Raw genomic sequence first — 117936 nt, 5'->3', positions numbered from 1 at the left:
ATGATTATTTCAATAAGCGATTAATGATGATTAATCAGATTAATTATTTCAGCATTACATGCAATGAACATCAGTAAAGAGGTGTCACAAAATAAAAGTATAATTGTAGTGTAAAATATGTTACTTTTTTTTTTGTTTTGTTTGGTAAAATGATGACATTTATCTGTTGAAGTCAATATTAATATGTAACAATACTTTAATTTTATTACACACTGACTAATTTCTAAGCATGACGCCTTTGGCCATCTGTATGACCTGTGTCTGCCCCTGAAGCCAAGCCCTGATATGTAATATAAACGGACAAGATGCTGAGGCTCAGACAGATAGAGATGGAGAGACATTGAGACAGTGTTTGATTGGAAGGAGTAAAAAGTATGGAAAACCTGCTCTAATTGATATTACCATAGCGGTCATGAACAGTACAGTATTTATTCATGTTCCAGATATCATGAACCATTAAACTTCCAGACAATAACAGGTCATGGTAAAGTAAGTGGTTAGGATTTCTTTCTGTTTGTCTCTGAGGAGCAGATTTTGTTCTGTAGTTGGACTGTGGATTTACATTTGATTTACAATGGTAGTTGGCAGTTAGACTCCATATATATTGGATCACTGCTGCTCAATGCAAACAACATGTTGTTATGAATATCCCTTCTGAATTCCAAACCATTTTGTTTCCATAGCTAACATTTTATGTTGGGTGTATCAGCCAGTTTTCCCTGATGAAAACACAACAGAGGGTAACAAATCAAACCTTTTCACAAGCTTCAGGTAAAACAAAAAAATAACTACAGTCTTTCAAACATATTACCGGGCTCTTGAGGTGACGCCCTCTTTGGTAAGGAGACATTTAGAGCTTTTCTTCCTCCTGTAACATCAAGAAAATTAAGGTGCTTTTCATTTATTCTCATCTGCACCGATTGCAACAGTAGACAAAGGCAAAAACAAACTCAAAACCCATAAACAAAACCCAAAGCCGCCCACCTCTGCGTGCAAATTCCATTTCTAATAAAGAGCTGGCATCTGTTTCCTTTTACGAATTTTTCAACAAACCCTTCATCTCCGCACGACCCTTTACCCTCTTTGCATCCTCCTCCTCTACCTCTGCTCAAAACATGCACCAATGCAGCTAAACTGACAAAGGTTGGTGGTTCAATTCCCCATGAGGAAAGTCATTCCCACCAATCCCTCTCTCTATCTCAGTCCATCTTTGTTTCTGCTGTTTGTTCGCTGAGAAATGAGAACCAGCTGTCAAGCAGGAGTGTTAAATAAACAACAACACCATGCCAACACACACAAACACACACATGCTCAGCCATCCCATTGTGTGTATGCCAGCGGCTAAATCATCTATTTATAAGAATGAGGTTTGGTGGACGAGCAGACCGCTGCCTAACCCAGAAACACATTCACCTGAGTCACACACGGAATACACTTTATACCAAGAAGACGCAGAAGTTGAAGGCATTTTCCTGCTATTAAAAGTCCCACCTCATTGTAATAATATTCACAGTTAGGATTCCTGAGAGCTGGGTTTTATTTCAGAGCTTCACAATTTCAAAACACGCGCTCTCCCTGAGAGAAAGAAATGGACTTGATTGATGAATCGACAATATCAACACACACGTCCTCACCTACCCAGATGTGAGATAATAAGTGAAGCGGGTAGCTGCAGCTTGTTATTCACAAGACAAGCACACCATCGTCAGCAAATAAACTTGTTTATGTGTCGTCTGAACAAAGGCAGGGTTTTTAATCAAGCTGAAAACCTGCACAGGCTCCTTTCAGCGGGTTGACTGCAGCCGCAAGAGGTGATTCTGAGCTGCGATCAGGAGGTAAAATGGAAAAGAGACAAGGGGGGCAATGAGGCTGCTGAAGTCCCAGGGGAGGACAGTAGAGGGGGGTCTTGGACCCAAGGGAGGACAGAAAGCAAGCTGTGAGAGGCGGGTACCTCCAGCATAACGCTCCCCCTTCCCTTCCTTCCCTTCTGGAGGATGGGATCGTGGACAGCCCCCTCACTCACAGCTCCTAAACCCCCCGATGAGAGGAGTACATGCACGCACACATGGAAGAGGGGTCCCCCAGGGGCGGTGCAGAACACCTGGACCTGCCATTACTGACACACTCAGGGATTAGAGGCACAGACGGCAGGAGGCATGGAGTGGGAGAACGCACACTGGGATGCACACAGCATCCAGAAAGTAATCTGCATAAACACTCACAGGCACGAAATAATGACGACTGCGACAAAATAAGGAAGATGAGCAGAGATTCCTCTGGAGAGCATGAACCTGACCACTATATGTGGGTCAGGAACATCTCTTAGATCATGATCCATTTAACAGCTCAACATAGGCAAAAAAAAAATACTTACAGTTTGACATGAGTTTGCCTGAGTAAAAACAATACATGTTCCACAAAAGTTAGCTTTAGCAAAGATAAAGATGAAGCCAAGAATTTTGTTTTAATATCAAACCACAAAATGCTGCAAAAAAATATAAAATCAAATTCAAAATTCCTATAATGCAACTTTTTGTGGTTTTTGTATTGCATTTCTGTTTTGAGAGCTGGTGACCCTGAAAAGTTGAATCAGATACAAATCTCCCGGTCCAATTAGATTCCTGTTTTTGCTTTTATCCTTGATGAAAGCCATAATGTTTGAGGAGTCTGGTGATCATACTAGAAGCAAACAGAAATAAATGTCGTTTTCTGCAGCATAATGTAGCAACAAGACAAAATCAAACAGAGCGGTTGATCAGAAGGAAATGGCTTTTATTCAGCAACATGTTTGCTCTAGTTTTAATAAGGTAAATTTAGATCTCATATCATAACATCATAATGACATGTGGTGCTCATTTGCTTGTGCAAACATCTTTGATTTTTGTCAAACTTTAAAATAGGATTTCCTCCTTTAAAGGTGCTGTAAAATCATACCCTTTTCTGTAAATCAGCTTGTAAGCTTATATTAGAGAAGCGGGCCATGTTTGTGTGTATTTTTGTTTGCAGTGAGATGCTGTGTGTGTGATTATGATGACAACCTTAGCATTGTCCGGTCATCTACACATTGCAGAAGGTGCAGTTTGTTTGAGCTATGAACTAGGTTCTTACATAGAAAAAATTAACTCATGGTGGTGGCAAAAATTTCTTTAGCTGAAGTAAAACAAAAATGAATAAATTGTTTATTTGGTCCAAAGGTAAAACATTTAAAGGTTAGAATACAGCTTCAGTTATTACAGCTAGAAACCACCAATAAGGGTGGAAATTTGAGTGTACTGATGGACTTGCAAAACCTTCAGAGCAACATAAAGACAGTAAAAAGACGTCCCTCTGTCACCTAAAGAACATCTCCAGGATTAAAGGGCTAATGTCTCATCAGGACCTTGAAAAACTAATTAATGTATTCATCTGAACTGATCACTGCAGCTGTCTTCACAAGTCTCCTTAAAAAGTAAATCAGGCAGCTGCAGCTGATCCAAAATGCTTTTTTCAGCCTCCTCACCAAAACTAAGAGAAAAGAGCACTTCACCTCAGTGCAAAAAAAGATCCCACCATGATCTGTTGAACTGTAAAGTGCCTTGAGATGACATGTGTTGTGAATTGGTACTATATAAATAAACTGAATTGAATTAAAATCCTTAAACTGGCTCCTTGTATCTGAGGATGTTGACTTTGAAATACATTTGTTGATCTATAAATCACTGGATGGTTTATCAAGAAAAACAGAGACTTGTTGGCAGCGTATAAACCACCCAGTCCTCTCAAATCCTCTGGATCAGAACTAGTCTGAATCCCCAGAACCAAACATGGAGAAGCAGCATTTAGTTCTTATACTCCTCATATCTGGAAAAACTACCAGAAAACTTTAAAAGTGCTGAAAACCTATGTTGCTTTCAATCAGGATTAAAAACATATTATATTAATATTAATCTTCTTTTTGTAATTATCTTAAAATGTACTTTCTCTTTATGTAGACCTATTACAGTATGCAACCATTTTAATTGCTACCTAAATGTGCCATAAAAACAAACTTACCTATAAATGTGCAAAGAGAGAAACAAGGATGGATTTATTTGGGGGAAAAAAAGCGTACAAGTCTATGATTGTTACAAGAGATAAAATTAAACAGTAAAGGTCGACAGGATGAGAGAATAAGGCCAGAGTGTCCCATAATTACACCCTATATCCACTGAGCTGAGCTCCTGTGTGTGCACAGGTAGTCTGAGCATGTGGTTTGGGAACATGGAAGCTTTTTCAAGGTAAAACGCTACACCAAGACACACACACACACCTAGCATCTTTCTCCAATGCAACTTCTAGATAAGAAAGAAACAAGAAACCAAACCAACCAAACCGCACTTCAACAAGGACAGAAAACTGGACCTAGGAGCACAGAAACAACAAATGTTTGGCAAAACGGGAAGTAATAAAACATTTATTTTTATTAGTAAAGGAGAACTGGAAACACCTGAGAACTTACAGTACATGAAAGGTTAACATTTTTACATAACAAAACTGTTTCTAAATTCAGACATTAGCATCATTGCACCTCAGAGTATTGGTGGTTACTCCACAGATGGGTGGAGAAACTAAACAGAAATGACTCTTTTACCTCTTTTTACTCAGTCAAGACTCAAAGTGCTTTAACGCTAAAGTCACATTTCCGGCAGATATAGTTATAAAGCTTGCAAAGCTCCAAATGACAATGAGCAGGCAAGTTAAAATGCCTTTTCCAGGGGAACATTGAGGTGAGAGGCTGAAACTGAACCCCCAAATTTCCAATTACAGTTACTAGTCTAAGCCACACCCTCCACAACAACGTCCTAAAATATCCCACTTTTTCTTTTTACCAACCAAACCTTGATCTCTGTTGTAACCTATAAATCATTCAGGAACAAAAAGGTTTTTTAGCTCAAGGGATAAAACAGTGCTGTGTCAACAAATGCATCATTTAGCAAAGAACTATATTAGGATGGAACGTTGGGCTGTTTCCAGAGCAGTTTGCTGGAAAACAAATTCTGTTTTGATTCCTTTATTCCAATGGAAATTATGACAAAATCCTAACTATAACACAGTTTCATAAAAAAATTAAGATTTAAGTTCCAACAGTATTATTCCCAAGAAGGTTTTAGCTGAAAGCTTGGCGTACTGGATCGAGATCTACTGAAGAATGACACATCTCTGTTTACAATTAACACATTTAAACCTGATCAATCATTGTCTCAGAATAAGTTTAGGTTAACTTTTGTCAGTATAGCCCATCAAACTTTAGCTTAGCTTTCACAAAATTTAGCAAAGTTTAATATAACTCAGCTGATGTAAGCCTACCTTATATTGAATTTTCTCTTTCTAAGCTTAATTTCATTTAGTTCATCTTTGGTTACATAGTTGTGCTTAAGTTTAACTTAATTTAGCAAATCTGTTTAAAGATAAGTTTGTTTCAGATTGGTTCTAAATGAATCCAGAAACATTGTTATGAGTCCTATTTATAGACTATTTGTTCCATTTTCCACCTGTGCAGTTTTCTAATAAAAACCCCACACAAAAAAAACTTAATTATTGATCATTATCCTTTTACAACATTAAAGCAAATATGTCTTAAAGGACAAAAAAAACTTGTGAAAGTTTTGCAGAACTTTGTATCTACATAAATCTTATGCCGTAATTTGAAATTACCTGACATAATTGATGCATGAAGCATGTAGTTAACATGAAGTACAGTGGCCATGCTTTTAGCTGTGTCTGTTAAAGTGATTGATCTTGTTTTAAAGCTTTTTTAACCACACCACCTGTCTCTGCTGGGCTTCTTTCTTCAATATCATTCATGCACAAACACCTGCGCTGCTGCTCCTACTCCACCTGCAGGAGATTCGTCTCCCTCAGCAAGCTCCGATTCCTCCGTCTCTTCCATCTCTTTACCACTCCCTCTGCCTCCCCCACCTCCCCCCTCTGCGGAGGAACGAGCTAAAAGCACAAGCATGCCCCAAAATTAATTTAAACGGAGGAATTAAATTAAAAGCAAAGCCTCGGGAGTTTTATTATGTACTAATGTTTGAACTGCTAACTTGGATTGTATTACTAAAATATGAATAATTAAGGACTGGTGGGGGCTGATGTTACATCAGGAAAGATGAGGAGAAATGTATCAGGCTGCAGGAATGGATTTAATGGAAAATGGTTTCAGTGTGGTTGCAGAGGACAAGTCTTTGTCATTCAAATTTAACTGCTGATATTCCTGAAAATATTCAGTAAAAAACAACCTACTCGATGTTAAAATGCTAAAAGTTCAAAGGCAAAATTACTACATGAAATGAAACATCTTTTATTGACAGTTTGTAATTCGGTTTAATTTAGAGAAAATAATTAATTGAATAAAGAAATTTCAATTTGTGAAGAATTTATCTAGAAACTGTCATGAGGTGGACAGATCTAATCCCAACAACAAACAAAGTATGTTTAAAAATGCTGTAAGAAATTATATAGGGACGAATAAAGCAAGGAAAATAGCAGTAAGTGCATGTGTGGACTATTTTTCTAGAGGAATTTTTATGAACTGATTATCTGTTTATATCTGAATTGTTCATACAGACATCATGTACATAAAGTCTGTTTTCCTTGGGCTTTGAAAACTATTCACATTTTCTCCAGTTCCAACAAATGTATTATTCTACATATATTTTAAGTACTAATAAACCTAAAATCATTTATGCTAAAAAAATGTCTTTGTTTTTCACAATGTTTCCTTGCTGCTTTGGCTATTCTTCTTTTAAAGATGAAATTGTGGATTCTCACCAAACACATATGTTAGCAGCAGCAACGCATGCATCCTTCTGCACTGCCATATTTATTCCAGTTCTGCTGTGAGCTCCACAGTTCTTAATTTTGCACAACTTTATGAACTGACTGACCTGCCTTGGGTCTGTCTCAAATGTTTTAAGCTGGAACGGTACCAATTTGGTTCCTTTCGTGTTTGTAAATTCCAAAAACACCTTGAGAATTCAGACTGCAGGCAAGGCTACCTGTCAGAGTCCAGATATACATCTAAAAGAATTGCAGAATTGAATAATTACGATAAGATCATGACACATGATCTGAGACCAGACTCTACCTGATCTGGATGTGGAGCTTTGAGATGAATTTAAGTTTGTTGAGTAGTCTCGTAAGTTCATGCCTTAAATGTGCCCCCTCCTACAGTCTGAACCCCCTCTGCAGCGTCTCACAGCCCCGTCTAGTTTTCTTTAAATTCCCTCACTGCTTCGCTTCCCTGAGCTTCACATGTGAGGGCGTACATGTTGCAATGCAGAATTATCAGTCTACTTTTTGTGTCTCTGATGCAGAGCCCCCCCTTATCAGCCGGTGAGCAGTCAGCTTTCCCGGCCTCCCTCTGCAGCTGTCACTGTAACCCCCCCACACCACCACCACCATACAAACTATTCTCTGAGGACGACCTCCCGAACACACACCAAACACCCACACACATTGCAAACACAGGCGCGTTCAAATCTCTGAACACAAGACTGAGAGCTTCTTCACTTCACAAGCACTGTTTTATCTGCTGGTTCGCAGGCCGCACTGCTTGGCAGCCTATGGGGTGAGGGGAGGGGATCCACTAACTCCACCAACGGAGACCCCTCAAAATACCCATACACAACCAGCCCTCGCTATTAAACTGTTCCAGGAAAAGAAGCTGGACACAAACGGAAGTTTCAACAAGGCTTGGAGCCACCTGAGAGGCTCTCATTAACATGAAGAAAATAAAAACAGCATGAGGCAGAAACCAGGAAAGTGACTAAAAAAATCTGACTTTCAAAGATGCATTGATGGAAGGACCCATAAACGCCTCCACCTCTTTCTCCTTTCCTAGTGTTTCCCCTTTTCTTCTGTGGCGTTGTTTGTCTTATGTTGTTTATCCGATGCTCCGTCTTGCTGCGCTCTGAGCAAACTCTGCTCCTGACTTATTCACAAGTATGTTTTCTATCATATCTGGGAAAAAAAAAAATCAGGAGTAGATCGGTTAATATTTTAAGACATCCCACTTGCAGGGGTGAGGCAGAGAGAGAGAGGGAGACAAAGAGAGAGGGGAGAGTTGGTGATGGGAGGGTAGGAAAAGAGGGACCACGGTGGAGGAACTCTCTTGTTCCTTAACCCCAATACTTGGATTCTTGCTGGGAGCAGAAAAATGCACAAACACAAAAACACTCAGCCAGAGAACACAATGAAAAGGAGGCGACTTGGAAAATGTTGGTTTGGAGTTTTGTTAAACATACACACACACGGAAAAAAATAAAAATACAGAATACAAAGGGGACAAAGAGAAAAATCTGACTGGGACAATAAGGACCGACATGAGATATGTTTTTTTTAGCTTTTACTATTTATTGTCATTACACTGTCACATGTAAAGACCAACGAAATTAACTCTCTGCTCCCCAACACCCTTGGGGAGCAGTGGGCTGCCATTGTGCAGCGACTGGTGAGCAGTGTGGGGTTAAGGGTCTTTGCTCAGTGACCCGGAGCGGCAGTCTGTAGGAGTGGGGCTCGAACTCAGAACCTCAGGATTCCCAGCTCAATGCCGTAACCACTAGGCCTCCACTCTCCATACAGACACACAGATCAGTTCATTCTGGTAATTTACTTCAGATGAAACTAAAACTGGAAAAGAGAACCAATCATCCCAAAGTGAGAAAATGTATGCATTGTTCAAGTTAAAAAGAAAGTTGCTAAACTGTTGGAACATCCTTACAGGAGCTAGTTGACTACTTCCAAAGTCCTAGGTGTTGGAGACTAAGCAGTTGCTAAAGACTGGAGCAATCATTCCTACCTGTGGTCATCAATCTCTATAACGCCTCCCTCAAGTGATTCAGATGTTATCCTTATGGACCCCCTGAAGAAGACTGCTGGGAAAAACATCGAGGCTGTCTGGGCTAAGAAGCTAAGACCAAGGTTTGGTTTAGAAATCGCAAACCAAACAACATTACAACGGCGATCATATGTCAGAGGTGGGTAGACAAACAAAGGCACACCCTTGTTGGTATCTTGGAAAGTCATGGGGCAGTGGATTCCAGTCAACAATATTAGATATTGGTCTAAATTCAATATGTTTCAATGGTTTAAAGCACCTCAAGGAGGTAAATCAGCTATTATTTACTGATAACACTCTTCTAAGTGAGAAGCTTTAGTAACATAACGACTGTGTGTCCGTCTCCATGCAGACATCCTCAGGTCTTCAGAGACCTGCTGAGTGTTCCCAGGACCAGAACTAAACAAGTTTAGGCAGCTTTTAGTTTCTTTTCTCTAAGGCTCTGGACTAAACTGCCCAAAAAAACCTGTCTGTTGCTTTTTCTGAATGTAGACGGAGAACATGACAAATTAAAACATTTTAATTTTTTATATATAGTTTTAATATCAGTCTTTGTTGCAGTCAACTTTTTCTTATTTCAGGCTTGCCCATCTTAATCCTTTATGGACCTTTTTCATATAGACATTATAGTTCCTTTTGAAGTTAGTAATATTTGTACATTTGTAAGGCTGTAAATACTGAAGCTAGAAACATCAGAGACATAAAGACGAACGGATTATGGGTGGATGGATCAATGATGTAGAAAGAAGGTCAAGAAATACAACTGAACAGTGTTTACAGAGTTTCTGAATCCAGTATAAATCCTAAGATTCAACAAACACACTTCATCTTCCTCTAAGCAACCTCCTGCATCCATTAGCCACACATGCATCAGAAATGTTGGATGCTCTCATCAGCATGAAAAAAAAGAAGAAATCGCACACATGTGCACACATAATGATGGACACAAAGACCCTCCCTTGTGACTTCATGGAGTGAAGAGAATTCCAATCAGGCAGTAAGCAGGACAGCTATTTCTAGGGACAAAGGACGAGGAGAGACATTTGGAGGAGTGGAAGGAGAGATGGAGGTGAGGGAGCAGGGTGGGGGGGTGGAAACAAAAGCACCCAGGGGAGAAGGCTCGAAGCAGCTGACGTCAGTGTGGGTGTGTGTTGGGGGGGTTGATATTAGTGTGTTTGTGTGTGTGTGTGTGTGTGTGTGTGTGTGTGTGTGTGTGTGAGCCTGGCAGAGTTTGGTCCTCTTGGTTCCCCAGGGAGCTCTTCAGGAGTGGAGAGAACAGAGTGAAGCATTGGCTCACAGCTCCCCCAACATTAACGGGGGCCCAGAGAGAAAAGCTGGTGAAAACAGCCATTCAAAAACTGGACGAAACACTCAGAAAGCAACATGATTCAGATTTCAACCCACAGAGAAGATGTTGCTGTCTTTGATCCAGTGTCTAACCACATTAAAACAACCTGAAATTACCTCTTAGTCACCTGCATTTCAGATCCCGTCAATTTTCCCTGTGTCCTCCCGAGTTTTTTCCCCGGAGTTGTGCTTTTCTCTGACATTTGCCAGACAAAAGCAAGATGCACCTGAGTACTGGGTTAAAACTATTATAGACCCTCTCCCTGCGGTATGCTGGCCTTTGCCACCACTGTCTACGAGTCAAAGTCTGCATGTGAGCGTGTGTGTGCGTGCACCTGGGGGCCCCCTTTGTGTTGGACATAAAGAACGCTGTTTGCTTCCGATGCACAACATCCTGCAGACTGAATCGACTTAACAAACACGGAAGATAAAGTTTGTGAGCAACAAAAACTAAAGCTAAGAATAAATGCAACTTTTTAAATGCACCCCATTTTTAAGACACCCGAACCAAATTGGATGTTCATTACTAAGCCTCTGCTAAGCTAAATGAGGGGATTGAGTTTTTAGATTTAGGTGTGTTAGAAAAGGGATGTGTCTAAAAGTTACAGGATGGTCTGGACTTGAGCACTACTTATGAAGAACTTTAAAGGAGGTTTTTCACCAGCCCAGACTCTCCTGACCTTAGGGGGCACACTGATCAGATTTTTTTTCCAATGAGAAGCAGCAGTTCTACTGAAGCGCTGCCAATCATCTCTAGCCCCATCTTACCATGAGCAACATACTTAAACTTTTTCTGCCTAAAGGGAACTTCTGGTCAGAAAGCTCTTTCTGAGTCTGATGGAGACACTGACCCGAAGATGGGTAAGTTAGGAGTGATGGAGCAGGAGATGGAAAGCTGAACCAGGGCCTCATCTAGGGAGCAAAGGTCAAGGGCAATTTCTCAATTTACTGATATATCCATCTCTCTTCTATGTTCAGTAGATTTATACCATATAAGAAGGAGATCCTGAATGCAAGCAGCAGAAATGACTGTTTTTACTAGAATGACAAACTGATATGGTGAGGAACTCTGCTTGGAAATCAGAAGAAGGTTTTTAAATAGTTTTGAAAAAATGTTTATTTGCAGTCTAGTCTTAAGAGATCTGGCTAAGAAGTCCAATTTACAGGAGACCATGATGTGGGCCCAGAACTGACCGGAACTACTGCATTTCCAAGAAGCAGAAGAGAACAGATGGAAAATAAGAGCCTATCAAACTCTCAGATAAAAGCAATGTACCTAAATACAATAAACTAGTTTTAACAAGAAAAATTGTGCAAGCTAGCTTAAAAAATAGCTTTTATTTATTCTGTTGCCTTACGTCCATGCTCAACAAACCTTGAAAATAGGTTTCATTTTTTTTCTCCCTAGAAGTCCTGAGCACCAAAGGATCTTTGTATTATCAGGATTTGTACAGACCTGAACATTTTTTAAGAATTGAAATAATTTCTTTCGAAACAGCAAAATATCAGGAAACCTTTAAGTCTCTGCACTCAAAGTTTGACGTCTTTGATGTTCTGGACTACAACCGGTGGAAAAATGACTTTAAATCGAAAGTGACTGGGAAGAAGGACCACGTTTGCACAGTAGGTTGCAAAGTCCTAACTTGCAACCTGCAGCTGTAGGTTAACTAAAGATCACATCGTGTTCTTGGCAGTAAAATTCAGCTGCATTAAATTATTTTCCTGAAGGCCAATGTTTATAATATTTAATGCAATTAGTCTTTTATTTAAAGTGAAAGAAGAAAAACATCCTGAATGAAGTGCATATCAAATCAAAAGCATCAAACAGGGTGTGGGAGAGAGAGAGGTGGGGAAAACGGAGAAAGAAATAGGGGAAAACAGAGGGGGGGAGGTAAAGAGGGGCTGGTTTGGGGCCAGCTACCACAGGGTGCATGTGTGTGTGTGCATGTTGTGTGTGTGTGACTTTGGAGGGCACAGTGGGGAGGTTTGAGGGGGCATGGAGGAAGGGATCAGAGCTTTGGGGCCAGCTCCACAGGGAACAGGGATGATGGGGAGAGAATGGAGGGAAGCTGTGGGGGAAGGGTGGAAGAGGGTGAAAGGAAGGGATGTGGTCAGTTTGGAGTTTGAGAACTCAGCAGGGGGGGGAGGGACGGAGGCAGGAAGACACTGTAGGCTCTGAGAACAAGGGGCGAGAGGGGAGGATTGGAGAGGTGTGCAAAAATACAGAAAGGGGGGTAAGGTAGGAGCAAGATGAAGAAGATGGAGAAAGAGAAGAAAAAAATGAGAGACGTCCCAGATGGCAGCAGGAGGGTTGTTGGCAGGGGTGCAGGAATCCAAGGCAATGGCCTGTTCCTCATTATCCAAACACCCCCCACATGTACACACATATGAAGGGGGGGCCCCACATGGCCCCACAACGATTCTATCCTGACCCATCTACACAAAAAAGAATACTTAAAACAAACCGATGAATATATATCTATGAGGACAGAAAAAACATCTTTACGTCCAGAAAGCACTTCCATCGCTGAGAGATGAGCCCCTGCAGGACCACTGCGAGTTAACCATTCAATATGCACTTTTATTCATGTGCTGTGTTCATGGAAGCTGGGATTTTAGAGTCATCAACAAAACATAAAAATAAGAAAGTGTTGTTCTTTTAAATACGAGAACGTGAAACTTCTGTTATGATGCTTCATCATTAGTTCATTTTTTTATTTTCTTTAGTCCAACTGCTTTTAATGTTCTTTCTTGTTTCTGCATTTTTTATTATATATTTTTTTCTTCTACTTGCTCTGATTCTGTTTTACTTTCCTATATTTTAATCTTGCAAAGCACTTTGCATTGTCTTTGTACTGAATTGTGCTATACATATAAATTTGCCTTGCCTTGCCTCAGGGTTCAAGAGCAAAAAAAAAACAACAAAAAAAAAGGCGGATGAGAGATTAGCTTTTTTGAAACATCAGTTAAAGAGGCAAAAAGTTTACTTCAGGGCTGTACTTTTTCTATTTTCCAGTAGGTGGGGATGATGTGCGCTGAAGCCTTTTCATTTTTTATTTCATGGCCCCAAAATAAGAGCCATTTCTCATTAGAAATCTCCTTGAAGTTTCTGCTTGGTCAGCTTTTACAGATACAGAAAACTGTGAATCTCCTCTGAAAGATAAACATTACATGGATTTTCTTTTTCACGTTGATAGATAACATCGTTTATTGTATTAGGATAAGGTTTAATTGGTTTGCTTACAATTAATTTGACTCTGGTTCCACTTTGGTCTTAGTAAAGATATTTAACCATACATGTGTCAACATTTTTTAATAAATATATATACATATATACAGATAATGGTATACGCAAATATATATATATACATCTATATGATGTTCTTTTAAAGACATGGTATTGGTGTGGGGACTCTGAAGCATAAAGACTATTGTCATTATGAGACCACAATAATATTTCCTCTAAATGTTAATCAGAGAGAAAACCTGGGAGGAAGAAATTGTCTCTGTGGCACCTTGCTTTTAGCATTGACCTGAAGGTAAATATCTAAACAGTTTGTGTCCAGGATGTTTGGGGTCTGCAGAGATGCTAGCTGCTCTTTTATCCAACCTAGTTCTCCAACCAGGTCTGCAGGTCTTGTTGTTTCATGTAGATGGACCTAAGAACTGGAAGTGAGGTTACGTGGTAGTGCAGGGAGATGTTCTGCGGAAATCCACCACCATCTCCATGGTCCATAGGTTAAGCTCTAGGTGATCCTGATGTCCAGGATCAGACCAGTGTCGTGCAAACTTCCGGAGTTTAAGAGACGGGATGGATGATGTGCAATCACTTGTGAACAGAGAGAAAGAGTGGAGATAAAACACATCCTATGGGGGCACCATTTTATGTTATTCATGCTCTATTGTATGATTTTTTGTATTTCAAATATGTTTAAAAAAATCAACATTTATTATTATTTCTAACTTTTTTTTTAGGTGTAAGTATATAAAAAAAAGTTTTCTTTATTGGACACATTTGTAGACAGGTCTGTGGATTTATCTGATGTGACTCAGATGTTTTAACAATATGAAATATTTAGGCCTTCATATCTACCTGTTACCCCTAAATTTTTGTTTTTGTTTTTTTTTGTTTTTATATTTCATAGTAAGTAAGTTCTGGTTAGACATCTGATTTACAGAATAAAATAGTAAGTTTCCCTAATTTTCCCCTTTGGAATCCATATTTAAAAGATTTTGTTCCCTGATTTTTGTACACCACCAACATTTTACCAAGTTTATTTCCTTTATCTTAAATGTGCAAAAGTTTAGATCATCTGTTTGCAAAAACCTCAGACTTTCTTTTATACATCTCAAAGTAAACAAAAAACAAATTGCAACTGCATCTACTTTTCGCTTCAAAAGAAGAAACGGACAAATAATGCTTTTCTTTTGGCTTGAAAGGTATCTAAACAAAGCGACCGATCATGATAATAATCCAAATATAAATGAGCGAGTATATGAGCCAGCTGGTTGTTGAATAAAGACAGAAAAAATAATCCAAGATTATTTATTCATTAAAATGTAAATGTAGATTTCTATAACTTGAAATGTAAATATTGGATCAATACAAGTAAACACAGTGAGAAAAAGCCTTCGGCTGATCGAATTCTAATGAAGCAAAAATCAAACACTTTGCACTGGACGATGGAGCTAAACTTCACACACAAATATTTACTCACTGCCAGATCCACTCACAGTCACACAAGGACAGAGAGGATGAAGGAAGTTGCATTTTTAATGGAGTGTTTCTTTTCCTCGGAGCAAAGTAGGGCTGAATACAAGAGGGTTAGCTGGTGCCAACACACTCACATTCACTTCCCGGTGTCCTTTGGCAAATTCTTCTTTTTCACTCTTGCATTAAGTAAGTAGAAAAGGGAAGAGAGTCAAAGTAGGAGGGGAAGGAGGAAGAAGAGGGGGAGGAAGGGAAGAAAAAGAAAAACGTCCCCGCAGAGTCTTTCTGCCTTCCTGGAGTGAGCGCGGGGCCCTGCAGCGCCGCCTGTGTAATTTCCAGTGGCAGTGAATACAGGTATTAATAAAAGCCCCATGGGTAGGAGCACACAATATAACCCTACATTTTCAGGCATTATGAAAGGACGCCCCCAGGGGTCCTTGGTCTCAAATTTCTGAGATGCAGGCATGGTTTAAAAAAAAAAAAAAAAAAAAAAGGCCTCGGCGGAGAACCCGGCAATAGAAATCTGCTGAATTCAAAGCATTTCCAGAGTCCTGGTGGGAGCCATTACTCCCACCGGAGAGGGGGGAAGTTTTTTTTTTTTTTTCTACCTCTTCTTCTTTTTTTTCTTTTTTTTTTTTTTTACCAAACATGTGTTGCTGACATGTTGACAGATTGCTCAGTGAGGTGTTTAGGTGCATGCACAAGGCACGTCTGCTGAGACACCAGCTCCCCTCCCTCCCTCCTTTCGTTTTCTTGCCGGTTCCCAAGTTCCATCCGTCCCTCCCTCCGACTGCAAACCTCTCAGCGCGCCCAAAACTGCTCCCATCCATATTTCATAAAGGAGAAAGTAGGCTGAAAAAGAGAGAGACAGAGAGAGGATGGAAAGAGTTTAGAGGAGAGGTGGGGAAGGGGGGGGAGAAAAGGGAAAAAGGGAAGATAAAGAGAGACAAAGCGGGATCAAGGGAGGGGAACAGGAGGAGGAGAGGACAGATAAAGAGAAATAGAGCGATGTAGAGACTGGGAGAACTCTGCAGTGAAAAATGAACCCTGTGATGAAAAATGACTTCTCTGTGGCACCCCTACACCCACCCACCCCTTCCCCCCCTCCTCCTCCTCTTCTTCTTCTCCTCAGGTGCCGGGCTCCTGCTTTCTCCCTGGAAAACCTGAGCAGCAGCCAGCTGTGTCTGTGTGTGTCTGTGCATACGCTGTGCACTTGTATGTATGCCAGGAGCTCAGCGTTGGAATCTTTGGGCCACCCCCGGGCACAGGGGGGGGGCCCGCACGGCCACGGAAGGGGGGGAGGGTGAACAGCAGGGGGAAAACGAACAACTGAAACAACCGAGCTGGAGAATCCTGGTTAGAGAAGGAGCGCACGAGTCGCTCAGTAATTCTGGTTCAGATTACATCCCTCCATCCTCTCTGCTAGAAAGTGATCTGTGGTTTTAATAAGAGTCTTGGCCTCACAGGACTCAGCTGCTTTCCTGATGACAGACGCAGTGAGGTATGTGTGTGTGTGTGTGTGTGTGTGTGTGTGTGTTTCTGCGGGTTGCAACAGACGGTTAGAGCTCTGCAGAGGGAGGACGTCCCAAAGGAGGAAAAACCAGTCACCCAAAGGCCCCTGTCTCCTCCTTCCGCTCCCTTTACCCATCTTTTACCTTCTCTCTGCTTTTCTTTGTCTCCTTATAAAAAAGTGAGACGGGAAAACTGTGACTGGATACAAGAGGAAGAGCACAAAAAACGGTTAAAGAGGGTGCATGCATGGTATTCCTGCCTTTTCCGGTACATGTGGACCCCTTCCCACCAGCTAGCTGGGTTAATGACAAGCTATTTGTCACTGATATCGACAGTTTCTGCCCATCATCTTGACGGACAGCTCCCTCGTTTACTTGCTTACCCCGTCATCTTTAACAACCTTCTCACACTGCGCTTTAGCACTAAGTGTGTTGAATTTCTACAAGAAAACTGTCAAATGAAGAGCTTTTAAATCAGTTTCAATATCCAAACACTTCACATTGACCCAACCTTGGAAAATTGTAGCAGTTGGGGAAGCGTTTCAGCATTCCCTAATGGGATACGTGTGTGTTTTTATGTGTGCTTGGCCAGAGAATGTTCTCCATTTGATCTGCAGGAGGTTTTTCTCCGCTCCTCCTCTCCTCAGGGAGCCTTTGCTCCACATTCTGACTCCTACTGAGACCCATCAACACTCCCTCGACTCACGCTCTTGGCCTGCCTCTCCTCACATATCCAGGGCTCACACACGATACACACCCTGCCAGGACTAAAAGGGGGCAGACACACAACACAAATTACAGTCTAAGCAGAACCCAGAGTTCAAGTGAGCCAACTTCATGTAAAAACATCGGCAACATTTTCGCTGAAGCAACTGAAAGATGGAGCAGTTTGCTAGAAACACTCATAGCACAGGAACAGTGCGGCTCACCGTCCAGGAGGCCATTTTTTAGGGGGCGGAGTAAGAGAACAAAGGCTATGTCAACAGCAAAACTAATTTAAGGTGGCTTTACGACATAAAAAGTCTTTTGAGCTTTTTGTGTTTTTTTTCTTCATAAATCAATGCTTTCTTTGTTTATCTTCATTCATGTTAATTAGTCTCTCTTTCGCCGTCTACCCATGTTTGTTCTGACCAAGCTGGTTTATAGCATCTTCTGAATTACTCACCTGCTTTCATAATCATTTTCCACTTGCCCCTCAGTAAATACAATTATTGGTCCTTATAAAAGCCACTACTTTGGTTTCTTGACTTGTTCCTATTGTTGTTCTCCATTATTTACTTTTTTAATTCATTAAAGTTTTCCTTTAACTCAGCCACTCTGGACATTGGTCCTTTAAAAGCTTGCAAACATGACAATCATGGTACAGATTCTTGTCAAAAAGCTGCCAATCAAAAAACCGTGAAAGACTCCAGAAATTGAAGAAAACTACTTATTATAATTCTTTAAGGTAGCAGGAAAATCTGGCTGACTTACAGGAAATATACAGAGGAAGCCTCCCTGCATAGAAACACTGAGTCTGTCCTGTTAGTGAGCTGACGCTCAAGGCAAATATTAAAATTAGCTTCTTGCTGACAAAGGTCCAACATGAAGTCAGCTTTTCTACTTTTCTCAAGTTCCGGGGATGAATCTCCACATTAAGAGGACGGAGTTTCCATATCTTAGTGGCGACAGGATGAAGTGGGAGGCTGATGAATAGGCTGGGGCTTCGTCTTCAGTAATGAGGGCAATGCACCAATCTGACATGGTAAGAGGGGCTGAGCCAAAAAGGAAAGCTCTTGATTTATCATCTCCAACCTACACCTGTAGCCAGGAGATATGGGTCATGACTAAAAGAAAAAGATTCTGGGTAAAACCTGCTGACATGAACTTTGTCAGTACGGTGCCTTGCCTCTGCCTGAAAGCTAAACAGAACAGCTCTATCATCCCGGGGAGGCTTTAAGTAAAGCCGCTGCTCCTTTACATTGGAATGATTTGGTTTAGGTGATTCTTCTCCTTGGCATGCCTTCTGAATGTCCACCTTAAATCCAACTAAACTGAGATCTGCTCACACCAAGATCTCATTGGGGAACTCTAAGAAAAAGCAGGACGGAATCACACAATGCTACCTCCATAAACCCATGGAAGATAGGCAGACAAAAATGTAAGGATGGAAGCTTAGGCCTTTAGCGTACATTTTCCGGTTTTATTCCAGTCATAAAGAGTTTTCAATGAACACACAATTATGACCTTTGAGCCCTGCAGTTACACTAATTCATCCAGAGTAACTGTACAGTGAAGATAACCAACATAACAAATTGTTTTATGTCTGATTAAAACAGTACGACAGTTGTTTACGTCTAATTAAAGCCAACAGAATATAATAAATGGCTCACAGGGAGTGAATGCGGGGTCACACATCCTGAATAATTGATCTATAATTCAAACCCAGCCGTCACACGGCGGCTTAAAGCTGGAGCCGTACAGAATAACAACAACGCTGCGGAGACAGAAACATGTAATCCTTATCCCTCGCACACACAGCCGGTGAAGCTATCACACTTGTGCACATTAACGCAGCGCTCCATTAAGCAGACGTGTGGAGTCTGTGGGTATGTGCGTGTTTGAGTGCTCGCACTCATCATTGATCTGCAGCCACTGCTTGTGTGTCTGCGTGTGTTTGTCCAATTTCCACTCAAATTAATGGAGCCTCTTTACAGGCCTTCTGCTGGAGTGGGTTCTGAATTACTTGGTGCTTCATGCTCGCACCTGGGACCCATTCAGTGTTACAGCATGCAGCGGCTAGCTGCTAACCTGGGACCCATTTTTACTACCACAGTGTAGTTAGCGTCACAGATACCAGCTGAACGCTGCGGCTAACGAACAGCGCTCTTCAACCGCCACTTGGGAATGGCATCAGTTCTGTTTTAAAACTGATTTACTGTAAGTCTGAGAACATTTACGCAGAAAGTCAAAACAATAATTACAAAATTCAAACATTTTTTGCCAGTTTTTACACAGAAATTTTGCAAACGTCTCATTTTCCATTCTTACCTTGTGGTTTTGCATTTAGCATATTACATGGCATTGAAAATGAACACCGTATGCATCTTATTAATGTTCCAGATTCCAGATATTTCTAGCAATGTTAAAAATAATTATAAACATGTTTAAAGTTTGTTTCCTGATTCTTTAAATTCACCAATATAACTAAACGTTTGTTGAAAGGTTTAGAGAACGATAAACAGAAAAACAAAAAGCAGGGTTTCTGTTTTTTAAAAGTTGAAAAAACGATTTCTCTGAAAAAAAAGTTCAGTTAATAAATGAATAAAAATTTAATTTAGAAAATGTAATTTAAATAAAATCAAATAAAATGAATATGATTTTATTGAAGTAGGGACTCATGTTTGTTTGTTTTTTTCTTCTATAGAATAAATAAAGCTGCTAAGAACAGGTGGATGATTTCCAATTACCAGTCAGAGTTTAGGAGTAAAGCTATGGGGATAAAGAAAAGCTCTGAATCAAACGGAGATCAGCTCTAGAGATAAAATATCTGCTCGAGGAATAAAGAAAAGAGAAGCCTTCTTCAAAGCTGCTTTTCAAAACAAACCTTTGCACTGAGCTCAAACCCTGCGTGATGCCCAATCATTTTCATAGAATAATCAAAAACTAGTTAGTTATATTTACAGTAATTATCTCCTCTAAAGTCAATTCTTCACCAGTTTCTCTGGTCTGAATCTGACAGTAAAATGAGTTATCTGGGTGGGCTCTAACATCTTACTACAGTGGTAACTGACTGAGGTTGTTTTATAACCAAATCAGCCACAGTATCATGACCACTGAAGGGCAGTGTTGGCTTGGTCAGAGCAAACGCAGCTAAACCAATGTCCTAGGTGCACAGATGCATGTAATGAGTGTGGGTTGGACATATCTAATATTAACCCCTTAGCTGCTGGAGACCTACCATACCAAAGCTGACCTCCACCCAAAGACATCTAGAAGAAGTGGAAACTGTAGAACTGGGCTATAGACGTGAAGAAGAAGGTGGTCTGATCTCATGGATAAATCAGGTGCTCAAAGACTATTTATATTTATTTTTTTCAGCGTTTTTTTGTCATTACATTGTCTCAAGTACAGAGCAATGAAATTAACTCTCTGCATTTAACCCATCCCCTTTGGGAGCAGTGGGCTGCCACTGTGCAGCGCCCAGGGAGCAGTGTTGGGCTTAGGGTCTTTGCTCAGGGAGCCAGAGTGGCAGTCTGTGGGAGTGGGGCTCGAACTTACAACCTCAGGATTCCAAGCTCTATGCCCTAACCAGTAGGCCGCTACTCCCCCGTTTATGGAAGGTCTTCAAGAGCATGAAAAACAGTGTGAGAAACTGGCCTTTGGCTTCCAGGTTCATCAGATCTTAGCTATATCCTGAACATTGTAGAGTACAGTAATAGAGAAAAAGTTGTTTTAAGGACAAACAAACTAAGAGAGCCATTAAGGTCTGTGATGGGGCAATCAGCGCATTCACTGTCCCCAACCTCCATTCAGGATGATCTTCCTGGGGAAAGGATTCAGAGCTGCACAGCAAGAGTTAGTCAGATGAAACTGTTCACCTCCCTGGTTTAGTTTAGGCTTTTCTTCCTTCATCTTATTGAACCACCTGTTTTAGTCAAAAATGTGCATTGCCGTATTCGGGTGATCATTCCTTGTCCTGGAGATGTAAACTAACCACAGATTCTCGACCAGAGGAGATGTTTGTTTAATATTGGCCCATGTGTTTCATAGCTGCTGTTTGGAGTTAGTGTGTAAAAAATAAGAGAGGGTTGTTGGATTTAAAATGCACCAGAATATCGTGCTTACAAATCACCCTTCTTAGTTTCTGGAACACTCTTTTAGTGGACTGATATGAGTAAATTGATCCATTTTTTTTTTCAAACTCTAACTTGCAGCTAACATCATAACATGTTTTTTTTTGTTTTTTTTTTTAACAAGATTGCCCCATCTGCATGTTCTCATCAAGATAGCTGAAGTCTACGCATTTGCTTTCTGTTCAGGGACAAAATTCTAACTAAATCAAAGCACAGAATGCATGAACACATTAACTCTCTCATGCATATCCAGACTGGCGTGTGTTTATCCCCGGAAGGCCGCTGGTTTCTCGTGATTTTCCAAGCGTTTGTGTGCATCTTTGTCCCAATGCTCTGACTTCCAGGATCCTCCAGAGACTTAAAAGAGGATTCTTCATTGTGTCCAATCCCATCTAGCCCTCTCCCCAATAATCACCAGAGCAGTATCATCCCACCACCACAATCCGTTCACATGTTTTAGCATGTGCACAATGACCGAGCGACACAAATATGAAAACAAATACACAAAAAGCTTGCAACGAAGTGTGAGCAGATTCTGCAGAGCTGTGGGATTACGCTTCAATCTAAGTTGCTCTTCCTCGGGGGAAAAACATGGTTTATCATTTCATTTCTCCTGCGCTCCCTCTCAGTCACAGCCCCCTCCCTTGGATTTCTCTCTCAGCAACATGTAGCCCTACATAGACTCCTCTGCTGAAATCACAGGCCACATCCTGTGCTCTGACAGCAGCCCTGTGTGCGGCTCGCTGAGCGGGTGTCTCTGAGTGTGACACGGTGGAGGCAACTGGAGCTGTATTTACTTACAGGCTGGGAGCAAACATGAAAAATAGAAAACGTTAAAAAAAAGCAACAAGACCTTACGAAAAATCTAATCTTGAACCTAGCTAGTGAAAGATTATTGAACTTTGCTTGCATGTGGGTATTGATCAGAATAGGTCGGTACAACTTCTACTTAATCTTTTGAGTTTTAAACTTATCAAGACAGAATCATAAACTTTAAGCTAATCATGAAATCAAGCAGCCTGTGGAAAACCATCTAAAAACAGGCTTACTTATAGTCAGACATTCTATTTTTCAGGTTTGTTTACCTGATCCGGACTTGAATGTCTGGTCCAACCGCCTCCATTTCTGCCATCCTCTAATCTAATATATGGTTAGATGTTTATATTTCATTAATATGTTTGTACTTTTTTGGCACCACATGCTTTAATTTGAAAGTTGGTAGAAAGAAAGAAGGTACCGGTAGATAGAGGAGGACCCGCAGCAAAGGTCTGCAGGCCAGGAAGAGAACCTTGCCAGTCCAACATCCTGTTACATTTTTTTCCCTTTGGTCATATTTGATCAAATGTCTGATAACTGTTTTTAGCTTGTTTTTTTGCATATTTACAGTTTATTGCATATAAATATCTGATGTTTTATTTAGCTGCTTTTTTTTCTCTGCTCAGCTACTCCAGATTGAATTTAGCCTTTTGGTTAAATCTAGAGCACCTACAGTATAGCAATGCTCTTAAACTACACAGCCCTTATGAAACACATTAAATCATTTCTAACAACCTTTTTCTGTTGGAACAGTAAAATGTAAAGTAAGCAAAGTAAGTAAGTTTTTATATCAAAGGCCTGACTTTGCTATTTAAAAAAATGAATATGTCTGCCTTACCCAAGGCCTGAACTGAAAGTCCCAAAACCAACCCCAGCTCAAAGAAGAAAACTTAACCATTTGGGCACCAGGTTTTTGGTCCCCATAAGGATATAGGTCCCCATGACATGACAGTGTAAACAGATTACAGTCCCTATACTGTGCTAAAAACGAGTCCACACACACACACACATCTTGCAGAGGCAGACAGAGTCTGTGTGGGCTTATGACGGTAGCGTTCGGATTAATCTGGAGGAACCAGATGCCCCTGTCGCGTTCCTTTCAGCCGCCCCATTAATTACACCAGTACCAACAGCAGCCTTTGTGTGGGTCCCAGTGGAACGTGTGGATATTACTGATTATAGCTAAAGGTATGCAGAAAGGAAACTTCAGGCTGGTGATTCAATATGAAGCCACCCGAGTGTTTGAAGACCCTGCAGCCTGTTTAATCACAGATCTGCTTCACAGCTTCCATAGTAAGAAAAAATAACTTAAAAAGATGAAACCAAAACCAGGATCGGACCAAACGTCTCACCGGCTGGGCAGTGGTTGGTTCTGTGCTCGGTGAGCTCTGCCAGGCAGTCGAAGTCCTGCTGACAGTTATCGCAGGTGAAGATGGACTCATCATCCAGGTCGTCATCGTCGCGCTCCTCCTGCTCCCCATCCTCACCCCCCTGGCCTTCTTTTAGCTCCAGCTCTCTGTTAGGCGCAGGAACGTCTGAGGATGAACAAAATAACGTTACTTTATTATAACAGACCTTATGGTTTTGCTTCATGTTTACTTTTTCATAAGACCCAGCTGAACAAACTGGATGTTTCAGAGTATTTAACTAAAGATCACCCCCTCACTGCTAAATATTCCCCATCCGGGTCGCCACTTTAGCCTCCAACACTGTGTGTGAATGTGTGTGTTCTGGTAGCAGTCGAGAGTGTGAGAGGACACCAGCGGAGGGCTGCGGCGGCCCAATCCTCACCGCTCCATTGTGTCTCCATTTTCACACCTTATTATCACATTATAAATGCTGGGGATCCAACAGGACTGACACTGAAGACACTGGGCTCAGGAGAGGGGAAGGGCAGGAAGAGAGAGGAAAGGAAAGAGAACCAAGGAAAGGATGTAAGAAACCAAAAAAAGGAAAGTACAGAAGCTTTGAGATGGGGAGAAGGAAAAAGAAGAGGAAAAATGGACTGATGAAAGGTGAAAAATCAGAAGTAAAAAGAAAAAGAAAATACACCAAATGAAATTTTAAAAAGAAAGGAAAAGGCAAGCTTTTTGTTACTTTTCTGCAGAAGCAACAAAAACAAATCAATTATAAGGGAAGGAAACACATCAGCAATATGCAAAGACAAGAAAAGGGAAAAAACAGAATGAAACTATGCAGAAAAAGGGAAAGGAAAAAAGAAACCCTTTGATTGGACTTTAACAGACCAACATATACGATGAGAACTACCACAAGAGCAGTGAAAATGTTGCTTTAAATGACTTAATGTAAAAAAAATATATAGCCAGGACTTGGATATACAGGAGACCTTTAAAGGACATTTTACTTGTCAAGCATTACGAAAGCAAAGATAAAACAAATAGCCTAGGAGATTATTGATTTCCACAGTTTTAATCATTGGTTCTAGCAATGATCCACTTTTTTCATCTCTTCTATAAACCCAGTTTCTATTTGGTTTATCGTTCAGCCATGCTTTCCAAGACAGGGTAAAAGTCTTTTTTACATCATAAAAAAATAATACTTCATTCAATTATTTTTCTATATTTATAACACAGACAGTAAATATAGGAAAAAGCCTAACCTAAGGAGTAAAAGAGACAAAGTGGGACAGAAGAGGGCTTCACCTCTTGATTTATTGTGGGCAGAGGTATGCTGGGACGAAGGGATTGCTGAATGTGGGGAACGAGGGATTGGGGTGATGAGGTGCTAGATGCTGCCGCAGGAGAGGAGGATAGTGATGGAGGGAAAGAAGGAGGGATGAGGAAGAAGAGAAGGAGGGTGTTGGCCATCTGTCCAGTGGTGAGAGTGCCGTCTGGCCAGGGAGACCGAGAAGCCCCTCGTGTTCATACACACTCCTGTATATGAGCGTGCACATACTCACACACAGATATTTTTCAAAAAAACTCAAATGTTATGGAGATTAAATTAAGATTTGAAGCTGAATGATCAGTTTGTCTGTGATTTCTTCATTTAGCCGTCTGTGAGAGCCAAATAAAATGTCTTATAAAAAAAAAGAGGGCTTTTCTCTGTCCAATTTTTATTGGAAATTATTACATGCAAAAATAGATACAAACTGAGTGTGCACACACCACGTGCACGTTCTCCCCAGGGTGTCCTGATGCCAGAGGTGAGGGCAGCGCCAGCTCCAACGCATGCCAACACAACCTGCTGTCATAGCAACAGAGGAAAGAGACAGATGAAACCTCTCCATCTTGCACTCCAGCGTACCAGTCTCTCCTTCTTGCCTCTATACTGCTTTACAAAAAAATACTCATCCCTTTATTTGGACTCCAGCCCCCAGAAACACTGTGCACATGGATAAATCCAGACACTGATGTGAGAACAGAGGGCTCTCTCAGCTGGGAGAGTTTCTATCTGTGCTGCCCACCCACCTCACCCCACACAGAGGCAGGATAATTATGGGTCCTCTTATGGATCTCAGAGGGATGCCGGTTCTGGAAGCAGGACGCTTCAAAGGAATGCTGACCCTCAGAGGCTCCTGGAAGATGCTGTGCCTGTTGTGATCATTGCCACTTCTTAGTCAGCCCTCCTGGTTTGTCAGCAAAGGGAATGGGAGTTTATCACTTTGTGGGGTGCTAATATTGTTTCTATCAACATGAAGGGGTGACACCAAGATGATTCAAATCGTAGGCAGGTCTAAGGCTGGAGACATTTCTCAGTAAAAAAGAAAAAGTGAAAATTTAGCAGGGTCATTCCTAATAGTGCATATCTGGAAGGAAGTGCACCAGTGGTCACCATTAGTGCTGTTTGAATAGTTGAAAGTAATAAAGGAAGTTGGAGGTTCCCCATAGGATAGGGACCTCCTGACATTCCTGTCTGGTGCTTAGATTATCTACAGACTCTGTACATGTACCTCATGAAGTTAAACACAAAGACTTTATTTCTTGAGGTACTCTATGCGGCACATGCTAATCTAGACATCTTCATATGATTTGGGTTTATAATGGGTATCGTCAGCCTTTCACTACATTTGTTTTTAGAAGGTCTTCTCTAAAAGACTGTGATCCCAATTTCAAAAGCATCATCAATCTGCTTTCCCGTCCTTAATGGCACATAGAGGGACATCTGGATTCAGTACAGCAGTTCTCACCCACAACACTTTCCTTACTGTTAAGCCACAGGAAAGGTAGATTCTGAACTATTAGGATGTGGAGTAAGTGGTGCTCCCTCTATAGGACCTTTTAAAAATAGCACCTATCTAAATTCTCAAATATATCACCATCATGTCTTATAGCTTTGAGGAGGCTTGGTGACAAGTCAGTGATTTGGATGTACAGTGGGTATTTAGGAGCAATGACTCTTAAGAGACTCTTGAGTGTTTGAGCCGTCTACCCCTGCTCTAATATAAATAGCTTCTGATGGTCAATGGCTGGAGAAGCTCTTTATGAAGACAGACTATTTACTATTCTATTTAGACGCTCCTAACAACCTGAGACTGAGGCAGACATTCACCCTACAGCCAGACAACAAACCCAACATGGAACCAAAGCTACATTGGAACATTTTATGTATAAAACTTAGTTATATGTTAGAATGTCCTAGTCAAAGTCTGCACCTTAATGTAATTGAGAATATTTAGTAAGACTTGAACAGGAAAATTAATCTTTTGACTCATTGCAGTTACTTTGAAGCAGAATCCTTAAAATCTTGTGTGTTAAAAAAGATGAGGGTTATTTTTATGACATAGTAAACGAGTAAAGGGATAAAATCTACTTTAAACTAAGGATTTTTCTGAAGCAAACTTAAATACTAGGGGGGATCAATGTCGCTTGCAAATCTAACAAATTGTCATTAAGACTGATGTGACCAGATATGACCAGTGCTTTTCTTTAGATAGTTAAATACATAATCAGTTCTTGGCTAAAAAATAACAAATGTGGAGAATTTTGCATCATCACACAAATAAAAACATCTAAATTGCAAAACAGAGACCAACAAAACCTTTTTTTTTTTTTTTTTTTTTTCTAAAGTTTTTATCCTGTAGGGCTGCAACTAATGACTATTTTGCAAAGCATATTAATCTGTCTGTCAATGTTTTTCAATTGATAATCTGATAACCAAAGGTTCTTTGAAGAACTTTTTTTTACTAAATTAAACCAAGTCCAACCAAATCTTTTTCACTTGAGGAATTCTGGATAGAGAGAAGAGGATTAGAGCCACTAAAAAAAAAAAAGAAAAAAGTTAACAGATTTTTTTTTATTTTATTTCAGTTTAATATGGGAAAGAAAAAAAAAAGAGATTTAGAATTCTGACATTTTTCTCAGAATTCTAAGATTAAAGTCATAATTCTGAGAATTAAGTCAGAATTCTGACTTTTTTCCCATATTAAACTGCATAATAAATAGAAAATCACTTACCTTTTTTATTTTTTTTTTTAGTGGCTCTAATCCTTTTCCGTAGATAGAAAATATTGTCAGACAAAAAAATTTTTTTATATGCAAATGCAAAGTTTTTGTACATCATCTTTTTCACAATTTCTGTATAATTACTGCTCTTAATGGGTTCCTCTATCAGCTAAAGGCATATTTTGCAGTCTATATACTCCCGTTGATGATTAATTACTAAATTAGCTGGCAATTATTTAAATAATTAGTTAATCCGATTGTTTCAGCCCTACTTTTAAGTATAGATTATAACACTCTCCATCATCTGTAGGCTCAATGATATTTCTAACATAAATAGCCATAGTTGTGCTGTATATACTTGCATGAACTGATTTGGCCTGAAGGAGGATCCCGTTCTCTATGAAGCATGTTAAATTCTCTCTTTATAACAAGAATAATGAGCAAGAGGTTTAATCTCAACACCATTATTCTACAACAAGTTAAAGAGTAAATGTGCATTATAGTTTATTATCAGCTTATTATTTCTGCATGTTTTAGTTTTTATGATGACTTAATCAGGTTTAAATCTCACATCCAGAAAATGGTGGAAGTCTAGTTTTTAAAGAGCATGCTTAGGGGTTTTGGCGAGACAAACTTTGATCTTTCACTCTTGTTTTTCTCTTGTTTCGAACAAAAGTCAGCACCCCTCCTTCATCTTCAGTGCGATGCTCCATGCCCAACCCATTTCCAGCAGAAAGCAGCAGCAGGCCTTCTTAATGAAGGCAGACATTACTCCCATCGGGGCTGAGGGAGCAGAGCAGAGTCTGCCTGTTTGGGTACTGATTGAATGTTATGGCAGTGGTCCCCAGCAAATATCCCTAGCATTCTTGTTGGTGAGCTATAGCTCTAGTAGCTCACAGACACACTTACCCTCCTGAAAACCATTATCTCAGAGTCACAGACTGTTCCTACAGCAGGAATTACTGCACATGCTCAGTCACGCACAGAAAATGGACTAAACACATGCTTCCAACCTCAAAAACAGACACCCTGTTGGGTTATATTGGGACCCAAAAATTCATCAAAAAAGCTAACTTCCTAAAATATGAGGAAGAGCTCTCAAAACTGCACAGATGCAACTTATTCATTTAGCTTTTTTAAACTAGTCACCGAGTCAGAACCTTGCAGCTTTTCATTCAAGCAAAATAATGAGAGGCTGAATCACACCTGGGATGGATCACGATTGCAATAAACCAAAACTACCTAAAGGGATCAGCTGCCTTCGAGGTCTCACAAAACCTTTGTCTCAAATCTGTTGCTGGATTCTAAGAAAAAAACTGCAAGACTTAGATAAATTTACTGTCATTCGTAATCACATTACAAAAAAATTATTAGACAAGATTTGTGGAATAGAATAGAATAGAATAGAATAGAATAGAATAGAATAGAATAGAATAGAATAGAATAGAATAGAATAGAATAGAATAGGGGTATGAAAAATAAGTTTAACTTTTTCAAACCCCTTTTCAGACATTTTACATGAATCAAATTCATTTCTCTGGCTGTATATACCGACAGGTTGATTTGATGGAGGGTTTTGTTTCTATTTATGTTCAGGTGAATTTGGTGTTTGGTGTGGTTGATGTTAACTGGTCTCTTTTGTGTGTATTGGGTTGATTCATTAATTGTTGTTTGAATAGAATAAACCTTTAATTGTCCCTCAGTGGGTAATCTTGTGTTTTCCAGAAAAAAAGAAAATAGAACCATATACTGATACACATACTGTAGGGTAGAAATACGGTGATAGAGGAGTGCAAACACGACTCAAATACATAAATTAGCAGAAAATATTAGATTTAATACAGACTTAGGCTTCTGAGCACAAAAATAAGACTTGTATAAACACACGTTACGCATGCAAAGTAAAAATGCTGCAAAGGAATAATTCTTGAAGAGAAGCAACACGCAATCATGCTGCAAACACAAAACTCTGCAAACATACAGTTTTGCAGACAGATTCTTTAGTCGGTGGTGAACATTTTGTTTTGGGGCCTGCAAAACAACACTTCTGCATGTGTTGGTGGCCAAAAATAATAATACTATTTCAGAAATCAGAAATCAGATCAGGAATCAGAAATACTTTAATAATCCCAGAGGGAAATTACTTTTGTTACACGCTCCAGTTACAGTTTTATACAATGTGGATAACGTCAATCACCTAACTGCGACCAAAACATTCAAGTAAAGAGTTAGATATTTGGAAGCCATGTCCGTGTTAAGATACTGACAGTCCATAACTACCCCGCTGCATCCCGGTGGAACGACAAATGGCCCCCTTAATAACAGGCCTGACTGTGGAACAGCATAAAGTATGTGGCAGGAGGTCTCTAGAGTAACGGTAATAAGCATTATTCTGCTGTCTCCACCAGTCTTTGGAACCTGAGGACAAGGAATGTTTGTTGAGAGATGAAAAAATAAATATATAACAGGAGTAACGAGGTCATTCTGCAAATCTGCAGAAAAAGATGGATGCAGGTGCTGTTTATGAGTGTGTTTGTGTGTGTGTTAGCATGCAGTGTTACATTTGACTGTGTTCACCCTGGGTAATTAGATAAAGAGGAGTGAATTAGCAGAGTCCACCGTGCAGAAATGATGTTACACAGCCTAACCACGCCTAGCTGAGACCCACTAATCACCGCTCGTTAGGCTCACATGTGGAGACTAGTGTGTTTTCTTAGCATCGCTGTGTTTATTAGATTGCATGAATGTTTTCTCTCATTAAACACATTAAAAATAAGTTCATAGAGGTAATTAGTCATCAAAGTAATAATAAGCCATAACCTTCACAGATCAGAGAGAGATGGAGACTTTGTTCCATGTAAGCCGATATAACCGGGATATAACAGCAAACTGGAGGAGCTGGATTCAAACTTTGTAACACAACTCTGACTTCATCGCTCTGCTGTGAGCAGTTGGCAAGCTAAGCTAGTTAATGCTCAAAGCCAAACAGGAAAAATCGAACGCACACAGTCAGCGACCGCCATACGCGCCTATATATCCTGTGGGAAGAATCCTCGGTAAGTAATGAACTCAGGGAAACGCTCCTGAAGTGCCCCGGGGTGATATGAGTGCAGAGAAGGAAAACGGCAGAGCTGGAGGGGGAGTTAAAGGGGAATAAAACATGCTGTAATCCTGCAAAGGTTGCCGTGTTTGATTTGGCAGACAGGAGCAGGTACTGCGGCCTGTCTGGGACGCACTCTGCAACTCACAGAGATGGAGATCTGCCGGCCAACCATGAATAAAACACACACATCCCAGTCCACACACTAAAGGGGGAATCAAAGCGTGTGAAAATATGTGTGTCGAGCTTCCAGGAGAATGTTTGGATACCCAAACGGTTCAGCACAAGGCTTTCATTCTGCTCAACATCAGAGCTGGTTTTACCAGCAAGTAGACGCCTAACATCACCCTGGCCATCAGCTTCACATCCGATCTAAAAGGCATTATCTATTCACCAGCTTACTGTAATCACAGCATCAGTAATATCACCTTTAATAAAATTTGAGTACCTAACGTCCAAAAGATGATCTAATTAAAAAAAGCTTCAAACACGGCTTCTTGTTCTATGGTTCCGTTTTAAATCCCTCCTTCATTGGATCGACAAATAAAGTAATCCGTTTTAGGCAACGTCATGACCTCATGAGGGATTAAATCAAGATATTTTCATATATGCATGAAGGGAAACCTATCCTTCAGTCAAACAAAATCTTTTCTGTTTTAAGTCGGTTAGAATCAACTATTTTTATTTTTTTTTTCCAAAAATGCCAGAGTAATGAGAGGAAGACGGCAAGATACTTGAACTCTCTATCCTGGGACAAGGCTGAGACCCGATCCTTAAGGACCAGTTCACCTTTTTTAGGGTAGGATTTTTGTCCTCACATTTAGAGGCCTTAAATCCTTATCGGTGAACGGCTCCAGTGGACGATGAAGACGGCAAAACAACCACATCATCTGCAAATATCATCACCTCCAAAACATCTTGAGATCCTGTCCATTAACACGAAAATGACTGAGGAAAGGGGGAAGGCCTGGTGGAGTCCACTTTGTGCCGAGACACAGATGTCCACACTCCTGTACAGCCCCCAATAAAATGAGTTAAGGGACCCTTGGGTAAACCTTCTCCAGATCTACCAGACACACATGGACCAGACAACCTAGTGCTATGGCCCTTTAGGTAGATTAACCTGATTAAGATCGGGTCAATTGTCCCCGACCAGGATGACCAGAAGAAACCTTCCCAGGGTAGCTGATGGTTACGGCAAACGTACCACCATCCCAGCCAGGAAGTGGCGTCGCCGTTCTTCCATGATGTATCTACACACTACTCTCCTTCTACCCACCCAAGAGGTTTTTTTTCCCCCATTACTCTAAACTTCTTCCAGACAAAAAGGTATGCAGCTGAGTTATGAAAAAATTGTGTTTTAAAAGGAAACTTCTTTTATCTCCCATTTAAGTAGAATTACCCATCAGTGCTGCATTGTTGGTTTTGTGTCCATTAACAGAGATATGAGTTACCCTGAGGAATTTTTGTTCATGCTACATAAATAAATAAAGACTGATACAGAATGTAGCTTATAACAAGAAATGGAGCTAAGCACTTCTAAGTCTCAAATTATTTGCAAAGTTGAACATATTTCTGTGTTTCTCTTTTGTTTTTTTCCAGATCATTTTGGATGTTTCGATCAAAATCTGATCTTTTTTTTTTTAATAAGTTCACTCCTCTGTGTTCCCTGAGGTTTTAGTGCAGTTGACTCTTTTTTTCTGTGATAACCCTAATTTTAAATTAATAATTTTTAAAGACGAACAAATACACACACTCACACTCACTTCTAAGGGTGATGTGAAATGTCCAATCGACTTAATAGGCAGGTTTTTGGACTGTGGGAGCAAGTCTGAGAAAATCAGAACCCTTTTGCTATGAGGCAATTGTGCCGTGAGTTAAACTTTTTTATAAAGTTATTTTATAATTATTGAATAACTACCCTAAAGGCTTGAATTTCAAAAAGGCATATTTACAGTTAGATTGTTTTAAAACTTCTTATCTGTAAGGGGAAAAAAACTTGAAAAAATGAAATCACTCTTACAGGTTCATTTTAATATTTTTATATTTATTATTAATATAAAATATTTAAGACACATCTGGTTCAAACAAAAGAAATAAAAAGAAAACTTGAAGATCATCTGAACTCAGTTATTTTAAGTTTCTTTTTAGATTTATATTCAAATTTAGAACCTTTATTGCTATTTTACTAAATTTATATTCATTATTATTCTCTCTCTTCCTGCTGTTGTAATGTAAATTTCAACAATCAGATAAATGAAATGCTGAGAGGGTTAATAAAAAAAGAAATAAAAAAGAAAGGTGAACCCGTTTGGTTCTGGGTTCAGAAATAAATGCGTCAGTGGCTGAACAGGTGCAGCTGGACACAACAACAACAGGCATGCTCTGTGGGTCCCAGGAGAACCTCCCCCACCACTACCACCCCCCCGTGGTACCTTCTGCCTCCTCTGTGTCACTGCTCAAATGTGTGTGCATGTGTTTGCTGGGTGGGTGCAAAGAGGAGCTAATATCTCCTCCGTGGAGGAGTCAGGCTCCTACAGCCTGCATGGGTCTGTTTCCACAATGCAAGGCCTCCCATCCTCAGGAGAAAAAGAGCTGCTGAGATACATGCATGCAGCTAAACACACACACACACTCCTCTGGGACGTGATGTGCTCTGGGAGGTTTAGCACCCAACACCAATGTCTGGAAAAAGGATGATGAAAGAGCCAATAACGTCATGGAAGGAAGTGGATGCGACACACAAACATACGAATTGAACACTATATATAGAAAAGCAGGTTTAAATAAATGCAGATGTAAGGCGAACTCCTAAAGATCAGCAAAAAAAAAAAACCTGAAAAATCTGACAGCTGCCCAACTTTCGTATTTTTGATTGCAATAAACTCCTGAAAATTCAGATGAAGAATGTATTTAAATGGTATAAAGTGGACAAAAAAAAATACACAAAAGCACAGACACCAGCAGACAATAGGAGCTCAGTCACACACACACACACAGAGACACAGGAACTGTTTTCCTGTGGCAGCCTTGGGGAAATTAAAACTACATTATGGAGCTCCAGAGGGGAGCAGTGAGAGAGCGATGGAGGAAGAGGACGATGGGGAGAGGAAGCAGCAGAAGGAAGGAGGGAAAGAGGACAGAGTCCAGTTTTTCTCAGAATCGGCCATCATAGGGACGTCGCAATTAAGCAGAGGCTTGACCTGCAAACCCTGTTTTCTTACTTATAAATCAAATTATCCATCATTTTTCTACACATCTAATCTTATACATGGTCCTAGGTGGGGTATCTCCAGCAGACGGTGGACTAGAAGGTTGATACAAAGGGTAAGGAAGGTTATAAGGTCTTTCAACAGGACAGGACAAAGTTTTAAGTTGTAAATTGTGAATAGTCATTCAGGACAGCTGGCCTCTGTGACAAAGTTTTACCCTACAATTATATAAAGATTGAGCTTTTGGGCCAAAGTGACAGAAGCTTTGCTCATAGGTGCCTAAACATAACAGGTTACAGGCGGTGGCAGTATAATACTGTGGTGACTGTGCGTTGAACAAAGAAGTAGGCCGTAATAAAGGAGCAATACCTCCAAATTCTTTAATTTCACCCTAAATCCACAGGTATAAGGAATCAAAGACTAAGCTTTGGAATTACCTTAGCAAAGATCAAACCACATGTGTTGGAAAAAATGAATCTGACTCAAGGCTTCAACCATTTTGAATCAATGCGACAATTTTTCCAAAGCAGTCGTCAAATATTCTAGAAGGAAGCAAAAAAGCAAAGTTTTTAGATAAATACTTGACAGAGAAAGTAAATTCTTTTTTTGGTTGAGTAGTTTTTGTAACAATAATATGATCAAAAACAAATCCACAGGAAAATCAAAATGGGATTATGCAACCAGTTGCATTTTCGCTACAAATGGTCAATATAAAGAGAAGTTACCAGACTTTCCAACAACAAAAAGAAGCGCTATGATGAAGAAATCCTCACTCAAAAAGAGACAAACATCATCTGTCAGTGTGTTGAAAATAATCAATGGTGTGTTGGATTACTAGACTATTGGATAGCTGCAGCTCTAAAATAGCCAGAGATCTGTCATACGATAGGTGCGGGAGGCTGATTCTCGGTACTCCACTGGAGTGTGTGACACCACACGGCGAATAACAATAATCTGGTTGGTCTCGGCTTCTCGCTTTCAGCCTGGGGACTCGACAAACCTTTTCCACGATGACTCACAGACTGTTTAAGTGTCAGCATGAGCACACAGAACGGGTAAGTGAGTATAGTCTGCAGCAGATGGAGAGAGGCGCTGTTCAAATGAGAGGAGGGATGATGTTGTCTGGTGTGCCTTTCTTCTTCTCTTCTCACTTTTTTTGCTCAGGCAGAAAGATGTGAGATGAGAAGGAAAAACAAGGAAATAAGATGTTTTCTGTACATTTGATGGTCTGACAGGGCAGAGGGAGATAAGGGAGGAGGATGTTACTGTACTTTTAGTTTTAGGGAAGTTATGTGGGACAGAAAGGCCAAGGAAAAAAAGGAGAAGAGAGGAGAATAAGTTGGCTTGTAGCAGTTCCCTCCAGGCTTTCCTCCCACCTCCCCTCGGCATCTCTCCTGTGGGCCTTTCCAAACCCAACACACATTTTCCAGAGAAAGAAAAACGGTAAGGCAGAAAAAAAGTGTAGCAAAAAAGAAAAAGGATGGGTGGAAGTTTCTGAAACTGGTAGTATAATGAGAAGGAGTTTTTGATAGGTTACATCCTCATTCCTGAATCCCTGAGAGCAAAGGAGTCGTCGTTTTGAATCTGGGGAATAAGACGTAATTTGCACTCTTACTATGTGTGCAGAAGTAGGAGTTAACAAGCAAATGAAGGAAAGTAAAAAGTTAGGCCTGCGGAGGAGCGACAGCAGCGAGTATGGAGAAATGTAGAGAGAAGTGGTGAAAATCTGATGCAGAAAGCTGCTGGGATCCAAAACAGGCGGTAAAACTGAAAGTGTGGCTGAGTAAGGGAATATGGGACAGAATGTTTTCACTGGAGGAACACTCAGTTAGGTGTCTGTCTGTTTGTGTGCAAGCGTGTGTGTGTCATGGGACCCCAGCTTCCTGCAGGAACTGACACACACAGCATTTCTACTGAACCACTCAGGACCAAAGTCAGCACCCTGCTGAAAACACACACACTGCAGCAGACTTCAGGCAGCACGGTGGGCCCGGGAGGAGCCTGAGCACAGGTTCAGAGGAGGCTGGGAAAGGGAGGGTTTGGCACGTCATGGACACCCCAGCAGTGATTCCTTTCGTTTCCTTTCAACCCCTGTAGAGCTGAACGAAAGACAGGGCCAGGAGAGACTGAGAGGGAGCTAACTGGATATTTACCACATTCAGCACTATCTCCTCTCCCTGCAGGGATCCAGTCAGAGGAAGTGCTTCGCCGCTCCCTAATAGGTTGAAAACCAGAGCAGGAGAAACTCACTAGAGCAGAAAAAACACCTTACTGTTCTTTTTCTGCCAAGTTTAGGAAAACGTGTGTTGAAACCACTTAAAAAAATAAAATAAAAACGAGCATACATTCACCTAACATTGGGGTGATTGTGCCAACAGCCATTGAGAACACCCTGTTTGTAAGCCGGACATCTAAACTCAGACCTCTGAAAGCCTTCACTGTAGGACTGAGGACAAATAAAACACCTGTAGAAGCTGCTCTGCATTGTTAACAATACAGTTCAAGACAGTTTGAAGTTCCAGGGTGTGTATAGCATCGTCCTCTTCAGTAGGAGTCTATCAGCGTCCTGCATCTGAACTTAGCGACATTTAGTCCCTCTACTTTTTAAAGTTCTCAGATAGTCAGACAGCTCTGCTCCACAAACATCTTCAGAGGAGCCCAGAGATCCTCCATCAGACTCACCTTTAGCTTTCTAACAGAAACCTGAAGGTTTGGGGCCAAAACGAAGAGAGATATATATGAATGTATTTAACCCTTTATTCATTGTGACAGAAAAAAAACACCCATAACATGATTCTGCCACCACTGTGTTTCACTATAGTGATATAATTATTTTACACTAGAAAAAAAACGTAATCTAGATAAGTCCTTTTTTCTTAAAATAAGTGCATTTGTTCTTGGATTCAGGAGGTAAAAGAGACATTTTGCCAATGGAACACTTAAAATAAGGAAACACAATCGCATTGTCTTATTTCAAGTGCATATCATCTAATTATCTTATTTTAAGGATAAAAATACTAATTCCATTGGCAAATTATGTCATTTACCTACTCAAATTAAGGGTAAATACGAATAATTTAAGAAATTTTTACTTATTTCTAAATCATTTTACCAGTGTAGTGTTTAATTTGTTTCTAGTTTGGTTTCATCAGAACAGAACCCTTTCTTTGTCCAGCTTAACGTAGGTTTTAGTCACTCCTGTATAAAAATATTCTTGTCCTTTACTCATTTAAAATGGTGATTAACATAATTATTACCGTACCAACTGAGACTTTACCCGCCAGATAGGAAAATGAAATAAAATAAATCAGTAAAAGCTCCATAACAGGAGTTCCAATTTGCACTTTTTTGATGTAATTGAAGATATTATTTAAGGAAGCAGATGTGTAGAAAATGTCCAAATTTCTTTGCAATTTTAAATTTTAATGCAGGGGAAAACAGGGGGAAAAGATCAGGGACTGAGAGGAAAACAGAAACAAACAAGTAGAAAACAAATCTAAAAAACAGGAAAAGGCAAAGCTCATCCATCTCTCCCTTTTCATCCCAAGATATTCAGACCACAGAGGAGACAGATCCCTCCTTCACCCTCCCTCCATCATCTCCTTCCATTCAGTCCAAATCCAGAAAACATTTTATCTTCATCATCTCTGTTCTTTTCTCCTCTACATCCTTTCCCTTTACCGTAAACTTCAACCAATCCCTTTATCCCTCATGGTTTGTCTACTGAATCTTAGCCAGAAAACCATTATAAATCACAAGGACTGTCGGATCTTCAGCGCTCATCTCCTGGTGTAGATCAGAAATGGTTCTCGGTAAGTTCAGTCAAATGTTTCCATGTGATGAAGGACTAACCTGTCTGGACGGCGGATTCATCCCAAGTCCCTCCTCCCTCTGAGGGTTCTCCTTCTTCCACTGCTAAGAAGAAAACAGAAGGGACACAGAGAAGAAATTAACTTTATGAATTGCATGGATCAAACAGTATCACCATAATTTGTGTTATTAAAAACAACCAGATGAACAAAATGCGCTTTCAACTGCATTTAAAGGATAATTAAAAAACAACAACACAGAAAACCATTTTACTAGATCTGTGCATTTTTGCAAGTTGTAAGTCCGATTTTCTTGATTTTCATATTTTGATTCAAACTTTAAGCAGACTGACTCAGCTATGGTGGCTTTATGCAGTAACCAAAACCCTCATGAACAGCGGTTGGTATTTCTGAAGAACTTTAAGCTGCTTTTATTCCAGTACATATTCATATTCAGCATGTCCGTCAAAACAGGGACCATATAAACAAGTGATGCATTATAGGGCTTTAAATATACTAAAGAAATATTTTCAATTACATCAAGTAAGACCACTAAATCTGAGCGGTTGGCTTCCTGGTTTCACCTTGAGAAAAAGATGGCAGCTTCAACGCTCTCAAAGAAAATGTTAGCAAAGTTTGGAAAAATAGTTATGAGCCAAAATGATTTGGTACATGTGATCTTTAAGTGTTTATTAATGAAATTTGGATAAGTTGCATTTAAAGGTACTGAAATCTGTCCCATTAGTAGTGAGTAAAGAGACCAGCGGGATAACAACAAACTATGTCAGGTTATATCAAACAGACAGACACCTCTGATGACCTGGCATCTCTTCGACACATTCACACGCTGAACCGATCGCAGCAGGAATGTGACACCAACTTCCTGGGTACAGCAGGAAGGAGGAAAGCACAGCTGGCACACAAACAGGAAACGGCCGGAGTCAGCACACAATGGGATTTCCTCCTCTCCCCTTCCCCGGCACGCAACGCTGCACCTCTCCCTTACGCACGGTCGCTCCTGATCCCTGCAAATCCCTTTGCTCTCATCCAACTCCCACCACTGACCTCCACCCTCCATCTCCTCAGCACCTCCCTCCTCACCGCCGCCACCCTCTCGTTAGACTTGAGCCAAGAACTCAGATCAAAACAAGAAGTTATAAATCAGCAGAGTGTTCCTTTGTAAAGATAAACACAAGAGCAGGAGTTACACTCATTTGCTCACCAACTTTATTTATATAAAGTACAGTATATATACTATTAATATATGAATTTATTAAATCAGTACCTGTAGTTTCCTGAATAAATAAATTAACTTCAGGATCTGTTGCAGGTTTTAACAATAGAGCGATTTTTGAATGGTATTCAGGGTAACAATGTCTTACTGGTTGCTGCTGTCAGTACAGATCCACCCTTCAAGCCTTTCATTGTGACTGATGAGGATCGCTGCAGTCTGATATCCATTTCAGTCAATCCTGTCCAATATTTACTCCACATTCAAACAGATGATGGTTTTAATTCAACAGCTTAATGTAACAAACATTAATCAGACTGTTGCTTAGAACAGAAAACAAAGAAAAAAAAAAGAAAACTTTTAACTTCACCTGAGTTCACAAATCTCCATAATGTCCAATTTATTTACAGCCATAATTGTAGGCCTTAATGCATTGTCTTATAAGAAGCTGTTGCTGTGCACTTATCAGTGACCTGATCAAATGTAAACCTGATGAATAATGTATAACAGTGTCTATACTGTTTCTGAGACATTACTGTGATTTTTCTATTTGTGTGCAACTTTTTTTTTTTTTTTGGCAGTAGGCCTAAACCTAACAGTAAAAATCTATTTAAATGCAATTTGGGGTAACATGGCATCATGCTATCTAGATTGGGGGCTTTTTTTTAAATAAAAATAACTTAAATATCAGGCTCATTGCAGAACCTGCACTAGGAGGTCCAACTGCTAATTGCTCTAACATGAGGACTTGTCTTAATCGGTCTGAGCAGGTTGAAGCTTTGCAAAGACCAGAGCAAAAAAAAAAAAAAGCCACAAACCTCTGACATGAGGATTAAAAAGAAACTTAGGAAGGTATAAGAGTAAGTTTAGATCTGATAAAATCCATTTTCCTGATGAGGCTGTAGGGAATACCGTGTGTTTCATTAGCTGAGCACACACACAGCTTTATTTAGACTATCTGCGTCCTCCCTAAAGACTCGCACACGGCGTTACTGTGAACCGTGAGAGTTTATGCAGCACATGTGCAACTATGGGAAGGAGTAAAAATAAGCAGAAATCTGCATTTGATCATTAACATATAAGAGGAAGGATGAGTTTAGGAGGTAAAAAAAAAAGGGGAATCACAGCATCCAATTAATTCCTTTACACTTAGACACAGAAATCCACCTTCCTTTATTAGACTGTTTGGAATTTTTCAAACCGACACAAAACAACAATTAACAGCAAAACAACACCTCAGTAACTCTGAACTGCACCAAAAGTAACACATTAATACTTTTTTTTTCTCTTTTCATTTCCTATTGAACACCTGGAAAAACAGGTCTATTAATGCCTTTCCTGGAAACCTGTCAGTTGAAAGCGGAAGCAGCTACTCAGGAGGAATGTGAAGCAAAATAAAAATTCAGGGAATCTTTGGTGTTTTGGGAAAAGATTTCCAGCAGAAAATATACCATCACTCAATTAAAGAGCTACTCAGGATATTGATTTACACAGAAGGCAGAAAATGGACCTTGTTTCATTAAATCAGTGAAATACGTTGGAAGAGGCTCCCTGCCTGATGTGCATATCATTACATCGTTGTTTAGATGCAACATCGCAGTTAAAGAGCAAATCAGGACCAACAAACAGGTGAGCAGATAGACCTGCTGATGGATCACTGGATGCATAAATCTTCCTGAAGGTTTGCTGCTGCAACTATGCAGTTATTTGAGAAAAATGGCACAATTTCACCTATTAAATAGGCACTTATTTCCCAATTAATATTCATATAAACCATATCTGATCTTATTGTTTATCTCTGGGAAGTGGGGTGCTTTAATTTTACTAAATCAAAAGAAATGGCCCAGTTTCACTCATGAAAAGATTTTAAAAAAAGTTTTTGTAGTCATAATAATACACTATCCACACATCCTAAGTATGCTGTAGGTTAAACATGGCTACTTTCTACTGGAGTAAACCCTAATCAGAAACATGCAACACACAAGCAAGGGAATACGCTCCAGCAGTAACCTCTGCAGTACAGCAGCTGAAATACTAAACAACAGAACACTCCCGTCTTTGTTGTAATGAGATGCTATGATTCATTAAGCACACAATTACACCAGGTTGTCCACAGCGACAAAACCCACATTTACATGCAAATCGAACATGGGATGCAAATGAGAATTTACCAAACCAAGGGTCTGCTGGTCAGAAGCAGACGGGAGTCTCCATTTAAATCCGAGCGGCCTCAGCAAAACTCTGAAGCCAGAGGATTCAAAACCCAACAAAAACACGACTTCCAGCTGTTTTGGTTTTAGATATGACTCAGTCTCTGAATTTCAGGTGACCACAACAGTTCTGAAGCCTCTTGGCCAAAAAAAAACAAAGCAGGTGGGTCTTGTGTGAAACCAACCATCAGGTTCAGATGAGGATCTGGGATGCAAGGCTTCTATTTTAAGGATTACCGTACCAGGACATTTGAATCAAAAAATATGGTGGACCATTGTTTACAATATACAAAACAAACCTTCTTCTATGACCATCTCAGTACTCCTAACTAGATGCTATAGAAAAGCTCTGGAACTGAAGAGAAGAAGGAGTTGGAGAAGGTCTGAGACTCTGGATGACCTAGAGCAGGAGTGTCCAAATCAAGTTCTAGAGAATCATGCAGCTTCTAGACGAGCAGTTTACAGTGCTTTCTTCAGTTGTGAGATAGAAGCGCTTGTAGAATGAACTTGGGTGCTCCTGCTCTAGAGAGGTTGTTCAAGGATCCCCCATCCCTGTATGCTCCATGTGATAGGTTATAAGAGAGCGAATAGTGGGATGTATAAAGGGTCAAAAGCAGGATTTCCGGTAATTTGTGGCACCTTCCTTTTTCACCTCAACCATAAAATGCAGTCAAATACAAGGTTTAATATCTTAAACCTTTTAGTGTGAGAATATGCTGCATTTCAAACATCTGAACCAATAAATGAGGTTAACGTAGCCCATTAAACAGAAACCTGTTTTCACTCATTCAACCTTAGTCCTGAACCAACTTAAGACATTTGAAATATCCAGTCTGCACATTCTGGTCACTCTATTAGGTAAAATTTGCTAGTTCTGGTTTGAATCGTCTTTCTCCCCAATAAGTAAACCAATAAGAACCATGCCTTGTTCAGTCACTTAAATCCTCCTTCTGCCGCTACATTCATCGTATTTCAGCAATATGATTGGATGACTGGCTATTTATGTTAACACCTGAACAGGTGAGCTTAATGGGAATCTAAAATAACAGGGCTTGTTGTTTGCCATAAACTCTGGTTCATGATGGCTGTTTTTTCCTTTCCTCGTTCATCACAGGCGATCTGATGGCAGCGAACCGCTACAGCGTGCCTCTGTATCATCATCACCATGTTCCCATGTACAAATATTTACACAGTTGTTGTCATTAATTATCTGCTCACGCTCCAGCAAAGCAAAGCAGCCCTCTCTCTATTCTCCTTCAGTGTTTTTAACCCATTTTTGCTCTTTACTCTGCCATGCACTTCCCTTTTTTTTTTTGTCTTTCTGCCTCCATCTTTTGACTGCTCCGACTTTTATTCCCCCCTCAGCCTCAGAGATTCAGTGATTATTTCCTACTTTTCTTTTATCTACCATAAAACAGCTTGTACCAATCTTTGTTTCACCTTTAAGAGTCCAGTGAAAGGAAAGCGTGGCTAAAATAAATCCTTTGTCTTTTTTCCGTCTAAACAGCCTCCACGCACAGTATCAGGGCCATATATTCCCAAAGCAACCCAAGGTTCCAGTTATTCCCAGATCTATTTGACGAGCGGGTCACCGTGGCCAATCTTACAACGGCCATGCAGCCCAAAGAGGCGGGATGTGGGTCGGAGTAGCCAATGATAGACGGCTTCTCCTCCCGCAGGGCCGAACTGATTGACAACCCGTGTTGGATGCAAGTCAAGAGGGTAATTGTCATCTGACACACTCTCCCTCTTTATCTGTCCGTCCCCCCCCTTTTCTACGTGCCACCTCCCTCTCTTTTCCCCGTGTCCCCTCTAAAACCCACCTCAGCCCCATCTTCCACTAAAACCAGCATTCCCTCTTGGATCTAGAAGGACTCTCTCATTGGCTGGCCCTCCCATCCCTCAGGACCGACTTTGTGACGCTACTGGCCTGGAGTTGATGCCAATCTCCATCCCCAGCCAGCCCTAAGGGACCATCTCCCCCTCAATCCCAACACCAACATCCTAAACTTCAATGGCCTGTGTCAAACACACACATACACAAACAGATCAAGTCAGGGGATGGGGACAGAAGCTGATTAACCAAATACTTTTATCAGCAGTAAAACTGCTCTCTCTGCCTGCCTGCACTCTTCACAAAACAGCCTTAAAAAACAAAAAAAATCCCCAGTACTGTGTCACGGGCCAGAAACACCAGGCCACTCAGAGGTTTGGGACTCAGTGAGTGTTCGTGCATGTCTGCTTTTGTCTGTGACAGCGTGCATGTGTTGGGGGACAGTGTTAGCAGCGGGCTTGGATGGATGGCAGAGAGGAAGAAAAACAAGCTCACAAAGCCTGGCGGACAAGCTCCGTCGCCCTCGCTATCTTTTCCCTTTCCTCTGCCTCTGTTATCATAAGTCTCTTCCCTTTTCCTCTGATTTGACCCAAAATGATTTTGCTATCTGATTCTGTCTCCAGCTGCTACAGCAAAGTTGATTTAGTTGTCAACTTTACAGTCTGCCAGACCCCCAATCGTAGAGCATACAGTGCTGCGATAATATATCTACCCGTAACACATTTCTTTTGCCTTTGCTTCTGTTTGTCACACTGTAATGCTTCTACCTGTCAATCCCATTTCAATCAGACAAAGACAACCAGAGTACATACAAAATACTGTTCCCTGTTATGAAACAAAGCTATAGAAAACATAGTTGTATGGGTTGTTAAGACGTGAGCTCAACAATAACAAAGACAGGGAAAACTGACTGACATCAAACGGAAAAATTTGTTCAATCCCCCAAATGTTTGGATAAAATATTTTGTAAAAAGATGAAACATGGAAATTGTACCATTCAGGTTTGTATCTTGACAGAAGCATAACACTCTAAAAAATACATTAATAAACAAAATTAGCTCAAAGGATAATGCAATATTTAACAAAAAGGAACAATTAGATAAAAAAGCATAGAGAGAAGATAATTAACTAGTAATAACAAGTATTGATTCCTGTGAAGCACTTTTATTTTTTATAACTTGATAGGTTATTTTTACAAATATATTTACATAGTGCTGTTTGATAGTAAATACAATTTTAGTTTACAAAAAACCCTCAGCAGGATTGCTGTTTTGAAGGTGTTACACAGTGAAAACATTTGAAAAGATTAAAAGCAGTAATATTCAGAAGGAAAAAAATAACATCTTTGCTGAGCTGTCCTTTGCTTAATGGATCACGTGTCTGTTGAACAAAGAATGCTTAACAAAACAAAAAATGAATGCCTGATTCAGTTTTATTAGCTGCTATATTTGATTATAGATATTATTCAATTAATTGTGCTGTAAAATGTAACTAGATGAAAATAGGAAGGTGCAGAATCTGTTTAAAGAGAACTTGGAAGTTCAGTTGATCTAAAAAATTTTCAAACTTAAAACCCCAGTATAACAAGCTTATTTTAATAAAGGCTTGCTTTAGATTACACTGTTATATACTATACCAAAAAATTATAAATAAATAAATAGAGACTGCACCTTTACAAAGCTTCCAAACTGAAGAAGAGCTCCAACACACACCAAATCTATGGAGTACAACAGTCATTTTCTCTCTATCACACACATACAGAAGCACACACGTACACTACAATCAGATGAGCACAGAGTTGATGTTCAGGGCCAAACAACACAGCTTGAGATTAAAGAGCCTCTCTGATCTGACATTTGTTTTTCTGTCTGTCAGAGAGAGAGTATGGTGGGAAGGGAAATCGATAGCAGAAGAGATGTGTTGGAAAGGGGTGGGGGCAATGAGGTAGGAGACTAAAGTTAGAACAAGAAGGTTAAAACTACAAAAGAATGAGGAGAAAATGAAAGTAACAGAAAAGAAATAAAAGTAGGTAAGTATTATTATCAAATAACTAGCATTCTGCAGTCTGTAGCACCTGATTGAGTTGTTAATAAGCTAGGCTATAGTTACACTTTTTTCCAACACAAGCATTCTGTCCATCTCCTCAGACATTACAGTTAATTTTGATTTATTCAGCACACAACTTTTTATATGTCTGGAAAAAAGATTTTTATATCAGTCAGTATCAATAATTATCGTTTAGTTTGTTTATTTGAAATAAGGACCTGGAGAAAAGAGCCTACAAATTAAATTGCAACCGTAACTTTAAATTGCAACTTTTATCCTTTCCCAATAAATGTAGCCTTCCAATAACTCTGCTTAGTTTGGCTGTGAATAGATGTGAGGCTTTATTCTTACCTCTGCCTACATCTATTAGACTTATTTCCTATTGATATTGATCAGATACCTTCACGATACACGCAGTCCTAACCTGAAGCATAACTGATTTAATGTGTTATCCCAAATTTTAACGGTTACCTGTATCTAGATATATTAAGATTTCAAAAGGCTTTTTTTTTTTTTTGTAAAATTCTGAAGTAATTTTATTGAAACGTAAGCTAAAGTGTCACAGTGAATGGAGCTCCTTCTGACTGTTCGATGAGTAACACAACGCAACCCTGCAATGAAAAACCCAGTAAGTTGGCTAAAAGAAGCCCACTGAAATTTTTCATCCCAACAAATTTGCCTGTTTAGGAACAATTCAAGTTGCCTGAAAAACAGATAATCATGATATTGAAACCAGAAGCAGTCCATCCATCACTCTCTTTTAGGTTAACCAGCTTTCAAATCTGAATTAGCAAGCCAAGTGCTGCACCTTTGTTAAAGGTATAGTGGAGGATGTCCTTTTTTTACAGGTGGATCATCAAAATAAGTTGTCCTCCTAATTGTCAATCATTCTGGTAATATGTTTATGTAAGGCCATCCTCCGTGACTCTGACATGGAGGAAAAATTGCAAATCTGTTTTTTGGAGGATGATTAAAATAAAGCGTGCACGAGGAGAAATGGACTCATGCATTTTCTCGCACGCCTTTAATTGCTTTTCTTTTTCGGGAGCGGGTTCAGGGTTGTGTTGAGAGGGCGGGTCTTTTTAGAAAATTTGGGAAGATCCTCCACTATACCTTTAAGTTCCAAGCTCCAGACTAGTTAACAAGCAATCATCAGTTTGCCATATCTGCAAAATTATCTTAAGCAATAAGCACACTTCATCACTTTAACACCACATTTATTCTTTACTTTGACGGATCCATTTGCATCAAAAAAAAATTTATTTACCATGAAATTATTAATTTGTTTTAGTACTTTCAGAGATGCGGAACACTGTTGTTGAGAGTTGCAACATTAATTTCGATTAACGCAAGTGTTCAATGTTTGACCGGTGAAGATAGTAAGAGTCTATCCAACTGACCAACTATACAGCCAGACAAAAAAAAAAGACTGAATGTGTAACAAATGTTGCCCCCTGTCAGTCATTTGCAAATGAAATATTGCATTAGCCAATACAGCAAAGATGATAGCTGCTCAATATAATGCCCACCGACAACTATTAGTTTTGCAGCAGAAGGAATAGTTTAACCTTCTCTGTTTGTATTTTGAATTTCTAATGAAAGTACCTGGAGGAAAGGGGATTAATTTATGATCTACATGAGATGCTAACATGGGCTCATTCTTAGCCATTGATAAACTGAGTGTCCTTAGCTGAATGCCCAACAAGGGAAACCAGAATGAATCCAGACATAGTTAAAGAACTCTATATTCTAAAAACCAAGATTCTATTTGTAATCTTTGCATTTTGCCAATGACAAACAATCAAAGACTCTACCATAAACTCTATGCTTGCCAAACTCAAGTGCTTGGTCAAAATATGCTCAAATACAATTAAATATCTGGGTTGGAACTGAAAATGTTTATTGTTTTTAAAACTGCTTTTATGAGCTACAATGGTGTTTGCTTCAGTATTTCATTTTGAGTTATTCTCTGTTGTTTGTTATTGATCCATCTGTCTGAAATAAATGTGAAGAAGGTGAAGAGGAGCACACATGTGAGACGGGAGGCGAGGTGAAGGAGGGCAAAGATTGAAGAGAGCGAGAGGGCAGCAGCAGCAGGAGGAGGAGGAGGAAGAGGAAAGCGTTCCTCTGGAGCACCTACACTCTTGGGAGGCCTCCAGAAATAACTGAACTAGAAGACACCCCCGCCTCCCAGTAAATACAGCCTGTATTTACCAGTATAAACTGGGCCCAGAGCTTACTATCAGAACACTAAGCTGTTACACAACTGCTGTCCAGAGGAGACGAACTGTATAGTTCAGATGCAGCAGTTCATGCATAACCACGCACCCATATGTGGTAGATGAACAACGAGGGCAGGGAGGGTTGGGAGGGGTACATAATTGCTTTCTCTTGTAGTGCAGGCTCAGGAGTGCTTTTTGAATGAAGACACAAATTTCACGCTAAGGCATTATTTAGCTTGATACAAACTTGATTAGGCTTTAAGGGCGGTGATACAGACAGAGAGAAGGGGACTGTCTGAGAGGAAAAAAGAGAAATAAACAGCTTTGTGTCGCTGGCGGACAGATTAACTTGCTCGTCATGCTCCTTCTGGGAGAAACTGGAAAAACATACATAAAGCACAGGCAGTGAGCGCTCGGAGCGTGCCTCCTTGTTTGCTCTGTTATTCTCCACCAGCGTCGCAATCAAAAATGCTACAGTTCCATTTTGAAAACATACAATAAAACTAGTTGTTTAAGCTGTTTATGTTCTTTTATTAAGAAAAAAGATCCAGACTTATCAGTATTTTGTTATAAAAAGCAGAATAACCTTCCAGATAAAACTTCTCAATCAAAGGCAGGTGGTTGTCCAATGAAAGATAATAACCAAAAAATGTTACGTGTGTTTTAACACCAGCAGAGATGGATAACAAAGTTGTTTTCTAATGTCTCTAATCATCACAGAACAGAGATTTTATATTAATACTGACATCTTTTAAACATCAAAAAAGTTCAAAATGTTTCCTGCAGCAAAATCTGCTGGTGTAGGGAACAGATGATGGGAAAATTAGATAAATATTTACCATAAACTCTTATCAGAAAGTGGAATTTCTTTTTTAAATAAGTAAGCAAAAAATATATAAATAAATCACTACAAATAAAGATTGCATGCAGAGAGAAAGATTGCAGTTCGAACTTCAGTTCCGTTAATCTTAGTCGTTAAACCCTTGGGCAAGATGCTTAACCCACACTGCCTACTGATGGCGGTCAGGCATGATGGCGTCAGTGTACGAAGGCATCGCTTTTGCTGCTTGGTTGTGGCTACAACATAAAGGATGAATGACTGATTGTAGTGTAAAGCACTTTGGGATCCTTGGACTTTATAACGCACTATAAAACTACCAACCAGTTACCACATAATAGAAGATCTGCAATCAATTGCCGTTTTTAAAAAAATATATTTGCACAGTGCTGCAATCAGGGGTCACGTAAGCTTTCTATCTTTAAAGTAAAGAAAATGAATTTTTTTTAGACTTTATTTTTAATTATTTAAAAAGTTTTCTTTTAGAATAAAATATTCAATATATAAGTATTTTTCCACAGTTTTTTGAATTGTCTCCATAATTTTTTCTGCTCTGAATAAAATACTACCAAAACACTTCATACATTGAGACTGAAAGTAATAAAACATTTTTTGTACATCTCTAAGCTGTAAAAAGCTCAATTAGATGCTTGACATCAGGAGAATGAGTTCACTAATTCTTTACCTCTGCGTTTATCTACAGAATGTTGTTTTTTTTACACACAGAAAACACTAAACTTAATTTAAAGACACGGGTCAGGTCTTATTTTTCCCTGAAACAGTTTCTCCAACATCTTTTTCAGCGAGGAGCCTCCGTCTTTCTGTCTCTTGCTGTTTTACTCTTTCTCTTCTCTCCTGCTGCAGCTCGCTCCATTGTAGGGCTCCCAGCAGGGGGCTGTTGCCTTTTGACTGGAAGGTGAATGGAAAGGAGTTAGAAAAACCAACTGAAGACTCCAGCGCTGAAAGGAAACATCGGTGGGTCTATAGTGAGGCGCACTCTACAAAGAGCTGGGAGAGCGCTCGATAAAAAGCAGAAACACAACAGAAGCAGCTTGTTCTCCAGAAGGCTCCCTGCTCCGAGGACAATGAACATTAGTCTGGGTCTCAGGCTGGGTTCTGTGCTTTTTAGGGGGCTGGGTTTATGTTTAAAAATGTAAATGTATGCATTAATTAGAGGATCAGGAGGTTAAACCTCATAAAAATGGGCTGCACATCTAGAAATGTATGGTAAAACTAAAGTAATTCCAGTTTTTGTGAGCCTTCAGGTTGATTTTGTTTCTGGTAAAACAGTTCTGATGATTTTGGAAATTGCTTTATCTTTGTATCACGCAGAAAAACCAAGCGAATGGCAAATTTTCTGTTTTTATGGCCACAATCACTAGCTTTTTAGTTAAAGTTTCATTTCAAAGAGCTTTTACAAGGCTGGCAGGTTATGTGAGGGACAGACCCACAGGATAACAGATACTCTACTGTAGCTAACATGCAGACAGTTCTTTACCATACGTCACATATACTAAAAGTATTGATGATCTGTGCTGATATTGTATCACTTCAATATTTGTAAGAGTAAATACTCAAAGCTGAAAAATTTGTATTATATTGGAGGAAAAAACAGATGTATCAGGAACCCACAAGTTGTAATCAATAATGAATCTATTTCAGGATTTAGTATTCTTCATCAACAGGGGTTACTAATAAATCTGTTTGGGTATGTATATTTAGGAAATATAAAAAAGTGGTTTTCCAAAATAAAGTTTAAATGCACAATGCTTTTTTTTTTTTCCTATCAAGCAATTTGTCCAAAAACATTGCTGAAACAGAGACTTTTGACCTGGACTGAAGCTCAAACTCAAGAGGTTAGATAAGGTCAGAACAGGAGACAAAAAGCTCCATCTTAGACACACACACACACACACACATCTACACACAGATTCCCTTTTCCCAAAAGTCCTCCTTTCATCAACATCAGTGCGTGGCACATAGAGAGGAAGGGGAGCACAGTAAATTCATTATGCATCAGCCAGGTGTGCAAAAGGGAACTGCTAATTGCCCCCTCCACTAATGTTTAATGTACAGAATATGATGGGGCAGGAGAAATGGAAGAGGAGAGGAAGTTAGAAAGATCAGGGTGAATTAAAGAACTAAGAAGTAGATGGGGTCAGAACAAATGATTCACATTCAAACATAGTGACAGATATTAACACACCCTATCAACATCCATCATCTAAGAGTAAAAAGCAAATCTTCATCTTCCAAAGGTGACAAATAGGAAGAAAAGGATCCTTTCAGAATCTCCAACAAGATTCATAATATTCAGCCTCCTATTTTCTAACATCAACTTTCTATCTCTGGTTTATTTTGTGGCGCTAGCCAGGTTTTCACGATGAAGATATATGTATCACCATATATCAATTGACAATTTTAACTTAAAAAGTATATCTGCATCTGCTTATACAACAGAAAAATCGTTTAACTAACAAAACAGAGCAACAATATAACTAACATAAAATAAAAACGACTAAGACTTTATAAAATCATTTCAATTTCTTTCCGCGTTTAGATCATCGATGTAAAAAAGTTACATTTGTGATGGACTCTAATACACATAAATTATTGTGTTCCTAAAGTTCAACCAGAATCATCATACTCTCCATCAGACCACGCTCAGAGAGATGCAGTTTGTGTGTATTTCAGTGCGTTTATCTCAAGGTATGGTGATGATGGTAGTGGTGAGGAGGACAACAGGAGACAGGGATGGTGTTCAGGTCCAGTGAGTTTGCTGCTGACAGGAAAGGCTAGCTAAGCCGCTAGGATGGCATCGCCCCGGTCTGCTTCTCCCACACACATGCACCTGCACAACAACCGGCCGGCTGCTGATAAGGAGATGCGGCTGGCAAATTCACATCACGCTGAGGGAAAAACACTAGAAGCTAAGTAGAAGCTTTGACCACCTTTTCATGCTTTAAACTACATCTAGTTCTGGTTCATCCGAAGGTAAAACCATCAAAGATCCCACCTTCAAATCATTCCAGTTGATAAAAATCAAAAGGGCTTCATATTTACTCTGACTAGTGTCATCTTTATATACCTGAGCCTAATTGCTGTTTAATTATTTGTATCTAGAGCTATCATCTCTTTCTTTTCTCCAGATTCAGCAAAGACTGGGAAAAATGTGTTTAGGAGACTCAAGGTATGTCTTTCAAATGAAAAAAAACCCAAAAACTAAGAAGCATGGCGGTTGCCAGATAATGCTTTGGAGCTGGTTTAGCTGCCAGAGGTAGAGGCGAGTCGTCCAAAAAGAAAAAGGTAATGAGAAAGGAAGATAAGCAATATTCTTCAACTTTAAGCTCCAACTGAGAGCAAATGATTGGAATATGAACACGGTTTGGTGCTTTAACTAAGACTTGGACTTAGGCAAACTTTATTGTGGTTTTGTACACAGAGTGTAAAATTTCCATCAGTGCAGTTCTCAAGACATTTCCATTTCTAAAGTGCAGCAGTGATAAAATGTAAACATGGTGATCAAATGTAAACAATGTAAAAAATGCTTTATGATTTACAGTTTTTCCAACATTCAACTACAGGACAACGATCTAAAACTCACATTATATTGGGTTTGAGAATGGATAAAACAGGCAGCCAAAACGGCCTCCCTAAATTCCACCTTTAAAACAAAAAAACTACTCTTCAACAAACTGCAACAATTCTACCAAGAAAAGTGGACAAACACCTAGTGGCTTGTTGATGACAAAGGGAAATAAGCATAATAATAATAATAATGGGTGTATGTATTTATGAGCCTTTATTTTTACCCCCCAAAAGGAACAATTCAAGTAATTAAGTAAGTAATCAAGAGCTGAAGTCTGATATAAAATCTTACTGGTTAATTTACAAAAAGGTTTTATAAGATTGAAAACTGTTCCTGATGCTGGTAAAGGTCAATGTTAGACTAGACTCTAGAGCTTTGTATTTCTGAATAATATTTAGAATCCATTCGGGATCAGGTACAAAAAGAAAATGAGAGTGATTACTTCCAATATTAGCGCATGCACTTTGTTTTCTTCACAGAGTGACAGAAGGCCTAATCTACTTAGGTATGTGTTACTCTCCAAGCTTTCTATTGTTGAGTAATTTGGTTGTAATTGAGCGCTGATCCACATGAGTCCATTACATTCAATTCATGGTACCGCTGGGCACCGCCAATCACCGATTACATTAGTCTGTTTTGTCCCGTTTATCAAAGAAAAATAGCAAAAACTCAAACCCACCCCCTGCTGAGGAGTCAATGGAAATTCTAACAAAGCTTTCAGAGAGCCATTTAATGGTTGAGCAAGCCTTAATGCAAAGCCACTGCAGGCTTTTCATACAGGAGCGACACAACGTGGCTGCACGTGCACCAATCGCAAACCCAATCTAAAGCTGTGCAAACACTAATGAGATGATTCACAGGACACACAAAGCAGCACACAGCTTTCACAGAGCTGGTAAAATTCAGCCATACCTGAGAAACACTGCAGCCTTCATGTAATCATAGCCACATGTTAGAGGTTAGGGTTTTATAAGAGCAGGTCGTCCTGTGAAAGAGTCTGTGCTCTGCCAAAGGGTGACACTAAAGACCCCGCTAATGGCAAATCCAGATGGAAGGAGAAAGACAAACAGACAGGGGATCTGTCTCCAACGCAATCGTTGGGTGACCTAATGCAAAGGCTTTACAGTAAAACAAGAACCGTGCAACATCTTTCCAAGCAGAACTAAGGCCCCTAGCTGGGTTTGGGTGTATCCAACAAACTTCTTGGTCAGCTGGGGGTCCTGTTTGGAAGAAGCAGCAGCAAAATCAACAATATTTGAAACCTACTCCCGGAGTGGGAACGTCTGAAGCCAACTCCACTAAGAACCCACTTGGAAAGCACTGTCAGTATTACTTGAGCCATGATGCTCCCAGCTTTTAGATGGTCATCCACAATCTTCTTACAACTTTCGCTGCTTTTCTACTCGCTCAGTCAGTCAGTCATTGTCCAAGTTTAGGTTTGTCTTCTTTAGTTTAGTTTTGTCTTCAATTTAATGTTTCGTTTTCAATAACTCAGTGCAAAATATATATATATATATATATATATATATATATATATACTCTTTACCCTGTATATAGCTAGCTCTTAGTTATAGAAAACCTATTTATTGTGTAGGAATAAGATCTTAGCTGTGTTACACTGGCAGCCAAGTAATCAACATTTCGTTGTCAAGATTCACCTTGTGTTTTTTTGTGTAATGACAATAAAGGGAGTCTAAGTCTCTAACTTTGTTCAAGTCCTTTAACTTTGACACACAATTGATTCATGGGTAAAAAAGTAGGATCTTTTTGTGTTTTCATTCTGTTCACTACAGACCAGTCAGATACTGCTTGCATGCGAAAAATAGTTTTTAATTAACAATTTTCTGTTATTGCACAATATGCAGTCAAAAATTTATACTAAATTAGATTTTTTATTTGTTTATACTAAATAAAAAGAACAAGTAAAATCGATAAAAAGAACTAAAAAGTCCAAAGAAGAATTTTGAAAGTCCATAAAATTGTGGATTAAAATCCCTTTGAAAGATAACATGAGTGTCTATCAAGAAATTTAAATTAATAAAGAATACTTTATTGGTTGTACTGTGTCCACTCAGTCCACACTGCAACTAATACTGACATAGACTGATGGGGGATATATTTTTTGAATTTTTTTCAACAAAAATACAATTTTGAGTTTCATCCCTTTCCTAAATCTCAGAGATGGAAGCTGACCTTTCAAGTGGACTAAATACTTTATCGGTATACTATTACAGATAATGTAATAGCTACCTACGAGAATTGATCAGATTAACAACTATAGGTTTGACTGTGAAGAAAAAGCCTTGAAGATCCTGATGCATTCAGGGTGCATTGCCTAAATTGAAAAAGTGACACTCTTGAACCTGTGAAACCTTTTGGTATATTAAGATACACTTAGGATATTTGGTTTATTTTTTGCCCATATACTAATACAAAATCTACTATTTAACTATATATATATATATATATATATTAAGATACACTTAGGATATTTGGTTTATTTTTTGCCCATATACTAATACAAAATCTACTATTTAACTATATATATATATATATATATATATATATATATATATATATATATATATAAACTTATTTTTAACGACCGTTTACTTTTGTTTTGATAGGAATTAATATTCAGTCCAGAAACGTTGATTAGATAATCTATTCTTAATTTAAGTGAACAGTTAATGATTCACAGGTCTGGCAAACAAAGTGAAACTAACTCAGACACTTGATGAAGGCAAAGGATCATGATGATGTAATTCAACTGAGGATTTTATTTGCACTCATCAGTAAAACACTGAACTGTATCCATGTAAGGATGGGACAAAAGAAATATAAAGCAGAAGAATCAGAAAGGAGGAGATAGAGTGGAATGATGTCATCGACCCGGATCCCTAAAGCAGCAAATCCAACCTCCACAGAGCTCATTTGGCTCCGTCGGCTCCAAACAAACAGTGGAAAACAAAGCAAAGAATGCTGAAAAAGTGAGCGCTCCGCTACGCTCTTCCCGCCCTCCTCCATCTCCCTGTCACATGTGCTCAGCTCCCGTTTAATGTCCTGCAAATGAAGCGGATTTATTAATGTGTAATTAAGTAATAATCATCACTACATAATGCATGAGAGACTCCAGGGGCTGAGGGCTGAGAGGGAGAGAGAGATAGCAGACACAGAATGAGATTTCTGCCTTCCTCGCTTCACTAAAGACACACATTAAAAACGGATTAATCCACTGAAATAATATTTTGATAAGAGGGAAGCAGAGCTCGCTTTCGTTTCTTCCTCAGGCTCATGCCTGCTTTTTTTTTTAACCCAGGAGCTCGTTTCATGGCACCATCATCGCACCATTAGTCCATGTTCAATTTACAGACGGCAATTAGTCAGGTCCCGTCCCTGCTAACAGGGTCTAATCGCTGCAGAGGCTCGACCGTTTCACTAAATCCTTCAAAACCAACACGTTTTGAAGGAGGATCTCTGCTCATCAAGGCAGCAATGAGGATGATTTTAAACATAAGGAAAAATATCTTCAAGCAAAAATCTGTTTACTTTGACATAAAAGAGATGTAAAGGCAGAAGAAGTTGTATACTGTTATATAAATATAAAACAATATAAAACACGGAAGTTTGACAATGAAATCAGTAAAAAACACTAATGTTGCTGACTTAGTAAGGACTTAAAATGCACTGCCTCATTATTTCCATTCTGTTAGAAGATCCGTTTACAGCAATTGCTTAAGAAAACGCACATGAACCTCATCTATTTCTGTTAGACCTTTTTAAAACAATAATTATTAATTGTCTGCATTTCTATAGATGCTGTGTGACAGATTTAAAGATCTCCAATAAATTCACCAAGGTCCTAGCCTCTCAGCCTTGCAGGAACAAATGTCATCCGATATATACTGGAAGGCTTTACAAACCTAATCCTGCCATGGATTCCTTTGAGCAGTTGCTTAACACTTAATTTTCAAAATGTGAACATAATAACCAGGATAAGACCGGAAGGAGATATAAAACATTTTTTCTATTTGCGTTATTCTTTTTTTAACATAAATTTCTGCTAAATCAATGCCTGAAAAGACATGAGAGGCAAATATCAGATGAGAGCTATTTGATCACCTGAGAGGTTAAGTTTTAAAAGAGCATTCCTTTGCATTAGGGCTGCAACTAACAATTATTTTGCCAATCAATAAATCTGTTCATTGTTTTTCTCAATTCATCGATTAATAATCAGATAGCCAAAGCTTCCTTATAGAAGATTATTTACTAAATTAAACCAGGTGAAACTAAAACGTTTCCACTTGAGGAGTTCTGGATAGAGCATATGGACAGTTTACGATTTTGATATAATTACAGCATTCAGTGGGTTGCTATGTCAGCTAAAAGCATATTTTACCGTCTCTATACTCCACTTAATCAATTAATTGATTCCTAAATTAGATGACAATTTTTTCCATAATCACGATTAATCCTAAGAATTGTTTCAGCCCTACTTTGCACAATTATAGATATAGATTTAGCCCCCAAATAAGAAAAAAAACTGTGTATACTGACAGGGTGTGAAAAATGATCAATGATTACAAAGAGCAGATATATGTTTAAACTGAAAAATACAAGATTTAATATACATTCATATAGTTCCAGAAAGAAAATTAATAGTTCTGATCATAAACATCCCCTCAGTTTTCCCCTTTTTGATTTGCCATTTCTAACCAACATACAGCAATTTATAACTGGATACAGTTTGGCTTTCTTCCTTAGACACTAAACACAGTGTGACAGTGATCACTGAGTTAGGAACTGATTTTTAGTTGAATTGCCTACATGAATGAACCTGTTAGAGCTGCCCAACATAAAATGCATATCGATATTTCCTCTATCATTAGTCCAAAGGACCATCCCAAAGCTATATTCATTAAATTATCACGTTTTGAGTCTTCTGCACGAGTGCATTAAATCCAACCAGTTAGATGAACATCTCAGCTCTCACTGCCTCTTAAAGAAGTTGTTTGGAGATGCACTAATCAGGCTTAAAGAAGGCCAATACCAGCTTTTAATCTGATTTCTGAACTGCCAATCAGATTTTTATCACGGTTTATGTAACATTAAAGAAGGCAGTGTGCTACAGGTTCCCTTAACAAGGTACTGGGTTTTAATTAATTAAGATAATCAAATGAGATCAAATCTATTCATAAAGAACATTTAAGATGAACACCCACTGGCCAATGTGCTGCACATGAAAACATAAGAAAAATAAAAGATTGCTTTTATTTATTTTTCAAACATCTGCCCCATATAAACACCAGATTTAAGCATTCATGAATTTGACAAGTAGAGAAACCAGTTTCAGTTTTTTTATTGTTTGACCAGTTTGACCCTTCAAAGCCAATCAAGGGACAACTGACCAACTCCAAATTCTTGGTAACTGACTGATGCATTTATAATTAATATAAATCTAAAGCTCTTTACAGTCATGCCCTGCTCGCTAATGGGCTATTCCACCAGCTGGGTGGGCTTTCGCTGACAGCTTTCAAAACTCTGATCAAAGATGCACGGAGCAGCAGTTATGCTTTCCACTGAAGATTAAAATATATGTTAAAGGAGTTTAAAAACATAAAGGAAACAGAGGTGGTTATTTAGGAATCAAACAGTAACATTTCATGTTTTTTTTTACCTATTATATGGATCGACTATCTGTTGTAAAACTTATCAAACTCAGAAAGAAACAAAGCTGATGATTGAGAAGAGAATGCACCCAAAGAGATGGACTTAGTTTTGATGCATTTAAGTTAAGCCATTTCAATGTTTAAGTACTGGATCAACCGATGAAGATTTTTGATCATGCATTTCCAGACTGCAGCATCTTAGCAGAGTTTAGCTAAAAATAATGAATCAACAAAGACTGGAAGGCTCAAGGCGGGTTGTGAATTCAATGTTGGTAAACCAGAAGAAATATCTTCATTTTCATATTTACCCTAATTGCATGTTTTCATATCATTTTACAGGCTTGGATTCACATTTGCAAGCTTTTGATTATTTATAGTTTTCCACTTCATAAGTATTGTGATTGTTATAAAAACGAAAACTATCCTAGAACAAATCACCTCTTATGTGAAAACGCTGGAAAGTAGAAGTTTGTAAGAGATGAATATCATTGCCTGAGCGTCTTAATGCAGACAGCTATTCTATGCAGCTTTAAGGAAGGGCAGTTAAGAGAAAACAATAAATATAAACACCAAAAAAAGACAGAATTTGATAACATCTGAGCTAGAAGCCAGAATGATGTATGATCAAGCCGTTCCGGAGCGGGTCATTGTGATTCGGTCCAGACCTGCAGCAGCAGAGATGGAGGAATTGGGACTCAGCGGCTCTCTGTAGCTGTTTTCCTGCACGCGGCTGGATGGACGCTAAGCCAGGTCAGAGTTCGGTAAGCAGGTGAAAGACAGGAGAACACGAAAACACAGATAATCCCCCGGTGATGCTCACCTCAGCCTGGCCTCTCACCTGCTACACCCCCCATACTGTTTACCCTTCACCCCCTCCCCTAGTTTCCCCCTTCAAGCGCCCCCCTCCCATGCAGGCCGTGCCAAGCTGTCAGAGGAGCAAGGTGTGGATGGGAGATAGGAAACACACACAGGAGTATACATAACACATGGCGCTTAAAGACAAGGCAACAAGGGCTGTATTTGCAGAAAAATCAGAGAGAGAGAGAGAGAAAGAGAGTGGTGGTCGTCTGCATCGGCTTTGCATCGCTTCGCTTCGCTCCGCTGCCTCACTGAAGCTAAGCTCCCGTTATCCAGGCTGCTGAGACCCGCCGGCCTCAAAGACGAGATCCCACTTCCAACAACATGAGCTCAGACAAACACACACAGAACGCAGATGGATCCAACGATCCTGACGGGACGCAACAATAATCTTCGTCCTTTCTTCCACGTTATGGTCAGGGAGCAATGCAGGGGAAAGATCTTATGTTTTCAAGATCTGAGTAGGACTTGTTGGTTGATGCAGTCACCCATTTAGAGCCAAACATGACTTTTTTTTTTTTAAATAAGCTATTTTGGTCTGAAGAAACTTTCAGTATTTCATTTGTGTTACAGAAATCTTCACCCATGTTTAACCTGTTCAGCACAGCTAAATATGGGGTTTGAGCTTCCTGAGTTACAATGTTCACACGCTGATAAAGGATGCAGCTAATATTCTGCATTTTTAGACCAGAACCAGGTCTGTACTGTGGAAATGAGCTTCACTTTTTCACAGCTTTGCTATAGAGATTCCTGAGGCGGCTGTGGGAAGTGAAAACTGTCACTGCCAATCAAATCTTCTTCCCTATGAGAGCTAAAAGAAAAACAATTTTAAACAGTTTGCCTGAACACTCAGCCTGCAGTAGAAAGCCCTAAAAAACCACAAACCAATCCCCAAGGGAGCGCATTGACACATTCTGTCAGAGATTCCTGCACAGCACACACAGCCTCCCTTCTAATGTGGACTAAATTAATGGCGTCTTGCCTCATAGTGGAGGATTAAAACCACCAGACATCACAGTTCTGGTCCAACAGCCATGAGTTACAATTAATGCCAGAAACGATTCAGGCACAGCAAAGGGAAAAAGCGAAGCCTGGATGGTTTAAGGAAATGGGGAAAGAAGGAGGGGGGGTGTTGGTGACCACATGGTTGGACAGTCCCGTCGCCCATCTGGGTCTCATAAAGGAAACAGCCAGGCCAAGGACACCACATGCCCCCCTTCTACCCCGCCCCTGCATGATGTCCACTCACCCATGCACTGCAATGAACTACACTTTATGAAGATGGAGCAAAAAAAAAAATCATGCTTCATTAAGCAACACTAAAAACTTATTTTTGCAACAAAAAACACTAAAATTATTGTTGTTTATTTAATAAATATGAACCCACACCTTGCACTGGTTAAAAATATAAGTAATTGGACTAAAATAAGATGCAAAACCTACAAACTGCAAAACATTTTATATTTTAATCATGAAACATCAGTAAGATTAAAATGGGACTAAATTTACAGTCTAAATTAGACTGCAGAAATCAAACTCATTCATTGAACCACAAGTTTGTGAAAAAAAAAAGAAAAAGCTCACAGCACGCTGACAGAACAATGATCCACCCGTGTTAACAGATTAAAAAAACTATTTTCCACTCAGTCAAGTACACGGAGTAGAAAAAACACAAGTTGTTTTTTTATTTTATTTTCTTGGTGGCTGTAGAGGTTCACATAACCTGCTTACAGCCCGTTGGGGGGATATTAACTTCAATTAAATTAAGAAACAAGGCTAAGGCGGCAGGATTCCCAGTCTGCTACCAAAGCAGGACTTTCTTACCTTTAACTGAACGCGGCTTGGCCTGTTTCCGTCTGGACATCTCCGCTCTGCTCTCTGAAACCTTGCTTTTCTCTAACTGCTCTCGTTCCGCTTCGTGTTTCAGCTTCCCATGCAGGCGGCGGAGCAGCCGGGCTGTCCGCTCCTCTTCTTCACCTCCACCTCCTCTCCGCCTGTTGCAATGCGGCAGCGTCGCTCTCCGGCGTCAGTCCGGCCAGTAGCAGCCCGACGCACCGCGAACGGACGGCAGGCAGATGCTGCTGTTTCCTCCTTCAAAGGAAGGAATTAAATAAAAATAAAAAAGGTTGGCGCAACCTGTAGGATAAGCGGACAAAACTTCCTTATTCGCCGCGACTCAGACAGCCTTTTTGGGTTTGTTTCGGCTGTTTCTCCGCTGTCGCGCGGCACGCGTTCCGCCTTCTCCAATCTCTTCCAGCGCTCGCGGACGGACCTGTGCGCGAGCTGCCACCCACGCGCGCGGCAAATCAAACACCTGGGCAGGACCTCCACGCGCTGTGGTAGAGAGAAGTGACAGCCACAGTCCCCGCAGAGAGTGGGGTTGTTGTTTTGTTCTTTTTTGGGGGGATTTTCTAAAATAATTGGCTATCGAATGACGCGCGCTCCTCTCCTCTTCCTCTGAGCTCCTTTAGTTTACTGTTTCAACCTGCTCTGGTTCTCTTTAACCCCCCTCCAAGAGACGAACCGGACAGCCTCCTGCGTTCCGTCCCTTAATTCTACTCTAGGTGGTGTGGATCTGTGGACAGTGCGCTCCTTCTCCCTGTTTCTCCACCCAGAGGGGAAAGCTGCTTTTACAACCCACGTTTTCTGTTTGTTAATATTTCCTACAGCGGCACTAATAAACAGCAGCCTAACCCTGCGCTAGCCTCTGTCTCCCTGCTTTTTCTTTGTCCTGACTCTGGCTACCAGCCTCCCTCCTCCTCCTCTGCCTGCCTCTGCTGGCGGGGCTGCGGCGCAGACACACATAATAAAGCCAAGGCAGGCAGTGCTTGGCTGGAAATGTAGCCGCGTCCCAGCAGGGGGATGTGAGAGAAGGGTCCCGGCGGGGGAGCGCTCTGATCCCGCAGGGAGCAGCTCGGCACAGCCCGGGTTGGCTGAGGCAGAGAGGCAGGAGAGAGAGTGAGATGGGCAGAGGGAGGGAGAGAGGGGAGGAGAGTTATGCAACAGCGGCGAGCTGTGGCTGAATGGCGCAACTGCAACGGGGAGTGGAACTGAGGGAGAGAGTGGACTCAACTGAGGTCATCGGCAGAAAGGTGACTATCAGTAAAGAACAGTGTGGGCAATTCTCATAGAAATAACAACAAAAAAAAAGAGAAAAACAGATGCTCCATTTCAGACTCTGCTAGTCTCTGTTAATTCAATAAAATTGAAATAGCTTCATACAAAGAGGAATTAAATGTAAGGGACTTCTTCAACAGGTAGAAGCTGTCTTACAGCAAATCTGAAGAAACAGAAAGAGCTCATGTATGTCAATCAGTTTAATAGGATGCTCAGGGTTTTTCCATAATGGTAATTTTGTGAATAATTATTGTTTGTAAAAACCATTTCCAGAGGTTTTAGAGGAATTCCCAGGACAGAGTCAGCCTTCTTGATCAGCTGGTTGAGCTTCTTTAAGTCATTTGCTCTGATGCTGTTTCCCAGCAGGCGATGGCAGAAGAGATCACACTCTCCACAACAGACTTACAGAAGATATGCAGCATCTCGCTGCAAACACCGAAGGATCTAATCTTCCTCGAGAAGTATGTTGTCCCTTCTTGTAAACGGCTCCACACTATAGTCTTCAGTCGAGTTGCTCAGATAAACCCTGAGGTATATACTACTCCACCACCTCCACTTCTCGTCCCTCAATGGTAATTGTGTTCAATAAAGTTGTAGTTTCTTCTGAAATATAATAATCTCCTTTTTTACTCACATTTTGGGTCAGATGATTGTTTCCACACCATGCCACAAAGCAGTCCACCACCTCCCTTTACTCTTCAATTTCTGATGCATCCAACCACTGTAGTTATCTGAGTATTTCTGCAGATGACAGAAATACTTCTTGTACTAGAAGTCAGAGGTCTTGATCAGCTGCAGCAACTCAAGATCATACCACTGCTCCTTCAGGCTTGTAGGCACTTTGCATGATGGATGCATCACTTAAGCCATATCCCGTCTTACCCTGATGCACCCATCACTCTGGAACAGGCTAAATCTGGACCCATCATACTACATGGCCTTCCTCTATTGATCTCAAGTTTAATCTTTATGCTCCCTTAAGCTTTTACCCTGATTAGCCTCACTGATCACTAGTTTTCTTAAAGCTGCACAGTAGTTTAGGCCCAATCACTTGATCTCCCTTCACATTTAGTGTTTTTTTTTATTGAACATAGCAACAGTTTCTGATGTGTTTTAGGATTCCAATGTCTATGAGGGGGAGATTTCCAGTGGACGGCAGGCAAGAGGATGGTTCACCCTCCATACGAGGACAAGACAAAGACACAACGGACAAACGATGATACTGACTTACACCTAAGGATATTGTAGAGGTACCAAGCTAGCAGTAATGTTATTGGACTCCAGGAGAAAGCCAGAGTATCTGAAGTATCCCCTGTGAGTTGTTCCTTCCAATACGCAATCCCACAATTCTCTCTTCTGAAACAGACAAACATGTTTGCCACATCTTCTGACACAAAGCTATGTTTACTTGATTTCTGATGGTTGAATAGTAATTCTCCATGCATTGATTATGCAATAGGAAATACTTCAGTTTGAATATTGAAAACACTTAAAAGAGAGCAAATAGATTTCATCTTTATTGGCCTCTACCTTCCATAAAGTTTCATTATATCTCATGAAGCACCTGAGAAGCATTTGGTACACTAACTCCTGCATTTGTGAAAGTTTGTTTTTATACAGTGCTGATGCTTATTAAACATGTTCTGCTCTTAACATAAGAACCATTAACTTACAATCCAGTGATGAACACAGAAGAGCATAGCCCTTTGTGTAACAGGGATGTAACCTCAGAGGTTTAAAATCTGTTGACATTTTCTTTAAAAAACCCTCTCTGCATCCTCTGCCGGCCTTAGCTCTTCAGCTTTAGGGGTGCTGTGCCCCTTCTGAGAGCTGCTTTCACAGTGAAGCCACAGTGAACAGAAAGCATCTGACTCACTGTATACACATAATTCAATTAGCCACACATGTGTGTGCATTTATGTCGACATGGCTGTGTGTGCCTGCATCTCCTTTGAAGCCTCTTTATTCCCAGTAAGCAAAGAGGGGACACGTCTGTGGACAATATAAAGCAAACAAAGAGGTAGAAATGAAAATCACTGGGTGCTTTGTTCTCATCTCTCTGCTCCAACCGAGCGCTCTCTGACCGCAGCTGAGCTTTTCCATGTTCCCTCACTTTCCCTCTCGCGTCTCTCACTCTGGTTGTCATGGATAGCCGAGCAACGTGGAGCTCCCAGTGCTGACCAGCGGGGCCGCAGATTGAGCCTCCCTGCCCCCCTACCACACCCCGTCCCCCTGTGGAGAGACAGAGAAGCCTTTAAGATCGGCCCCCTGCTGGAGTTCCCGAAGGTGGGAGGAGGGGGTACTTCTTTTCTCTCAACTCTCCATCCCCTCTCTTGTCTCACCCTCAAACCTTCACCCTTCCTTCCAAATGAAATGAGTCCACGCCAGGAGAACCAATGCGTGCATGTGTTTATGTGTGTGTGTGAAGCTCCCCCTGTATGCTGCCACTGACATGGAGGGCCAGAAGCCCTCACTCAGTGGTTGGTCCTCCCTCCACCTCCGGCACCCCTCCTCATTTGTGCCTAGAAATACAAAGAGCAGGGAAAAAAAGCCCACATTACAAGCTCCTTAAGGGTCAAGGACAGGCCCCAGTCTGAATGGCTTCTAAGGGTCTTATTGTTGAATCACATAGCCAGCGATTACACCCTCTGTCATCTCCACCCAGATTTGGCTTTCTAATACACACAACAAGAGAACATCAAGTAGCAGCTTCTGAATAAGTCGGCCAACAGACATGCAGCGGGAATTGATACAGACAGGACATCAATGGAATAAACCAGCAGCAGATGTAGCTTTATGGCTCAAAAATGGGGATTTGGCTCAAAGATTTCATACCTTAACAGGAAAGAGACAGAAAACAAGGAACCAGACGGGATTTCATGAAGATCTTTATGATCCAACACTTTCACCTTAAATCAAAGCTGCTGCTTACTGTAAACTAACTTAATGTTACATTCAATTTCAAACCTACATAAGTTATTTTCAGGCTTTACATAAATACTTTTTATTCAGTTCTATACAGACTCTAGTTTTTCTGCATAGACACAAGATTGACAAACAAAGCCTTGCTCATTGGAACAAACACCGCCTGCTGCATCTTTAAAAACTTTGACTCTTTAGTATATCTTATTATTTAAGAGGTAAAACAGCAAGGCAACATTATCCTTCCTAGCATAGTTTGAGGATTTCAATTGTGACCAATTGTGTAAGATAATAATCTGTAAATCAATTTCATTTTTAAGACTAATTTTAAAAAGCCAGGCTTGAGCAAAAAAGGGAGCGGGGTGGGTAAAACAAATAAACATAGTCTCTTATAGACATTTCTAAAATCTATAATTGATCTCAATTCAGCTGATTTATATAGCTCCAATTCACAACACATGTCATCCTAAAGCACTTTACAATTCAACCAGATCATACAGTCCGAATACAAACAGATTCAAAGTTTTCTATCCAAGGAAAACCAGTTGATTGCATCGACTTATTGACTCTACAGCAATCCCTCACACCAACAATGCTTGTAGTGACAGTGGAGAGGAAAATCTCCCTTTTAACAGAAAGAAACCTTAAGCAGAACCAGGCTCAATGTGAGCGGTCATCTGCTGAGGCCGACTGGGTTTCAAGGAGACAGAAGCAGACATAGAAAAAGAAGCAGATATACAAAAGGCAACTGTCAACCAGCTCCACAGGCGGCCCTGCCCTCCCTTAAGCTACAAACAAGCCACATATTTCTGAGTTATCACTCAATATTAGGACACGGGATCCAGAATTCAGAAGAGTGGTTCAGGAGCTCTGGGTGTTGAGCTCATTAGCCCCTGAAGTAAATTTTACAGTGACCAATAGATCCTACAAACCTGTCTGAAATTACTGGGCTTAATTTCTTCTCTAACCTACATTTGAAAAAAAGTTCAACTTCAAAACATCTTTTCAGAGTGGCCCGACATGCAGACACGACCAGACAGAGGGACAGATGCTCAGTGTGTTAACACAAACCTGAATGCTCCATGGCAGCAAACCACCAAAACTCCTGCTTCTGCAGCGGTTCTTCTTGTCTGATCCGAATCAGACAATCAGGTTCTTTACTTATCAGCACCTGAATGTCGACTTAAAGGTATAGTGGAGGATGTTCTTTTTCCGAGTGGATCATCAAAATAAGTGGTCCTCCTAATTGTCAGTCATTCTGGTGATATGTTTACATAAGTCCGTCCTATGTGCTTGTTCTCGGTTAGCAATCTTTTTCTGCGCATGCACACTTTTATGTGGTGAGCTACAGTTTCAGCCAGTAATTGAAGCTCGGCTTTCTCACGCGGTTCTTTGAAAATGGCTGAGGGTCGTAAGAGAAAAAGTGTCTATTAAATGTATGTGTTGGGATCTGGAGGTCTGTCCACTTTCTCCACCAGAGGGCGTACGAGATCTCCTGGAGCCGGAGCTGATTGCAACCACCTGTCACTCATCTGCTCATCAGGAGATCTGTATTTAAGGAGGCAGAGGACTTCTCTCCAGTGCCAGAGTGTTTGCCAGTAACGGTTAGCAAGCCTGAGCCAACCAGCCTGTCTGAACCTCTGACTCCCTGAAAACCTGAACTTGAACCTGATCTGTTTTCTCCTCTCTGCTTCCTAGATTGAATCTGCCAGAAACCTGAAACCCTGAAGAGTTTCTCTGCCGGTGATCTGCCTGTTCGTTCTCAGAAGAACTCTGGAGAACAATTCCTGTCTAAGACCTGCCTGCCCACTCTCAGAAGATACTGGAAGGAAACTCAAATCTGTTATCTGCCTGCACTCAAATTAAGCTCTGCCTCCGCCTAGCCCTCAGCCTGCCGACAGCCTCTGGACCCTCAAGGTTCCCCCCCCCCCCCCCTGCTGTTCAGTTCAACTACAGAACAGGTACAGCCCTGCACACTCGATTCCTGCTAAATACCTGGACCTTCACTAACTCCTCTGTCCCCCTCTGCAGTGATCCTACTCGTGACCAGTCCTGGATCTGATTAATCTGTGAGCTTTTCAGAACCCACTCGTGACCAGACGAGTTCCCCTCTGGATCAGTCCTTTATTGTGTACAAATCTTCTTAATAACCCTTTGAACTTTTCTCCTGCCTCTGAGTGTTCTGCATGTGGGTTAGACACGTTAAACCAAACATGACAGTATGAGAAGAAGAGAAAGGCCTCAGAAGAGACAAACAAGACCAGAGTGTTTTTAAGAGATACTTTCATTCGATGGCATACACTGAAAGCACCGGTCGGGCTTCCCACTGATGCCAGCAAGTTTCTACTTAACAGATAAAGTTTTTCATGCTATTTGGAGTAATCCATTTCACACTACTGCTGGTAAAAGTTATCTACCTCTATATTGTAACTTTCCATGGAAGATAAGTTTATTGATTGTGTAATTTGCATCATTAGTAGTTATACTGTGGCCACAAATCCTTATTTACCCTGCAAACATGTCCAAATTTCCACTGCAGCACACACACACATACAAGCAAGTCAGCATTTTTTTATGTCTTATTTGCATGGAAACTTTTTATATATAAACATGGGTAAGATGAGATCCATCCCGGCGACCGTCTTATCAACTCCTTGAGGAGAAATGACCTTGTGCATGCTTACACGTGTTTAACAGGTGTTCCCTCTCGGTAGAGGGTAAAAGGTTGTGCATGGGCATATTTCAAAATTGGAGAGGGCAGGTCTTTTTTAAAAAATACTCCACCATACCTTTAAGAATCAGCAGGATGCACTTAGTGTCTCCTCAATAGTTTTACTTTTTTGTTGTTTTTATTTTTTTTTATCTTAAAACAAGATTCTCAAAATTTTAGATTCTGAAGAACAAATCCTTGCTCCCATGTTCTTAGCTGTAAAAGCCTTTATAGGAAAGTATATCTTCTGTTTGCCAGGACTGCAAAGGTAACGCATTACAAATGAAATCTAGTTAATTGCTGAATACATAGGAAATCTATGAAAAGTAATTATATTTTTTAACATCTACATAAACTGGATAAATAAATCTGTAAATAATTTAGCAATTTTAACAACAAGTCATTAGAAATAAGCGCTATGTAAATAAATATTTGTATCATTAATCTGAGAAAAAAAAAAGGACCAGCATAAAATTGCAACTATTTGTATTAATTGATGAAGAATGTAAAGACAATGATTTGAAATGGGATGGAGGTTAAATTTTTTATCACAGGAATTAGGGCTGCTATAGTCATTTTATAAAATCTCATCCCTCCCTCCATGCACCATTCCATACAAAAAGTCCAAACACCCTGGATTATCACAGCTCACACCGACGTAAAAACGACAACACAATACAAGGTGTGAGCATCTGCAACCAAAATAAGATGGAGAGGCTGTTTGCAGAGTCAGGGTCAGAGACCGCTGCGAGCTGGTACCACAGGAGTCCGCTCTCTGTCTCCCAGCTATCAAAGCCTGGTATTCCTGAGGTGAAGAGTCAGTGAAAGTCTATTCTCCACAACTGAACAAAGTAGTCATGAACATGGTTCCTCTACATTGTGCTCCTTCCCCACCTGCCACCTGCGAACACAGTTCATGTTATATTTATATAGCCTGAAGCACACTCCCTCCCTGCCTACCTTAATCCCTCTACTGCCTCAAGTCTCTCTCTACCTGTCCTCTGCTCTGCTTATATCTCTGTTTTTAACACTTTATATTGTCCTTTTTTATTTGAAACAAGCAGAAGAGGGGCTGATTGTAATGCAAACACAGAACTGCAGCCTTTATCTGGAGTTAATGTGACCTGGAGCAGCAGTCCAACAGAGAAAAGCTTGTTGTTCTGCAGATTCCCATTCAGCAGCTGAAGTGCAGTCTTCTGCATTATTCTAAACTACTTTGAATTTCAATAGAATGCATGCGCTGATGTACATGGTACATGCATGAATACAAAAATGTATCTGAGTGTGTGTGCTTACTGCTGCTTGTTTGTTTGTCTCAGTATAAGCTACCTTCATCATTTGATCCAAAGGTGAAAACAGAGAGTCTAGAGTTTCGCCTGCAGCCACCTCGCAATAATCATTCAGCATCATCATTTCAATGTTTGTTTTCAAGCTTTTTTTTTTTTTGCAGCCTGGCTCACCTGCCAAGGTTTTTGTGATGGAAATAATCAATGTGAGTCATGTGCAGACAGGGAGGATCACAAAGACTCTCGCAGCTGAGTTTGGAGTTCATTTTATTTTAACCAAAAATATAAGCATTTATGCATCTTAAAGTCTGTTTGACAAGATCTCAAACCAAGCTTTTAGATCTCCTTTTTTCATGTGGTCTCTCGTTTTTGAACGGACCGTATCCCAGACCAGGGGTCTGTGAACTGTGGCTCCAGGGCCAGAGGTGTTTCTTTAGACCTGCATAATTCCTTTTAATAATTTTGGCTAAAAATTATTAAGAATTGCCCAAAGCTTTTGAATATCATTATAAAAACAAAAACAGGTTTTAGCAGTTTTGATTTTTAATAGAATATTACAATGAATTTACACAACAGAATGACAAAAGAATTACCAATGATTTGTGTTTCGATCTATTTCTCATGTAATTTTTTTTTAGAAGATGTTTTGCTATTTCTTTTTAGTATTTTTTTATATGAGCATCCAATAGAAGAAAATGTATCTCTCCTCTTTTGACATAAATGGCACTTTGGATTATAAAGGTTGAAAACCCTTGCTATAGAGTAATGAGCCCCTGGTTTTGAGATACAATGATCCAAATCTTAAACCAAGAACATTTGGAGGAAAAAAAGGGAAAAATGTATGTTTGATGGAGTCTTAGAATGAAGTACCAGCTCTCAAGCATGGTTGTGGTACTGTCATGCTGTGGGGCTGTTTCAATACCTCTGGCCAAGTACCACATGGAATAATAAATGAAAGGATAATTTTTACGATTTGTGAATTATTAGGGGGCATGTGTTGGTAGAAAAGGGGTTGATGTTGGGACTTAGATGAAGTGCACAAGGAACCAAAACCAGTAATGATACCTAAAAATGAATGCCCTGAAGACTGCAATCTAAATCTTTACCGTCGTTCTTTCCCATGATGTGCGTAAGATATGTTTACTCCTTTAGAGAGCAACAATTTAATGTTTTCTTCGTTGAAAAAAGAACAAGAAAGTGAATATGGAGACTCAAGTTTGAGACTCCAAGTTGATCTTTGCAAAAACAAAAGGCTTGAGATTGACAAAGACCGTCTTCACAGCTGCATATGGTGGTTTGCCTTGAACTGACCAAAATTTTTTTTTCCTTCATTGTCTGAACCTTTAGTGCATGAGTGACATTCAAGTTGGTCTGGACCAAACACTTTAATGGATTCCAGCATTTTGAAATGCTCTCAATATACTTCCAAACAACAGAAAACAACAGTTATAATGGTGTAATTTTAATTTGTTTTAAATGTTTGTGTATGAATGTTGACACGACATATGAATCCTTTGTCTATAGAGCCATTATTGTCGACCGTAGTTATGACAGGTTAGGTAAAATACAAATTTCGGGCCACCTTGAGGCAGCTTTGCTCAATCTGAGTTGGTCAGAGTGGCACATACTTTTGTTCAGCTTAACTGACAGCTGTTATTATTGCTATTTCTCAAAAAAGTCTTGGCGCAGCTGCAGGAAAGAACCTTTTCTTTGTGTTAGTTTGAACAGAAAAGTGGGAAAAGTGTCTCTAAAAGCCACGTGCACGCACACATTTATATTCCTGGGTGTGTGCCACGTCTCTCAGGGTTGTGTGTGTCTGCGTCGTGAGACGTCGTTAAAAAGAAACTGTGGCAATGTGACAGCGCTTTAACGAAAACCAAATCTACTTTCCTTCGCTCCCTTTTCTTTCTTCCTGCTCTCGTTTCTCATTGAATGCTTAGTTCCGAACAATGCCGCACTTCCCCTGACACTGTCCCTCTGCAGGGAGCCCACCCCCTTCTTCCTGATTTTCCACCACCTAAAGTAGAAAAGAGCCCTGTTAAAGCGCGTCATTATTGCCAGGCCATTTTTTTGTTTGTTTCTGTACTCTCCGAAGAAAGAGGAAGTGTTATCTGTGGCGGACAAACTTAACCCAATTAAGATCTGGAGGGGCGCAGGGGCTTGGCTTGGGACATGACTGAGGCGGGTACGCTTGCCAACCAGGCACTGAGCCAACTAGTCAGCCAGTAAACCAAGTAGGCAGGCAGGACGCCAGCCGCCCCCTCAGACAGCCAGTCAAACAGTCTACCAGCCAGGAAACAAATCAGTAGCCTGTTCAGTACACCTACAAGGCCGTTAAAGAACTCAGAGTCAGTGTAAGGCAGTGTGTATCCATCAAGAAGTATCTGGGTTTTAAAACATTTCCTTTAAATGTACAAACTGATGGTTTTACTGTGTTTTGTCCATAATAACTGATTTTTGGTCTTATGAAGTTAATGTGATGTTACATGAATGCTAAGTCGTTTTTTTTCAAACACTTTTGCCCTTTTGCCTTGGGAGTAGGTGTGGACAGAGGAGTCTAGAAGGGACCTAGGAGAAGGAGACTGACACAAAAGGGCAACAGAGGGTAAACAAGAAATACATAAGAACTCAAATAAAATAAAAATAACTAGAATAAGATGAAATGGAAATGCAATCAATAAACTAGAAAGCACAGAAAGACATATATCAAAGTATAACTGAAAACTCAAAAAACTTAAACAGAACCAAAAATGTCAGAGCCGTGACAGGTGTTTGTTAATTTGCATAGTTGCTCTTAAATAAACACAGTCTCAGAAAATAAATAGTTTTAAATCCTCCTTCTCACATAAAGAGCCTTAAATGGTCAAGCTCCATCTTATATCAGAGATCTGATTGTTCCTTATGTCCCTGGAAGAGCACTAGTGGTTCCTAGAATTTCTAAAAGTAGAATGGGAGGCAGATCTTTTAGTTATCAGGCTTCTCAACTGTGGAACCAACTACCAGTTTTAGTCCGTGAGGCAGACACCCTGTGTACTTCTAAGCGTAGGCTTAAAACTTATGTTTTTGATAAAGCTTATAGTGGCTCAGGTTATCCTGAGCTATCTCTATAGCTATGCTGCTATAGGCTTAGACTTCTGGAGGACATAGGGACCCCTATTTCATTATTCTGTTTCATTCTATCTCTATTCTCCCACTCTGCAGAATCTGGTGGTTCAATCTCTAATGTTATGCTCTCTCTGCTTTTTCTCATTGTAGCTTTGCCTCGTCTGTTCCTGTGACTCCATCCAGGAGAGAAATATCAGCCTTGCTGCTGCCATCAACACCTTTGTTTATAGATGTTGGAGAGCGGCCTGTTTTCCAGTGTAGTCCTGTTTCTCTGACTGTGACGGGCTGGATGTGCTCTCTTCATCCTCTGACATGGGATTTGGCTCGGACCTCGTCTGCCTGGCTGTGTTTCCTGGACGGGGCCGCCTTTTACAGCTGCTTTTTGTATCTCTGCTTCTATCTCCTTGAACCCAAGTCGGCCTCGGCAGATGGCCGCTCACACTGAGCCTGGTTCTGCTGGAGGTTTCTTCCTGTTAAAAGGGAGTTTTTCCTCTCCACTGTCGCTACAAGCATGCTTAGTGTGAGGGATTGCATTCGATGATTCGATGCAATTAACTGGTTTTCCTTAGATAGAAAACTTTGATTTAATGTGACTGTATGATCTGGTTGAACTGTAAAGTGCCTTGAGATGACGTGTTATAAATTGGCGCCATATGAATAAACTGAATTGAATTGAATTGAATAAAGCTGACTGATGCATTACATTACTTATTCTAGGTTTGTCACACCATACTGGACCAAGCAAAACACAGATTTGCCTTCACAAAGCCTCAGAAGTGAAAAATGTATGCACAAAAAGCAAACCTGTTTTTGTTTTTACAAAAGTATTTTCATAATGTTGTTTTTTTGTTGTTGTTGGCTTTCATATAAATATACTGGCATTATAACTTAGTATATGTTTGATTTTTTTTCTGGTATATGTCTATTTTGAATTTAAACTGTCAAAGATAAAATGTTCAGCATGTGTTGTATCCTTTATGCCATGAGCTGATTTCTTTTTGTGTATGGACTTTAGGAGCAAATCTCTGATATGCACAAATATAAAGTTTTTATTTCTTTTTTTTCAGTGTATGTATATGTTGTTTTATGTTCTTTTTTCTTTGTTTTCTTGTGTTCTTGTTCAAGAAACCATTTTTTTTTATTAGAATCTGAACTACTTACTTTTTTTTAAATCAAGCCAAAATATCACTTCTTTCTTGCAGTCAGCAATATGGTTTTAAAATGTTGTAACCAACTAGCTGTGTTTCTGAGCACTTTTCATTATTTAGGCCAATGTCTCCAACTTTCTTTAGACCAGCAAATGTTGACTTGCATATACTTGGAAGTTATTGGTACAGCATCACATTTCCAAAATAGAGACTCATTAGTTCTGTGATTAGAGGAGACCATAAATAAAGACAAGATACATTGCTAAAGCCAAATTTCTCTCTACAAAAACAACAGATACATTCAGTGGATTCCACTGCAGTGGTGTCATTTCTCAAACTGAGCCTTTTGCAATTAACTGAACAACAAAGGACCTCTTGTCATATGCAAATCCGGACTGAGACTGAGACATCATCGCCCCATACATGAGAGCATCCACCCCTCACACCGACGCAGGCACAGCAGCATGTTCGAAAATCATCAACCTTCCTCCCTCGGTGCCGCACCTCACACTGGCACACACACAGAAACGTTCACCCCACGATCTTCGCACAAGTGCCAGATACACACTCCCACAGCCAAACATGTTGATAATTAGAGTCTTGTTATTGGAAGGTGTTATCACAACAATTAACACCCTAATGTGTGCATGAACACATGAGTGTGTGTGTGTGGACATGATGTAGTGATGCTGGGTGTGTGTGTGTGTGCATTCCATTAATTCTATCAGAGAAGCTCGACGCTCTCCTTCACAAAAACACACACAGCAAGAGTTCTATGTAACAACAAAACAGTTTCCTATTGGGTGAAGTTCCTGTGAATTCTGACACAAAGGCAGCAGGAATAGGTGGAGTGATAGATTCTGATTGAGATCCAGTTGGGAGCAGAGAAAGGAGAAGTAGAGGGGAGGGGGGGTTACATGGAGGGAGAATGAGAGTTCTGGGGAACTGAAAAAAGGGAATGGGAAAAGTGACGCCATACATCACAGAAAAATGAATTCCTCTAACTAGCATTTTAATGGAAGAGACTTGTGTTGATGGCTGTGGTAAAGGTTTATAAATCACTCGACTCAAAGGGTGGGAAGATGGGAAAGGTGAGGAGAGACATTTGAAAGCAGCAAAAGTAGAGCTGGAGGATGAGAAAGTAGAGCAGTTTTTTGTTTTTTATTGGGAAGGAATAACCATCAGACATGACAACAGATTTTGACTGAAATTGTAATCTTACTCAGATCAGAAAGGTTGCTTAGGGTTACAGAAGGCAGAACTTACATGCTCCCATCTTGTTGGAGTGGCCTTGAATCACAGTTAAGGAAGCATTTTATAAGGCTCCAATCTGCCACATCATTCCATCATACACGTTTGCAGATGCGGAGACGTCCATCCTCCAGCCTTATCGAAATCATGGATATCATTTTGCGGGGGTACGGGGGGGGACATGTCCCCTGCACGTTTTTGAATGTCCATTTTGGTGCCCTGCATCTTTTACTGTCCAAAAAAAATTTTACGCTGCATACACAGACATTAGTCAACCACTAGGACCAAGCGGAAAACCGCAGCTCAAGCTGAAGCCTGCTTCCCTGAGTTTAGACGCCCTCAAGCTCCTGAATGGCCCTCTGTCTTTTTTTTATGTGACTGGCTGTCACTGTTACTCCTGAGAACCCACTTTACAAACATCTGATGCACCACTGAATCGTCCATGATCAAAATACTACACTTTGTTCTTAGATCAAGGATACCGCTTTGATTCCATTCCCAAATCTTTGCCATGTACATAATGAAGTTGACCTTTTATCCTGACAGAGGAACCATCTCAATTAGATAAACTACTTGGAAAAACATTAGTTCTGAAACACAACAGGCAGGTATTATTAGGGTTCAACAGACTCACATCATCAATAAGAATAATTCTAATAGATTAGATCACAATAGAATATAAAGGGTACTTTCCTATAATGTTCCTGAGTGACTTATTTGATAGTGAAATAAGGAGCAACTTTTTTCAGACTTTATCAGTTAAATTGAAATTAAAAAAATGCCCTAACTTTAGAAAATCTGTTGGTAAGTTTTGAAAAATACTGAGTAAGTTAATGAGAATTAAATACTAAGCAGATTACAGAGAGCAACCTCTGAGTTTAAAAATATATATATATATATATATTAAAAGTTCTTTGAAGTTAAGAGACAAAAAAAAACTTTAAGTTCTAGAAAGATAACATGTAAATTCTGAGGAACTTATTTTTACTGAGTTTCAAAATTTAAAGTTAAGTTAGGCAATATATTAAATTATAGGAAAGAAACAGTTAAATTCAAGCAATGTCACCTCTAAAGTTTAACAGTTTTTTAAAGGAAAAGGAATTGGTTTTATCTATCTTGGTTAACACACATCTACATGTCAACCTTTCAATTATAATTTCTGTGCACAGCAGTATAAAAGCACTGTAATTTCCCCGCTGTGCCACTAGTTGGCGTGTGTTCTTTAAAGCTCAACAGTACTTCTATGTGTACAAACACTCCCCATTTAAAGAAAGCACCATGAAGAAGTCATATGTGCCAAGAATCCTCTATGGAAGACTATTTTGTATTTCCTATGTACATAACAAAGGAGATTTTTTTTTTAATCATGCAATTTTTTTTTATTCAATGTGGTATAAGAAACCACTGGATATAAATCAGGGGTGTCCGCACCAGCTGCTGTCCTTCAGCCTGGATTAAAATCATCATATTGAACCGTGTGCAGGTGGACACCCGCCAACAGTGACCCCCGCGATCCCCATGCCCACGCCCAGGCTCCTTGAGCTGTCACGGCACGTAAATTCGTTCTCTCGAATTTTTGTAACTTGCCATGGAGTTTTGGTGGCGCAGGAACTTCACACATAGCAAAAAACAGAAATCTAAATAAGTCATTTTTTTCTTAAAATTTGTGCACAAGACAATTAACATTTAAATAAGAAAAAAACAATTGCATTGTCATATTTCAATTGCAATATCTAATTATCTTATTTTAAGAACAAAAATACTCATTCCATTGGCAGATCATCTTTTACCTGCACAAATTAGGGTAAATACACCCAATTTGAGAAATATTGGCTTATTTCTAGCTATTTTTTTCAGTGCAGGATAACTTCCAGTTAATGCACGTTCATGTTCACAATACATCTTGGCTCTCACGTTTCTTTCTGATCAGTCCAGCTTTGGCGTTTCTCCAAACTCTTTAGTATGTCAAGGTTGTTTGTTTAGTTAGAGTCATGTTCTGTTTCTGTTTTTTTTTATATATATACTTTTTTATTTCGTTTAATCAATTGAAAGATTTCGTTGATCTTGCTTGGCTCTTTTTCTGGGTTCTATTATCTTGCTAAAATCTACTAGACTTTTTGGTTTTATATTTGTTAAATTAACACCTTTGTCTCTCCTGTCTTCAGATCATCATCTTTTTCTAAATTTTGTTTCTTCTGATTTCAAATAAGACAGTTTGTGGTCTTATGTTCTGAAAATAGAGGACGTTTAAGTGATGAAGAAAAATAGATTTTTTTTTTTTTTTACCTTTATACATTAAGTATTACACTTGGCTGAAGATTGCAATAATTATTTCTGAACGTTTTTCCTTCACAGTGAAAGTGCTGGTACTAAAAGCTGTATTTTAGGTGTTATTATAGAACCATCTGGTACATTTCTCTTTATAAAAAACTGCCTGCATCTATACATATGCTGTCATAGTACTAAAATTGGCATCCAGCGTGCAGCATTGAGATAGCGACAGTTTCTCTCCACTGTCACCTTACCCTTGCTTTTGGTGAGAGATGCTGTCATAGTCATCCACAAGGGTTGTTAAGATACACCGTTTAACATAACAGGCATAGAACTCATACCTGCAAAGGGAGAGCATGCTGACATGGTGGAGAAAGACCACAGGCCAGGATTGGAATCAGGGCCCTTTTAGCTAGTGCTTAAATCTGCCCCACAGTGCAGCCCTATAGTGATTTATGAATGTACTGTATTAAATAAAATTGCATGTAATTGATTTAATTGGATTTGACTGTGCCCATTGGATTGCAACACACTAAAGTGAATTTAATGGAAGTTAATTATTTTCAGCTATACCTTAATACTCGTGCTTGAATTTCTTGTCAACTCAAAACAGGACTTTTTATGACATTAGAATAATCCTCCTACGTCTTCACCTTATGGTAAACAGATGGGTTTGTGAGTATTTTGATTGGATGTACATTTCACATTTACTTGTTCTATTTAAAAAGTTTCTGGAAAAAGAAAAAGGTCTTAAAATTCTATTTTTGGACCAAAGTCTAGCTTTTTCCAATAACTCTGCTCTTTGTCTCCAAAACCATTTGTGGTCTTCATGGGCAAAATTTCGAGGCTTAGTCATGGAGAAAAAGGAAGTCTGGTTTGGGAATGTCGGAGTCTGTTTGCTTTTCACAGATGTTTCAAGTCACAAGCTTCAGTAAGCACTGGGCTGATACACAGCTGAGAAAGTGGACAGGATAAAAGTGTTGTCCTATTTTCAAAAAGTTACTTTATATTTGAAAATGTTTTAATTTAATGCATCAAAAACATTCTGAAATAAGAACGGAAACACACAAAATAATGACCAGAAACCCATAGAAAAGTCTGTTTAAATTGAGAAAAGAAAACTGAGTAAAATGACTAAATTATGAATTTCAAACACCGAAAAAGCAGCATTATCCTGTTTTCGTACAAAGTCCAATCAGAGAGTGTGTGTAGGCTGGTGTAATGAGGTGGAGACGGCTGTCCATTACTTCCTGAGATGATGGGCTCCTTGCAGCGGCTCTCCCACTGCTTGGGAAGACGAGGAAGAGGCGCCATGAGGAGAACATTCAGGCATATTCATGTTGTGTATGTTTGTGTCGGAGCATCTTTAACTCCCACTTCCTCTTCTTTGATGGTTGGAATAATAATAATCTTACTTACACTACACTTTTTAAAGTAGAAGATTGATTTTTCTTTCTTGCAGAAACAATTGGAGGTTCATGACAAAAAGAAACACAAATGCTGGGAAGTGTTCAAGGGTAGAGACTTAAATCATTCATTTGTTTAATAGCTAATCAGGACAGAAAATATGTTTTCCATGTACAGATTCAACACAGACCTTAATAACACATAAACTTTGCCTTACCCAGCTTTGCATATTAAACAACTGAAATATTTCTTAAAGTTTATTCAGATTTAAAGGGGTTCTAACACAGATTCTGGGCTTTGACTAGACTGCTCTAACACATGAATATGCTTTGGTATAAGCCAGCCCATGGTTTGTTTTCTTATGCTGATAAACAGAATCAAAGTGCAGGCGGATGCTAATAGCATCATGGTGATTTTGATGATTAGATAAAATAATAGAAAACAGGCATGAAGACAGGAAACAAAACAGAGCCCAATGACAGCTGAATATTTGCTGAAGGGTTAAGTGGTCAGAAAAACATTTGCAAAAAATAGGCTAAATTAAGGAGACATAGCTGAAAATGATTTTCTAATGAATTATTTAATTAATCATTTATGCATTTATGAATATAAACAAAATTGCTTTATGTTGTACAGGAAGAAGAAAATAAAATAAACAAATAAGGTGTGGTAAAGTATAAATGTATGCCCCGCCCTATACTATAATTACTCTGTTCAGTTTCCAGCTATATTATGATAATTACCTTAGAATGATTAATTATTGCATTTCTCTACTATCAATGTTATATTGTTGTATATGTTATACAGACAACTATATTCTTAGTAGAAATGACATCAGCAATGCCTATGATAATATGTAAATAATTACAAATAATGTATACTTAATAATAATAGTATACTTAATAATAATAATAAAAATGATAATAATATTGTTAATATAAACACACTTTTTTGTCTATGATTCATTTATAACTATCTTTTTTATTTAAACCAACTGATGTTTATAAATTGCTTGATCTCCACGTTCAGACTGCTGCAAAGTTTCATCCCAAAAAAAGAGTCACAGAAACTTTTTTCTTGCTGTTTTGATCATTTGTATTTGACATTGATGTACATTAAGATGTTTTTGAATGTTGTGTGGTAGTTGATTGTTTTTAGCTGTGTACATTATTTTTGCAGTTTGAAGTCCAATAACGGTACATTTTAAAGATCATTGATAATGAGTCTGGCTGTACAGGTACAGGTAAAAAAGGAAACTATTAGAACCCTAACCCAAATACAGAAAAAAAAGCTGAGTAAGAAATGGCCTGATTAACTATTAACAATACATAAAGAAATATACAAGAAAATAGAAAACACCTGGCAAAGTGAGCATAAAAAACTGACATGGCAAATCCTTAATAGCAAAAATAACACAATATGGCTAAACTAAAAGAAAATAAGTAACAGAAAAGAAGAGAATGAAAGCCATGAACACCCCCCAAAAAATCCAAGCTGCAGATCCTGACAAACTCTGGTATTATGTTTAGTTGTGGTGAACCTCCACCTCCAGTCTCAATTCCTTTGCAGCCTCTGAATGATTTTCTTCCATAAATTTCAGTTGTTTTTTTCTGTAGCTTCTTCCATCTTGCCTCCAACTCTGAGTAACATGAAGACCCGTATGGGAGACAAACATCTCAGCATGCATGATGCAACCGTAGCCATGTTTCACACTATGGACTGTGTGTTCAGCGTGATCTGTATACCTAGTTTTCCATATATTTAATACATTTGAAAGTCAGCTGTATACACACACTGAAGACTTTTTACAGTCATTATGATTTACAAAGGAAGCATTGGCACAACGACAGATGACGAAGAGAAGAGACAACAGTAGTAGAATAATATCTTGGGGCACCACTATTCATCCTAGTAAGAAGACAGACAACTACAAACACCATGAACATAAATACCAAAGCATGTTTGAGCACCTCCATCCTCTACTTATATTTAAAAGATTATTTTCTTTTCTTTAATTTTCTGAAATAGGGTTGCTGGAAGCACACTTATTATGCCCACTCCTTTTTTTGCAGTATGCTGATGAAGGTTCTCAGTCATCCAGGTCATAGTCATTCTGTAAAAGTTCAAAAAATATCCACTGGACTTGGTTTTCAAGATTTGAAGACGTTTCGCCACTTTTCCAGGAAGCTTTCTCAATTCAAATGTCTGGATCCGCAGTGAGTTTGAGTCTTATATAGACAAGGCCTTGTATTGCTTGGAAACATGCAAATGGTAACCGATGAATGGGTCGTTTGGTTCCATTGTTGGCCTGTAATATCTGAAACCTGTCCATGACTTCTTTTGCCGTGCATTCAGTTATGCGACTATTGAGAAGAGTTTGTGGAGGTAAATCAAGCTTTTTAGAGCATGATCTCTGTGTAACTGGCCTTAGGTCATTCTCTGAACAGGGGAAGCTGCCAATGATAAGACAAAGATAACTTTGTCAGATGTTTACTGTAAATACCGGTAACATACGCAATTTGACCATTTTAATTGGGCCAATTTATCTTATTTCCACAAGCAATCTCTAGATTACCTGCAACATTCCCAATGCACTCGCAATATGATTTTCCCCATGCAATTTAATTCTCCTTATATGGATTCTTAGGTGTGTCCATGGATCAGGTCGCCAAGATGTTCCCCTCTGATTGCTTTCCAATGCTCTTTGAACCAATTATGCATGGTTCCTCATGCAGGTGGTGAGCACACTGGGGTATAGCCTTGCTTCACTACTTGGCCGTAACCTGACCACCTGGAGCTTGTGGACAAACCCCAACCCCTGCCCTGGCTCCAGGTTGAGGTCCCAACGCCACAATGATGGGCAATGTGACTGCAGAGGGTCTCAAACTCAAATCCTTAAATGGCCGGCGCCTAGCTGCTTTTAGATGTACCCCTTGCCCTAAACACCTGAAACAAATAGCTTAATTACAACACTAACTGAAGTCAAGTTGTGCTAATGAGCCTTAATTTGGAGTCAGGTTAGTTGAAGGAGACAAACATTAAAAAAGTTGCAGCACACCTGCCCTGGAGGATTTGAGTTTCAGATCGTTGTCCTACTGGGAAGAGGCCTAGGACACACTGGAGAGACTATAGCCCCATGTACACTACCCTTTTGAAACCATGCCAAAAATGCTCTGAGCATGGTAACCGGGATAACTGTTTAGTATAAATGGGACGTACAACTAAACCGGACCGTGCCAGAAACTAACCACGCTAAACTGGTACTAGTTCATCAGTAGGGCTCGGCTTTATCATTTCTGGCCCAGTTCTCAGATAACAAAGAGAGCATGAGCAGACTGCGCCATCTCCTTACAGTCAGCCTCCGTAATCATTTACGACATTCCTAAAAATACTAGCTTCCCTACCATGCCACATGATTTCCAGTGAGGATTCTGCTTAGCACTGTGATGATCCTCAACATCTGTTGCTGTTTCCTGCATCTGTAAGCACTGATTGGACTATCGTTTCCACTTCCCAAAAGCCAATTCCGTCAAGTAAATTCACCAAAGGCTCCCTTCTTTGCCTGACTCTCCACATCAATGAATATCACAATTATAACCAAACCTCTTGAATGTTACGGACACTGCCATGTTGATTTGCTTGTTTCCCTCTACAGAGCAGTAGTACCATAGATCGTCACTCGGAGGCGAGGAACCGTGCTAGGCTGAAGTGTAAATGGTCATAAGGAACCAAGGTCGCACGGTTAACTGATCCGAGCTCTGTCCGAACTCAGCATGGATCGGTTTTCAGAGGGTAGTGTAAATGGGGCTTATATCTTACGGCTGGCCTTGGAACACCTCAGGCTTCCCCTTAGTTATAGTCTCCCAAGTCTTGGAGTCTTTGCTGAGACTGTTGCCCCCATGACCCAGCCCTGGATAAGCAGAAGATGAAGAGTATGAGTATCTGGATACTTTGAAGATCGGACCCATAGAGTGCTACAGATTTTTTTTCTACTTTCTTCTTGCCACTCTTCCATTATGGCCTGGCTTTTAGAAAGTACACTGTATAGTGCTTACTTCGACAGTCTTCTCTGCAATTCCTCCAAAGTCACTATGGGCTTCTTGACTGCTATTCTGAGTAGTGATTTTCTGACACCTATGAAGAACATCCATGTATTTCCATGTTCAGAGGATCATTTGAACAGAGTTTTGGGAGCTGTTCAAAGAGTGAGATATTATTTCAGATCCTAACCCTGCTTTAAGTTTCTAATGAACGTTCTCCTTCACCTGCTTGCTGTGCTCCTTGGTCTCTGTATGTTCTTTGTCTTCCAGACTTCCCTAACACTTATCTGAGTCCTTTAGACAACAGCTCTATTTCAGAGATCGATTACACACAGTTGGACTCTATTTTCTAAGCAGGTGACTATTGAAGGCAATTGACATGGGTTGTATTTAGGGGTTTTAGAATAAAGGGTAACAAAAACACATCACCACTTTAACAGTCTTTATTTGTAAAAATCTGTTTAAAACAATATTTATATAATTATCAATTTAAATTTTTTGCAATAATCTGTGTTTGTAATTCACTTGAAAATGAAAGTTTCTCATGTGAGAAAAATGTGAATCAATTTGAGAGATGAAAATGCTTAAGGAATTGTATTCTAAACTGTTTCTTTGATATATCCTTTACCTGAATGTGCAAATTGATAATGGGCTGCATTTTCTTAAATCTTCATAGGTTTTCACAGTTCACAAAAACATTTGCTTATGGTCAGTAGAGACCCTATTTTATTATATGTTTCAATCTTTTTTTTTTTATATATCTAGCGCTTTGAATTGAACATAAATAAAACCTGTTTATTTTCCAGCTCTTCCACATGTTCGGTTCTGCTTTTGCTCACAATCTTAAATTCATTGCAAGCCTTCTGGTTTATAAATTTAAATCTTAACTCTGAAAGGTATTGCTTTAGATTTGACTCTAACCATTCCTATGGTTCATCTAGCTGCCTACTTCTTCAGTTCCAACAAAATGAAATTTCCTACAAATGTTTTTTTTTTCTTTTTTAAAGGGGGTGGGGCAATGTTTAAACATTTGATCACTTTGTCCCACAAGAATAGCAGACGGGAATGAAAGAACGCTTCAGTTGACAGATACAAGTTCTGTTCAGTGTGGTAAAAAAAAAAAAAAAAAAAAAAAAAAACCTGGAGTCTGTCGCCATCTAGCGTTTAAAGCGCGTACAAACAACAAGTGCCGGATTTAATGCCTGTTGACTGAAAGTGGCCCTTGCTTAAAAAATACAAAAATCAAACACTTCTAGGCTAAATAAAATTATGGAGAAAATATTGCAAATGTAAATGTTATAATTTGGGGGATTTCAATCAGATTAGGGACAGGTTTTTGGACAAAACTTCCCAACCCAGACAGCTGTAAGTGCTGCGTTTAGTTGACATTTTGAGACTCCTTCATCCACAAAAGAGAAATTATACTTTCTTTTCACACCGACATTCTATATATTCTAGAAAAGACTATTTCCTTGTGTCACGTTCCTTGGTGAGTCAAACGGTTGGATCTTATATTGGTAATATAGCGATAACTGACCATGCCCCCATTGACCTGTTCCTATGTTGTGGATAATGTTAAATCCTCACCTAGATGGTGTCTAAACAACTCCTTACTGCAGAATAAAGGTTTTTGGGAATATATTAGAACAAAGATGAGTGAATTCTAGGAGTGAAATGAAGGATCTATTGAGGATGTAGGAATGACCTGGGATGCTTTTAAAGCTAACCTAAGGGATATTTTCATTCAATATGGTTCCTCTATTAAAAAAGCTCAGCAAGATAGATTATTGAAATTAGAACAGGACATTGAGATTCTTCAAAAAGAACACATTCAACACCCTGAGAGAGAAGTGTGGAATTAATTATTAAGCAGAAGTTTGAGTTGAACTGCAGAAAAAAAGTTGAATGTGCACTGTTCTGTTTCAATCTGAAATATGTTGAACAAGGTGAGAGAACAGGCAAAATGCTTTCACATAGGGTTAGACAGATACAGTCCAATAATTGGATAAAAATGGATACAATTGGTCTATACAGATGCAATGGCCACAGTTCTTACCAATGGTAAGATGTCACCATCTTGCAATCTTAGTCGTCGCACTAAGCAGGGTTCTCCTTTGTCATGTGTCATTTTAGCGTTATTTCTAGAATTGCATTGCGTGAATGTGAAAACATTAAAGGGATAAAAATGGGTCAAGAGGAGCACACACTTTTTCTGTATGTTGACATTCTTTTTATTTCCAGTAACCCAGGCGTGGCAGTACCCTCAATCACTTCAAATATTGACTCTTTTTCCAAAATTTCTGGTTACACAATTAATTGGTCCAAGTCTGAGGCCATGCCTCTATCTAAATCTGTCCTACAGCCATTAGGAACCCATGGCAATTTAAGTGGATGCCAGCGGGATTGAGATATTTAGGGATTAAACTGATTAAACTGGAATTAAACATGCCAATATTTTTCCAATGATTCAGAAGATCATTTTACTTTTACAGAACTGGGTAAAATGAACCTCTCCTTATTGGGCAGAATTTATTTGGTGAAGATGATTGTCTCTCCTAAGATCCAGTATATTATATATATTATACAATTAACAAAGCCACTGTTTAGTGGGCCTAGATTATACGCATTTAAAAATAAAGGTGGGTTGGCTTTGTCCAGGTATCATTATGCATTTTCTCTCTCCCAGTTAACACCAACTTAATACAAATCCTTATCTTACATCTAGAGCCTCTATTTGGTATAGTTTGAAAATTCTAATTGTTAAGAAAGCATTTATGTGGGTTCTACGGTTCAGCTCTGAAATTAATCAGGTTAGACGTTTATTTGGACAAAATGGTAGAAATCATTGTGAAATCCAACAGGATTTTTAGATCAAAGACAACTTTGGAAGTTTCTACAAATTAGATACTGCATCAAAGATGTCCCTAATGGTATCCAGTATTCAGGAGATATGTGTCACGCCTGGCAGTAGTAGTAGGGCATCAAATTTCCATAGGGATATTAGAAAAGCTTAAAATATTGGACCCCCAGTAAATTAGCCAACCTAAGATTAACAGAGGAGGATTCCTGCTGGAAATGCCAGAAAGAAGCAGACAACTTAGTTCACATACTCTTTGGTGGTGTGAAAAAAATTATCAGCTTTGGGCTGGAATTATTACTGTATTGAATGCTCTTTTTGTACTTATTTTGTCCAACTGTATTTTGCCTTATGTATTTTGGGTGTGTTACTAGAGAACATTAGTGTATTCGGAAGACAGAGGCTCTAGATACAATTAGAAACCTTAACTGGATGTAGGATAATACTGAGGCATTGGAAATCAGCTATTTTTTGGGGAATAGACAGAGCTGATGATTAAAACAGCCTTGTATGAGAGGATAACCTTCAGTCGTAGAGGGAGAGAAGATCTGTTCAATCAGGTTTGGGGGGTATTTTTGAATTTTATAGAAAACATGAGGGGATAAATGTGATATGATACTCCTGTACAGATTTCAACAGAGGTCAACGTTTGATATATGGTATAACATACGCACTTTTGTCGTTTGTTTGTTCATTTTGGTTTGTAAGTTTCCTTAATATACCCAAAAGGGACAGAAAACTGATATATATCTATAATCTTCTTGATTTAATTTATTTTTATGCTTATCTGCCAAAAAGAAAATCTAATCTCTTTAGAACAGTGATCTGGACATTGATGTCTGACTTCTGCTTCTTTAAACACAACTACAGTCAATTTGTTAGTAAAAGCAACCGCGACAAGTTGAAAGTGACATGATTACCACATTTTTTTTCAGACAAAATTCTCAAATTGTAAGTTCTGTTTCGTGTAGACAACAAAGATGTAGATATTTCATCCACCTTAAAGCAAAGACCTCAGACTAATGAAGGTTACAAAACAAAGACAATAGCATTTTATTGATTTCAGTTTCTGCTGGCACAGCTGTTACCTTTTCCTGGAAAAAAAAATAATTTTTAGTAGACCACAGTGTTGGTTACATTTATATTTTATGTTTGAATTAAGGACAGAGTTTTCGGTTTCTAAACTAAACAATTTTTGTACTTCAAACTACTGAACTTAAACACAGCTGCACTTAAAAAAAAAAAAAACTAGAGGTATTTACATCTAAAAAAAAGCACCATACACAGGACTTAATACAGAACACGCAGTTTAAAAAGAAATATGGTAAAATGTTGTTTTTATGGTTTGCAGAGTCAAGATTTTGTCTAGTGGCGACCGCCCTCCCGCCCAAAAAAAAAAATGCAGTAATAAGATGATAGGCTGCTAAGTAATGATTATTCAGAAGCTTTAACTTTATTTTATTAGAAACGAAAAAACATGAAATGCATCAGAAATAAACCAATATGCAATATACCAGAAAGCCGGATAAGAAAAAAATTGAACAGAATCATGTTCTAGCCTTTTGACTGAAATTATAAGCAGCAACTTTTCCGCTGAAGTTTGATGCTCTACTACCATCATATTAAAACTATAAAAAAAAAAAAAAGAAAAGAAAAGAATATATATACACAACAGGGCGATTAGAGCAGATATAACTGGACTGTTTACAGGAAAAGCAAACAATCTGCATACTTGAAGCTTCTGACTGGAAAGTGAGAGAAAGGCATCCAAACATGAAAATATCTTAATTATATATACTGTCTATTATCATTTTCAATAAGAAAAGAAAAACAAGAAGGGGAGTCCTCTGGGACCATCCTGCTTGCCTGAAATACTAAAACTGCGTTACAATGCTGCTCTTCAGTGACGCGGTCCACTCAGCCGAGAATGGGGACCAACTGTAGAGAGATTAAAAAGATGCAGAATGTTTTAGTTGTAAACTAAAACTGCTAAAAATCATCTTTAGACTTATTCTGGATTTAAGTGTTTCTCATAGACCAACAGTCCTAAATGAAATGATTCACCTGGAGTTGAAAGAAGAGGAGGACGAGAACTCTTTGAGGACGAAGGAGTCACCCTGGCCCTGGGCGGGGCCCTGTGGCCCGAATAGAGAGGAGGCGTGTGGTGGAGCAAGGGTCCTCGAGACAAACCAGGAACACCGTAGGGATCAAGTGAGGACGGGGGAGGCCGAGACATACCAGGAGGAGATCGATGCAAAGACAGCAGCGGAGGAGGTTTGGTTTTGGGGAAAGAACCTTAAATGGAAAACATGTAAAGAAAGGGAGACGAAAACAAGAAAGCTGTTAAAAAAAGTACAATTCCTAGCAATGTAGTCATAATAGATGCATTATTACTATTTTAATTATCTAGTAGAGTCCATCTGTGATTAAATGCTGGTCTGTTTCTGGCTCATGAGATCATTGGGAAACAAACAGTATTATGAAGAACAAAGGTCAGGGAGAAAGGTGAGAAGGTTAAAAACAATAATAAGTTCAAGAAGAAATGTTATCTTAAGAAGCCAAAAGGCCAGTGGTAACTCTGGACGAGCCACAGGGACACAGAGCTTCATCAGGTTTTGCTGAATAATCTAGCCTTAAAGAAGAGTGGCAAAGAGAAAACCGAGGTTAACAGAGAGAGAAAACATCCTGTAAGCAGCATTTGTTTGGATAAACTCCTTTGTTTGGTGAAATTAAAAATAGTAAACCAGCCTGATCATACCATCCCCACAGTAAAACATTCTGGCAGCAACATACAGTGGGGATACTTTTCTTCAGAAGGAACGCTTGATTATGCCAGAGCTGATGGATGGAGCTTAAACCTGTTAGATGCTGCAGAAGACCTGAAACTGGGGAGGAGCTTTACCCTACTGGACAATGAGACCACCGCTAAAGACCTGCAGCCCGGAACAAAGAGGGAATCTTCAGAAGTACTGGTTTCAGCAGAAGATCAAAAATAGACAACTGTATTTAATATAAAAAAAAAACTAGAAAATCAGATGTGTCCTACTCAGTGCTTGGAAGAAAAAAAAACATTCATGTGATTGTATAAAAACCGAAACCAATGTCTAAAGCAGGCATCCCCAAACTTGGTCCTCAAGGCCCCCTGTCCTGCAGGTTTTAGAGGTTTCTCTGCTTCAGCACAGCTGGTTATAATGATTGCAGTAGACCAAAAGCCTGTTAATCAGCTTTCAATTAAAATCAGCTGTGCTGGAGCAAGGAAACCTCTAAAACCTGCAGGACAGGGGGCCTTGAGGACCGAGTTTGGGGATGCCTGGTCTAAAGAACCATAAGTGTTAGCTGACTGAATGCACATTCAGTAAAATAGGATCACTGCTTGCAGTCCTCACCTGGTGTCGGTAGAAGACCAACAGATGTAGATGAGGAGAGGTTCCCATGGGACCCTGACGAAGACTGAGGCTGTACTGATGAAGGAGGAGTAGGAAGCAAAGGAGGTGGTTTCCCCAATCCTGGAGGAATCATGTTCCCCTTATCATCCTCATCATCTAATTCCAGGGCTGAGAAGAGAAAACCAAGACTGTAAACCACAAGCATTTGTTCAGACCCAGTACCAGACCTACAACCAGTTACCAGCGTTTCACCTTGCAAATGTTCCTGCCGGGAAGCAATGTACTCAGAGATGGTTTCCAGCTCCTCAATATACAGATGCACTCCCTCGGCTAACAGTGACAGTAGATGTCGGGTTTCCGAGGGAACTGTGTGCCGTGCAATTTTTTCTCGATCAAGGAAGTCGTCCAGAAGCTGTGACGCCTGCGCCGCAATGTCTGCAGGATCCCGAGGTGAAGTCTCTTTAAGGAGTCCACGATTGTACTCAGCTTGGACAAAGTCCAGAGCCTGGTCTTTGGGCATGTTACGGTGGACTGGGAGGAAAATAGGAGAGTTAACATCAAGATGGAACAAAATGCAAGAAAAAAGCTTATCGTTTTCCCAATATATCTGGATACATTTTTTAGTTTTTTTGTTCAACAGGTTTAATGATAGAGTTTTGGGTCACTGTGTGAATGGTTGTGCAGGATGTATGAAATGTATTTACAATGTTCTGCTGCAGTTTGTATTGTGCACGTTCAAGAGAATTCAATGACTGAGGATTTAGGTTTTATGCTGTGGACCGTATGGACCAACATAACATTTCATTGTGATTTCAGGGGCAAAGGCTGATTTTTCTAAAATTATTCTGGGTGATTCAATAACATGTTTTCTGAAGTGTTTTTAATAATAACTGGAAAGTCCACTTATCAAAATCACATTGGATCTCAGTTAATATTTCCTGCTAGGATTTTGACAGTCATCCACAAATCCAAGTTTTTTCCTTCTGTCTAAGGGGTGTAAATAGTCTATCCATTTTTCCTCCGTTAGTCAATGTGAAGGCTTATTATTTTATAAGTGAAAGTTGTAAACACATGAATTTCAGAGCAAAACTTGTAGAGACAAAGTTTAAAGGTTTGGGATGAGTGGATTGAACAATATGTTTGATGTAAATTATGAACTTGCATTTCTTAAATTTTTTTTTTTGCCTTTTTTATAGAATACTTTCTGGGATTAAATCTTTGATTACTTAGCGCAATTTCAATTGCTTCTTTGATAACAGTTTCCTCTAAACAGTGCCACATTTTCATGGTAATTGCATTAGTTGGATAAGCAAGATTAAAGGTTCGGGATGCGTCTCACAAACTTGAAAGACGGAATGAAAGCCAACTGCTCTGTGCCATTTATGCCTGCGTGACAAACATTACAGCCTGGGTGACCTGTGGTAAATGCTGGTGGGATAAAGCTTTACAAGCCTTTTTCGATTGTGTATGTTTTTCCAATGGAGAGTTTCCTCTTTGTATGAATGGAGTGCTTAAAGTTAGTTTTGGTTTTAGATTTTATTATGGGCTTAAAATAGATCAACTTTGTTGGAATCTACTGCTTCAGAGGAAAGACTCATTTGTTCCATTGGTAAAAAAAAATTTTCTGATGATCCCAGCAAAAATAATTTTAGTACTTCCATTAAAACTAAATTCTCGCTGTTTGGAGTGTCTGCAACAAGTACTTTATGCCTATAAAGAAATCAAACAAACTGTTGGACAAATGTAGTTATGAGTTAAAAATTGCAGGGGGGAAAAAAAAAACTAACTCATTGCCTGGTAAAGACAATTATTAAGATTTTCATACAACTCGGTTGATTGACTTGGCCATTGGGGAGATATTTCTTTTTCTGAAGCCAATGAAGAAGTTCCTTGATTGTAGTAAAATACTCTGTCATGAAACAAACGCACAAAGATTGAGGTTTAAAAAGGAATTGTAGGGGGGCTAGCCAAGGACCAGCGAAGGAAAGTGGGGAAATCTTTAATGGCCACTACTGTAGGTCTTTCTGAAGGAGGTGCTCTCTGGCTTGACTTCTAAAGTCACACCTTGACGACTTAGCCAGCATATGTCTGGCGTACAAAGAAGCTGGCAAAAAAGCTGGCATACGTTGGGTAAGTTATGGGTCAGTTTATTATAAGTTTTGAGCATGCTGAAGCACTTCGGCACATATCGACATACGGCAAATACATCGAGAAATTTTGAACATTGTCAAAATTTCTTGACTTATGCCAGCATATGCTCGTACGTGGGCTATAAGTTACAGGTAAGTTATTTGATCGTTGACATATGTTAAGTGTAAGTTACTCTTGAGCCGTGATGTCTAGCTCATTGAAAACCTATGAGTAACTTATGCATAACTTATCAAGGACTTATCTCCAACACATATCAACATATTTGACATGCTCCAGATGACAGCTTAATGTGTTTCTAACTTACAGTAACCAAAGGGTGAGCGAGTAGGGGAGTGATGTATCCTCCCTGCGTTTACTCCCATGGCCAACAAACTTATTTGGATATAATTTAGGGATTCCTTCTGGTAGAAATTAAAGAATGTTTAGTACAACCTCTTGTGAGCTGGAAGAAATAAAATATTGATAGTTCGACGAGGGGATTTGTTACGGTTGGCAGAGGATGATCATCCCCATAGTGTATCAAGTAGCGAGAGCAGGAAGAGCCATGCTGCTGAGAGCGAACCATCAGTGTGGAGCATGAAGCGCAGACTTAGAGCTCCGCACCCACAAAGTCAGAGTTGAGCACACAGTATCGGACCATTCCCGGTTATTTTCTCAATCCCTGCCACTGCCGCCATGATCCATCTGTGCTCCTGCAGCATGTGCAACCATGTGGGGCAGTTGGGCGGCAGGATCAAACAGGAAGCAGCTGCATGGCTGATACTGCTTTGCAGATTACAGCACAAAGATGCATTTTAAATGTCTGACCAACAACCTGCTAATTTTTATTTAGTCTCGTTGATTAAAACTCAAACCTATGACTAGTCAAGTTTTAGTCATCAAAGATCCATAAGTTAAGCTTGTCAGATTTTGCTATAGTAATAAAAAAAATATAAAAAATTCGGAATGATTTAGTCATCCTCGTTGTTGACAAAAACACTGCTGGGACGTGAGGCAAATGCTGGCTAAACCATCAAGGTGTGACAGGGGAAATGATAAACAAATGACAGGACAAATCTACTCAAGAATCTCCTACCAGAGAATGAATGACTCAGTTTACATGTTTTTTCCCCCCATAGGCTTCAATGTGCATTTATTACATTTGTCATTTTTTCGTCTTTTTTTTTTTTTTTGCAGTTAAATAGAATCAAAGACTATTTAACCAAAAGTTTAATATTGTGAATTTTTAACTCCGCAGAGCTGAGTTTTAGTTTCTCCTTAAAAGATTTGCTGCATTTAAAGCCCTAGATGTAATGCAATTTACTGATGGAATCTGCAAGTTTTATGCACAATTATAATGTAAAAGTTGAAAGAGTAATCTGTGTTTTGGTAAGGGATGCACTGAAAATTTGTCCACCGAAACAAAAACAAAAAAAACATGTATTTTCAGGGTTGAATGCCCAGAAAATAGGTGTTGAGTGTCAGTGTGTGAGTTTAAACACTGCCCATCGGTTTCGCTGTGCACTGAGGTAAGGGGCACAAAAATTATGTGGTAGAAAACCAACCGATACCAGACATCTCCACTCCATCTGTGGCAAAGGTGTTTGAAAAGGGAAGAAAGTTTCCAGGTGATTCTACCAAGGCAAAGGGCAAAAAAAATATATATATATTAAAAAAATGTAAGTGGTAAACAAATATTTTGATAATTTTGTAATGCATTTATTGAAATGCCATGAGTTGTGACATTTGACATTTATTTTAGTGCTTTGGTTTTAGACCTTGGTTGCCCCATTTTTTGTTTTCGGTTTCGGCCAAGATTTTAATTTCCGTGCATCCCTAGTTTAGTTTGGTTAGATAAATAAAAAAAAAGTATCAGATTGTGTGTTAAAAAAAATGAAAAATAATCAAAGCGTAGCATAGATCACAGTTTTGAAAAGAAACAAGGGTTCTTACTAGGCACGGGCCAGCAACTGGTTTCAGTGCATTCATGGATTAAAAAAAATAAAATAAAGTGCTGACGTTTTTAAGTCATACGCCTACTGCAGTTTATGATTTTTTTCCTCTTTTTATTTTTATTTTTTTAACAATTCTCAGGTTGCTCATGTTGAAAGCATCTGCGGCATCATGGCCGCTCCCTATGTGCATCCCTGTGTAGGCTGAAGGAGATAAGCACATCAAATTCTTTGCCCTGCTTTGGCCCTTTCTGGCAGGGCTTGTGCCCAGAAACTTAAAGTCAGCTATAGTTCAGTACCACAAAAAGACTGCGGCTTGGATATAGAAGGTTGCTATTGGATACTGGTGACAAGAAAAAGCAATACAGTTAATATAACAGCGCAACTTACTGTATGTTCTCTTTCATCCTTTTAGACATAATAAAATTGGCTGAGAGGTCATCTGCTTAACTGTTTCTTCTTCCTGCCTAGACAGAGGTACCTATGGAGCGAGTTTAACACAATTTTGTTTTCTACAGTAAAGTATTTGTAAATCAGTTCTTGCATTTATATTTTTTGTGTGTGTGTGCGCGCTTTCCAGATGGCCTTTGCAAAAGGTTGCACAAATTGAGTCTGATTGTTCTGGAAATTATTTCTAGTTAAAAATGAGTTTTTTCTCTGCACAGTCGCAGCATGTATGCTTGGGTAAGGGGTTGCTCCAGTAAGTGACATTACAATGCAAGCAAATGTCTACTGTTGCTATATGCTTGTTAGAGGAGCAAATTGTGCAAGGTGAATGGGTCAGTAAAATCTGCTGGTTTACCATGAGTATAAAACTTAATTTTTCAGTAGATTTGACTGAATTAAAAATGTTAAGTGTCTTGAGATGTGTTGTGAATTGATGTTATGTTAATAATGTGAATAAAAAAAAAAAAATAAAGTAATTTAACTTGTCAACCAGAGTGTTTTGGAGTGGTTGGAATATGTTTTTCATTGGTTTTGAGTGAAAGTTGAATGTACTGAATTTCTTTGTAGCTATAGCCACGCTTTTGGTGTACAATGGAATATACTAACAATGTATGCTGCTTCTTTTGGCTTTTAATAATTTATAAAAGTGAGAAAAAACAAAATGGAAGTGAGACCTGCAAGGCAGAAAATTTTGGCATGACATATGTGGTCTAAAAACACCTTCCACTGACCATTAGGCTAAATCTGAATGTAGAGAATATGGTAAATATAAGCCCACGACTCAGCAGGCCCACATACTTTCCTATTTTAAATTCAGACATTTCAGAAAAACTACAATACTATGAAACCGTGATATTTAGGCATAAAGTGATGATCCAGTAAGAATGTCATACTGGTCCATGCACTATTGTACTGTACGTATTCAAGGTAGACTTGAAGGATCTCTGGGGATAGGGACTTACTTTTGAGGGACTCTGAGAATATGATAACAGTGCAGGAGGTCAGAGCTACATTTTTCTGCTCCACCAGTATACATAACGGGGAGCCATCTGCTCGGACATCCTGCAGGGCCCGGGTGAGGCCTGATTCCGCTTGAAGGTAGAGCATTTCCACTGACAGGCCACGCTCCTGCAAGGACAGGCTTAGCGATTTGGGGTAATCCCTTTGAGAGGAAGAGAAACACTTTGTTAACTAGACTTTCCTGTGGAGATAAATGGTTTAGTTTGAATTATTTTAAATCAACAAAGAAAATAAATTATCTCTTTAGTGCCAGGTGCTGATCAAGTCTTTTCCAGATATGAAATGTGCAAGAANGGGGGGAAAAAAAAAACGAACTCATTGCCTGGTAAAGACAATTATTAAGATTTTCATACAACTCGGTTGATTGACTTGGCCATTGGGGAGATATTTCTTTTTCTGAAGCCAATGAAGAAGTTCCTTGATTGTGCGTTTGTTTCATGACAGAATATTTTACTACAAAGATTTGGGTTTAAAAAGGAATTGTAGGGGGGCTAGCCAAGGACCAGCGAAGGAAAGTGGGGAAATCTTTAATGGCCACTACTGTAGGTCTTTCTGAAGGAGGTGCTCTCTGGCTTGACTACTAAAGTCACACCTTGACGACTTAGCCAGCATATGTCTGGCGTACAAAGAAGCTGGCAAAAAAGCTGGCATACGTTGGGTAAGTTATGGGTCAGTTTATTATAAGTTTTGAGCATGCTGAAGCACTTCGGCACATATCGACATACGGCAAATACATCGAGAAATTTTGAACATTGTCAAAATTTCTTGACTTATGCCAGCATATGCTCGTACGTGGGCTATAAGTTACAGGTAAGTTATTTGATCGTTGACATATGTTAAGTGTAAGTTACTCTTGAGCCGTGATGTCTAGCTCATTGAAAACCTATGAGTAACTTATGCATAACTTATCAAGGACTTATCTCCAACACATATCAACGTATTTGACATGCTCCAGATGACAGCTTAATGTGTTTCTAACTTACAGTAACCAAAGGGTGAGCGAGTAGGGGAGTGATGTATCCTCCCTGCGTTTACTCCCATGGCCAACAAACTTATTTGGATATAATTTAGGGATTCCTTCTGGTAGAAATTAAAGAATGTTTAGTACAACCTCTTGTGAGCTGGAAGAAATAAAATATTGATAGTTCGACGAGGGGATTTGTTACGGTTGGCAGAGGATGATCATCCCCATAGTGTATCAAGTAGCGAGAGCAGGAAGAGCCATGCTGCTGAGAGCGAACCATCAGTGTGGAGCATGAAGCGCAGACTTAGAGCTCCGCACCCACAAAGTCAGAGTTGAGCACACAGTATCGGACCATTCCCGGTTATTTTCTCAATCCCTGCCACTGCCGCCATGATCCATCTGTGCTCCTGCAGCATGTGCAACCATGTGGGGCAGTTGGGCGGCAGGATCAAACAGGAAGCAGCTGCATGGCTGATACTGCTTTGCAGATTACAGCACAAAGATGCATTTTAAATGTCTGACCAACAACCTGCTAATTTTTATTTAGTCTCGTTGATTAAAACTCAAACCTATGACTAGTCAAGTTTTAGTCATCAAAGATCCATAAGTTAAGCTTGTCAGATTTTGCTATAGTAATAAAAAAAATATAAAAAATTCGGAATGATTTAGTCATCCTCGTTGTTGACAAAAACACTGCTGGGACGTGAGGCAAATGCTGGCTAAACCATCAAGGTGTGACAGGGGAAATGATAAACAAATGACAGGACAAATCTACTCAAGAATCTCCTACCAGAGAATGAATGACTCAGTTTACATGTTTTTTCCCCCCATAGGCTTCAATGTGCATTTATTACATTTGTCATTTTTTCGTCTTTTTTTTTTTTTTTGCAGTTAAATAGAATCAAAGACTATTTAACCAAAAGTTTAATATTGTGAATTTTTAACTCCGCAGAGCTGAGTTTTAGTTTCTCCTTAAAAGATTTGCTGCATTTAAAGCCCTAGATGTAATGCAATTTACTGATGGAATCTGCAAGTTTTATGCACAATTATAATGTAAAAGTTGAAAGAGTAATCTGTGTTTTGGTAAGGGATGCACTGAAAATTTGTCCACCGAAACAAAAACAAAAAAAACATGTATTTTCAGGGTTGAATGCCCAGAAAATAGGTGTTGAGTGTCAGTGTGTGAGTTTAAACACTGCCCATCGGTTTCGCTGTGCACTGAGGTAAGGGGCACAAAAATTATGTGGTAGAAAACCAACCGATACCAGACATCTCCACTCCATCTGTGGCAAAGGTGTTTGAAAAGGGAAGAAAGTTTCCAGGTGATTCTACCAAGGCAAAGGGCAAAAAAAATATATATATATTAAAAAAATGTAAGTGGTAAACAAATATTTTGATAATTTTGTAATGCATTTATTGAAATGCCATGAGTTGTGACATTTGACATTTATTTTAGTGCTTTGGTTTTAGACCTTGGTTGCCCCATTTTTTGTTTTCGGTTTCGGCCAAGATTTTAATTTCCGTGCATCCCTAGTTTAGTTTGGTTAGATAAATAAAAAAAAGTATCAGATTGTGTGTTAAAAAAAATGAAAAATAATCAAAGCGTAGCATAGATCACAGTTTTGAAAAGAAACAAGGGTTCTTACTAGGCACGGGCCAGCAACTGGTTTCAGTGCATTCATGGATTAAAAAAAATAAAATAAAGTGCTGACGTTTTTAAGTCATACGCCTACTGCAGTTTATGATTTTTTTCCTCTTTTTATTTTTATTTTTTTAACAATTCTCAGGTTGCTCATGTTGAAAGCATCTGCGGCATCATGGCCGCTCCCTATGTGCATCCCTGTGTAGGCTGAAGGAGATAAGCACATCAAATTCTTTGCCCTGCTTTGGCCCTTTCTGGCAGGGCTTGTGCCCAGAAACTTAAAGTCAGCTATAGTTCAGTACCACAAAAAGACTGCGGCTTGGATATAGAAGGTTGCTATTGGATACTGGTGACAAGAAAAAGCAATACAGTTAATATAACAGCGCAACTTACTGTATGTTCTCTTTCATCCTTTTAGACATAATAAAATTGGCTGAGAGGTCATCTGCTTAACTGTTTCTTCTTCCTGCCTAGACAGAGGTACCTATGGAGCGAGTTTAACACAATTTTGTTTTCTACAGTAAAGTATTTGTAAATCAGTTCTTGCATTTATATTTTTTGTGTGTGTGTGCGCGCTTTCCAGATGGCCTTTGCAAAAGGTTGCACAAATTGAGTCTGATTGTTCTGGAAATTATTTCTAGTTAAAAATGAGTTTTTTCTCTGCACAGTCGCAGCATGTATGCTTGGGTAAGGGGTTGCTCCAGTAAGTGACATTACAATGCAAGCAAATGTCTACTGTTGCTATATGCTTGTTAGAGGAGCAAATTGTGCAAGGTGAATGGGTCAGTAAAATCTGCTGGTTTACCATGAGTATAAAACTTAATTTTTCAGTAGATTTGACTGAATTAAAAATGTTAAGTGTCTTGAGATGTGTTGTGAATTGATGTTATGTTAATAATGTGAATAAAAAAAAAAAAATAAAGTAATTTAACTTGTCAACCAGAGTGTTTTGGAGTGGTTGGAATATGTTTTTCATTGGTTTTGAGTGAAAGTTGAATGTACTGAATTTCTTTGTAGCTATAGCCACGCTTTTGGTGTACAATGGAATATACTAACAATGTATGCTGCTTCTTTTGGCTTTTAATAATTTATAAAAGTGAGAAAAAACAAAATGGAAGTGAGACCTGCAAGGCAGAAAATTTTGGCATGACATATGTGGTCTAAAAACACCTTCCACTGACCATTAGGCTAAATCTGAATGTAGAGAATATGGTAAATATAAGCCCACGACTCAGCAGGCCCACATACTTTCCTATTTTAAATTCAGACATTTCAGAAAAACTACAATACTATGAAACCGTGATATTTAGGCATAAAGTGATGATCCAGTAAGAATGTCATACTGGTCCATGCACTATTGTACTGTACGTATTCAAGGTAGACTTGAAGGATCTCTGGGGATAGGGACTTACTTTTGAGGGACTCTGAGAATATGATAACAGTGCAGGAGGTCAGAGCTACATTTTTCTGCTCCACCAGTATACATAACGGGGAGCCATCTGCTCGGACATCCTGCAGGGCCCGGGTGAGGCCTGATTCCGCTTGAAGGTAGAGCATTTCCACTGACAGGCCACGCTCCTGCAAGGACAGGCTTAGCGATTTGGGGTAATCCCTTTGAGAGGAAGAGAAACACTTTGTTAACTAGACTTTCCTGTGGAGATAAATGGTTTAGTTTGAATTATTTTAAATCAACAAAGAAAATAAATTATCTCTTTAGTGCCAGGTGCTGATCAAGTCTTTTCCAGATATGAAATGTGCAAGAACTATTTTTATCACTCAATATGTATCTTTGCATGTTTTTTTTTTTTTTTTTGAGAAATAATCAGTAACCATTTAATTAGAAACACCACTTCAATGGTTTTTAAATGCAAATGTATAAATAGTCAATTGTAGCACTGCAGTACAGCTGAAATTATTTTTCCCAAAAAGAAAGTCAAATGCAGGGTTTCTCAACCCTGGTCTTAAGTACTTGCTGTCCTTCCTCTTTAAGACGCCTCTGTAAAATACCACACCTGATAGAAAACCAAAGCATTACCCTCTCAGCAGCCATCCAATGCTGCAGAAGCCCGATTACACTCAATTCAACAAGGTAAGGTCTGTGGTAGCTGGGAAATGCCTAAAACATGCAAGGCAGTGGGCCCTGAGGACCAGGAACAACAAACTATGGTCTAATGTAGGCCTCCCCAAACTCGGGGAGGTTTCCCTGCTTAAACACAGCTGATTATAATCATTGCAGTAGACCAAAAGTCTGTTAATCAGCTTTCAATTAAAATCAGCTGTGCTGGAGAAAGGAAACCTCTAAAACCTGCAGGACAGAACCCTCGAGGACTGAGTTTGGGGATGCCTGGTCTAGTGTGTCTTAGATGCGCTCTCTGCATATCCTGAACTACAGTCACTGCTCTGAACTTAGGTCAGAGACGCCATTGGAACGAGGGGTGTCTGACTATTAAAACTATCCTCCCACTAATGCCTTCCAGTACCATTTGTAGCCACACCAGCTCTTTATAAACTAAATGTTTGAATTAGACAATTGCTGTTTGAATGTTTTATCTCTTGATGTATATTTCAGCAGAAACCATTGCAATTGTGTGTGCAAAATAACGACTGAGGTGGTCAAATATAGGTTGAACGATAATGATGTTATTTGGGGAAAAGTGTTGATGTTTTTGCTGTCAGGTGGATGAAAAGGTCTGAATGAAAGCATTTACATTGTTCATTGGTGGGTTTTTCGATTGTGGGGGTGTTACTGAATGTTTTCAAAATTTGAGTGAAATAGCTGGTGAACAAGTTGTTTCTGTCAAATTCCATTTAAAATACTGAAATTGTTTTATTGGGAATCTATTTCTTTGTATTTTTGAGACCATTTTGTTGAATGTGGTGTGGGAAGAATTGAATGGATAAGTCATTAGTATGGAAGCCATATTTTTTGTATTTGCATATGAAACCCCTAACTTCATTTTAACTTCCTTATTACAGAGACTTGTCAAAACTAAAATTTACAAAAAGCACATCATATCCCATTCTTTTATATTCAAACAAAATGATTTTCAGAATGGAAGAGGAGCGTTAACTTTCTATTTTCCCCCTAAACATGGCAGTGTGGAATCTTTTGTTCCACCCCACACCAGTTCTTTTTTTTGTTTGCATTTTTAAACACACGCTTAGATTTTAATGTTTTAAAGCATTGTAAAGAATGTTTTACTTTCAGTTTTCTGTTGAACGAAACCCCAAAGTAGAAAGTATTTGTACTTTTGACATTGTCATTGTATTCAAAATAAACAAAAACTTACCTGTCTGGTGGAGGAACCACATCCCCGTTATCCAACAACAGCCAAAAAAGCGATTTATCTTTAAATGTTTTGTGGAATTGAAACAGGTGAATTTATTCAAGTGTATAATGACTAAGAAATAATAATTTTATTAGAAAATCAAAACAGGAAGGTGCTTAAATAATTTTTTTTTTTTAATCCTGAAACTGCAATAAAACAAAGCAAGCAAACAAGTTGTTCCTACATGTGAATGTTAAAAGAAACAAGGTTTTAATGTAGATGTCAACATTATATATTGTGTTGCACAAGTCGTGGAAATAATCAGTCTAGGCCATTGTAGCAGTGATGTGTGAGGATGGTCGAAAGTTTCAACGTTTGTGTTTTTGATATGAACTTCTGGTGTTCTGTTTTGTGCAGAAAAAAAAAAAAAAGAAAAAAAGATGTCTGGTCTGATTCTTAAGTGGATACAACATGGAGCTCAAACATTTCAACACTGATATTTTAGTTTGTTTTAGCTCCTGGAATAAGTTGTTAAATGTTTTCTTACCTTTTCGAAGTATTCGCTTCTCTTTAGCCAAAAGTAGAGTGAATGTTTACTCTGCTTTTGTTTGACATTTCCTTTTTCATTTGAAAATTATGTCATTTTTAGTGAAGGTTATTTGTGATTAAAGCCATTTTATGATCACCTGGAAGCTATGAATACAACTGCCATCACATTGGCTACAAATAGTTGCAACTGTGAGATATTTCAATAAAATGTGTCAATTTACATTAATTATCTGGTTTAATAGAAAGAGTTAACTTCCTTGGGGATTCAAGGAGTCTTATTAAACTCTAAACCATTTGGAGCAGAGTTATTAAGTTGAACAGCTGAAAGAACAAAACTCACAAGAACTTGTTTGTGACAGAGAGGACCACGCAGTCAGCTGGCTTTCTTGCCTCCTGGACTTGCTTGTAGAACTTCTGGTATAGGGCTTTACGCCTTTCTGCCGGAGTGACAACCTCTGCTTTGACTGGAGGGTTTAGGACTGCAATTTACATGGAAATACAGCAGGAATTAGTCAGGGTTGATAGAGGACAGTTCAGTCATGATGGAGGTAGTTTGAAGGGGTAATTTTATAATGAAAATGTATATCTGCTATATAAAAAAAACAAATGTCTTACCACTTGGCTGTGGCTTGTATGTTTCATATGTCACACTAGTGGAGTAACCCTGAAGCTGCTCAAGTTCTTCATAACTGGGGACAACAATATTTTGAATTAGCGGGATTTCCATGATATTTAACAAAGTCATAAAAAAATGCATTTATGTGCATTGAAAATCCAGACCGTTATTTTAAATGCAAATGCAATACAGTCATTTGTATTTATACAGTTGATTAATTTGTACATGTTAACACTATTAAGCTCCTACAGTTAGAAGAACAGGTACTTGATTTTCAAGATTGTCCCATTTGTCGTTCCCAACTGGAATTCAGTGGAGTTTATATTAAATTATTGGGGTTATACTCATCCGTCTTTCCACAAAAAAGGTGGAGTTTAAACCAGAAAACAGAATTTTTATCATAACACACCAGATGACCATCTCCAATTCCTCTGGATCATCCAGATGGTCCTTGGCAAACTGCAGACAGACCTGGTTATGGGCTGGCTTGAACAAGAGAACCTTGCCTGCACTGCAGATTTTAATTTATGGCAGCATAGTGTGTTATAAAGAGTGTTCTTTCTTTCCTAAGTTGTGGTAATTTGTTACAGCTGAAATAAAAAGGAAACAGCCAACAACAGGTGTTTTTGAAGACCTAGTTGATGCAGAATGCACTGCTGCAGAAACCACAACAATTGCAAGTCAAAAATCTAGAGCTAACTTTTCAGTGTGACAGCAGTCAAATTCGTTTATTCACTTTAACTTAAAGAACAACTTGTACAAACAAAATATTTTAACACAAAAAAGACAGATCGTAACTGGTACTAAGAAAAAAGTTAAATATTGTTCCCTTGCTACTTGCAAAAGTAGCACACAGTTTTCCTTTAGGGGTGGACCATGGACATCGATAGACCCCACATCATCGGGTGGGGGGCGTGCCAACAGAGTGGCCATCTAGGGTCAGATCAAGCTGCGGTCAGAGACAATATGCATCAACTGAGGCAAATCCTACTTTATTAGTTCAGACACTTTAATTCCAGTGAACTTTCAACCAATTTCCAGAGAAATTTGCTGACTATAAAAAACATTTCACTGGCTACAACTGATTGATATTAATTATTTTCTTATTTATAACTTTTCAATTTCAGGAGGAATGGAGGACTAGTGGTTAGTGCATAAAGCTTGGAATCCTGAGGTTCTGAGTTCGAGCCCCACTCCCACAGACTCTGGGTCTCTGAGCAAGATGCTTAACCCCAAATTGCTCCCTGCACGCCCCTGATGGCAGCTCCCCATGGGCAAGGGTTAGGGTTGTCACGATACTAAACTTTTCAACTCGATACCGATACTAAGTAAAATATTCGATACTCGATACCCTTTTCGATACCACAAGAATTAAAACAAAGACTCTAAAATTCAACAGAAATATTTCATTACTAAAAAAATACAAGAAATAAATAAAAAAAACAATAAGAATAATATTTTGTGGTTGTATGCTGTGCTTAATATTAAGCAAGCTTGATGAAAACCTTACAAAATTAAAATTAAGTGTTCCTTCCTTGGCTATGTTTTGCAGACATAAAAATGACACTAGCCAAACCGGTTAAAAAACAAAAATAATTCTCAGCAGCTGCACCTGTTACAAAAAAAGTCTGAAACTGAAAAATGCACAGAATTATTCAATCACAGTGTTCAGAAAGTGCATTTTCCTCTATTCTGCACTTTAGATGGCTGTACCGATACTTTTGAAAATGAGTATTGTATCCCGATACAACGTTTCAGTATCGATACTTTTTTGAGTATCGATACTTTTGACAACCCTAGTTAGATGCAGAGGTAAAATTTTTCAATGTGAGATCAAAATAGTCCAATAATTACTATTATTACTTCCTAGCGATGCGATCCATAGCGATGGTGATCTGTTATTAGGAATACCCAGCAGCAGCTTCCGCAGGACTGGTTTCCTCTTGGGGGTTTTCCTGTACTGTTCATGGCGACTAGAAGTAGATGTCCCAGACAGCTCCCAGATCAGCTTCTCTGATTGGTTAATGCGGCACATACAACAGTAAAAATTTAATTTTTCCATCTCCAACAGTTGCTGTTTGGGAAACGCACCAGAAGCTCAGGAGGTGCTGCTCCTGCCACTCTAGACAAGCTGCAGGACCTTTTGATGGGCATCAACCATAGACTTTCCATGTAAAGAGGCTGCTTCTGCTCCCCAAAGCTTTTTAGGTGTGAACGTAGCACAAGTCTGGAAATATTCCCCAGCCTTAAGTCCAATTAATAAATCTATGCAGGATTAAAACATGTAGCTTTATCTTCAAAATCAACTAACTGTGCCTGCATCCTTTTCTCCTAAAAAGTATTCATTGTGTCCCAAAAACTGCCTTCTGGTGAGCAACACGCCTGTATCACCAGGCTTGTTATAATCAATTGACAAACTTGCAAAAACATAAATTTTACATCCTATCAGAAGAGATTCTATTTTATTGCATCGTTTCTAATAAAATTAAAGATCGCTAAACTGTATGGTTAAAATCAGATCTTATTTATGGAAACATATTGCTGACAGGCTGCAGGTTGAAATATAATTTGGGTTAAACTTTGGTTCAACTCCGTATTTATTTAGGTTGGTGGTAGTGAAAAAAACAAACCATGGAAACAAGGACAGAGAAAGCAAACAATCATGGTCTAAAAAGACCAGTTCCTTGTTCTAAGTGCATCCTAATCTCATCCCACTGCATGTGTCATGTTTTTGTGCTAGCCGCTTTACCTATCCAGGGCATCCTTTAGCTCCTCGGTTCTTTCTTCTCTGCTCGGGTATGGAGCCGATCTCCGAAACAGGCGCAGCTGCTGAGCACTGCAAATAAAAAAAAAATAAAACATTTCAAACATTAAGTTTTTGATACTACGGGTATATGAGTGAGAATCGGTACAGAAAATTGCACCCGTAACTTATTATTTGCACCTGCTTTAGTGCAGGCTAGCTGCTAACGCTAAAGATGCTAACCTTCCGTTTGAATTGCCAGACGGCCTCCGAACACCCGCGGCTGGCTTGGCCCAAGTCGACATTTTCTAGAAGTCCAGCTGAACCTCGAATACAAACACCTTCAAATATACAGAGTGGAAAACAGTCCTGCTTATATCCCTCCTCTGGCGGAGCGTGGAAACACCAGAGGAAATGATGTCTCAGAAAAAGGAGGAGGGTAGCCGCTCTGATAAGCACAGTGTCTGGCAACTACCGCCCCCTAGCGTGCTGTAGATGTAACAACTTTATTTTGAACGTTAAGTCTTAAGAAAACCAGCAGTCTTCCCCTGTGCTGAAATGCTGAACTAAGGCTGAGACTAGAGTTATTTGCCAAGAGTTATGCTTATTTATCTGATGATATTATAACATTATTTTTCTTAATAACAAAAAAGTCTGAGAATGACCAAACTGTGTTTCTATCCCATTTTAGTTTTATATAGAAAAGGTTTTCTTTTGTTGTTGTTTTTTGTTCTGTTTTAGTTTTATCAATTTGGCTACTATCAAATCAACTATTTTATCAAAATTTTATCAACTTTTATCAAATCAACTACTAGGTTTATCAAAACCAGTACTTGAGTAAAAGTATTGATAGTTATTGTCAAATCTAACTCAAATACAAGAAAAAGTTAATGGGTTATACATCTACTCAAGCTAAAGTATTGAAGTACTCCTTTACAAATATAATACTTATAAAATACAGTATTGAAAAGTAAATGCATTAAAAAAATGTTTTCTAATATCAGTACATTTCTGTTTAATTTTCTGAGTAATTTTAAAGTACCTTGTAACTTTCGGAAACCACCTGATGTACTGATGCGAAGTAAAGCACCTCAGCATAAAAATATCACAAAAAAATAACGACGGCTATTGTGATTGTAATTTCTCATTTAAAAGCAAACCAACAATATAACAAGAGTATCTTGATTCTCCTCACATTTTCACTATGGACTAGAGGTTTGAGGTTGAATCTATTATGACAAAGAAATTGCAATTCTGATTTGAGAATTCATCCTACTGAATAACTTGGCCACATGGCAACAACCAAAGCCTTAATAAAAATTCTAAATGTGTGGAATGTCATGCAAATATACAAAACAGTGGCATCCAAATTCAGTCCTATGGGCTGCTATCCTGCATTTCGAAATTGCATTTTAAATAAATGAAAAACAGCAACAGTGGATTGCAAAGCTAAGCTGAGCCAAAAGTAACAAGTACTTAGCAGCTTCATAAAATTGAGTAGAAAACAAAAACTTAGGAGGGCTACTTTATAAAGCCTCAAATTCAACGCTTCTTCCGACATTTTGAATTGAAAAAGCTTCCTGAATAGGAAGCGAAATGTCTTCAAACTTGGAAACAAAGTTGTTAAAGATAGGCTCTGTGTACGCACCCTGATGCTCTATCTTTCCGGTTCTTTTCCCTGAAAAGAGATCACCTGGGACAAACTCTTTAAATAACACTTCATAACTTATATGTATTAAATAACCAGGAGACATGACAACAGATTTTGATAGAAATTGTAATCTTACTCAGATCAGAGAAGTTGCTTAGGGTTACAGAACAGCAGCTGCTCACCTCTGGGCTCACCTCTCAGAAAATGGCCTCGATTAACAGTTAAAAAGGTATTTTACATCTCCAGTCTGCCACATCATTATATTTTACATCATAGCAGTTGATTAGACATCCGTGGCTGTAGCCTTATCAAAATAGCACACCCCTCTCATTCCATTTCCAAATCTTTACCATGTACAAAATGAAGATTATAACTGTATATCCAGACAGAGGAAATCTCCTAATTAGATTAAAACATCAGTTCTGATGCACAACAGGCAGCCCATACCAGGGTGTGATAAACTCACACATCTTTAATGATAATTATCATAACAAAGTCCAGTGGATTGTGTTTTTTTTTGTTGTTTTTTTTTTTGTTTTGTTTTTTTTACTTTTTGGGGATTTACCAAAAGAAATTCTAACTATTGCAACAATGCAAAAAAAAAATAAAAAATCATTTTGAGAACCCAGAGATACCTTTGATTCTTTTAGTGCTAGAAGATTAATCAATTTTTATCACTTAATTTAAATCTTTGGTTATGAAGATTTAAATTTAGAAAAGAAAATCATGATTTTTCTTCTTTTTTTTTTTTTTTTTAACCAATCAACTCCCTGGACTTCCAAAACTCAGACTGACATCAGTCAATCATTTTTGTTCTGAGAAATGCACTCATAAATGAAAGAATAGCTCACCGTGAGAGACCACTGACTGCAAACATTTAGTGTGTTATATTTTCATTGTTTGTTGTAAAACATTTTTATTTTACAGCTTATTTCACAAGTTGAATTCTTTCTCCCTATAAATAAAGGTAATCTACCAGATTGGATGATTGAAATAAAAGCTAGTTTTTGTAATTACAGTATGTCACATGTCATTTTTATCATGAAACTTAGGTGAGAAAAAGAATGATTAATCTGAATATGGGAAAAAAAATGGATATTTGATTTTTAAGCGATAAGGCCTAGCCCTAGATTCTATGAATCAATAAAAATGTATAACTTCCCCAAAGTAGGGCTAAACCAGTAAAAGCCTATCTTTTCCACAAATATCGGGTCAAATAAAAACCCTGCCATCCATTGCAGGACTTTTACAAATTTGGAAGTTGCATTCATGGTATCATCAAAATGTAATATGAGTCATTATTAGTTATAATTATATGTTTACATTTGCCTATTGCAATGGTCAGCAACAGGAAATTATGTAAGGCCTGATATGCAGGATATTACCTCCTCAGAAAGAGTGCAACATCCTATGTTTTTATAGAAAATGGTTAATTCCTGACAATATTATCTGTTTGAGTAAAGAGATGGGTATAGAGTTAGTTTCACCGAGTCAACCATGTGCAAAAGGCCCAAATGTGTTTCATTTACTCTGAAACCAAAAATATTCGTGAAAAAGTAATTTGGGAACTTGTTTTTGAAAGATATAATAAGCCTCTTGTAAGGAAATAATAAAAAAAAATAGATTTTGTTTCACATTGTTTAGATATGGAATTTAAAAAGTTGTCTAGGCTGACCCATGGGTCACCAAACCTGTACTTATAGTCCTCAAATCATCAAGAGCCTCACATAATTGCTTTAATTTTTTAACAGAACATATATTCATTTTTTCTATTTAATCAAAATAAGAATTTTGATATTGCAGCAAAAAACGTTTAATGTTCTTTTTATAATATTTGTAATGGAGAAATGGCATAAAAAGAAAAACATGTTCTTGCTCCCATCCACACAACTTCGGCCCTCCACTCTGTATCAATTATTTTTTCGGTATTAATTTGAAAAACGTACAGTTAAGAAAAAAAAAGACATGCCACACCTCATCGTCATTGACAAAGTGGCAAACAGTTGCTTCAAATATTTCTTTCTATGGTTTATTTAAGGTTTTTTTTCAGGTTCCTCAGCGTGACACTCATGCACGCCCCCGTCAGGTAGCGTGAGCGCGCCGCGGCGCTGACAGACGCCATTTTATTTTGAAAATCAAACTGATCTGAAGGCGCTGCAACCCTTCCATTTCATCAAGTTTGTTGTGGGAAAACTAGAAGGAATGACGATCTGAAATACTTTATTGGAAGCACGGTGAGACCGAGAACGCATTTAACATACAACAATCGGCATTATTACATACAAAGCAAAAGCAGAGACATAAAAAGGGGGGTATCTCCATTTTTACCAGCACAAGGAGGGGTCTAATTCCTGAAAACAGCTGTCATTTTCGTAAGCAGAAAAGTAGTAAATTTGTAGTTAAAACATATTAAGTTTCGAGCTAAACGTGGTAACCTAGATGTGTCTATGGTTTGTATCCGAAAGCGAACCCTTACATTTTCTTGAATGGAAAATAATAGAGTGGCTTCCGATATCAACGTTTGTAGCTACGTTAGCATATTCAGAGATTAGTTGGAGCCTCGGCAGCAAGCTAGCAAGGCTAACGTTACCGTTTGCGATCTATATATCGTAAAACAAATTTCCAGTGTTTCAAATTAAATCTCGAAGGTGAATGTTAGAATCCCGAAAAAATAGGAATAAAGACCACTTGACTTAAAACGGGGAAAGTTACCACTTATTTGTGTCCGTTTTGTGCACAGTTAGAGGAAACATGCTCTCACAGCTAACGTTAGCCTCTCGCCAATGCTAATGTAGTCATTTTTAGCGTTAGAGAGCATTTTAATATAGTATGTGCCCATCTTTTTTTAAGCTGTTGAATATATGAACTTCGTTTTATTAAGACGTCTAATGAAGGTTTATAAACTATGTTTTGGTGGTCTTTATGTTTTCTTTCTTGTACATATGTTAGCTAGGTCCTTAATGGTGTTTACCAGCGTCATTGTGGTTAGCTGATCCACACACTTAGCTAGGGTTCCTTCCTAGGTTACTGGAGTGTGGCCGCTGAAGAGTCCAACTTTCTGTAAAACTAGTAGAATCCCTACATATCGGTAGCATTTGATAAATGGACTTATTTGAATCCCCCCCCCCCCCTTTCCTCGCGTTAGCTTCTACGGTTTGCTAGTATGTATTAGCACGGTCTTTGTCTGTGTAGCGACATTTGTTATTTTTAATCTATTAAGTTGGCAATATAAATAGAAGTAGTCGACAGATTTATCACAGCGTGAGCTCTGTAAAGTTGTAGTCTAAATTTGGGGAAAAAATGATAAACGTAATTTAACTTTATAACACATAAAGACTAGATTACATTTGTTTTGGCCTAGTTGGCCAGTTTTTATTCATGAAAACTCTGGTTCAGATTTGATTTGTTTTAAAATCTTTTAAAATCTTATTTTGATCATAGGTGTTGAAACAACAATATTTCCCTTTTTGTTTTTCCACACATAAAAGTTTGGCTTACAACTGGTGTTTCAAAAGTGCCCAGTTACAAATGACTCCTTTCCCAAATCACTTCACATCATAATTTCATGTTAGAATTTAACAAAACAGGCCAACCTGTTTACTTGTCCCTTTGTGCTCTGAGAAGGTTGCAATTACTGGGTTTGATCCCCACAGCCCTCACTCTGGGTTCCTGAGCAAGACCCTTAACCCCACACTGCTCCCCGGATGCTGCAATGGCAGCCCGCTACTTCCCAAGCGGATGGGTTAAATCCAGAGATTAATTTATCCAATGTGAAATCAAATAAAGTTAAATGATTATTATCAATACTGAAAAGTATTTTTGCACGGGTGCCGTTACGATCCTATAACAGTACTAAACAGTTCGGCACAGTGGAACCAGCTCCCTCTCCATTAGTTTTGTATGAAACTAGTGAGATGTAGGATAAATTTCGTAACCAAGAGATCACGAAAATTAATGCCCGTGAAATTTAGAGCTCATTCATATAGACATCTAGGGCAAGCTTGTAAAGCAACACAAAGTTAAGACTTTAAAACTTTTGTTTTCATGCAGCAGGTAAACCACTCAGTGAAGGTTTCATTGACTGAACATAAATTAGAGTTTGCTACACGCTGCAGTCTTCAACCACTTTTAGCACGGAGTAAAGGAGTTGTCTGACTTTCCTAAAATAAATGTTTTTAGTCAATTCCAGGAAAAAAAATCCCCAGACCTTTCATCCATGGTGCCTTTTCTTTTAAGGACAACTTTAAAAAAATCAAAATGTCTCAAATTCTATTATACATCTTGGAGCGACGAGAACACAATTCAAATCTGCTTCTTTTGCAGTCCCCTGTGTTGTTTTTTTATGGTGGTGGGGATGAAGCCATGTGTTTCTGTTGTTTGTTTGTTCCTTCTGTGTTGAGCTTATTACTTGCATATACATCAACTTCGCACCCAACAGCTTCACTAGTTTATTTCCTATTTTGTTAATACCAACATTCATATTGTGTTGTATGTACTACTCATGTCTTTAACGTCTTGGCGTCAAATCTTTTTTTCTTTGTGCTTTCTTTTTCTTTTCTTTTTTTACACTTTCTTGGGCTTTTCCTCCTCCTTTCCTCGCCTTCCTTGGGAGTAGCTTGGCTACATTGCTTCCTTGTTCCATACATGTGCAATTTTATACCTTGGTCATGTTATTTTTTGTTACGCTAAATACCAAAAATACTTAACTTTACTTACAAATGGACCATAGGCAAAGTGTAAAACATACAAATAAAATATAATAAGCTAACATGGTGCTATAGTTTAAAGCAAAAGCTTTTAAATGCAACCAAGGTGTCCCTGAATTTCCCTGACAGGGAAATTCATACATAGTATGTCAAAAAGAAACTTATGTGTATAAAAATTGAGTGAAGGATCCTGATCACTTCAGCCCTTTGACGTAGCATGTTTTTGCACTTTTAATGATTTCCACCCAAGTATTGTGAAACGAAAAAGGATTGAGCTCCATAATTTCATACCGGACATATGTAAATTCACCCCTATCAAATTATAAATTGCAAAATGTTCTATTACATGCTGATACTATACCCTCCTGATGTTTTACCTGAATTAAAATATTGAGATTAAACACAGAATTCTTCCCGACCCAAATTGTAGTTTCGATTTTATTTGATTTTCCTTACTATTAGCGACTATCATCTAGCTGTTTAACTCCAGGGTTTCACTTTTTTTTTTATCACTTTAAAAGCATCATTGTCTAGAGTCCTTTATGGTGAGGCTTAATGCTACTGTTGTGTGGAAAAGTGCTTACTTTTCACATGTATGGATCTGCACGCTAACTGCAACTCTATCTTCCCTTCTGTGTGTCTGCAAATCTGCTTTAACTGTATTACTGCCAACTAAAGGACCGGAGTGAGAATGTTTTTAGTTTTTTTTTTTTTTTTTACACGGCAGTAGTGGCTTGTTTTTTCGACAGTAGGCTGACAGGAAATGGGGTATGAGAGAGGGGGAGAGACATGCGGCAAAGTACCACACGCCTGATTCGAATCCATAGGTCCTGCGCGCTAACCACTGCGCCACCTACACGCCCCATTTTTTTATTTTCTTTTTTTACTACTGTTAAAATGTAACGTGTCCCAAAATGGAGTACCTCTGCAGTTTTAAAATTATATTGCAAGCGCAGTTAATTGCCCAGTCCCACCTTTTGCGGAGGGTGAAGGAGTAACTTTATCAAAAACAGCTTCTACTAATATTCAATTCAGTTTATTTATATAGCGCTAATTCACAATACATGTCATCTCAAGGCATTTTACAGTTCAACTAGATCATCCAGTCAAATTGAATCAAAGTTTTCTACCTAAGGAAAACTAGTTGATTGCATCGACTCATTGTCTCAAATGCAATATAACTTCCTGATTTTAAAGGCACTGTTTTAGTTGCAAGAAGGTAAGGATTAAGCCAGCAGAAATCACGTGCAGACAGTTGATTAAATCTGTAATGTTTAGTGTTGCACAGATACCAGTATCGGTATCGGTGCCCTGATCCAGCACTAAAATGGTGATATCGGCGAGTACCAACAAATAGGGCAATACCATTTTGAGAACCAAAAGTTTATTCAACTATTGTCTCCCATTCCATGTAGGCAATAAAAGGTTCTACTGGATTCACTTTGTATTAGTCTTTTTCCTGCTTCACAAAGGTAGGCAGCAGCTTGACAAAGCCATGATGGCAATTATTTTACATCCAAGTAGTATGCAGTTCTTCATATATAAACACAAACATCCATTTCAAACAGATGGTATCGGTCAATACGGCACAGCCAGGTATCGGTATCGGGGCCAAAAAACAGCATCAGCGCAACACTAGTAATGTTGCAGTACTCTCACACTCTCTATGTTCTGGTATGAAATTGTAAATAGCTCTGGCCTATATGAACTTTTTTTTTTTATGGCCTTAATTGAAAGTTAAAATCTAACATACTGCTTTTTCCATGTTTGTTAGTTTCGGCCCAGAAATGAAATATAACACTAAATGTTTGCAGCTAGTGGTATCACACACTCAGTCAGTCTGAGCTATAGAAGCTTAAGGTATGGATTTGTGGAAAAACCCCGACATAAAACAGATTTCCCAAGAAATCAATCTTAATCAACCAAAAATTGAAATAATAAAATTAAGGATGCACAATATAATCGGCCCCCTATCGGTATCGGCCTGTATCGGTCTTAAAACTGAATATCGGACATCGGCCACCCCACCGATATTTAACCCGATATTTGATCAGTTTCTGAGTTTCTAAAGTCTAAAAAAAAAATTATAAATACTACTTCTTCTTCCTCAAAAACTTCTTTTTAACAGACTTTAAAACTTCTAGAGATGAGGGAAAAAATATTGATACATTCAAATATCACAATATCTTCATATGCTGATATATTGCCATTTAAAAACACCATATCAATCTCTCTTACTAATGAAATATTGCTATATGTCATCGTTATGCTACGAAATCCCCCGAAAATTCACGAAATTTTGCCATATTTTTATATGTTGATATATTGACGTGCTATTTTACTAACAAAATCTCACAAGAATTTGCAAAATATCACGAGAGTTTGTAACAGAACGATGAAATTTCACCGGATTTTGAAAGTAAAATAGATCGATACCGCGTTTTTAAAAATCAATTTGATATCAGCATATGAAAACATATTTGAGTATATTATTTTTCAAAGTGTCAGAAATGGATAACAAAACTATTAGCTATTTTCAATGACTACTTATTTTTCTTTAACATCGGTATCGGTATCGGTTATCGGCTACATGAGTTATAAAATACCGGCATATCGGATATCGGCCACCTTGAGCAGCAATTATACCAAAATAGTAAAACGAAAATATGTAATAATTTTGCATTTAAGACAGCAATAACTGCTTCCACTGTCGATATGCTATATTAGGGACTCAAGTGGAAAACTTTGTTTCACCTAGTTTCATTTAATAAAAAAGTCTTCTTTAAGGAAACTTTTGCTTAACGATTAATCGAAAAAATTATTGACAGATTAATCTATTTATAAAATATCACATCTGTGGTTTTGTCTAATATGGCATTAAACCTAATTATACTATATAATTCTTAAAATCAGTTGGTCACATAAGAATGTTTTTCTTACAGAAAATCATCTTATTTTCTTTAGTGATTTATAAAACTGTTTTTCATTCACAGATGCTGTCCATGGTTTTAAACTGAAGGATTCTACCTGTTTGCACTGGGAGCCACTAATCGGAGCACACATTTGGAAGCCAACATTTGTCACACCTTTTGGGGGGGGGGAGCAGAAGTAACCTATCACTGAAGTGACTAAAGGGGAATAATGGTGATTTTGCGCCGCGCTCGGCTGCCTGCTTCCGCCCCAACCAGCAATGAATCTTGACTCGCTCTCGCTGGCTTTGTCTCAAATCAGCTATCTGGTGGACAATTTAACGAAGAAAAACTACCGAGCCAGCCAGCAAGAAATACAGCATGTAAGTAGCAGCAATAAACACAAAATTTATATTTTAATTTTGTAGAAGTAGATCACGAGAACAACCTACTGATGTTGACTTAAATTGTCAACATGTACTGTAGATGGTTTACAGTTTTAGATGTTGGATTTTAATGAAATTCTTCTAAAAAATTCTCAGCATAAACACAAGGCATGTATGTAAAGGTGACTTTGAATTTATTCAAACAGATTTGCATAAGCACCATAAATGTTATGTACTTTACTAAACCACAATTTTGACATTTTTTGGTTTTTATGCTGTCATCTAGACACCCGTTTTGGGGAAAGTTGTTATGCCAATTCTTATGTCAGTTGTATTAACCAAACTAGCTGCAGTATTTAGGTTGCTTTCAAAGGTGAAGTGATGTCAGTAGATGAGCCCTAATGTATTACAGCTGAAATGTTTATAAAAATAACCAACTTAGATTCTGCAATATTCTGCATCTCTTTATTCAGTTTGTTTGAGAGTGTTGATGAGTGTTCAGTGAAGCTTGGTGTACTTAAAGAATTTCTACAAAAAAAAAAAAAAAAAGATTGACTCTGCCTCTCTTAGGCTCATCAGAATTTGGTTGTTATTAATTTTGCTAGAATAAATGTTTTAATTTCATTTTGTTGAAGTTTCTTGATGTAAATTACCTTACGACTTTGGTTGAACAGAGGTTTAGAGAGGGAAATTTTTAAAAAAGGATTGCGGTGAGCTTATAAAAAGTTAATTCTTTTCCCCTACATCTTGTTTTCTATTGTGTGTGATTACAGATTGTAAATCGTCACGGCCCTGAGGCAGACAGGCATTTACTACGCTGTCTCTTCTCCCATGTGGATTTCAGTGGCGATGGTAAAAGCAGTGGCAAGGATTTTCACCAGGTAATCTTTTATAAGAAAGAGCTTGGCTTGTCATTGAGGTGTTTTGGACCACTTAAGAACTTCAATCACAAACCAGTCTGCTCATTTTAAATGAGCAGACTGCCACCAAACAAGGATGGAAATTCAACCTGAGAGTCTATGCACTGAGAGCAATTTCCTCCTACTCTTATTGCAGCTAATTATTTGATATAAAATTTGCTCATATCTCTTTCTCTATTCCTCCCCTGATTCACCTCTGCTTTGTTTTATTCCCCTCCAGACACAGTTTCTGATTCAGGAGTGTGTGTCGCTGATTTCAAAGCCAAACTTTATCTCTACTCTCTGTTACGCCATCGACAATCCCCTGCACTACCAGAAGGTAAGGAGCGGGTGTTATAAAATATCAACTTACTCTTTTAACACACAATAGTCTGCTTCCTTTCGGTTTCAGAGATTGTCAGTTATTTTAAATTAAAGGTAAATTTTCTATGAAGTATGCAAAAGACTGGGTGTATTGTTGGTACCTACTGCATATTTTTTGTGCTCTAATGAGAAAATGTGTTTGAAGCTCTTTTGATTAAAAAAAATCTATTTATTTTATCTTTCAGAGTTTGAAGCCATCTGCCCACCTGTTTACTCAACTGAGTAAAGTACTTAAACTCAGCAAGGTTCAAGAGGTAAGATGGCCCTTAATTTAGATATAATCAACTAAAATAAATAAGCTTGTGACTAAAAACTTTTGTCTTGTTTAACACAAAACTAATAAGACATGGTAGAACCATCTTGATCTGATTTATTTTTCTATTTCCAGGTAATTTTTGGCCTTGCTCTCCTTAACTCCAGCAACACAGATCTTCGGGGATTTGGTAAGTGTTGTGGTAAAGCCACATCTCTCTAAACATAAGATATATATTTTTTTAGTTTCCTGGTGAGTCCTCAGTTTTCCTTAAAAAATATTGAGTAACACCCCAAAAATGTTTTTTTGTTTATGTATTTTGTATGCTTCAGCTGCACAGTTCATCAAGCAGAAACTTCCTGATCTTCTGCGGTCCTACGTGGACGCAGATCTCGGAGGAAACCAAGAAGGTGGCTTCCAGGACATTCCCATAGAGGTGTTGCACCTGCTGCTCTCCCATCTACTGTTTGGACAGAAGGGAGCCAGTGGGGTAGGGCAGGAGCAGATTGACGCTTTCCTCAAGACACTTTGCCGAGGTATAGAGATGAAAAAAAACGACCATCTTGTTGTCTCATCATGAAATAATATTATTTTAATCTGAACAGATTGATTACATTTCTGTGTCCTGTTTCCTAGATTTCCCCCAGGAGCGCTGTCCTGTGGTGCTCGCACCACTGCTGTACCCTGAAAAACGGGACATTCCCATGGATAGGATCTTACCAGACTCTGGGGAGTTATCTAAGACCATCATGGAGAGTTCTCTTGCAGACTTCATTCAGGAAGTTGGCTATGGCTTTTGTGCCAGGTGAGTTGATTGTCATGGTAGTAAAGGCAGGCTAAGTCCACATGATTTTTATGGGTCAGTTTTATCCTGTAAATGACTTGAATCAATCTAAACATTTTTCTCTAAGTTATAATGTAGTTTTGTTAACTAAAGCAAAGAGAAAATGCTGTTTAAACTGGTTTTCTCAAGGTTACGCTGTAGGCTCTCCTAACTCTTGTTAAATATTGAACTTAAGTAAGATAAGGATAGATAAGCCTGTGATATTGCATTGAGTCAAAATCACAGTTCAATCACTTGTTACAGAAAATCTTATAATAAAACAGCCAGTTGTTTTTGATTTAAAACAACCAAAAAAGGCCACTACTACAATCTTAAGTATTGATTATATTGTGATGTTTATTTATTCTAATAATTATCCATAGACTTGTTCAAAAGAAAAGAGTGAACACCCACTTAATTTAGAAAGGATATATTTCCTCTGTGCTGCTGCTAATACAGATTAAATATTAGAGGTGTCTGTCCAGCTTGGGAAAACGCCTCCCAAACTAAGCTATGTTTTATATACCGCCTTCCTAAAAGAAGATTATTGGCCACTGATCTTACAGTATACACATTACTTTTTAAATTGATTACATGAAATATAACCAAATGTATCTGTTTATTTTATTTATTCTTTTATTAAATTGGACCGTTAGCTAAATTAATACTAGAGAAGACAAAATTGCAAAAGAAAATATTTGCATATAGAAGAGGGCTATAAATGCAAACTGTACTGTATCTGGTGTAGATGTAGTGGAAAATCTTTATTTTTGTAAAGGTTTGTGCCCTTCTCTAGCAGGCTTTAGGGAAGATAAGGAGTACATCCTGAGAGGGTCTCATCTAACTAAGCTGTTTCTGATTGTGAATAGTTTCTTAGCATGGCACCTTCTCACGGCTCTGCTAATGAACCATTTTTAGATTATGTTTAAAGGGTGGCAACATTTAAACTTGCAAAAAGCCTAGAGAAAAACGTTTGGACACAAAGTTAAACTTAATTTAAAATCAGTTTGTTTTTCTTCCATTTCCTATTAAAATATAAGCTTTTCAAATTTGTATCAAATACCCTGTTTATCCTGTGTATAAATGACCCAACAATGGCAAAAAACAATGATCAATTTGTTTTCTGATGATGTAACATTATGTCACTCTCATGAATGATTGAAAATTGTAATCTGATTAAGCCCTAAAAGCCATTACTGAGGTCTCTACTGGTCTGCTGTTGCTAAAACTAAACTAATTTTGATGTACTGCTGACATAGTATGTGTCCTTTTGTCTCCAGCCTTGATGAATGCAGAAACATAATTCTCCAGTATGGGGTTAGAGAGGTGACTGCCAGCCAGGTAGCCAGGGTTCTGGGAATGATGGCTCGAACCCACTCTGGTCTATCTGATGGCATCCCACTTCAGGTAAGACACCTTTTTGTTGTGTTGAACAGAAGCTATGAGAATTCCTGCAGGGCATCTAGAAAATGTAAACAATGTTCAGGTTCAACCCCACCCAAATACACTCATTTGCTAACTTCTGTTTTCAATGAAACAGATGTTTTGTTACTTTGTCTTTTTACAAGTAGCGCAAAGTACCTTGTTAAGATCTTAGACATTGAAATTAAACAGTGGCCAATTGTGTAGATTAATTTTTCTTTGTAGTATCTGCTTCACTGTATCTCTGTCTTTTTACTAAATCATTCAGAACTTGTTTCACCTTTACAGTTTAACTCTGCAATTAGACTTTGCTGCTAAGCAGTAACTTGCGGTTGAAATACATTTTTTAAATGCATAATTTTTTTGATGCTCTTGTGTGTTTATGGACTTGCAAATGTCCCTTTTAAATTCTAAATATTTCAGGAGAACTTCATCAAAGTGATGATTAGAAATGTGATAATTGTCTGTCGCTAGCTGGTAGCGACATTAAGAGATATTTGAGGATTTTACCAAACACAACATATACTGCATGCACTCAACTAGCTGCTCCAAGCATGTTTGAATTAATGGAGGCTCACATTTTCTTATAAACTCTAAACTTTGATAAATAATTATTCTATTTGTTTTTGATCTTCCCCTCAGTCCATTTCTGCTCCAGGAAGTGGAATTTGGAGTGATGGCAAGGATAAGAACGACGGCTCTCAGGCACATACGTGGAATGTTGAGGTTCTCATTGATGTTGTCAAAGAAGTTGTAAGTAGTAGAAATATTCATTGTAAAATGAACCATTGTGTTCTTTTATGTCAGTGGTTGTCAGAAGCATCAAGACTTAATTTCTTATTGTAATAGAGTAAAATATCAACAAGAATGTTATTTATCATTAAGTCCCTCACTGTCATGCATGTTTTTTAGTTGGCTAACTAAAGCTGACAGAGCGATGAGTACATTGTGTAGTAAGAAAGGAACCAAGAAAATTTGGGTTAATCATAGTTGATATTTTCCATAATGGTTTTGTAATTGGTTTTCTGAGCAACTGCAGTCCTGGCTCCATTTAGGATTGTTTTTGTTCTACTTGCTAGAAAAAATAAGTTGTGAAGAACTTTTGTTTTTTCTGATTATCTTAGAATCCCAACTTGAACTTCAAAGAGGTAACGTATGAACTGGACCATCCAGGCTTTCTAATTCGGGACAGCAAAGGCCTGCAGATCGTGGTGTACGGGATCCAACGAGGCCTGGGGATGGAGGTCTTCCCTGTTGATCTCTTTTACCGGCCATGGAAACATGCTGAGGGGCAGGTAACTACTGCCATTTAAGGAAAACCCGAAGCAAACAATCTTCGTTTTAAAATGGTTGCCATCAGGCTTTTAGCTAGGAATATTTCATACGGTGTACACCTGGTATGCTTCCCTGGAAAATTTTTAAATGTAGACTCCCTGAAATACTATTTCCTGAATTTTTTTGGTAAAATGCAGTTAACTTTTTTGTCTTTGTTACAACACAACTTTTGTCCTGAATATGGGAAGTGTGTGGGCTTGACAAGAGGTGGAAATTTCATAAGGAAGACATGAAAT

General features: G+C 38.8%; 3 protein-coding genes across 13 annotated transcripts in view; 1 reads left to right on the top strand and 2 right to left on the bottom strand.

Moving 5' to 3' along the window:
- Positions 1-15588: 15588 nt before the first annotated feature.
- Positions 15589-61027, bottom strand: LOC107099316 (zinc finger protein 423-like). Its single transcript, XM_015397373.1, has 4 exons — positions 59925-61027; positions 37647-37709; positions 23430-23612; positions 15589-15767 (listed from the first exon to the last, which is right to left on the bottom strand). Exons 1-4 carry the CDS (start codon positions 59962-59964, stop codon positions 15604-15606), a joined length of 450 nt encoding a protein of 149 aa, XP_015252859.1. The 5' UTR covers positions 59965-61027; the 3' UTR covers positions 15589-15603.
- A 24210-nt stretch (positions 61028-85237) lies between these two features.
- On the bottom strand, positions 85238-103367 carry LOC107099325 (nuclear receptor coactivator 5-like). Its single transcript, XM_015397399.1, has 9 exons — positions 103176-103367; positions 102939-103025; positions 100189-100262; positions 99914-100052; positions 97168-97367; positions 87853-88131; positions 87601-87768; positions 86279-86509; positions 85238-86152 (listed from the first exon to the last, which is right to left on the bottom strand). The coding sequence occupies exons 1-9, from the start codon at positions 103235-103237 to the stop codon at positions 86115-86117; spliced, it is 1278 nt and encodes a 425-aa protein (XP_015252885.1). The 5' UTR covers positions 103238-103367; the 3' UTR covers positions 85238-86114.
- A 3332-nt stretch (positions 103368-106699) lies between these two features.
- cnot1 (CCR4-NOT transcription complex subunit 1) overlaps positions 106700-117936 on the top strand; it is a 32078-nt gene continuing 20841 nt past the window's right edge. For all 11 annotated transcript variants that reach the window (XM_015397397.1, XM_015397393.1, XM_015397394.1 and 8 more), the window contains exons 1-11: positions 106700-106817; positions 112283-112581; positions 113358-113465; positions 113725-113823; positions 114053-114121; positions 114256-114310; positions 114453-114656; positions 114757-114925; positions 116224-116350; positions 117008-117118; positions 117490-117660. In XM_015397397.1, the coding sequence (XP_015252883.1) occupies positions 112480-112581; positions 113358-113465; positions 113725-113823; positions 114053-114121; positions 114256-114310; positions 114453-114656; positions 114757-114925; positions 116224-116350; positions 117008-117118; positions 117490-117660 (1215 nt within the window). In that variant the 5' untranslated portion in view covers positions 106700-106817; positions 112283-112479. The remainder of the gene's footprint in view (positions 106818-112282; positions 112582-113357; positions 113466-113724; positions 113824-114052; positions 114122-114255; positions 114311-114452; positions 114657-114756; positions 114926-116223; positions 116351-117007; positions 117119-117489; positions 117661-117936) is intronic.

This window comes from Cyprinodon variegatus, unplaced genomic scaffold, assembly GCF_000732505.1.
Source record: "Cyprinodon variegatus isolate N-32 unplaced genomic scaffold, C_variegatus-1.0 Scaffold859, whole genome shotgun sequence".
Classification (NCBI taxonomy): Eukaryota; Metazoa; Chordata; class Actinopteri; order Cyprinodontiformes; family Cyprinodontidae; genus Cyprinodon; species Cyprinodon variegatus.
The sequence above is the reverse complement of the archived record's forward strand: the minus strand, read 5'-3'. Positions and strand labels throughout refer to the sequence as shown.

Coding starts and splice junctions, on each gene's coding strand:
- LOC107099316 (XM_015397373.1), bottom strand. CDS start 59,964: ATGTCCAGACGGAAACAGGCCAAGCCGCGTTCAGTTAAAG. Junction 37,710..59,924: donor CAAGCCGCGTTCAGTTAAAG/GTAAGAAAGTCC, acceptor TTTTCTTCTTAG/CAGTGGAAGAAGGAGAACCC. Junction 15,768..23,429: donor AACCAACCACTGCCCAGCCG/GTGAGACGTTTG, acceptor TCTCTTTTTCAG/CCTACTTTCTCCTTTATGAA.
- LOC107099325 (XM_015397399.1), bottom strand. CDS start 103,237: ATGTCGACTTGGGCCAAGCCAGCCGCGGGTGTTCGGAGGCCGTCTGGC. Junction 100,263..102,938: donor CTAAAGGATGCCCTGGATAG/GTAAAGCGGCTA, acceptor TGTTGTCCCCAG/TTATGAAGAACTTGAGCAGC. Junction 88,132..97,167: donor ATTCTCAGAGTCCCTCAAAA/GTAAGTCCCTAT, acceptor TTTTCCTCCCAG/TCCACCGTAACATGCCCAAA.